The sequence below is a fragment of the Pelecanus crispus genome, chromosome 1, assembly GCF_030463565.1.
Source record: "Pelecanus crispus isolate bPelCri1 chromosome 1, bPelCri1.pri, whole genome shotgun sequence".
NCBI classification, from domain to species: Eukaryota; Metazoa; Chordata; class Aves; order Pelecaniformes; family Pelecanidae; genus Pelecanus; species Pelecanus crispus.
The window spans coordinates 211,898,945-212,043,123 of record NC_134643.1 but is presented as its reverse complement, the minus strand read 5'-3'; the positions used below and the strand labels follow the sequence as shown (position 1 = coordinate 212,043,123).

The following is a 144,179-nucleotide window of genomic DNA, read 5'->3' as shown; positions in this document are numbered from 1 at the left end:
ACTTGTGACATCTAGAGAAATACCTACTAAAGTTGCTGGTTTTATTTGGTTTGGGTTTTTCTTCTTTCCTTTAATACAGAAAAGTGCCCAGGCTGTATGTTTAATAAATCTGATTTCAAACTTAATAATTCATGAACTTTTCCTTAATCAGACAGCTACATAAATTTGCTTCCTTAACATGCTCCACCTATAAGTTGAGGTTGATACAATTTCTCCAGGAAAAAAGCTGTTCAAAAAGAGACCAAAAATTGTATTTGGGTTTTCTCTGTTGTGTGGCAATGACCTTTTAAACAAGTCAGAAACAGCAGCTGAAATAAACACTATATATTCATTCCATGTATCCCCTGGAAAGGCATTTTTGCTGTTCAGACCTAAGAGGTACATGATATCACAAAAGTAGCATTTCTAGAACAAATCCCAACAACCTTAGTATTCATCTTCTTGCCACGATTATGCCCACCCATGGTAAAGGGCAATGAGGAGTGATGAGATGATATTCCTGAATCAAAGAGAGCATTTAATACACCTTACCCTCACTCTTATGAGAAAAGACAGAATCCACCAGACACAGAGGGATACATACAAATCCTTCAACTTCTTTCCCATCAAAACAGAACAGGTCTAATTTAGCCACAGAAGCTAATTCTGGTTGTCCCACATTGAAATATTATCCAAGGTGACATATCTCCTAGAAGGATTTTGTCTTCGGAAAGGTAGCTTTTTTCCCAAAGAATGTAAAAGAAATAGCGTGACTGCCAGGAAGATACCCAGGACCAACAAGTTGGTATCCCAATGAGGATTGACATGAGAAACATCCAACACATGGCGAATAATGGAAGGATTGTATGCGAAATTTCCTCATGACCCCTCCTCAGTCTGAGGTTGGATAGCAGCTAGAGCTCTCATATCTTCTGTAGGATGTTTTTTTTTTTACATTAACAGTAGCATATACATCTATATACATGTTATTTCCAACCCCACAGGAATAAAATATTTTCACTCCACATGACAGGGAAATTGTATCCTAAGAGTTCCCAAGAGAAGTTTTCTGACATGAGCCATCACATAGTGGGGACATGTGTGGGGAGGAAGGATTTCCTAAAAGTAATGCAGCCTGCGCAAAATGGGCATAAAGTCCAAGGAGCAGAGCATCTGAAAATCTGTACATAACAGCTGGCACAAGTGACGCTGCCTAAATTGCCAGATCCTCTTCAATTCCTTCTGACTTTGCCAAAAGTAAGCAAAGGATAAGAAAACAGTGACTTTCTGGAAGGAGGTGACAACAGCAGGGCAGGGCCAGGAGGCAGCACAGTGGATGGTTACTTACAGAATAGGAAAGGGGGTGAAAGTTAAGAGAGGACGAGGAAAAAAATAAATGAAATTGAAAACAATGACCATTACTAAAGGACACAGAATTTAGAATATATAATTAAAAACACAACTTTGAATTCTTACCTTTGTCAGTAGTAACTGTGAGATATCCTGACAAAACCCCTGGGTAGATCCCTTTCTTATTTGGCACAGGTACCTTGTTATCCTCTGTCCATGACTTAATGAGTTTCTATGTGCATGTGTGCATACTGTCGTAGCAGTGTTAAAACTTGATGTGATACCAACTAGAAGACTATATATAACCTGGAATTTGGTTTTGTTGGGTTTTTTTACTCAAGACTAACTTAAAATATGCATGCAAAGTTGTACAAGAAACTTCAGGTTTGTCAATCACCTCTTGAGTGCTTGATCCTACAGCTTTGATATTCCTTTAACAGCAAGTTTCATGACTAAATAGGACAGTTAGAGAGGATCATCCTGTTGTCCTCAGGGCGTTTGGCCAGAACCTGAGCAATACCTCCACCTATCTGTCGAGGTGCTCTGGCACAGACACAACACACTAGTAACAGTTCCAGAAACAAGGAGGAATCCAGACACTATCAAGGAAGCTGCTAAAGAAGTGCTGATCCTAGAGTCTCAGTGCATTTACATTTCCTAGCATTAAAGATCAAGCATAGTAAAACCTAGTCATCTCCTGGTTATAGCCCTGTCAGCAAAACACCATATCCATTCCTTGCAGAATTACGCTTTCTTTGGCTGCACGTGTCCAACAGTATTTTCTAGTTTCTTTGAAGTCAGCCAAGGTATGAATGAGTGTAGAAACACAGACAGATAGTTGCATCAGCTTTCCTCTTCTGTAAATTATACAACTGTAACATGAGAATAGATATTTACACCTGTATTCATGACATTTCACTCCCTGATATTTCTCAGGTATTTTCCTGAGCAGTAAAGCATGACAGTATGACCCCCTCACATTTTCCAGACAACTCCAATATTGTACTTTTCCCATTCATTCCCTCCTCTATAGCTTCCCCTGGCATCAGCCACAAACATTTCAGCTGGCTGGTTTGTTTCTAAGAAAATTAAATTAACCCCTGAACTCAAAGATCACTATCATGATTCTCTGGAGGAATTGCTACTCAAGCCCCTTAAACAAATAACTTATTAACAGTTATGATGTGTTACAGCCAGAACTTATTACTGGTAATAGTTATGGAAAATTTACACATAAGCTTACAAGCTGAATATTTACCAAAGGGTTTGTCCTTTGGAAGCAGAGAGTCAGCTGAAGTTGAATTGCTTGTAACTCATAAAAATAAGTCGAGAAAAAATGTAGAACAGTTAGTGCTAACACCTAGCTAACAGGCACCACCACACAAACCCCACACCAAAAGTGACATACAAATCTTGTGAGAGACCCTGCCAAGCCAACCAACTAAGGCGGAGGCCAGGGTCAGGCCTCCACACCAATAATATAACCAGGTCTCATCACAATAAAAGATGAAAGTCCTAAAAGACTTCTGAGACACTGCTCTACATTACAGCTGAAAGAAGATAAGCATTAAAGCAGCATAAACCTATTACAGAACATCTGTGCAACTAGGTAACAGAAACAGTGAACAATGAAAACTATTTTGTGTTTTTCTCCTCCAAAAAATATGAGGGGGGGGGGAAACACTTCCTCGTGTCATCAGAATGATTATAAACATTTCATCAAGAAATCAGTGCATGGCGCTTGCAGAAAGACAAAAAGACAGTTCTCATATAGATCACATTCTGCTGCCAAATTGGGAATCCTCAAAGATGGGTCATAGGTGAATAAACACCAGATTTGCTGCAAAGATTTTTCCTCAACAAGTATATCAGTGTGCCATATTTAGCTCTTCTTCAGTGATCTCATGCCTTAAATTACCTTTTTATTTTCTGTAGCAATACTTGTATAGTCCATTCTGCCTGTAAATGATCTGGATTTGTAAAAAGCTAACCAGGCTAGTGCTGTTAACAACTTAATAGGGCTTCTGGCCTCAATTCAGGGTGCACAGAAGGGCGAAGCAAGTGAAAAGTATTGGTAGAGACAAGTGTCTTATGCTAGTTCCCTTCAAGTCAAATTGAATGGAGGGCAGAGAGAAATAGTGTAGAACATGATGGAATAATGGCTCTAAATATAGCTTCAAGGAGAGGCTAGGCTATACTGCGGAAGATTACAAAACGTATTCGAAGGAAGAAAACAGCTCAGAGAGAACTCCACAGAGATGGAGCAATGCACACAACAGGCTCTGCAGCCCACTGCTGAGTTAGTCATGACAGGATGGGGTAAGTCAGTGGTGTCCATCCTGAAAAATATAGCTGTTACCCTGCAGAAAAGCAATGAGGATTATGGAAGATGAGCTGGGAGGATACTACACACAACATGACAAATATGTGAACAGCTCACACAACTTCTAGTGAGGAAAATGTTATACTGATATTGATATCACTGTTTCCTTTTCATGATTACTTCATCAACAAACTATCTTCTATTCCATGTTCGCCAAATGGTGAAAGAGAGAGGGTATTGCATTTTTTTATCTGCTTGCTGTACAAGAAAATAGTCTGTCCCAGAAACTGCAGGAAGATAAAGACAATGTATGAAGTAAATTGGCAATATGAGTACTAGGGAAATCTCCAGCAGTCCTTCTTGTGGTCACCCATACTGCCTGGAAGAAGGCTCCATGGCAGCTGGTTGTGGCTCCCACACTGTTTCTGCATCCCCATCTTCCTCATCACCCAAAGGAGAAGGCAAATGCAGAAGGTTGTCTCCACTCCACCACTGAAGTCATGGAGTGGAGACAGCCTTTCCCCTCTTTGCCTAGGCAGCAACTACTTCAATCCAAACATGAGGCTGCATTAGAGACTGCATGAAATGCTGCATTGCTTCTGCTATCAACTGTGAATTTACAGCTGAGCTCAGCAGCTGAAAGAAAAACAAAGGGCTGATTTGGCAACTTTAGGCACCTGGTGAGCTCGGGTAGCAGCTGAGCAAGGATTTATGACAACAGTTTGGGATTTAGGCATTGGTACTTCATCTTAATCCTCCTTTAGTATCTAAGCCTCTTAGGACTTTTCTGGTAGCCTAAGAAAGAGACCTGTAGATGAGCAAATTCTTTCAGGAAAGTGGATGGAGCTAGATCAGTTTGATAAATGAGAAAGGCTCAGCTGGAGGGTGTTATAAATGTTATAAGTTTGCCCCTCCATCTCTACTGTGTTGCTGGGAATGTGAATTCAAGCTGCTTTGTAAAGAGCAGCCTTGGAAGAATTCAAAATTTGTGAAGCATTCCTGCAACAATGCAGCTAACAGGAGGCTTCTCATGCGAAACACTGCGAATTAACAATGTAGTTATTAACAGTGCCTCGAAAGCAGACAGTGTGGGCAGGGATGGCTGATATAACAGAACCTGAAGAAAATAAAATCTGGCCTTTTTGGGTTTTTTATGTGTTGCTATTACAAGTGATCCCTAAAATAATTAGAATTTAAACATATGGGGAGGATGAAGGAGAAACCTCTTTCATTTTTGTTTATTTATATATTGGGCAAGAGTCAGACCTTGCTCCAATCAAGGTGGAATTAGTCACAAAAAAAAAATGCTATAATTTTAGTGGAGCTACTCCATGTATAAATAACTACACATCAGTGAGGTAAGGCATTCGCAATCCAGCCCAGGACTTCAATCAATCTCCCCAGGAACTGGTGCGCATTTCCAACACAGCAAAAAAAAAGCAGGGAAATGTTATCTTTAAAGCCAGGAAGAAGTTCTGAAAAACCTCAAGCAGCAGGTGCCAGCATTCAACACCATGCAAAATCGTTATATAAATGTGTATGAGCTGCTGCTGTCCCTTTAACTTTGCACCAGATACCTTGCCCATCTCAGATGCTGGAACAGGAGCATAGCCAGCAGCAGATCCTCCTTCAGGCAGCCAGAGCAGCAGTGGCTCGCTCCAGCCTTGTAAGGGAAGAGAGGAGTTCCTCGGGCAAGCTGGACGGCAGTGTCATAAGACCTCTCACAAAACCTGATTTATACGCAGCAAGCTTTGAGCCTGACAACGTGAGGAACAGCAGGCCTCAGCTGAAGTCAGTGGTGCTATGTGAAGGAAGAGGTTTGCCTGGACTCAGGAAGGTCCTCAGGCATCAACTCTGCAAAAAAGCAGAACATTCAATTCAAGACGTTCCTTTCCCAGGGTTAGCAGGGACTGCAGAGCCACTGGAAGGCAGGCTAAATGCCAAATCAGGTGGACAAATTAGAGAAATGATCTGGGGAAAACCCCAAATAGAATATAATTGGATTAAAACATGAGCAGAAATCTACATTTATCTGCAGATTCATGCTGGGAAGCAACAGACTAGGTAGGAATTCTGCCAAAAAAAAAGGGATCCAGGCATTATGGTAGATCAAGAATGAAAGGGAATGAGTCACCTGTGACATGCTCTTAAGAAAAGACCAGTACAAGCTGAAGGTGAGCTTGTAAAAGAAAGTCATACAACAACTTTATTTTGTGTTGGCAGGGCCTCAGCTGGAGAGCCACATTTAGTATGGGATATAACAAATCTCCAGAGAAAAAAATCTTAAATGAGAAGAGTCTAAAACCCATGATTTTTGAGGAAAAGTGTTAGTGTTTAGTCTGAAAGAAATGGCTGAAATGACAATAGTCCTCAAATGCATAGGAAGCTGCAGCAGAGAGGAAGAGAATAATCTGTTCTTACTCTCTGTGCCGGGATGGTATAGAGTGAAAATATAGTAAGAAAACTTCAGATCACAAAAACAGAGGAAGACAACTCTATCCTTAGGGACAGTAAAGAATGTATACAGGTTATGGTTGCTGTGGAGTCACAAGCATCTGAGGTTTTAAAACCAGACTGAGACAAGCTACCCATAAAGCTGATCTCATCCCAAGATGAGGGGTGGACCTCTGAGTCTATGGGTTTTTAAAAGACCAGGCTGACTCCTGGCTGGTTTTGTTGACCCATCAACGGAGATAATATTTTAAAATACTTGCAAGTCCTTTTCTGCCAGAATGCACTCTTTTAAGGCAAAGCTGATCAACAACACAGTACATAAAAAATGGGTGGGAGCCTGACCCCGTGGGAGCAGGTTTTTAAGTAGATTTCAAAGGTTTTGCCAGTCATATTCCCACGGAACTCTGCAGGAACTTGTGGGTGCCCTTACAGATTTCACAAAAATGGTAATTCATCCACAGAAGCAAGAACTGGTGAAGATCCTAGAGGAGTTCTGGAACACTGGAAAACAACATTTCACTTTAAACACTCACTTTCACATATCCTCCTGTAAAGCCCAAAGGAAATATATAAACAGAAAACAAATTACAGACAGAGAAAACAAACCTCCCTCTTTCCGGCTTATGACTTTTTTGACCAGGTCTTGACAGGGGTTGCTGGCCCAGCTGCCAGCAATTCCCCCACCCTAGCCCCAGCAAATGGCTTGGAGGATCAAAATTACAAGAATGGAAAAAACATCAAAGAAGCTTTTTCGGCCAGATGGTTGACTTGTAACAGTGTTGCACTTCATTATTTATTCCTATGTTGTGGTGGTTGCTTGTGTTACTCCAGCCTATAGATTTCCACTTGTGAAAGACATAAGAAAGCACAAACGAAAGCCATCACTGGAGAATTTATAAGAGACAAGATGGGAGTGAAAAACAAGCTATTGTTTTGAAACAAGCTATTGAAACAGGTGCAGAAACATTAAGTCTCTGCAGTTTTCCATGTGAAACCCTGCTAGTGCTTTCCAGGGAGTTGGCAAGCTGCAGCACGCAGGGGGACCTCAGTGGCAACTTCACGTTGAGCTGATTGCAGCATCAAGGTATTTGCAGCTGATTTGACACATCGGTCCCTACACCTGCAGGGGCACAAAGTTTAGCTTTACCCTCTCTAGTTTGGAGACTGTGATTAACACAGCTGTGGTAGCTGGCATGGCCTGTAATGCGTATCCGCAGATGTGCTCAGGGCACTACTCCGTGCTGGTGTCTGCGGCAACCCATCTGCCTTGAAATGTGAGTTTATTTTAGCTGGATGAGTGCAAAACCCTGAACCTGAGCTGCACCAACAAGAGTCTGCAATCTAGACATGGTCTAACATGAGGTGGGAGGTCTGTACCAGAGCTGGAATCAAATTTAGCTTTCTCTCCTCTGTGTCTTGCCATGTAATCACAAGAACATCTCTGCCTTTTTTATTTTTGCCTTTGCTGTCCTATAAAATTATGTGTACTTGAAAGGTATGCTGAATATAACATGTGTTTGCCAGGCAATTCGAAAGACCCTCAAACAGCTTAAGGACTGAAATGGTTGTTCCTACTCAATCTATTTTCATTGCAAATATTAGCAGATCAGCCATTTCTGCTTTTTTTCTGTTTTGAAAATGAAGTTTTGAAACCGTTTCCATAAAACCCACCACAGGTAGTCTAATCCATAAATATATTTATTCATATGTGCTGGGAAGAGTTAACTCCCTGCATCTTTTTCCTTAAACACTGATAACTTTGAGGGTCACTTACAGAATTTCTTTGGGCATGGTGAAGTGATGCTATTGGTGTCACTGGGAGCTGATTGCAGAAAACTTTTAAAGACATTTTAAGAAATGACAGGATTTGTGCTTCAGATCAGAAGACACCTGCTCCCACTTGATTTTTTTCAGTTGCAATATGTCTGGCAATTCTTTTAGAATGGGCTCAAAGTGTAATCTATTTAGTATCCAAAATACAGAAGCTGTGGCTCTTTTTGAAAAGTTAATGACAGTTTTCCCAACAGCTTCAACCATTTCATATCCTGTGAGTCTCGCTTGGTTTTAATAACATCTCCAAACAGGGGAAAAAAAGACACTTATTTTGACTGGTGATTTATTTTGCTCTTGGAATTTGGCCCTTCATTTGTGACTTATAGTGACGGATTAGGGGAAAAAAGAAGTTAGAATTCTGTTTTTTGAGTTTTAACTTGAATTAATAGTACATGACCGTGGATGAAGTCTGTGCAGCAATGGCAGCCCAGGCTTAGGACTGTCAGAATCCTGTAAGCCAAATGTCTTGGTGACATTTCAGGTCTAGAAGACAGATATATTTTGCTAAACCCTTTACTCACAGAAGACTGAATTCATAGTTCATTTATTTCATACTAAAAATGGAAAACGTCTTCTTTTCCTGGGTCTGGATTAACCATGAAGTTAAAATTCTGCTGGTTTGGCATTTACAACCATTGAGGTAAGTCCAGTGATTTTTAATCAGAGTATTGTGCCCTAATATTTTGAGTGCTGTAGACATTTGACTACATTCAAAATGTCTGTTTGTATGTGCATGTGTGCAAGCATGTACATTTCTACAGAATTGTACCTATTTTATATATTGCCTTTATATATATAAAAAATATATTTTACATTTTGTCTTTATATATTTTATATATTGTCTTTATATATTGCCTTTATAGATACTGTCTTTATATAACTATAGGAGCACATATACATAAATAAATCACATTGTATAGATACATAAGTACAGAGACTATATATTGGATTTATTACATATTCACACTATATTGTATATTTATTGCATATGCAATTTGCTAAGTATACAAACAATGTAAGAATATGAGAAGGATAAGAAGAAGGTTTGGGAAAAAGTGGATTTTTCCCAATAAAGAATTTGACCTACTGTAGTTATAAGTTTGTTTATAAGAAAGTAAAAATTCGGACCTGTCCTATACAGAAGCAACAGGAAATCATGCTGGTCAAGAGGAGGAAAAAATTTTCTTCTAATGAAAACAAGAGATAAGAAACCTTTACTCTCCTGTTTCAGCCTACTTTATCCATTTTCAGGGTGAAAATACACTGAGTGCTTCTAGAGCACTGGCAGGTTGTGACTCTAATCCCTCACTTGTCATTTTGATTCTTTCTGAGGTCAAATTCCAGGAACCCTATGTAAAAGTGCAGTAAATCACCATGTAGTGAGTAATAATAAGTGAATGAAAGTAATACTATTTCTCACAAAGATATACTGTTTCTTTTCCCTCATATCCAATAAATAGGTCCAGAGCAAGAAAGTTTGGAGTGTACCTCTAGGCTGGGAAATGTAGAGTGCTTGGCAGCAGCCCATGGAGGGGCAACAGGAGTTCTGGGGCAGACAGTGCTGGGTGGATTCCCACTGGCATAGGCTTCTCTGCTGGGGATCTTGTTTGGAGGTAAGGACACACAGACCCCTTCCCAATGCATTCCTAATTCATAAAGTGCTCTTTTTGATGCTAGAAATCAGCCATATAAGCACCAATGATAGTAGAAGCTGATGGCAGCACTATACTTAGGGCTAAACTCCAAGTAGAGCTTACTACTTTGTTTAAAAGTAGATAGATACCTTTTCTGCCCCAGCAATGAAAGCCGCCTAACACCCCTTATTTTGCTCATCACAAAGCACTAGCACCAAATACACACAAGCCAGCACTATCTTTGGATTTAAGGGAGGCTATAGCCTTGCTATAGCTGGAGGGGGTGGTTTAGTGTTTTATTCACTGGTGTTATGCAGAATGTACAGCAGTGACACAGTCATGCCTTGATCTACCTGATGTAGATCAAAGAAGTTTTTTTGCCAAAACTCAATCAGGCAAACTGGTTTGGTCATTTTTTCAGTGGGAGGACATGTCCTTTATCACCTATTTGTTCCACACAACCCCCTTCCCTTAGGACTTGGAAAGCAGCTGTGCAGATCTTCCAGACAATATTATTGCCTACCTGTCCTCCACAAAAACCCGGTATAAACAAGAACATTTCCCAACAATAAATAGGGAAATATATTTACTCCATTCTTCTGAATCCCTCTTAGTTTCCACATAATTTCACAAACCTTCTTGTCTGCAGCTAGATACAAAACTTCTGGGGAATGATAACTCATGAAGTTTGCCAAAAGACCACCTGCTTTGTTGAAAAATTATGACTAAAACTCTGAAAAGTCCCTGTTCTGAGCCGCAGCATACAAATTGCAGCACTGGCTTTAGTGAAAGCTACTTATGAAAAAAAAAAAGTGTTAAAATGTAATACAGTAATAAATCGTTGTGTTTTTTCCAGTTTCAGCTTAGCTCCTAGCAGGCATAGAAAACTTGTGGTCAATTTACTCACATCACTCCTCAGCCTGTCAAGGCTCAAGTGCAAGGGAAGGAAGTGAATAGGCACAAGGCCATGTCACCTAATCGCTTTTCTGCAGAATAAACCCCAGCAACTGAAGTAATTCAATCCTCATGACCCTGCCAGGACTGGAGTCGTGCCAGCCCCAAAAGAAGAAACTAGACGTCAGACCAATAAACGTAAGTCACAAGGATAGTGAACATTAAAATGAGATTTTGTACTTATGAATGAGGCAATGGGCAGCCAATTAGCAGATGTGGAATTGGGGGGATGAGAAATATAAAAATACAGCCTGAAGGCACTGCAGTTTTCAGTGTTCACTACTGCAGCACGACCAAAGGAAATATATCCAGCCCAAAATCATGCAGCCTGTTCAAGGTGTGCCACCGCTGCGTCTTGCTGTGATGCTTCAAGATGGTAGGACAGGTGGCTGGAATGTTTTATGTTTTATGTGTAAAAACAAGACAGCCTTTAGACTGTTCTGAAATGAGAGACATCTGGGAGCCAATAAACAGGTCTAACATGGGAGAGCCAAAAAAAAAATGGAGCTGAGGGTTATATTCTCATATGTCTCTGCAGGTTCAATCACTGTAAAACCAGAGCAGCTGAGAATTGGGGTGAGGAGGAGCTGCCACCGCGTATGTGCAGAGCTGGATGGAGACCTGGCCCGGTGCTCGTGCTGTCTCCCATCTGGGCAGCACAGATTTGCTGCCTGCATGGGGCAGAGGCCAGGGCTGGGTCCTTTCCCTGAACTGGGTTTGAACTCCAGGGCTGCTAGGTCAAATTCTCTGGTCTGTTTTCCAAGCTTATATGTGCCCAAAGAGGACATATACTCAGGGGCACCTACCTCTGGCTCCATCCTTCTTGAGTGAGGAAAATAAAGCACAAGCCCTGTGCAAAGGTACAACACTGGCTGGCTTTTGGAATTGGGAAATATTTGCATGAATGAAGAAATAATGAATGAAAATAGAGACCATAGAGTCCTCCCTTTTTACAAAATCTGAATAAATCTAGTACAACATCAGAAACAACAGAAAGAAGAAATCAAAACATTTCTCATATTTACCTATAACCTATTAAAGCTGATCCATGGCAATTAAAATACAAAAAAAAAAATCGAACTCATTTGACCACCTGCTGGAAATCCAGAATAGGTTCTCTGCTTCCCTCTCTCTTGGCTTCTCCCACCCCAAACAAGCTCTGTCAGCTGTTCCAAAACAGCTATTCCAAAATCCACATCAAACATGGATGAACGAGGATTTATTGGGGAAAAATGGTGCAAGATAGGAAACAAAAGAAAAAGAATTTGGAGTCATGCTTCTAGAAACAGGATAACATGAAAATAGCTGAAGTAGATTGAGCACAGCCCATTTCATGCTTGGAGTGTTAGCCTTAGGAGTGACAGCAGGTGTATTTTAAGACTTAAAATTTTCCAGGTTCAGGGATTTAAAACATTTATACTGAGTTATACTTGAGGTGTGACTTCTTTTATAGAGGTTCATTTTGATGCTACTATAGAGAATTGATACAATAGCTTTCTGAAGAATTGTTAGACAATTTTCTAGGCAACTTTTTAACTCTGCTGCATCAGGTTATAATAATAATTTTTTCTACCTCATAAAAATGTTACATTCTGCAGTCTCCAGCCTTCCCAAGCAGGGATGAGCCCGTGTTTGTTTGCCTGTCTTGGTTTGTCTGCTTGGGGCTTTTGCTTGGCTGCTTGTTCCTTGGTTATTTTCCTTGGCTGGGAAAAGAAAATAAACAAATACTGGAAAACTGCTGTGTTTAGATGAGAAGGAAGCAATTAATCATAGGTCTAGAAGCCATGTATAAAAATTAATAAATTTCCCAAACTCACCAAGGAAAAAGCAAAATGTTGAAAACTCAGAAGATTTCTTGCATCCCTTCAATTACTGGAACACAAACCAGAGGCTTTACAAATGTGTCTGGTCCAGGATCCCAAATCATTGCTTTGGATAAATACAGATAACACTTTCAATCACTGAGGCTTGTAAATGCATATAGAGGTATCCATAATATAATCAGAGAGTTACAGAACTATAGAATAATTCTGTTTTGAAGGAAGCTCAATAGATCATCTGGACCAGTCTCCTGGTCAAAGTAGATCCAATTCTGATAAAGTGGCCCAAGGCTTTATCCAGTTTTTTTTTTTCAAAATCTCCAAAGATTAAGACTACAGAAACTCTGGGAACAGCCTGTGCCAGTGTTTGAGCATACCCAGTGGAAAAATACATTTCCTAATATCTGACCCAGGTTTACCTTCTTGCAGCTTGTGTCCGTTGCCCCTTATTCTCCTCATGTGATCGAGGTGCAGAATAGTAAGTCTGAAAGGTTTTCTGCAGCGTTTGCTGTGGCCTTTGAGTCATTTGACTGAAGTCTTAGCCTCACTTGACAGTCTGCTTTATAGGAAACATTGTATGGGAATGCTCAAGGCACTATAAAAATCAAATAAGAAAATTTGGTGTATGTATGTTTGTATATGTATACCGTATACATATATGTAGTAGATAGATATGTATATATATGTGTATAAGATGTGTAAATTTATATGTACATACACGTATATGTATAAACCGAAGTGTGTTTGTGTGTGTCAGTATGAGTGTGTTTTCCCAGCCCAGCTCAGCAAGATAGAATCATAGAATCATAGAATCATTTAGGTTGGAAAAGACCTTTAAGATCATCCAGTCCAACCATTAACCTACACTACCAAGTCTACTCTAAGCCAATCAAGGGTAGACTAGACTAAACCATGTCCCCAAGTGCCACATCTACCCGTTTTTTGAACACAAAATGAGATGAGACGGCAGGGCCTGGAAGGGCTGTGCAGTCAGTCCATCGCTTGCTCTGTAAGCAAGCACAGGGAATTACTGCCCCAGCGTGGTGAATTGTGCTCTTGCATGCGCCTTCAAAAGTGCAGGACTTGAATTCACTGAACTTTTTCTCACTTTCGTCCTTAAAGCTTTGCCGCATCGATATGGAGTTTTGGGTTACTTTGCACTTGCCATTTGCCTGAACCTCAGATAATAGGTTTGCTTTTTAATTAGGCAGCTCCAACAGTGGCATACTTTGCTTTTTGTTTAAGAAGTCATACATGAAATAAATATACTGCAAATGAATATAAACAGTTCAACACCGATTGCTTAGAACATTTGTTGGAAGTGATGTCTGCGCTTGTGATTTCCTATGGTTTGGTCAGTCAGGCACCTTGTACCTGAGAGACCTCATGAAGGCACTAGCTCTAGTCACACTGCATTTTCCCATTTTTTTTTTTTCTCCTGGGTAGAAAAGTGGTGCCATAGGCCCACATCACCCAAAGCATGTGCACCGATACGCTGCCCTTAGATGGCTGTAATTCTTGCACATGCATAACTGATAAGGTCTTATTGTACCTGATTTATAGGATTTTAGGCCAATTTATTGTCCTGAGTGAGACATACGGAGTCAAATGATGGCTTTGTGGGTCATTGTGGGCATTACAACAGTGACCTCAGGCCAGGCAAACATCATATTCCTATGCCAGGTCCATATGCACTTTAGCTAGAAATACTCTTGAACCTACTTTGAAGGTACATGTGGGCTCAGCCTCCATGCCGGCTTTTCCTTAACACCTTCACCCAAATAATCTGAATGAGAGGCAGGTTTTAGTTTGAAATAAGGCTTGTGCTCATGCTTAGCAGACAGGCTACATGCATACTCCCAGGAAAATAGAGCTCATGAGTGTAGGAATAGAGAGCTAGCCACCAGACCATCAGGGGCTGATGCGTTGTATTTACACTGATGCCCAGCCAGGTCATCCATCGCATTCACTGCTGCTACAGCCTGAAAGCACAGCTAAAATATGAACCAGGCTATAAGGTTTGATTTTTATAGGTGTGCAGCCTGCTGAAGGGGATTTATCTATATCACAGTTGCTTACAGCCACTTGCAGTGCTAAGGATAACTTCTCCCAGTAGAAACTGGGCTTTTAAGGGCCCATTTGTAATGCTCAAATCCTTTTACACTGTAAACAAGAAAAAATAAGAATGAGGACAGTGGTTCTGTTTTCCAGAATTAAGTTTGCTCAGACAAAGGGTTTTTTTTGTTGTTATTGTTTTATTTTTCCCCTTTTTTATAGCAAGATTTCTGGAAAGCTGATCCACTTAATGCAATTAGTCATGACCTTGATCAATGTACTGCACAAAGATAAGTAGGTTATATTATAATCATTACTGATTCAATACATCTATTTCCTAACTGTGCTTGTTAATTCAAACCTCTGGACACGGTATAATGAGTTTATGCTGGTGGGGCCAAGGCACTGCTGTGGGAAATTATTGTTTTCAAGCTCATTGTTACTTAGGAAAAGAGTAGATGAAGGAACATGGAAATACAGTTGGGAAATAAAATTGTTAAAATATTTGCTTTATTGGAAAGAGAATGATACCTCATATATTTACACACCCAGTTAAGACTTTACAGGGATGGACTTAGCAGAAGATAGGGTTTAGTGGGGCTTATGTAGACAGTGTTAGCGCAACAAGAGGGAATGTAATTCTTGTAAACTGGAGAAAATGTGACATGCTTCTAGGCTACGTCAAGTCCTCTTGTTGGCCCAGACAGTAATTATGTTTATTTTGGACAGCACTACAAAAAAAGTGTTGTTGCAACTCAGCTAAGTTGATAATGAGTTGTCAATGGTTTCCTTGCCTGTTGTCCACATGTGGACACCCACTACCATATGCTTTTTTTGGCCAAGAAGGAATTATGCGTATAACTCTCCTGAGATGTCTGGTGGATCATACACCTCTGAAGTTGCTAGAAGCTGTCTTTCACTCAGACAGTCACTACTACTTCAGTTATATTGGAACTATCCTTAGCTTTCGCTTTGCAATTTTTAGGACTAGAAATTTACAGTTGTTACTGAACTGTGTCATTGGAGATTCCAGGAGGGTCCTTGCTGGACTCTGGGAGCCTACCCACAGCCCTGCAGGGACTTCATCGTAACTCAGCCCCCACTGTAATAGTTGCCTCTAGTTCCCTCTTAGCCACCAAGTGACCTGAACTGAGAAACACCTGAGATTGTATTTGAAGACTAGTTTCTCCAGGTTGTTGCTATTAGACTGAATTTACTTTGGACACACCACTACAGGTTTGTATTGCACAGAACAGCATGCATATAGATAATTTTCAGTCCCATTATAAAGTTAATTTAAATTGTCTGGGTGCACAGGAAGGCAAATTCACTCTTTGCATATTGCCATTGAAGTCACTGGGATGGATTCATTTGTCTTAGGGCATGCAAAGTCTGAAGTAGCAGCTCTGCTACAATGTGCCCTGTGAATCCAAACATAATTTACCTGCCAGAAAGTCCAGGCTGTCTTTGCTATAGCCTGTTAAAGAAGATGGATATCTACCACCATCTGCTGCCTTCTGGCACACATCCTGTGGTCTGTGGGTACACAGAGGGCTTTACCTACCATTGCATGAACTGATGTTATTTATTGTGCATGGAAGAAGCTTAGTATGACAAACTGTTGGCTAGCAGCTGCTGACTATGCTATGACAACACTGTAAAATGTATAGACATTGAAAATGATAACCTGAAATACATTTATTTCAATCAGAGTTTAATTCCTGCCTAAGCCAAGTATGTAAACCAATAAACCTAAAAATAAATGGGTAAGCTTAATAATTTACTTTTCAAAAGAAGTGTTAGAATAAATTTAGCAGAAACACTTTACTGGAGAGGCATGTATATGTCAACTTTGCAGCAACCAAAACTGCTTTGAAAATTTTCAAGTCTTCTTTTTGATAAAGTAAAGGAAGAGCTGGGATTATTTTTTCCAGAGCTACTGCAGTACACTAACTGCAGTCCTGTGGCTCAGGAACTGTTCCCTGTATAAAATAAACCAAAAGAAATATATGTATTTGAAGTAATTTCAAGCAAGACTGACAACAAGAGCATTTGTTAAAAATAATACTAATTCTTTTAAATTATGGATAACTGCCTTCTCTCCTATCGAGCTCCTGGGGAAACTCATGAGGACCACGATATGCCATCACCCTTGTGAGACACTGTTGGGGCAGGGAAGTGGGGATAGCTCACTGGGATCATCAACACACATCCTATCCCCAACACAATCTCCTTGTAATTAAGTTTTGGCTGGTGACTAGCAAATTTACCTGCATGAAATAAAAACATCTTGGTGCTTGCTTAATGCAACAATTGAATAATTTGAGGTTGAGTGATGACCAACTAGATCAACCGCAACTGATGGATTTTATAGGGTAAAGCCAAGTGTAATGGGGATTAATTTGTAAGAGACACAAATAATATAGGTGTCTGAGTCTTACTAAAGTACATTGTTTGAAGCTGTGAAACCATCAGGACAGAAGAGCATTCAGTATATTTTCATGTGCAACTACTTCTTAGGTCACTACTTCCATGCAGACTTCATTGGTGACCCAATAAGCAATTCCCATTTTCTCAAAATATTGAGCCACAAATAGATTGGGCCAAGGCTGTGTCTCCACTCCAAGCCAAGAATTATCTCTGAGGCAGCATTCAGGCATTAGAAGTCTGTTGAGTGAAGGCCCTGAAGCAGAAGGTGGTGGTGGTCTGTGCTTGCTTTCACACAGACATTCACAACTAGGGTTTTGTGAGAGTGGATGGGACTTACCTGAGCAGTGGAGAGAAAGAGGTATTTTGAAAGCATGTTTTGCTGGCATATTTTAGACATGTAAAATTGTCTAAATTTTTCTATGTCTTTTCAGAGACTAGAAGAGGAGCCTAGATGGCTCACTGAATTATCTATGTTATGATATCTAAACCAGAAGAGACAAAATCTCCAGACACATGGAACATTCATGGGTGGTTATAGGCAAACTTCAGAGAGTAAAGGAACCACAGGCTCTGTGGAAATCATTTTCTCTTTATTTTCTCCCACTCTGATACCAAGAAATCTTCCTTGGTCCAGCCAGGGCTTGGCTTTAACACTCTTAATGGTACTACAGTCCATGGTATCCTGTAGGGTCAGAGAGAAGTCTCTGTCAAAGGGATGTGGCTGTATCAGCCAGTTTATTTTCCCCAAATAAAATGCAAAGCAAAGTGTAAGGTCCGCTCTAGAGGGAAGAAACTCACAGTATTCTTAAATGATGCTGACAAATTTGAGCATGAGGCCATTTCTAGGAGAAACATTTTCTTCTGAAAAACAGAACCACCATCTCAGGAGAAAGCACACGTGCTCTAGCACAGCCACCCAAAGTAGTCTTGCATCTTTTACTACCAACATACTTTGATAGCAACCTAATATTTTACCTTATTTTCTGCTCACCAGAAAGACTTGTTCATGAAGTGTTTTTTTAAACAATTTACTGTGTCAGTGATTTTTCTCTGTTCAAAAGTGGGTATGTTATGAGCCAGCTGCAGGGCCCCAGTTTACCATGAGGAGATGGGGACTGAGTAATCGGGCTACAGACAGGACAGGCTCAGTGAGTGTCTTAACTGGAATTTTTAGAACTGCAGTTCTCAAGAACAATCCTATAGCAATGCCTTTTGCTGTGAAGACATTAAACTCATGAAATCCTGTGGTTTTTCTCTATTGAAGTGGATTATACCATTGGAGTTCTGGTATAGTTAATCAAAATCTTTTCTGGAAGCAAGGAAATACTCCCTTTGAGAAAGAATTGAAGTTTTCTCTTTTATATATTCCTCAAACTACTTATTTGAGCTTGTTTACATCAGTTAGTATTATTCTTCCCTGGCATAAATGAAGAAGCAGAGGAACAGAGAGTTGAACTGGCTTGACAAAGGTCGTGGGAAAATAAATTTATTTCTAGAAATCCATTCACTAGCTGAGAGTGAGTAGGTTTTGCCTACAATTAAAATGTTTTTGGACTGGTTGTCATTTTATTTATGCCCTTTTTGACAGACTGCAAACCTACCAGAATATACTCCTTGTTGTTTATAAAGCACAATGAGATATCAAACTGATATAAAAGTGTTCATAGATAAAAGTACATAAAAATATTGCTACTAATAGTGATAATGATTTATCTGCTGAACTATACTTTGCATGCTATATGATCTGATCTTTTTCGATTACTTTGATTGAAGGTCTATCAATTAAAGGATCAAAGAGGAAATGTCAAGGAGCTGAATCACAGAATATTGCAAAGGTTAAAACAAAACCAGATGCTACTAAAATACGGTTGCTTGGACAGAGAAAGCACTGAAAGATTGTACCTTGTGATCCCTACTGCACTGTCACATTAAGGATGGTGACAAGAACAGAAAGAGGAAGAGGGTTTTGCAACAATGGAAACAGGAGAATAAATGAAATATTTTCAGCTACTCAAGGTCATATACACCAGGGAAGAGCAGTGCATCATGTGGGATTATCTGGCCTTCTACATGCATGGAGTTTAAGGTACACTCCTCAGACTCACCTAATTTGTCTTTTGATATGAGCTCCTGAAGTACAAGTATTTTTCCAAACACAAACTTTTCAGTTTATGAGCTCTATTTTCCACAGGCCAAATTAAAATTTAAGCAGCAACATAAACACTTAGAAATATTATTCACAGCAGGCATTTTCTAGCAAATTAAAAAAAGTGTTAAATATTCACATGAAAAATGAGCAGTTTTCAACATAGGGACGATTTCTACTGTTCTGCAAATGAGTACAGTTGCACATTATGTAGACTATAATGTATTAATTATAATGTTCAGCTACAAATTTCAAGCTTGAGGGAAATCTCAAGCAAGATTGCAAATGCAAGATTTCATTGGACTAAACTGCATTTTGGGACACTGCAGTCATGAGAACATGTTCTTAGTAAATTACATGATACAGCTGCTATAGCTGAAGTACTGCCAAGATCAAACTGTATACTGCAAACTTTAAAGAAATTATATTGAAAATATATGCTCACCACAATGTACTAAAACATGGGATATGAACTTCTCTTTATCATAAAGCTCCTGGTTTATCAACAAGGATTTAGTTTCCATGTGTACAGTAAGTTACAGTTTTTCTCACGTCTGGGGTAGATGCAGTTAATGGGTACTTTCATTTATGCCTACCCACAGTTACACTAATGGAGAAAGAAAAAATGTAACATTGCCGCAGAGTAAAGAAGAACCATACTCATCCATTATCCCTGGGGGATGGGCTGGATTCTTTTGGAGGCAGGTTAGATCCTGGCCCTCCCAATGACTGGCCTCATCAGTTCAAGCACTTCCAAGCAGATGAACATTTGTGATGGTTCATGGCTCTGCACTGTACTGCAGTGCTCATTTCTGCCAAGCTGGGACTTCTCACACTTCATTATAAACACTGTTAACAGGTACAGTGGCTTCTTTATAGTAATTGGAGAGATATGGTCACTTCTACCATATGACTCGCCTGGGATACTTGTTTACCTTAAGATGAAACAGAATCATGCTTTTGACCATTTCTATCCACTGAATATAAAGAAAGTCTAGATGAGCACAGATGCAGAAGTCTTCATGGCTGGCATCTCAAACCAGATGAACCTGTAGATCCCAATTCTAAAACCAGTAGGATTCATTGGCTTGACCTGGCAGTCCTCTAACACAGGGTGAAATACTGCAGATTTTAACCCAGAATATTGGAATCTATATGTGAAACCCTGTGGCTCTTACTCAGGACCTGTTACTGTAATTCTTGAGTACCTTAAGCTTGCATTGCAGTATTAGTCTCTAATACCTGCAGTCCTCCATGACGTATAAGGCTTTTTCCCAACAGTTAGGCATGATTTGGTTTCATCCAGAACAGTGGGAGAAACCCTTGGGCAAAGCTGTGTTGATTTGGGGATTTTCTTACTGCATTTTCTTCTGTTCAGAATTTCTTAAGCTCTCCTATATCTTTTAATGAAATATGTTTGCCTGAACAGAAAGGATAATGTCTAAGAGATGACAATTTCTACTCACCATGTCTCATAATTCAAGCTCAAGAAATATTCAGGGGAGAAAAGAAAATATAAAGGCAATAATTCTTCATAGTAGGTTTGGTTTAGATGTGGAAGCTGCTGCTGCAGAAACTGAATTGCTGAGCTCAAAAAACTAACAAGATTTAAAGAAACAATTAAGTAGGTAGCAAGACTATTGTTATCCTAATAATTCACAAAAAAATCGGGAACCCTTCCTCATCAAAATTATGTCAATCTTGTCTTATTAGAAACCAGGGGGAGAACTATGTAGGATGCAAATTATCTGTTACCTACTTCAGATGTTCCGAAACATCTACGGTCAGTCACAGTTAGTCACAGCAGACAAAACACCTGACCTTGAGTCGAATCAAGTATGAAAAGACCTTTGTTCCTTCTGTGAAACTTATTTTTGTACTTGTGTTGCTAGGAAAATAAAGTATTTTATCATTTGTCGTACTGCTGTCTTCCAAGCAAGAGCAGCCAAAGGTTCCCAGTGAAGGACCAACGTGTTCATACAATGCATCACAAAGGTATTTTGAGTCTGGTACATTTAATTTTTTTATCAGAATAATATATTTGGTATTGTGCTCATTTTAAATACTACATTGCTTGTCACACTACATTTGGCAATAGACCTCTTCAAATATATTTAACAAATTGTTCCATGAGTAATAACTACATATAAAATATCTTCATTGAATTAAAAAATCTGTATGTATTCTCTTCATGAAATACAATATATACATTACGATCTTATAGTTTTAAGGTAAGTCAAAATTTGGGCTTAAACAAATTCACAGTGTCCATTTTACCTCTGTAACCACCATCTTCACTTTAAAAGTGCCTGGATCTTAAACTGTGTTTATGTATTTCCTTACATTGGGTTTATGGAGATCGAAGGTTTTACCATCACCTAGCACTAGACTGCAGATCCAAACTGTACATTACAATGACCAAAAATAAAGACCTTTGATTACTGAAAGCAAACTTTGACTGTCCTTGTTACCTCAAGTTCTGACCAACAGACTTTCCAAAGAGCTTGCCAAAGGTGGAAGATCTCCTTTGAGCAGTATGGCCTGTAACGCGGTCATTCAACGGAGCTGTAGTAACTGCTGACTGCTTCAGAAAACCAGGCCCAAAATACTCAAGCGGGAACTCAAAATCAGTGGCCAGTCCTGGCCAAGGGAGATGGGCAGGAACCATCCAGGAGCCGAAAGGCAGTGAATTTAGCGACACGCTGCCCTCCAGCCCAAGACCACCCCAGCTGCCTTCGTTTTGCACACAAGAGCTGACACAGAAACAGGAGCGTTTCTGCCAAAGACCAGCCAGTCGGGTCATCTCAGAGTCTGCGGTACCCTGTTGATTACCACAGGAAATACTGCAGGTTATGAGGTAATGCTTTTTCATGATCAAAAGCGAGTTATGAAACTGGCTATTCTGTAGCTCATAGTTTTTCAGGCCAGCACACTGTGGGTTTTAATACAAACTGTTCTACCTCCTTTGAAAAATCTCACTTTCATTCTCCCTCAGAGAAAGAAGCCTTAAAAGTTTCTAAACCCTGAGTTCATTACGCCTGAGGCCCACAGGACACGGATTGTCCCACATGCTCCATTTGTGGCTAAACTAATGGGCCAAACAGAAGGCCGAGCAGTTCCCCCAAACCACGACAAACACCCTCGGGGCAGGCCGACCTGCACAGCTGCTTTCATTGCTCTCCAGGCAGGACATAGCCCCTCGCCTCCACCTGTCTCCATGTGATTTCAAAACCCATTCTAATACACTCTTTTTTTCCCTGAAAATACACAGTGATTTCACCAACAATTTTTTAAAAAAGAACTATCAGTAAATTCAGCTAGAAACTAATCTAAACCCATTAAAAAATAACCTCCAGCCTAAAAGGGAGAGGTGGAAACATTCTGATACATTCCACAATAAATAAGTTTCACAAAGCTAATTTAAAAGCAATTGCTGACAAGCCATTTTCAGCCTTGTTCCTAAACACACAAGGCTTTTACACGTGCATTATACATCTTGATGTTCCTGTTACAATTTTTCACAGTCCTTTCAGTAATTTCAACCAAGCTTAAAGAGGAGCAGAGATCCCCAATGTAATATATGCTTCTAACAGTCCCAGAATTGGTGATTGTCAGGAGAACCCCAAATTACTGTATTAACTGAGGGGAAAATTAGAATCATAGAATCATAGAATGCTTTGGGTTGGAAGGGACCTTTAGAGGTCACCTAGCCCAACCCCCCTGCAGTGAGCAGGGACAGCTTTAACCAGATCAGGTTGCTCAGAGCCCCGTCCAACCTCACCTTGAATGTTGCCAGGGATGGGGCCTCCACCACCTCTCTGGGCAACCTGTTCCAGTGCTTCACCACCCTCATTGTAAAAAACTTCTTCCTTATATTCAGTCTAAATTAGATGGAATTTAGCCTGTATCTATCTGGAGAGACAGAAAACAGCTGAGTCTCCTGCATGGGTGTATTAGCTGGCCAGTCACACAACTATCAGCCAGACACGGCGTTGGCTACCTCTTGTCCAGTTTAACAGAAGGAGAGAGAGAAGTATTGCAGTGGGCAGGGTGGAAGTGTTGGAGGCTTCTGCTGATGACATGGAGTGAAGATTCTTCACTGAAGGAGTCCTAGGGAATACAGCACAAGAGCTGAGCTTTCTCCAGTGGAAAAAAGGACAAGAGGTGCAAATCCATAGAAGATGAGATTTCATGAATTTTTGGAACAACAAGTTTTTGTTTGCTAAGGATAGATCTGAACAAAATTCAACGATTTAAACAAGTTTAACACTGGGGAAACATGGTCCCCAATGCATGATGTTCCCAGAATTCAGAGAAAGGGTCTGCACCTAATATTTTAGTATCTCCCATCTTAAATAAACATGTTACCAGCTCTACATTCAAACCCCTACCCCGCAGTTTGCATGTTTTAGTTCAAGACATAAAAGCTGGAGAACTTGGGAATTCTGGAACAGATTAGAACTTCAAGGATTAATTATTTTGGATTTAAGAAGTTTTCTTCAGGCCTCAGCAACAGCTTTTCAATAAACTTGGTTAAAAATATTTCTTTCTTAAAGCACTAACTCCCATTGGAACCTAGGTGTCTTTCAGGATAGTCCAGTGGTGACAGGGATATGTAGGGAAAAGTGTAACACAGTGCTCTGAGTATTCTGATATCTACCTCTTCAAGGAAACAGTCAAATAAATTACTTCAATATCCTGCACGTTTTTTAAGAAAGGCAGTTAGCTTTTTTTTTGCTAGTTGGGAATGCTTGAAAAATTAAATAGCTTTTGATATAAATATGTAAAAGCCTAGAATTTTCCTCTTTTGCTTCACTAAAATATATGTAAGAATGTCTACAAAAGAAAATTTGCAAAAATAATCAATTAATATAGGAAAAGTTTAGATTTATGCTTTTAATCTTTCATGACTGGGTGCATCAAGATTCCACTGGAATTCTAAAAGAGATAAATTGAATATTAAAATGATCTCAAATTAACTCTTTTTCAGCAGGTAAAGAATAAATAAGTATCTTTACTCAAGTGGTATCTCCTCCCTACCATAGACCCAGAGGATTTGCCACTGTGGCTTTTCAATAAAGAATTGGAATGATTTAATTTCTAAATCTGTTGTAGAAATGTGAGCTAGGCTTGAGAAAAACAGAAATATGGCTTTAAGTGAATTGTTAATGTTCTGTTGCATTTCTTAAACATTTAGGTTATCTCTTGCTTTCTTCTTCCTTAGAGTCAATTGACAGTTTTTCCCCAAGTTTCCTTATAAGTTCTGCCAGATCTTCAGAATTTTGAGATTTTTCCTCAAGGAGTTCATACCGGAGACTTGAGATGTCCTGTTTAATTTCCTTCAGTTCACCTGCAACAGACGTTAGAAGATCACACTATTAAGAAACAAAGGAAAAAAAGAGCATATCCAAATATCTCACAGTTATCATGGGTTTTCTCTGGATTTCTTTGTTGAAACAGAAAAAGCAGATGTTCTGCTGCCCTTTGGTGAATGGTGGCTTAGGGATAGGAATATGAAGATGCAGTTCAGGAAGCAAACAAATCTGAAGGCAAAAGTGTGAGAGATCACATCAGTTGACAGAACTCAAATGATCCATTAGATGGAAGCTGCTGTTCTGCTGCAAGAGAGATCATAGAATCATGGAATCATTTAGGTTGGAAAAGATCTTTAAGATCATCGAGTCCAACCATAAACCCAACACTGCCATGTCCACCACTAAACCATGTCCCTGAGCACCACATCTGCATGTCTTTAAATACCTCCGGGGATGGGGACTCAACCACTTCCCTGGGCAGCCTGTTCCAATGTTTGATAACCCTTTCGGTGAAGTAATTCTTCTTAATATCCAATCTAAACCTCTCTGGCACAACTTGAGGCCATTTCCTCTCATCCTATCACTTGTTACTTGGCAGAAGAGACTGACACCAACCTCGCTACAACCTCCTTTCAGGTAGTTGTAGAGAGCGATAAGGTGTCCCCTCAGCCTCCTCTTCTCCAGGCTAAACAGTCTTCAGTTCCCTCAGCCGCTCCTCATAAGACTTGTTCCCTAGATCCTTCACCAGCTTTGTTGCCCTTCTCTGGACACGCTCCAGCACCTCAATGTCTTTCTTGTACTGAGGGGCCCAAAACTGGACACAGTATTCCAGGTGCGGCCTCACCAGCGCCAAGTACAGGGGAACGATCACTTCCCTGCTCCTGCTGGCCACACTATTCCTGACACAAGCCAGGATGCTGTTGGCCTTCTTGGCCACCTGGGCACACTGCTGGCTCAAATATTCAGCTGGCTGTCGACCAACACTCCCAGGTCCTTTTCTGCAGATCATACAGATTGGGAGTGCCTGAGTCCTCCTGGCCAGCAACAAGGCCTCTCACTGTCCAAGAGAACGGTCCTCTACTTTTCCTGCTGCACAAAGTGTCTTTCCAGGATCAGAGGGGTGCAAACATGAGAACATTTCTGTGAAGTGCATTCACTAGCTGTCTCCAGCTAATAAATCACACCAAAAAAAGGCTGAAGCATGGGTAACCTCATATATGAGTCCCCAATAAGAACAGATATCCACACAAGGGAGAATTCATACAGGAGTGCCCTAAACCAGCTGCTGCATGAAATGCAGCCTCACCATGGGAAATGCATGGGTATTACTAGAAGTAGAAACACTTTTCAAAAGAAGTTGTCAGATCAGTGATAGTTTCTGATGGGAGAGCAGAGACAGAAAACCACATCTCTTCCTTAACTTCAATTTCATGTTGATTTTACATCTTGCACTTGTAAACATGTCAAGTGGATTAAGTATTTTGGAAACATTTTTTTCAAGTGGCATATGTAACCACTTTAATTAGTTTGTTTTGATTCTCTGATTAGAGATAAACATACAATTCATCAACACACTCACCTTCATTGACTTCATCACTTTCCTTATCTATCTGAGCTTTCAACACATATCTTTTAAGGAGACGCTTCATTATTTTCTGCAGAGAAGAAAGAAAGGAAAAAAAAAGTTTTCTTAGTTGTACTTTCTAGTATTGCTATAACGTTTCAAAATATGAGCTCTGTTACATTTTGTTGCATTCAGACATGTCAGTGTAGGACTTGCCAGGTTAAAGGAATTTATTGTAAAAATCTCTGCTTTCATCTACAGTAGATATTTAAACTTTATGATTCTGCATGCATATGTACATGAAGGTTGAAAACTAAACACATCTTACAAGCATTATCATTCACAAAGCTTAAACTACTGCTGGAGTCTATGAGAATGATTAATACAGTTGCGGCTTTGATCTCCACATAGGCAAAACCATCTAGCCTTTATTGCTACCAGAAGATGATAATGACCCTTATTAGCAGTGCTAATTGCTAAAACCTTTTGCCATCAGTTTATTTTAATCTATTTTTACGTTATATTTGATAAGGTATCTTTTCCCAATGTGAGGTTTAGAGAAAATGGGATCCACAATTCTAAGTCATTTAAGCATCTCAGCTGGGACTCATCTAACCGAATACAGATATTTTCTAATGTAAATATACGTACCTGTGGCAGTCACCTTTAATTCCCTCTATGGATAGAAAAACCAAACCTGAGAGCACAGTTCATCTCAGACAACTAAAACTGATTAAATAAATCACACCATTAGAATGACTACCCTCTCTGCTAATAATAAGGGGAACCTAGGCCAGCAAATTTAGATGTCAGTTTTACCTTTCCAGGAAAAATGAATTCTGCCACTGATTCTCCCATTAGTTCAAATTACTTGAATAAGAACAAGGTATCCAACTACCTTTGAGGATCTATCTTTCTATCTTTTGGTTTAATATTTTCATATGTTGTAATCCATGACAACACAATACTTTTTGGGTTGCACTACGAGATATAAAATATACATAGGTTTACGTGTCTGCTTTTGTCTCCATAGTAATAGACCCGACCAGAGGTGGCTGTGAGGTGAATCATCCCAGATTAGTGGTTCCAGACCATCACTACAGTCATGCTTGCAAGGACAGCAGCTGTACTGTTTATTCTAATAATCCAAGAATGCTTCAAATATAAAGCCACACATCCTCATGTTTATGGGATAAATTTGTAATCTTAGTATCTATCACTGCATCATAATGAAATTGGATGTGAAAGAGTCAGGGAATTTTTGAGGTAGACTTGTGCAGACACTGCATAATCTAAGACTGGAGCAGAGCTAGCCTGTCCAAGGGGAAAAACTTTTTTCTGCCTTATGTTTAAAAAAGGTATACTTGTTTTCTATACCCTTTTGCATTCAGATGGTCTTGTTCTACTGCCCAGAAAGCTCTTGCTTCTTCCTTTCCACCTGCTTTGTAGTATTACAGGAAGGAAAGGAGCAGCCCCTGGACCAGAATAGCTGAGCTTTATGTGGACCATGCTGGGTCTCTTTACACTTAACTGCACAAAGGCTCATTGCAGTTGTTTAGGAGGCAAAGAATAAACAGACTGTATTGATAACATAAAGGCTGAAAGATATTTGCAGTGCTTGAGGTATTGGTATATAGAGGTGTGGCACAATAAGCTCAGCTGCTTCAGCAGATGGAACAGAAAGATTTTGGGTTTTTTTGGTTTTCTTAATTCATACTGTGCAGTTGAGGACTCAGCCTGACTCTAAAATTAAAAACATTTTTCAAGCGCTTTAAAATACTGCACTATAAGGGTAGCATTTAAGAAACAAAGAGGAGAGGAAAAACACCCTCAGATTGTACTGCAAATACCTAAATCATTGCATTTATTTCTGATACATACAAGATCTGTAGATTTATTCTTGAATCATGTTGTTTAACATAAATTCAAAACTGTCCTTATGCTGTCAGTCTGCCAGTTCTACTACTTCTTGATTTTGTTTAAAAATAAACTGTCGTTTACCTGGTATTGCCTTGGAGGATTGTTTAAACTGTTTAAGTGGATTTCATCTGAGCTTCTTATACTTGATTGCTTCCTTTGACCGAGCTGAAATAGAAACATTATTTATACTACAAAATAAATAGAAGGACAATATGGTTAAATTACCTCATGCATATATCATATGACAGAATATTAACTGTTAAACTCAATTTGGGGAACATTAAATTAGTGTGGTAAAGTCCTCGTACCTGTGCAGGATTTCATCACAAGAGTTGAAACAAACCCTTTCAGACTGTGATGTGGGAAAGTGAGAACTGGGAGGTTTTCTCCCTTAACTCCGTCTCTCACCTGCTCCTAACATGCCCAAGGGACCACAGCAGAGCAGCCACCTCCACGTGGGCTTTCTCCTGCTCCTCAGGTGCACAGGAGGGGGATCCACGTCAGGAGGAAGGCAGCACTGGTGCTGCACAGCTTGGTAGGCAACGGATGAGGGACAGTCAGGGCAGGGTGTGGGAGAAGCCAAGGAAGAAGGAAAGGTGGCAGCATGACCTCTTTCCTTTCTTTCACAGCACTTGCCCATAACTAATGTGACCTCCACTACCACAAAATACATGAGGAGTTTGCTTCTCCCCTCACTTGCACTAATGGTTGAATGTAATCGGTTATGCAGTTCACGCCAGGGACCACAAAATTATCAGCTGACATTTCTAAGTGCACCTAACTACACATGCTGAAAGTAAAGAACGTCACTCCCCGATGAAACACTGAGGATGCAATTTGCAGGCTTCGTTACTCATTTACGTCTTTGAGAAAGACTAAAGCATCACAAAATGGTGAACTGAGACTCAAGCTGAATGACTAGGCTGCAGTAAGAGTGAAAAGCAACTGTCAAAATGAAATGAACGATATTACTTTAGACTGATAATGGGGCCAGTTCAATGATTAGTAGTGCAAGAAATAAAAAAAAATGTGAAATATAAATCATGATGGATCCGGAATAAGTGAGACTGTCACGAAAAAGCCAGTTCTCCAGATTATACATGGTCCAATAAAATTTTTACTGTTTTAAAACACAGGGCTATCATTGCAGCATCTCAGATCCTGTGGGATCGTGTTGTACTTCCAGTGAGGTTTTCTGTGTTGGTTATCTCTGTGTCTTAATGCATTGAGCACCTACAGGTAAGCAAACTGTGGCACTCTGAAGCCTGGTAAGTAGTATGTGGGATACGCTAGGATATAGGAGAGCAGGGGAGGATTAGATGCTTATGCAGCTGTACAGGCATGTCACACATCAAGGCAGCCCACAACACAATGCCTGATGTTAATGAAGGCTAAAGACTTCATGTAGCCATTTCTCCTGCAACTGAGATCATTATAACCTCCTGAGGTATAATGGGAACTTCCCATGGTTGAATTTTGACAATAAATGGAAGTAGGAGTATGGAATATGTGATAAATATTCACCATATGTCGATTAGAAAATGATAAAAACATCTCACCAGAGAGCTTTACCAGGGCTTTGTTCTAACATACATGTACTAACACAAAGGCTAAAATAAAAACTTGGGAATTGTATAGGTATAAAAAGGCTGGATGAGGCATCAGATCCAGTTGTTTACCCAGCAATGAGGACATCAATTAAAGATCTCAATTCTCCCAGCTGCTGCAGAGCTTGCTCCTTAAAAATCTAGATTTCTACAATTCCAAATAACTTTATATTCACTTTAACAGTGAAGTGAATAAGTCTTCATGAATCTGCAAAAAGGAACTAATTTAAATATTTTCAGATTTTATTTAGGATTTCATAGAATCATAGAATGGTTTGTGTTGGAAGGGACCTTTAAAGATCATGTTGTCCAACCCTCCTGCCACGGGCAGGGACATCTTTCACTAGATCGGGTTTGTACTTTGATATTTTTTCCTGAAGAAAAGATTACACTTATTGGTAAAATATATTAATATAATGTTTACACTGAATTTGGAATTTCTTTTTGTTCTTTAGAAAGATTTACAATATCTATATACACATACTTTTAAAAACATTTGATATCTATTCAGACTATGTTTATTAAGAAAAAATAATGATAGAAGATATATAGTAATATTTAAATAGATATATAAATCATTAATATTTACCTCTAACATATTAACCTGAATTTGGATGGAAATTGAATTAAAGATGTATAAAAAGGGCAAGTTATTGTTGCTTTTTCTTCCTGGGATAAAGATACCTTAAATTCTTTTAATATATATTAGAAAACATAAGTTTATCTAAACGTTTTAACTTAAACTATGTATCTGATTTATAATAAAAAATAGTGGGTAGTGAATTTACACAACTGTATAATCACTATGTCTTTCAGGATTTTAGAACTAATAATACTCTCTTGGGCTTCACCTTTACTACTAGATTAAAGGAGAAAAACAATCTTCCTGCTGGTTCAGCTCCTGGTTTCCTAATGCACAATTTTTGGAAATAATGTAGTAGCATAAGAGGAAGAGTATGCTTCCTCTGCAGTGGCAGAGGAAAGTTGCCCTGGCCAAAGCTGGTCTAGGGTGTGAGCTTGGGCTCCAGCTGTGTGGCGCTGTCTCAGCCCTTATGGATCTCTAACTTTTTCTGCAGCTGTGATACCATTTGTGACCCTGTTACTTATCAGTTTATATATAATCTACAAAAGCATTTGATTTTATTATATATTTTTTAATATCTATTATGTATTTTAAATGTAATCTGTCATGCTGCTTACCAATTTCAAATTTTTGTTACATTGGTTCACTTCAAAAGTTAATCCAATGCTTAACTAAAATTTGATTTTCACTTGAAATGGCAAAATCAGTAATATGTGGTGAAATGAATTAAGACACTGCAAACTTGTAAAACCAGAAACACTGCAACATCTTTATCATAACTTTGACCCTTCAGCACTCTGCATTTTTTGAACAGAATAATGTACTTTTAATTAGCTACAGACTGCACCTTGAAAATTTGTGAGTAAATAAGAAGTGTGTAACTTCATTAAATCTGCTCATGTGTAACAGTAACAGGACAGAACACCTATTGTATGTTGCTGAATGACCACTTGGTGGCAGAGATTGCCAAGTTTTCATTATAACTTCATTTTTACACAAAATTTTTAAACTCTCCGTAAGCATCATGCTTATGGCCTTTTCCTCTCCCCAAAATTACTACTAGGGTAAACTGAGCCTGTCACATTAATGACTGAACTAGAATTTATATTTTTAAGTTAATATCTATTGCACATTGGCACATGAGGAACTGGAGGGGAAAAAATGATATTTAAGTAAAACAATGATATAAACCTTAACAAAAATAACTCTCCTCCAGAAGTGTTGTGTGAAAGAAGAAATGCAGCATATATGGACCATTGCTCTTAGAAAACACCTTCTTCTTTAAACTTGCTTCTCATTTCATCGTTCTCTATATTACTTAAAATTCAATGCAATCAGAATAGTAATGTAATTACTGTAGCTGTTTTGTGTAGCACTTTGTTAACATCTTAAATCCCAGTTTTCAGAAGGAGCTGACAGCTTGGAAGACCAGTGAATTGTATGTGCTTGGACCAGAAGGGAGGCTTTCCAGAAAATGACTCAGTTTGCACTCCCAGAACCAGATATCACTTCTGAAAATTTGAGAAACACTGTTTTATACTAGGAAAGTAAAAGTTAACATATTCTTTATTGCTTGAGTGACAGTTTAAAGCTATTTCAGTAATTAGTTGTTCCTTATTTCTATTCTGAAGGGCTGTGTTTTAAGAAAAAGGCTTAAATAGGTCATCTGCCACTACCAGTTTTTAGCGCAGAAAGATGAACAAGTTCTGTGACTCTTAAACCACAAACTTTCTCATTCACAAGGCAATTTTTTCAATTTAGAATAAAACTCAAAGTAGGTTTCTTTAAAACTCTCCTTTTTCTCCATTTATCTCTCCTCTTTTTTCCTTTGAGTTTCTTGTTCACTTGATGTTTAAAACACTAATTCTAGCCTGAAACAGAAGAAATCTGCAGGTTTTAATCAACAGCCTGAAAGAAAACATCTTCACAGACTTTATTATTATATGCAGATATGTCTCAAGAAATTAGTTTCTGGCGTGGTATACTTTGAACAAAGCTATGTAAATCACTCGCCATTTAGCATTGCCGGCATCTGGCTTTGTTTTCTGCCAACGGTAATCAGGGCAGAGCTGGCTCTAGGGGAAGAATTTCCCCCCTTCCCATCTTAATTCTTGGCTTTACACTCACCCTGGTGCTGCTGCCACTTTTGCGCTGAGAAGATGCAGGCTCTGCCGGAGAAAGACCCACGGGCTGGGTCTGATTCAGTAACCCCAAGCGTGCGTTAACATTTCTGGGTACTGCAATGCAATGTCTTCTATCAGTAAACTTTTAGTGTCCTCCCAAGTAGGACTTGCAACACAGCAACTGGCTCTCTCCCTAGGCACAGTTTGGCAACTGGAATGCTTGCCGTCACCCTACTTTGGAAGAAAAACTGCTTGAATAGGGGCAAAGCCATTCCTGAACTGGCCTCAGTGCCCAGATAAGATCCCTGGCACATTTAATTTACTAGCACAGCCACCAAGTCTTGGATCTGGTCTTGCAAAATCTTATCTTTTCACAGCTCGTTGTGTTTATAGTAGCTCCTTGCACAAGTAGCTCCGTGCTCAGCAGTCACAACAGCACCAACCTGCTCAGCACAGGATGAGTCCAAAGTCAAAAAGCCTGAGAATGCCTTCAAGAAGATGCCATGAACCAGCCTCAACTATAACAAATCATCAACAGGGGGTCAAAATGTGATGCAGAAAACATTTTAGTTACTTCTTCGAAGTGCGAAGGATGGCAGCATCTGATAGATCCAGATAAAGTCAGCTCCACAGTATGGGGCGATCCAAAAGGCAAGTAAAAATGTAATCACCTGGCAGTATCAGTCACCCTGCTGGCAAAGCTGAGGAATGAATACATGTGACTCAGCTGCCTTGTGTTTTTCAACATAAAAGCTTTTTTTTTTTTTTTACATTGACTTGCAGTTTTATATCTTCCTTGGCTGGGGAGTAAGCACATTTCGTTTAACATTAGTTATACTACGATCTGCAGTGAGTGGAAAGCATTAATATATGAAGACTAAAAATTAATTCAGGGTTAGGAAAAAATCTGATAAACGATGGTTGCATCCTTACAGCCCTCTTTCAGAAGCACTGCTGTAAAAGCAGAAACTGTCACTGTTTTATCTAGAATTGGCAATTATTATACTTTGCACCTTTCTAGCTATCTGAATTGCTAGGTTTGAATATAATTTTGGAAAGGAATGATAAAAATCCAGCTTCTTTCCTTAGGGTGTAAGAATGGGATTTTTAAGAGTACCTGTTTTATGGGAACAGAAATTTCATTTTAAAAAGTAATTAAAAATAATCTTCTAACTTACTATTGTGCTTTTCAAAGTCACAAATTAAGTGAATTAGGAAAAAAAAAAAAACTTTGAGTTTTTTCTCACCGTCACTCAATCTGAAGTTTATATGCGTCTCCTTAAAGTCATGATTTTTCAGTGATGACTATCATTCACGCAAGTTGTAAATCAATTTGCATCAAGCAGCTTGATGAAAAGTTTTGCAAAGGTCAGAGTCATTAAAAACTTGAGCAAATGCAGTTATCACCTCTGTCGGGTCTTAAATACATTAGGATTAGATTTCCCAAATAAAATGAAGTGAGATCTGTGAAATGCTAGAAAAATTACCAGTAGCACACATGAGACATCTGAAGTTAATAACAATCCTGACTTTGGTGACAGTGTTTGTAATATCTGTGTTTGTTTTTATAAACTATTATGAACTTAACCAGAAGCAGAGTCTTGTCAGAGGCACAGTATTTTTCCCTATAGCCTCATTTTTTCCTTCTAGGACTGCAACCAGTTTCTTTTCTCTTTTACTCTTCAACTGATAACTGTGATGGAAAAAGTGTTTGTCGCGTTGGTGACGGAGAGCTGACAGATGCACATAAATTCTTTACTGGCCCCAGTCTAATGACTAATGACTCTTGGCTACAGGCTCAAGAACTCCTAACCTTGAAGAGGCCTCTGCTCAGACTACTGCCTATTTTAACGAAGATCCTGGCACACGGAAATTTCCATAAATGACACATTTCTGCCACCATGACAAACCTGTAATTTCTTTTTTGTGTGAATGTTACCATATGCTCACTTTTCTATTCACTACGTCTGATCAGTTGTCCTGCAAAGCTCTTCTTCCCTAACGTGTTACAATAGTGCTAGTCTTTACTCTTCCGGTACCACCTAACACGATGTGCTATGCCCCATGTTCTCCTAAAGCAATTAATTTGATTTATACCAACACACTGCAAGAAAAACAGACTGTCTATAAACTCGTTAAACAAGCCCTTGAGAGCCCTTGAGATACAGCAAGGAATCAACTCAAGTGCCTTTTAGCGTACTTGTGTAAATAAAACAGATAACAGAATGCTTTACAATAAAAGCAGGCTGCATTCTCAGTGGAAACAGAGACAGGCTACAAAGGGGGAATTTAGAAACTCTGCTCAGGAATGTGAGGGTGGTGGGAGGAAAGCCAAAGCTCATCTTAAGTTGACTTTTGCAAGGGCAGTAACTCAATAGCAGTATAAGGCTGAACAAGGAAAATGTGGGCCTGTTGCTCAGTGGGGCAGGGGATTTAGTGACAGTGGACTCGGGTAAGGCTGAGGGACTTGATGCCTGCCTTGCCTCAGGCTTCACCAACAGCCTCTCAGGCTTCTGTGCTTAGTGAAGGGATCTGAGGAGAAGGAGAACGACTGGCTGTGGAGGAGGGTCAAGCCAGGGGTTACTTGAGAGAACCTGACCCAGGCAAGTCCATTGGATCCAATGGGCTGTATCCACGGGTGCTGAGAGAGCAGATGAACTCCTTGCGAATACGCTATCATCTTTGAAAGATCATGGAGATTGGGAGAGGCCCCCAAAGGCTGGAGAAAGACAAATGTGAAAGCCATCTTCAAAAAAGGTCAAAATGATGATCTGGGCAACCACAGGCCACTCAACCTCCCTTTGGTAACTGGCAAAATAATGGATTGAGTCCTCTTGGAGCACATTTTTGGGCACATGGAAGAGCAGATGGTGACTGGGAAAACTAAGTGAGGATTTATGAAAAGCAAAACCTGTCTGATCATCTGGATGGCCTTCTGAGATAAAATGACTGGATTTGCAGATGAGGGGAGAGCTGGAGATGTCACCTACCTTGAATTTAGCAAGGGTTTTAACACCGTATCCTAGAATATTCTTGTACCCACATTAGGATGTTACTGTCTGGACGGGTGGACAACTAGATGGGCAAAATCCCGGCTGGATGGTTGTGCTCAGACGGTAGCATAGGGGTCTTCTCCTGGGACTTGTTTTTTTAAACATCTTTACCAATGACCAGGTGTCAGGTGTTGGAGTGCACTCCTGTCAAGTTTGCAGACAAAGCCAAATTTGGGGGGGGAGGGGGAAGCAGCTGATAGGCTTGAGGACAGGGATGCCATCCAGGAGGATGGGACTGACAGCAACCCTGTGAATTTCAATAAGGACAAATGGGAAGGAATAACTCTTTCAACAACAAAGGCTGGGTACTGGCTGGCTGGGGAGCAGCTCTGCAGAAGAGGACCTCGGGGATTTGGGGGACAGTGAGAAAAATGTTAAAAAACTGCAGCAAGTTCAGATGTTTGGGGCTGGAGCACTTGCCCTGTGAAGAGACACTGGGGAATCTCGGCTTGTTCAGCCTGAAGCAGAGATGGCTGCAGGCATACCTAACAGGAGCCCCTGGTGCGTACAGGGAGGTCATTGAGGAGAAGGACCTGGGCTCTTCACAGTGCAGGAGGTTGACAGACCATGGACAAATTCAAACAAGAGGTAGAAGCAGCAACTTTTTCCCCACGAGGGACAGTCAGGCAGTGGCACATGCTGCCGAGAGGTTGTGCAGTCTCCATCCTTGGAGGTTTTCAAGACATGACTGGATGAAGCCCTGAGCAACCTGGCCTGACCTCAGAGTTGACCCTGCTGTGAGCATGACGTTGGACCTAAGACTTCCTGAAGTCCCTCCTGGCCTGAATTATTCTCTGATTCTGTGATGAGAAGCAGGAAGAACTGTAAATTTACAATGGTATTTTTTGATTTTACTGATTACAGTTACTGCTTACAGACAAATATTTATATTAAAAAACAAAGCAAGAATTTCAGCCTGTATGTAGTGACTGACTTCAGTATGGACTAAGTATGTTGGGAAATCAATGAGAAAAACAGGTCAACAAGAAAAATGAAGTTAAAATTGGTTTTATCTTTTAAAATTAGCAGTCAGTATACACACTATACAATTACCTTGTTCATCTCTGCATCTTCCTGAAAGCTTTTCTTTTGGCACAGAAATGGTTTAGAAATCCATTTTTTGATTCTGAGTAGGAGATACAGCAAAGATTTTGGGCTTGGCACTAAGTTGAAGGGAACTGGAAGAGTTCTCCCTTCTTCAAAGTAAGAAAACCAAAGTTTAGCCCTTGCAAATTTCCATTCTACATCAGCATCATCCTGTAAAATAAACACGGCTGTTAATATATTGTTAATACCACCTTGACTATTAAAGATGTTCTAGCTAAACTTTATGTGTGTTTTGAACATAATTGGCTGAAGTTAATCTCAAACAGGTCAAAAACTTGTTTATAATCTGTGAAAACCAAATTTCAGTGAATGGAACTGTTCTAATTAATCCATTTAAAATAATGCAATTACAGAAGAACAAAGTGGATTTGATTTAAACATTGGTTACTCCAGAGTGAGTGCTAATAGTCTGCAATACAGGATCACAAAGACAGACCTCTTTGTTTGGTGCTCTTTGTAAACACACTAATAAGAACAAAAGCTCTGTCTTAAAAGCACACAATACAATGCCCAATTTAGACCTTCATGGCAACACTCAAATTCATGTTAGGGCTTGACTGAGTAGTTGCTTGCTTGAAACACTGTCATGCTCAGTAAATAAAATGGAAAAATCCTATGTTAACATAACAAAAATGTAAATCTCTCAATGAGATTACCAGCTCTGATTTCTTATCTTATTGGTCTCTTCCACAGCAATTAGTCTATTATCTTTTTTGTGAAGAAGACATAGTATCAGAATTTTAAATGAAATTTTACTCTATTACTTTAAACATGAAGTTAAAAAAGATTAGGTGATTCTTACTTAATTCCTTCCACTTGCTGGAATATAAGGCTAAATCAAGTATGCTATTGTCACCATGGTTTATGTTTAACATTTATGATAGCCCAAACACTCACTTTATTCCTCCCTGTCAAGTTCAAGAGGGTTTTCTGCAGAAAGGACTGACGTCAAATTCAAGGACATCACTCAATATTGTTGTAGCTGTTTTAAGAAGCTGTTTGTATCCAGTCACCATATTTTTTGATAACAGCCTGGTTTTTTATTGCTCTGAACCTGATGGTTTGTTCTGTGGCCTCCTGAGTCAGAAGAATCTGAACCTCCACAGAGAATGTGTGTTGCTCTTGCTCAAGCTGGACAACACTACAGCCCCAAACCAGAGCCCAGAACCTGGGACCAGAGCGATCTCAAACAACCCGAGTCTGTTGCTTTGTGGCAAAGGCGCCACGTGGGAAAGGCTGGGATGCCTCCTGGAGATCTGCTTCCTCTTTTTCTAAACAACTGATAATGAATCAGCCCATTATTTTCCATGGCATAGAATCATAGAATCATAGAATTGTTTAGGTTGGACAAGACCTTTAAGATCATCCAGTCCAACCATTAACCTAACATTACCAGGTCCACACTAAACCAATCAAGGGTAGACTAGACTAAACCATGTCCCAGAGTGCCACGTTTTTTGAACGCTTCCAGGGATGGGGACTTCATCACCTCTCTGGGCAGCCTCTTCCAATGCTTGACTACCCTTTCCATGAAGAAATTTTTCCGAATATCCAACCTAAACCTCCCCTGGCACAGCTTGAGCCCATTTCCTCTTGTCCTATCGCTAACTACTTGGGAGAAGAGACCAACACCCACCTCACTACAACCTCCTTTCAGGTAGCTGTAGAGAGTAATAAGGTCACCCCTCAGCCTCCTCTTCTCTAGGCTAAACAACCCCAGTTCCCTCAGCCGCTCCTCATAAGGCCTGTGCTCCAGACCCTTCACCAGCTTCGTTGCCCTTCTCTGGACACGCTCCAGCACCTCAATGTCTTTCTTGTACTGAGGGGCCCAAAACTGGACACAGTATTCCAGGTGCGGCCTCACCAGTGCTGAGTACAGGGGGACAATCACCTCCCTGCTCCTGCTGGCCACACTATTCCTGAAACAAGCCAGGATGCTGTTGGCCTTCTTGGCCACCTGGGCACACTGCCAGTGCATACTCAGCCAGCTGTCAACCAGCACCCCCAGGTCCTTTTCAGCCAGGCAGCTTTCCAGCCACTCTTCCCCAAGCCTGTAGCGTTGCATGGTGTTGTTGTGACCGAAGTGCAGGACCTGGCACTTGGCCTTGTTAAACCTCATACAGTTGGCCTTGGCCCATCGGTCCAGTCTTTCCAGGTCCCTCTGCAGGGCCATCCTACCCTCCAACAGATCGACACTCCCACCCAGCTTGGTGTCATCTGCAAACTTACTGAGGGTGCACTCAATCCCCTCATCCAGATCATTGATAAAGATATTAAACAAGGCTGGCCCTAAAACAGAGCCCTGGGGAACATCGCTCGTGACCGGCTGCCAACTGGACTTAACTCCATTCACCACTACTCTCTGGGCTCGGCCACCCAACCAGTTTTTTACCCAGCGAAGACTACGCCCGTCCAAGCCATGAGCTGCCAGCTTCCCAAGGAGAATATTATGGGAGACTGTGTCAAAGGCTTTGCTAAAGTCCAGGTAAATGATGTCCACAGCCTTTCCTTCATCCACCGGCGGGTCACCAGGTCATAAAAGGAGATCAGGTTGGTCAAGCAGGACCTGCCTTTCATGAACCCATGCTGGCTGGGCCTGATCCCCTGGTTGATCTGCACTTGCCTGTTGAGTTCACTCAATATGAACCTCTTCATAATCTTCCCCGGCACTGAGGTCAGGCTGACAGGCCTGTAGTTATGCAAAAGTTCATGCTGATTTTCAGTAGCCCTGCTGATTACTTTCTCAAGTAAAGTTTTCTTGACTGCAGAGGACTAGAGCAACAATTGTTTAAATAAAAGAAGAAAACAGCACGTTATAGACTTGCTTGCAAGGTCAAGGCATGGGAAGGAGAACATCCTTGCAGCAAGAGGGACACTGCTCAAATAATAACTACAAATGAGGCAAATGAAAGATTCACAAAGTCACACAACGTAGCCCATCCTCTTCAGGAATGTAACACAGGTCAACAGCAGTTTCTTAGTCCAGTCTAGTTCTTACTATTGCAAGCACATGCAGCTGGGTAATATCCAGGTATTTTATAATAAAATTGTGCAGTGGAATTAATATTTTCTCCTAACATATTCCAAAAGCCTATGTGTTATTTTTCTTAAATAAGATGTCAACAAGAAAGATTTTCCAGAAGATTTAGACAATTAGCTATAACAGTAAATGTGGTGATATTTCATCATAAATGGAATTTTTACCTCAATTTCCTGGAATGAACTGTTGATCATTGCGATAAGCATGTTCAGTAAGACAATGACCATGGTAACATTATAGACTCCATAAAGGACATAACCAATATTTTCAATAAACTTATGTTTATAATTGATGACAACTGATTTAACTTCTGAGAGTCCAAATATAGCCCAGAACAATGTCTTGAAACTTTCTTCAACACTAAAAGGAGAAATTGAACATATGCATATGTTACTGAAGAAAAGCTGTATATTCTTATTGTATAAACTGCCAGTTACCATTTTTATACAGTGTACAAATTTTGCCATTATCATAATGTAGAAATCTACCCTAGTGATATTATGCAGAACAAGTAGACTATCTAATTTCATAGGTACTGGCTGTTTCATAATATAAGATTCCTAATATTTAGGACTGACAATAAAACCATCTGATTCAGTTTAGGAATTATATATACAGCCTCAAAAGAATATTACAATGATTCACTTGTTAACTACTTTAATCTACATGCTACATGCTTGCCGGGAATGTGAATATAAATAACAAAAATAATTAACTTGTAAATATTTTAATTGCACCATTAGTTCACTTACTATGAATTATTTCACCATTAATATGACTAACATTCTGAAACTGTGAAGATGACAGGATTTCTGAGTGCAAATCAGCATTTTTCAAAAAATGAGTCTCACAGACCATAATCCTCCAGCTGAGTTTTCACTGTTCCACAAATCCAGGGTAAAGGTAATAAGCCATGGTGTGGGGATACTAATTTTTTTTCATGTTAGTTCATTTAAATACATGTATTTCCTCTTAATCAGTTTATATATATATACACACATAAACATAACTCCAACCTCTGACGTATCTTTTCCTGCCTATCTCCACGTGTTTGAAGACATATTTTTTCTTGCTTTCATGAAGAGACCTCAGTTCCCCATATGCAAAAATGCAGTAGCATTGCAAAGCACAATTTGGATTTTATTGCGTTATTGTTACGGAAAAAAGTTAAAAGAAACTTGTAATTTTTAGTCATGAATTTAATTCCCTGCTTATAATATTTTATCAGTGTTCCATCTGTAAGTTGTAGGTTTAGGTACTTTATCTATTGTGTGAACTAGTAATAATAAAAATGTAGTAACAGATTTTTCCCTCATGGCCAAGTTTGCTTCTTGGCTGAGTACACTTCATAACAGCTACAGCCTGAATATCATGACAGCCAGAAATTAAGTGGGCAAGGGCTGCAGCGCATGGTAAAGAATGAGTTTCCATTCAAGTGACAGCTAGAAATGAGAGGCATGACAAATGTATACCAAATAACTCCTGACAGGCAGAGTAAATTCAGAATTTCTCTTCTTATGGTGGGAGAAGAAAAAAAGAACAGCCAAGGAAATAAAGAGTCAAAAAAAAGGGAATATATTTTCTCCTCTCAAGATGGGATAGGTTAGTGCCACTGGAAACTATGGAAAGCCAGAGCATAAAGTAGGGATTAGATTTTTTTTTTTCTGAGTGGTAAGAATATATAGAGTTGTCTGAATTAAACGACAAGTATTTTATAATGTGTATCACACTGTAGTGATTAGCCTGCTTCAGTTACAGATGACAGCAGCAGCTGATGGAGGAACCAGCCTTGCTCCCCGTGCTGCAGGCAGCTGCTACGCTGTGCTCTGCAGTGCTGGTGCTGACCGTCCTTGTAGGTGGGATGCTGTCCTGCAGGCCCAGGGTCTGGCCCAGCATATTTCCCCACATCCCCGAACAACAGATTGCACTGACAGGTCATCTGACCTACGTACAGTGCTATGTAAAGGGTCTGAGGTACTTCTGGGGTTTTTTTTATAAGCCTCCCCAGCCTAAGGCAGCTCAGGAGGCTGTTGGGCTGCTTTGCCACAAGGGCACATTGCTGGCTCATAGTCAACGTGGTGTCCATCAGGACCCCCAGGTCCTTTTCTCCCAAGATGCTTTCCAGCCGGTCAGCCCCAGCCTGTCCTGTTGCCTGAGGTTATTCCTCCCTAGGGGCAAGACATGGCTTTTCCCTGTGTTGAACTTCACAAGGTCTCTGTCAGCCCATTTCCCCAGCCTGTCAAGGTCTTTCTGAGTGGCATGACAACCAGCTGGCCTATCAGTCACTCTTCTTCATCCATACAGGCCTCCTGACACCTTTGCTTGATTTTCTGCCCATTGAGATGGACCAATCTTGAGCACTGAAAAGGCAATTCTTGAAAATCAACCAGCTTCCTTGGACTGCCCTTCTCTGCAGGGCCTGACCCCATGGGATTCTTCCCTAAGCAGCCCAAAGTCTGCTCTCCTGAAGTCTGGGGTTGTGGTCCTGTCACTTGCCTTGTTCTCTCTTCTCAGGAACCTGAACTCCACCATCTCATGGCCAGCCAAGGCTGTCCCCAACCTTCACATACCCAACCAGTTCTTCCTCATTTGTAAAAGTCAGGTGTCACAAAGTTCCCCTCTGCATCAGCTCCTCAATCACCTGTGTCAGGAATTTATTGTCAATGCCCTCCAGAAACTTCCTGGATTGCTTGTGCCCTGCTGTGTTGTCCCTCCAACATATACCAGGGTAGTTAAAAACCCCCATAAAGACCAGGGCCTGCAAGTGTGAGGCTTCTTCCAGTTGTCTGAAAAAGACCTCATCTACTTTGTCTTCCTGATCAGGCATTCTGTAGCAGACACCACCCATGTTGGTCTGCCCTTTAATCCTGACCTATAAGCTCTCGCTGGCTCATCACCTATCCCTAGGCAGAGGTACAGGCATTCCTGCTCTCTCACATAAAAGCCAACTACGTCTCACCTTCCCAGCCTGTCTTTCCTGATTTATCATAGTAGTGTTGGTATCAAGAGGCCACCCTCTGATTTCAAATATATCCTTTAAGCACCAGAACAAGAGAGAAAATTACTACTTAATCCAAGATGAAGAAATTTTTAAGAGATGCAAACCTTACAGAACAATTAGCAAACTTAATACATACAATGCAAGCAACTGACTTTCCATAACAATAGCCCACAATCATTACAGTTTAATCAATTGTACTTACGTTGTGAATGCTTCATTTTGTTTTGCCCCCAGATAGTACGAATAGAGATTAAACATGCCTATCATGAAAGCCACAAACACCATGATGAATATCACCATGAACTTGAAGATGTCTTTCACAGTTCTGCCAAGTGATATCTGCAGTGGTCCAAAGCTTTCATTAGCTGGTAAGATGTAGGCTATTCTGGAGAAACTTAATACTACTGCAATTGCATACAGGCCTTCAGATATGATCTGAGGATCAGATGGATCCCAGTTTACTCTGGCTAGAAACAAAAGATGAGAATTTTGGTCAGTATTTCAAGGTCCACCTCAGGCTGTTCACTGAAGTACTCTCTTTTGGTGAGTAACAATGAACCAGTCATTGTAAACTGGAATTGAATCCAATGGTGCTATGCAAATTCAGAACAGATAAGATGCAGTCTTCATGGGTTTTTTTTCCTTTATTGTACATTGCATCACGAATTTTCAGCAATTTTCACTTGCAGCAAAATTCTAAGACTTTGTTGTCTAAAAGTAAGGATCAAGTTACTTTCTACCCTTTCAAACTTAAAACACACATAGAAAATCTACTTCCTCACTGAGAGCTGTGAATACTTAGGTATTAACCTGGGCTTCTATGTGCCAAGTATGACTGCTCAAATAGTGCCAGTAGTGGTTGTCCACTACATCACAGTGCTCAGCGAATGTCTTGCATGAAGGTGCTGCTAGAAATAAAAGTGAAAGAAAGGAAGATACCTTGTTAAGACTGAAACAAAAGCGGGATATTATTTCATCTACTGTGCTAGGGCTGGAGAAGCATTTCATTTTTTTACTTACGTTTTACTCTCTTCTTTTTACACCTTCATCAGAACTGTGATTTTAATTAGAAGAAACCATGAGTGGGCTTCAGTTTGAGATTAAAATGTCTAGAGAGCTATCCAAAAGGGAGGTATAATCATGCAGACTAGTGAGTGCTTGGGGCTTGATTCAGACACCTGAACAAAGACATCCATTGCCATTTGAGATGTCCAGGGTATCCAAGATTCTTTGTACAGATCTGTGTGAAGTCTTTTTGGAGCAGCACCTTGGCAATTCAAATGGCACTAGTCACTTATGTTTGGCTAATTTAATTGAGCCTGGTAGCACTAAAACCATTTCACAGCCCCACTGACTGTATTAACTAGATCTCCCTTGATTATAAAGGTGAGCTGTTAGATCACTGAAGTAACTTTTTGGGATTTGAATCCCAACCTAGTAGATATTTTACGTAAAATTCAGCTTATAGTGTAAGGTGATAAAAACTGAATAAATTAAATTAGAAACGTGATTTGTTTGAGCTATCCAAATGAGCTGTTTCAATGTGGGGATCTGGAATCATTAACCATCTGCCATCCACAACTCCAAAACTGTGCAAACAATGTTTCTCTACCTTTTCTATTTAGGCCATCAGTGAAATGGTAATGGCCTTTTCCTGATATTCACCGAACACCCATTTCCATCACCTTTTCTATCATCATTTCTATCAATCTCTTCTGTTGAAGCTAATCCACTTGTGTGAATTACTTGAACATCCTCTGGATCATGAGTGAACTTGACACTGCTGTTTGATTGGGAACACATTCAACTGAAGAGGGGAACATTCAGGTTCAAACTTGTACTTAGAGAACTATTTACAGAAAAGTGTCAGAAGGAGAAATCCAAAGCAATACCATTCAGGATACCTCCTAGCTGGAGATTAAGGCATTCTCCCATGAGGTGGGAGGCTTAAATTCAATTCACTACTGTGCTTCAGGCAAAGAGAAGAGGTTAACCCAAGATGTGTTTCCTACATCCCAGGAGAGTGTTGTCATCTGTGTTTATTCTACTGTAAATGCCAAAAAATGAAACAAACAATTTATACTGCAATGAAGACAATCACTGGCATTTGGAAAAAATACTAATTTGAGATGTTAACTCACAAATAACCATTCAATAATGTATCAGAAAATTATATTCTTCAAGGAACTTACTGCCATGCCAGTATTCATGCCTCATGACAATCAATGACTTTGGTTTTAGGCATACCAAGGCTCAGTTAGCACATATTCATTGCCGCCTTAGCTGCCGTGTGTTTCTTGTAGTTATGTGCATATTCTTTCGTTTATTGAGCTCCTCACTGTAAAGCCTACTACACACTATATTCAAATGAGAAAATGTATGGCAAAAGACTCCATGTTTTCACATAAGCAGACATACCTATGTTAGCTTTACCTCAGATTTCATGGATAACTAAAACCAAAGATGGCAGATGTTTCAGTATGGGCTAGTAGCCAGATGCCTTTTAGGTTTCCAGATGAGCTATATTATCACAAAAGTTTGAGGTGGGAAGGGACCTCTCAAGGTCATCTGGTCCAATACCCCTGCTCAAGCAGGGCCACCTAGAGCTGGGTGCCCAAGATCATGTCCAAACGGCATTTGAATATCTCCAAGGATGGAGACTCCACCACCCTACTGGGGAACCTGTGCCAGTGCTCGGTCACCCTCACAGTAAAAAGTTGTTTCCTGATGTTCAGAGGGAACCTCCTGTGTTTCAGTTTGTGCCCATTGCCTCTGGTCCTCTCACTGGGCACCACTGAAAAGAGCCTGGCTCCGTCCTCTTTGCACTCTCCCTTCAGGTATTTATACACATTGAGGAGATCCCTCCTGAGCCTTCTCTTCTCCAGGCTCAACAGTCCCAGCTCTCTCAGCCTTTCCTTATAGAAGAGATGCTCCAGACCCTTCATTATCTTTGTGACCCTTTATAGGCCCTTCTGTCCACTATGTCCGTGTTTCTCTTGTACTGGGGAGCCCAGAACTGGACACAGGACTCCAGGTGTGGCCTCACCAGTGCTGAGTAGAGAGGAAGGATCACCTCCCTCGACCCATTGGCAATGCTTTGCCTAATTGCAGCCCATGACACCGTTGGCCTTCTCTGCCGCAAGGGCCCTTTGCTGGCTCATGTTCAACCTGGTGTACACCAAGTTATGTTTGCTAGCCTATGATAAAACCTCTGGCATTAAATATTCACTATTAATATTATCCATGTTAGTATGACCATAAATAGATGTCCTCCAAGCAGACTTCAGTGTACATGGGGGTAGAAGGGCTCTACAGAGAGATCTGGACAGGCTGGATCGATGGTCTGAGGCCAATTGTTCAACAAGGCTAATTGCCAGGTTCTGCACTTGGGTCACAACAACACCATGCAACGCTACAGGCTTGGGGAAGAGTGGCTGGAAAGCTGCCTGGCTGAAAAGGACCTGGGGGTGCTGGTTGACAGCTGGCTGAGTATGCACTGGCAGTGTGCCCAGGTGGCCAAGAAGGCCAACAGCATCCTGGCTTGTATCAGGAATAGTGTGGCCAGCAGGAGCAGGGAGGTGATTGTCCCCCTGTACTTGGCACTGGTGAGGCCGCACCTGGAATACTGTGTCCAGTTTTGGGCCCCTCACTACAAGAAAGACATTGAGGTGCTGGAGCGTGTCCAGAGAAGGGCAACAAGGCTGGTGAAGGGTGTGGAGCACAGGTCTTATGAGGAGCGGCTGAGGGAACTGGTGTTGTTTAGCCTGAAGAAAAGGAGGCTCAGGGGAGACCTTATCACTCTCTACAGCTACCTGAAAGGAGGTTGTAGCAAGGTCGGTGTTGGTCTCTTTTCCCCAGTAACAAGTGATAGGATGAGAGGAAATGGCCTCAAGTTGTGCCGGGGAGGTTTAGATTGGATATTAGGAAGAATTTCTTCATAGAAAGGGTTGTCAAGCATTGGAACAGGCTGCCCAGGCAAGTGGTTGACTTTAGGACATTAGGGACATGGTTTAGGGACATGGTTTAGTGGTGGACTTGGCAGTGTTAGGTGAACAATCGGACTCGATGACCTTAAAAGTGTTTTCCAACCTAAATGATTCTATGATTCCATACACTAAAAAATAACTCAACTCTGCTTAAGCGCGTAACAAAGTCACAACTCATGACTGATGTCAACAGAAACTGCCTTGCTAGATGATACAGTATTATACAGCATAAATGAGTTACAAGACTTGTGCTTGTCATACCCAGAAACTGTGAACATAAACAGCACCTGTTTGCAAATTCTTCAAGTGGGTTTTACTGACAACTGAATTAATATTTAACTAGCTGCTTTTATAACTTATGTGAAATTTGTAACTTTCCAGCAAAATTTATAAGACTACTATCTAATGGGTTTCAGAATATAGATATTAATTGCTTTCTCTACAGCTTGGATAATGAAGAAATGCAACCTTATCAGAAATAGTATTTCAGGCATAGAATAGAGATAGAAACTGATATAATTCAGTATCTAGAGAAAAACATCTAATAAAGGGAAGAGAGATGTGTTGGTGTTGGGAGTGAACACAAGTAAACAGAGCTTTATTTTTTCTCATTTGGGCAAAATAGCTTCTAGTCATTTCCCATATATGTCAAGCGAGTTTATTAACATTTTTCTCTCTTACTGGTAAAGAGAGTGGATTGAGAAATATTAAAATAATACAACAGTTTCTGAGCAAAGAATATATAAAAGATACATTGGTTATGTTGGCAAAGCAGGTTTAAAAAGTTCCTGCATCTTGCTTAGGTCTGCCCCTGCATTACAGTAGATCACATTTGCAGTTGTGCCAACACAAGTGTTTGCAGGGTAGGATTGCGTAACTAAACAGATTAAATGACCTGGATTAAAATAATCTTGAAAAGGGGTGGGGTGACAGTGGGGTCATTTTGATCTTAGATCATTTCAGTGCCTTATGTCTAGAACAGTCCCTGAAGAGATGTATGAGCATAGCCAAGGGAACTGTGATCAAATAGTAGGGATAAGACAGAGAAGAAGGGCTGGGAACTTCTTAAGCAGTACATTGTGGAACTAAAGTATTGGAGACTTATTAACAGCATATCAATTCATCTTGGCCCAAGAAGTAAGTCTTAATCATGTGCAATCAACTCACCCAAGGTGTAGTATTTTATGTTGGGGTCCAGTGTTGGACTTGTCAGATCTTTCATATTTGTATCAACGATGCTCTGGGCTCTGGATGCATGCCAAAATGCCATAAACCTTGCTATGAATGATGCTGCAAAAATTGCTAACATACCAAAATCAAGCATATTCCATAACTCAAAAAGGTATTCCTTTGGACCTTGAGACCAAATTTCTTTACATTCAGACCATATCATGCCTGTATAAGACAGAACAGAGAAAACAGTGTGTTCTTTTATCTTCACGTTTGTTTTATTTGATATTTTATTATGTATAGGATATGCTCTTGGTTGCAGTCAAACTCAAAACCATTTTGGTTAGTGGGAGTTCGAACACTAACTAAAATTCTTGAACCTGCCAATTCATAGACATTCCAGTACTTCTTTCTCACGTGAGTAATAATAACAATCTTTCATACTGCTTTTTCCCGTACAGCTACAAAAGCTTTCAAAGAGAAGAATAGGATGTGAGTATTACCATCTGTTACAGACACAGAAAGAGACTGAAAGAGGAAAAAAGGCTCTGGCATGATCATATAGTGGGGGAACTAATAGCAGAACTTACATTTTCTTATTTGCAGAGTACCCTCGGGACAGTCTATTTTATGGAAATTGCACATATACGTGACAAATGAGCATGAAAGTAAGAATCAGACCTAATGCTTCTTCAATAGAGCAAAGGTATCTGTTTGATTCCTAATTATTCCCCCTTAATAATAAAATATAGGAGTACAGTAATAGCTTATGGCATCTTTTTTATTGAGCAAATGCACTTTCTTTTCAAGATACCATTTATTTAATCATGAACTACATTTCTAGGATTCTGAAGAGAATTAATAAAAAACTGAATCGGAATAATGTCACTATTTTTTGCATTTATCAAATTATCTGAAGGAACTTCTTATCATTTTCAGATAAGGACAATTATAATGTTAATTACAGTAATTAAATTCAATGCTACATCTGTATGCATTGAATTAATTTTTCATAAACCATCTTATACATGACACTGAAAAAAATAAAAATAGAGTAAATTAGCAAACAAGCACTTCAAATTGGAAAATTATTATTTACTCCTTTATTATCAGATGAAAACACTGATATTCATAGAATATTTGGAAATCTAAGTGCCATATTATTCCCATAATACACAATTATATTAATTTATGTACAGCTATATGATGAAATAAATAAAGATGGTCAACGTCTTTTAAAGCTGTAAGAATCAGTTGGTGTACAAATGTCTCCAATTTCAATCAGAGAGCTCATAAAAGAAAAATATTTTAAATGCATAAGCTCTTGAATGGAAACAGATTTTACTTAGCTTGAATTTAACTCTCCCTTATTACTGACTTAACTAACAACCAGAACCCAGATCTTTAAAATATTTGGACATCTAAACCCCTTTGGAATAAATGTTATTAGACTTGTAATTAAGAATCAGACAGCTAAAATATTTTTGAGGGTTTGTGCTCAAGTTCTCATGCTGACTAGTACTGCATCACCAAATTGAATGGGTCAGCTCAGAGTACCACTCATAGTATCCATTTCATCCCTATGTTGGGATGGAAAAATCTACTGCTGAATGTTCAGGGGTCTATATTCTGTTTCTCTTTTGTCAATAATACACTATATACTACTAATTCTGCAGGCATACTTGCAAAATAAGAGAATATTAGCAGAAAGAGACAACTGGACACAAAAAAACTTGGCCCATGGTGTGGAAATCTTTCCCCTTGGGAGTTGACACAGCCTGACTCAAAAAAACCCAGAAAACTGGTAGACACTTCCCTTTGATATTCATAAAACCGAATTCATTCATATTCAGATGAGGTAGATTTCACCTAAGTCCTTAACCTGAATGTTTGTGATTAACCAGGCACATGTGAATCCTGCTGACATCCAGTAAGAAACATGAGGCCAATGTGGGAATGCAGCCAGCTCAATAAACTCCCTTTGTTGTGTTTTTTACACATAACTTTAATAGCAAAGGGTCCAGCTTCACTGAAATCATAGCAAGACAAATTTAAGCGAAAATTATTCTTTACCTATTACCCAAGAAATAATGAGCATCTCCATCCATGAGAAACAGGATGTTTTCATCCTAAATAGCTGTTTTACATTGTCTGTTGTTTCATTAGGTCGGAGTTTGGTGCCATCAAATCTGTCAGCTGCATTCATGACAAGCAGACCAAGAAAAATGGTGAAAGAGGCTGCATGGGCTACAAACTTCATGAATGGTCCACGCATTATCCTCCCCAGCTGCAACAGAGGTTGTGAAACACAAGGATATTGCATTGCCTTCTTCCAAAATAAAAATGTATAAAACCAACAGTAACACAGAGAAATATATATTTCAATAACACACAAGGAACAAATACTTGGAAAAAGCTGTATACTATGATGCCATACTGACAGTCACCTTTAAAAGTTTCTACTTATTTGCTATCTTCAGAGGGATAATCTATTGGTTTCAGCATATATACATTTTTAACTTAGTGTTTTGAAATAATTCTGTAATTATTTTGGGGCACCTATGTCTCTTATAGATAATCAAGAGAAAAATTTATTATAGCTGTTGAATTTCTTACATGCTAGTCATCTTTATGAGGCAACAAAGAAAATGAGATTTTGACACTTACTAAAAGCATTAAATTATCACCAGGAGTGAATTATGACTAAAGAATTCTGTTTCCTGACTGAAATGATACTCAATTTAGCCCAACTTATTTTCTTTTTTTAAAGAAAGTCATCAGGCCAGTCATCAGGCCTCAAAAGGTTATGTTTATAGTTCTGTAGTGTCTTAATTTCCTTCCTGACTCCTTTAATGGAAATGTCCTCAACTTTGTCATGACTAAGAACATTAAAATGGTTTAGTGCAACACTTAAAAAAACCTAAAAGTTCCATACAAACTCACACAAGGCTGAACTTTTAGCAATTACTTATTTTTGAGAGTGCCTGTATTAATAGTAAAAGTCTTAGCTTGTTCCCTTATTTGGCAGCTGCAGAAAAATATTTTTTATTTTAGATGAAGACAGTATCTGTATCTGACAAAAATTCCTTGGAAAGAATTGAAAGCAAGTGTCACGGATCTCAGCTGAAACATATAACAATCTGTTATCTGGAAAAGGGAGGGGAAAGCAGAAAAATAAGTTATTAGTATTCGTATTTTTGCTACACTTGTTTCAATATCAAAGTCAGAATTTTGCTGTCCTTACAGACAGCTTTTACAGAAACATAGACTAAGAGGATGCAGCCGAGGATGCGATGGTAAGGTCTCAAATACAGATAACATCAAGAAAACTAGACAAATGTAAAAAGAAGATACTGTTAAAGGAACACTGTCAAGGTTAGCAGGCACAAAATTTGATCTTCTTTCTCCTTTATATGATTTTGCAAACCCATGCCATTCATTATGTTTCTCACTCAATAACATTAGTTTATCTTTTATTAAATAAAATATTCTGTCAGCCTCATGAGATTAACTTCAACAACCAATTATTTTGCATGAACTACAAAGAGAACAGGTAATCGTCATGGGGAAAGATTTTATTTCAAGCTAGGAAGGAACAGTCATAAACAACACACAATAAAGCAGAGCCAGAAAATTATAAAGTACCTTGACAGTGTCCTTTTAAATGCATTATTCGTGTGTTCACAAACGAAGACAGATTAGGAGACAGATGCCAGAAAAAGATATAGCCAGAAAATAAGAAAAAATACGGAAGGAGGTAATGTTAATATATCCCTTGATCAAAAAATATAAAATTTAAAACACTGAGCTCCTAGCATCCCTGCTTCCACCCCTTCAAAAGAGACAGAAAAGTATTTTTTACATATATATATACAGTAAAATCTCCCTGGAAGCAGGACTGACTACAGCTGAACTGATTACACAAATGCTGGAAGTCATTATGACATTGTCATGTAACAGTGATCCAACAAAATCTTGAAGTGACACTTTTAAAATTCCAAATCTCTTTATGGAGAAGATGTAAGTCAGAAAATATGAATCAGGGAAAGAAAGAGCAATATGCAAAGACAAAGCCATAATCTTGCAAGTTTGGACTTTTCTATAAGATAAAGTCCCTCCTTAATTCACTTTCACTGTCATTTTTGACATAATAAATTCCCTCCTGTTACACAGACCAAGGACATGATCTTCTAAATGCTCTGATCTCTTCCTGTAATTTAAGTGGTTTTGGTTTGGGGTTTTTTTCTGTTTTCTGATCCTCTGTGCTATGGTCTTTGGTTTGCTATAGAGTTTTGGAGAGTGTTTTATAGGTTGGTTTGGGTTAGGACAAGATACACAATAGTTATACTGAGGATACTTTGACGTGTATTTGTCTGTGTATAGTGTCACCTGAAATCGCTGGGGACTGGAGTCAGTGATTCACATTATTCCACCTTTGTGACTCTGAAGAAACAATCAGTATTGTAACATTATGGCGTATGGAATTGCTAAAGAAATGATAAAATAGGACTCCAGGTAGCACATCTATCACAAAGGCGAAAAGGCCTGATAACAAGAATGAGACAATGCATATACTTTTTTAGGAAGAACAATTTCTTAGTTCCTCATATACAGGACATAATGTTCAATTTCTTTTCCTCTACCACAATGCAAAACAGGAATGTGTATAACCCTCAGAACATGCTTCTAGAAAGCATGTAGGGACTTATCAAGTTACTTCTTTTGAAATGCCAACCCCAGGTCGCTGGCAACAGCAAAAGACAACTCTATTTCAAATTCAGATACCTCAACTTGGCCAGGGGCTGACTGAATTACTTATGAATTCATAAAGCTAAAAATCTAAATTCTATTATTAATTAGAACTGAACAGCACAGACATTAGAGATTCTTGGAGATAATGGAAAAAAGGTTTTACTCTTTGAAAATGTCATGTAATAAAATAGTATTCCAGAAGTTTTGGGTTAATTATGTCAGTAGTTAGACTGAATTACCAATTAGAAATGCAGAGTAAACAGTTCACAAAACTTTGAAGTTCCTCCATGTGGATTGCTGGCTGAAACTCAAATAAGAGGCAATCTTAAGTCCTTTTGGCATCTGATACTAGTGAATTCCTGCCAAATCAACAGGACTTTGTCCATGTATTTCTATGAAATTTCTTCCAGATCAGAAACTCTCAATTCAGAATCTGTAGTCCAAGCTCAAATTAACTTTCTCCTAAAGAGGAAACTGGTCAACTATACAGGTAACTGACTGAGACGTGGACATGTCATAAAGACATTTTTGCCTTTCTCAGAGCCATGGCATGAGAATATAAAGAAATGTGTCAGAATAACTCCACTGCAAGCTGTTATTTTCACCACAAATACTGTGAGTGTTTTCTCTCTCTTCTGTCACTGTGCCCTACACTGCCACACCTGGAAAAAGAATGGGTACTTTATCTCAGTAAGAGCAGAAGAGATTTATAAAATTCCATCAATTCATACACAGAATGGACTCTGTTGATACAGATCATGTTCTGTGTTGGAGCCATCCTATCCTGAAATTAAACAGTGAACATTTTTGTCTTCAAAAAACAGAAGAATCAAATTTTGAAGAATGAGTGAAGCACAAGGTAAGAAATGGCAACTGGTGAAAAAGGTGGATTAGATTTTACATTTGCAGAATATAATGAATCAAAAAGCATTCAACATATAAATCACACGATGAGGTGATTAAATAGCAACAGAGGAACTGAAACCTTAAAGGATGTAATCCCTTGAACGTTGACTTTAAAAGCTACTCTGAAATAGCTTTTCCAGTATGTACAATGGTTCAAAATTACTTTAAGATCTAATAAATCATTGAAAAAGGAAAATGACAAATAGGTAAGTCAATGCTATAGTTGAAAACCAATCACTGAAGTATGTTGAATCTCAAGGTATGTTTTAAGACAAAAGGATTCATAAAAATCCTAGTCACTATACAGAAAAGTGAAAATGATATAACTGATTTTGATTGTCCAGACGGAAAGAAATGAAAAATATGGCAAAACAAAAAAGGCCCACCTTTCTCCTCTCAGAGAACAATTTAAAAAACCCACAAAGACCTCAGTCCTCTCTTTCAACCTTCCTCTTCCCCTGGAATCATTGTATGTGCACAGGATTCGACCTGCTAAAATCATGGATGTTATACTGTAACCTGTTGAGTAATCCTTACAGGATCCCATTTGTTCCCTCTAACATACTCTCAAGGGAAATCTTCCACCAGTGTCCATTTAAAATCCATAGTGATCAACTAAAACAGAGATTCAACACAAAGTTCAGAGAGGTCAGAGATTGGAACCCATCTTCAGTGGAAAGGCTTTCCAAACTATGTATCATCCAAAACAGATACAGTGGGAGCATCCAAATGCAGGCAGTGCATTATAAATGGATGCAGGGGAGGCTGCATGACTACTTTAAAAACCTCATGAAATATAATGAGTATTAGCACTGTCTTGACAAGCCAACACAGTTCACTTTGACTTCTAGAAAACTGATGATGATTGTTTTAATTTCTGGCATTCATGTTTCAGTGACTTTTATCTATTAATTTTAAATCATCAAAAATAAAATTGCCTTTGAGGTAACTGGAATCAACACACAGCTTGAACTTAGTCTAGCTCTGAATCAATGTGGATCCTCTGCCTCTGCCTACTAAGGCAACAACTAAATGAAGAATAGTTTGACTCATTGTTTCTAAAGTACAATTTCTAAAAGGCAACTCTTGCTCAGCCATTGTAACTTAATTTAACATACATTGCACTTAACACAATACATTTACCTGTCTTAATTACAATTGTCAGAACATGCAATCTTGCAGCTATTCCATTCTAACTCAACTTTAAAATAACACATTTCTGAAGTATTAAAGCATGTTAGTAATTTATACTCATGCTTCACCGTTGCCAGACAGGAATTGACATACAGATGATACAGGAGTTAATAAAAAGCCATTACAAGATTTCACAGACCGACCTTACTGCAAGGAGCAATCCAGTAAGCCACTGAAAGGAATGGCAGTCCCACCGCAACAGCAAGAACAACCAGAAACTTCACTGCCATGGTCTGCTGCCGTAAACCTGACAAATTCTCATACCAGATTGAGAGAAGTTGTTGCTGGCAGTTTGGATGTGCTACAAACTGTAACAAAGAAAAGGAGCACAACAAAATAATATTGCTGTCAGAATATCTTTTATTAAAATAACAGCTATATGAAGCGCATTAAGAATGTGGGAATAGCAACAACTCAGCTTATATTCAAAGGAGCATTAACAAGGGTACGAGAAAAAGTTTTTTGATGAGCATAATCTCATGCAGGCATGTTGCTATCAGCAACAATAAATCCTTTCATTTCAAAAACTATTATTTTACTGACACTGTGTTCCATCACAAACTATTAATTTCCATCTAAGGGTAATTAAACATAAACTTTATCTGGGCAAACTCTACTTGTTTCTGACATTTATAATCTTCATGTTACTTCAGAAATTCCAAAACTTTAAGTCTTTCTGTTCTGCAAAGGATGCTGCATAGTCTTTAGTTATGAAAGAAAGAATATGCCATGTTTTCGTATGCTAAGATGGAAAAAACCATTTTTTTCAGCTGGCATAAGAAAACAGCTGCCACTTTTGCAGGAAATCAGCTACAGACTGGTATATAATTTATATCAATATTTATAACTTGGTTCTGGAATCTTTTGGACAGACTCTGCAAAACTGAGAAGTTTGGCCTATAACCCTCTTTTCTGTCATACCTCTGGAGAGTATAAGAAGCATCTTACAAAGGTAGATATTAATAAACAGTGGATTCTTGTGCACCATAAATTTTTAAGTCTAGACCTGGAAATTGAATTAAACATTTAACTGAATCTAGTAATTTTCTTCCTGAATAGTTCTCTATATTTAAAGGACAATTGGCTGAAGGTGCAAGAAATATCTTTATTCAGGCAAGAGAAAGTGTTGAAAGAAAGTTCACATCCAAGCAAGGATTAAGACTCAAATACTATGAAGGACGAGGTCAATGTGATCTCTTCAAAAGTTGTTTCAGCTCTCTTTAGTGACCATAGCTTGCCAAGTGTTTTGCAGGTTTGTGATCATATGCTGGTAGGTGCTCTTCAGTCAAAATGGTTTTCTTTTTTTCTTTCCTTCATGAACACATGAATACTCCTCACATATAAACGTTTCAGGTGCCCCCAGAGATGTGAACTCAATTTTTGTAAAAAATCTGCAGCTCTCCCCTGATAAATTAGATCTGTGTATTCAGCCCATAATGGATTTTTAAGAGTCCTGACTCCCTTTTTTTTTTTTTTTGTTAAAACAAGATACTGTTTATTTTCACAGTGTTGATCTGATCCATTTCATTGTGTAGGAAAAGTTTCATCAAAGGTCTTGCTGCTCTGCCAGGAGATAGCTCTACTTTATGGTAACCTGCCTTTGAAGTATATTCCTGAGCTGTACCTTCTTGATCTTCACTTGTACGAACTTCATCATACAAATAATTTCTCCCTGGTTCACACACATCACCTAGAACTTTACAACCCATATTATCCAAGAGAAGTTTTTTGGGTAATTCAAAGGTCTTGGTGCAGCTACCAATTCAGCTGGTTTCACTGAGCACTTTTAAGATGCAGACCAGAGTATTAAACTGACAGTAGAAATGAAAGTAATCCAAAGAATGGATGATAACTCCTGTATTCGACACTGCCTGGAGCACACTGTTCTTCCGAAGTAAGAACCACAGTACTATTACTCCTAGATTGTGTCTCTGATCGTCTATACAGACAAATACGCATTTTCTGAGACACACAATTTCACTGTTTTCTCAACTTTCTAAGAAAGACACAACAGCTTGACAAAAATGTGTATCAGTATTTGTTATCATGCAGTGCACAGGACTTCTGTGCTATCCTCTGGTTTTCATTAAAACTTATACTTTTCCAGGCTGCAGAATTTCTTCCATCTTTTTTAAAAAAATAGATTAAAAATAAGAACAAGTAAATATCTACAAATTTTGCATATAGCTACACATTTTTAGAGCCATTTGCTCTCATACTCACTGTGAACAGTATCCACCCTGAACATCTGCTCATTCTTTATATTGCAAGCTAGTTGGGGTAAGGATTCTTTTGTTTGTAAAATGCACTGTGCAGAAGGGCCCAAATGTTCATTTAAGTGTCAGAAGCTACCAAAACATAAACATGTAACAATTTAATACCACTAGCGTGACATGTCTGTTTGATCAACATAATTGCTTACTTTTTTAACTTCATACTTAATGGCGAGTTTTAAGCGGCTAAGGCTGGGGCGACCATGTTCTCCATTATTATGGCTCATCTCTACATCACCATTCAAAATAGCTTCCACTTCTTCTGTATTTCTGCACAAATCAAGGAGTCCAACTACAAAATCCTTGCATTGCATAGACAATTTCTTGTAATCATTCTAGAAAAGAAAAGAAGAAAGAACGTAACTTGCTGTTTGACCTAACACGAGATAAATAGTTCTACATCCCAGCTACACATCTGTGAGCATCAATAGTTTGGTTGCATCTTGTTACGTTTTTTTCTGGTAGATTAACAACACTTTTTTATCAGGCATCTACTTGCCCTGAATGTTCAAAGACTAGGATTTGTCTCACCTTGGTTGCCTTGGACATCTACATTACCAATTTTTACAACTGAGTTACTTCTCTAGACTTGCTTTAGAGCCAACTGAAAGTAAAAAACCACTTTCAGAAATATTGTATGACATATTTTAATGACTATTTCAAGTTGAGATGAATAGCACAGGGGAAATTTTTCAATTCACTGACTGTCACAGAAGTCTAGATAACTAGCTCAGATGTAGAAAGTTACACTGTAGAGATCTCAATTGGACAAGATGAATATCCTACAGAGAACATGTCTAAACAACTTCCCAACCTTCTTGAGAATTACATAAATACATTGAATTTTCTCAGGCCTTGAATTATTCTTGTAAATCTTACCTTTCTCATTTTCCAACATCTCTTTTAGCTTGCAAACACAAGATTTGATTGCTGTTTTCCAGCAACAGTGTCAGCAGTTAGTACAGATAGCACGGTGATACCACATCTCTAACTAAGTCAATGCTCTCTAGCTCAAATATCTCATGACAGACTTTGCCATGTGAGCCAAAACGGTGCTCTACAACTGCAGGTTCAGTTGCTTATTGCTTTAACTAACCAAATATGCCTCTCAGTCACTGTTTTCCAAAAGGCATAAGTCAAAACAGAAAAAGATATTTTGATCATTGCAATCCACAGTTCATTAGCCAATACTTACTTGCAGCTGTGTTTGGGTCATAAAAGATGAATATAGCTAGACAGATAGGGAGTTAGATGGATATAGATATAGATGTATAACTAAAGCTAAAAAACATGTACATGTATATCGTGCCTGGCCCAGATCTTACAAGAGATTTACTCATACATGTGTCAACAACTTCTGACATTTTTGTGATCGCTGCTAATTTTAATGTCTTAAAAAGGAGAAATTACTGTAGAATTTTTCCCAAACAAAAGAATGAAAAAAACCCAACCACTCCCACTCCACAACATACAGGACTGCTCATGTAGTCTCTATTTCATGTTCAAAGTAACTTTCTACAAATGCTTTTGTTACAGTGACACATTTCCCCTTCTTGTCTGTTCTTCATAGCATTCTCCCTTCTCCTGCTCTTAGTTTCTGCTTAGTCCCTTCTTTTTAAATACTTCCTTCATACTAACTGCCATCTAATACACATCCTGGAAGAGAAACCATTATTTTGAGTATACAGAGTACCCTGCTTTATTTGCCGAGGGTGTACTTCATGCATGTTTGTGCTTTATTGCCCACAACACACAATACCAGTTTATTACTTCGATATATTTAAGGATTGCATCCAAGTTTTACATTTCACTTTACTTACATGGACGCAAATATTCATAGACAAATAGTTATAGACACTATGGTATGTCTACATAAAACTGCAAGTGATTTATTTTTTTAATAATGTAATGTAAGCAAGACAGCTCAGATCTGTCATAAAAGAGAAAGGAACTTTAATGTCATTTCTCTACAAAGACAACAGAAGCTAAAGACTAAAACTAACTGTTTAGTGACATGCTGTATATTTTATTATTGTATTATTTATTTTCCCTCTCTTCAGAAGAATAACAACAGAGATTAAACAAAATCCTGACTTTTTGGCACTACAGAAAGACATTTTTTGAGAGTAATATATCACTTTCTGTTTGGCTTTCATTTTTGTAGCAGCAGCTAAGATAAGATTCAGTATTCAATCATTTTAATACATAAATGTCCTCTTCAAAATTAAAGGAGAAGTAGCCATTTGAGATTCACAGACAAAGGAAAAACAGAGTCAACCTATGCACCCTTGTATGATTAGGTACCATGAACTGTTCCAAATTGATATCTGACCCTTGAACAACAAATGAAAAAAGGAATATTTTTCAATAAATTTAGGAACAAAATAATTTGGCCTTCATAAATAACGATTACAAAATATTGTAATATATTTGTAATATATTGGTATGTGCATATTTTCTGGTAGGAGATACATATATACATGCACACTGGCACACACTCTTCATCAGTATTTTCCTGCTCTGGTGACTGAGACATGACATGGATTTTCAAAACAGTATGTGAGGAGACCATTATTACTCCACAGTGGAGTCCAATGCTTTTGGATAGTCTCAAAACAAAAATCATATATAGTTTATTCTAATTAAGAATATGATTTTTTCTGAGTGTAGTCCTATTTACCAAAATGAATACTGAATGGGCACTTTCAAAAATAGCCAGATACCCCCATTCACATTCTGCAGAATTATCCCTTCTGAATGTAGGTTCTGTTCACAGTATCACAGTATATTTTAGCACCCAGTAAATTAATCCATAAACTCCGTCAGTTTATTTTCCCGTTTGCAAACATAACAGAACAGCTTCCCCTCCTGTGAAATACTGCCACAGCTGTGATCCGTGGTGGTAGCTGAGCTGAAATTTCCTCTGCAGTCAGGTTACAGCAAATGAGCTTTGGGGAAACCAAGTGGTGCCCAGCACCACTGCCTCCGCCCCAGCCGCGGCACAGCACGGTTGTAACACAGCAGAGTCGGCTGAAGGCAATGCACGTCCCTGCTCCAGTTCAGTTTGCTGTCTTGAGATGCATTCGCTTCAGGAGAATTTATCCTTTCACGGAAGGTTAGGGAGGACAGATGGGATGATAGAGGTGGTGGAGTCCCCATCCCTGGAAGCGCTCAAAAAACGGGTAGATGTGGCACCTGGGGACATGGTTTAGTCTAGTCTACCCTTGATTGGCTTAGAGTAGACTTGGTAGTGTAGGTTAATGGTTGGACTGGATGATCTTAAAGGTCTTTTCCAACCTAAACGATTCTATGATTCTATAATGTCTTAAACTGCCAGGGGAAGATTTGTCAGGGTCTGAACACAGGGAAGGTAGCTCTAGCCAGGCAACTTTGTTCCTAAGAAATCAAGTGTGTTAACTTGCAGAGACTACTGCACGGGCCACCTTTTGCCCCTTGTCTCCTTGGCCCACTTAAATGTGTAGTGACAGCAAAAATGATTAATACACTCTTCTCGCCATCTCAGTGTCACATGCACAGAAACCTTCCCCGCCCCCCCGCCCCCGAGTCTCACATGCCTCCTACCATTAATGTGAGCCAAGGGAACATGGTAATTTGTTTGGCTTAACTTATTTTTGAAAATGGCCAAAGGCACATGGATAATTCCACAAGTTCTCCTTTACTGCAAATTGTACACTTAATGGATTAAAAAAGCAGTCCTGGGAGACTTGAGAAGGTAGTTAGCAATTAAATTACAGTTGGAGGCTCTAAAAAGAATCAGCCATTAATTCTGCAATAAAGCATGTGTGTGCTTTACTTTACGCATGTGACAATGTTGGTTCAGGGCTCCTCAGCAGTTTAGGAAAAACCCAATTTTGCCAAATTTTGCCACACTAAGGACGAGCAGCACTGGCTGCTCCCACCCTGCAAAAGGAAGGTGATGATTTGGGGCGAGCGCTGTGGGGGCTGAGGAACTGGGGAACAAGATGCTGGTGGCAGAGGAATGACAGGAGGGGTGGGGGTGACGGCGGCTGCTGCTGAGAGGGGTCACCTGCCCTTCGTGGTAGGAGCAGCCGCAAACTGTCTTGGTGTCCCAGGTAAAGGAGGAAGCAGGCCATGGTCACTCTGAAAACCTCAGCTGACCATGATTTGCCTTACCTCTGACCATGTAAGCAGGAAAGCAGAGCCAGGAGGGCAGGAGATCATCACCACAGCTGTTTCTCCCAGAAGAAAGGGGCCTTCTCCACACAGCCTCCTGTGACCAGTCACAGGCTCCTGCTGTCCCCCAGACTGTGCCTGGGATGAAAACGCTCTCGGGATGCCGGCTGACACTGAACCCCACAGACGAGATGGAACAGTGCTCCAGACCGCGTCCTGGCCCTGCTTAGTGAACTGCAGAGGCCAAGACCAGAAACACAGGTACTGCTGTACGAGGATTTAGGATTTCACAGTGCCTTGTGAGTGTAAGTGGGACCTCTATGTTGGATTTAGGCACCTTGGTAGGCAGATAAACACATTATTCCCCTTACAAAGGTGTCTCTTACTCCTTTGGCGCCTCGGTTGTTCTTCTCTAAAAGGTGATGTTAACTTTCCTATAAGAGAGCTAACAATACCTGTAATGAAGACTGGGGCCTGATTTCTGTAATGGGGGTTGTATAAATGAAAACAAACAGAAAATCAGACTTGGAGATGACAAATTAATTTTGCTTCTCATCAGAAAAGCAAACTCAGATGACCTTATTAGGGATACTAATTTACAGCAACAGTAACATCTCTATGTTTATTTTAAAAATACATTTTTCCACTCCATCCCATTAAACAGTAAAACAGTGTGTTGCCATTATAGCTGCAGTAGACTTTGTACTAGATGCAAATCTTACCCATTTTGAACAGCACTGGGCCACAGCTGTCCCTCTCAAAACTCCAGGCCACATCTCTGCAGGACAACGTTTGTCAGATATCATCTACATCCTTATGGACATAGTAGAGATATTAGCTCTAGGGTGGGCAGACAATTTTGATGACAGAAAATACAAGCACAATCCTCCAGAACAAAAATATTCTACATAGCATCAAACCTTGTAAAACTGCACACTTAGCCACGTCATAAAAAGCTAAATTAAATGGTGTTCAGAAAATCCTGCAGATCTCAGAATTACTCGGGAAGCCTGAACTAGCTGTTTGCTTGGCACAGAAATATTCCTGCACTGTGCTTGACACATCTGTCCAGTTAGTCTTCCTTCAGAAGTCATCTTGTACTTTTTTCTGGTTTTACTCCTAATAAAGAATGATCCTCCAAAACACTTGTAAAAACAGTACCTGCAACCAAATTTAACAGGCATGTAATGCTAGATACCACCACTACAGAGCTTTGAAGCAGACAGACATTTATTCCAGAGAATACTGGTTTCCACTCATTATGGCATTTCCTATTTTGCATGAATCACAGTTTCATGGTCAGTGTTATCTCTAGCCTTAACTGATCGTGTAAGACAGCAGAGAGCGAACTAATTTACAAGATAGTCATGAAGCAACCAGCATCACAGTTCAGCATCAACCCTTTCCATTGCCTCTGAGGAAGAACTGGGAATTGTCTGTGCCACTGGTTGCTGTAGGCATCCACGAGGAAGCTCCCTTCCAACAATACCCCATCAGCACTACATAACAGGTGACTTTTAAAACAGTCTATTACTAGAAAGTTCAATTTTTATTTAGGCAAGGTTTTAAATACTTTAAATGTCTTAGGCAAACCCTAGGTGAAGCTAAAGATTTGCCATGTCCAGTTAATTTATGCAGTAAAAATATACTTGTTTTGATTACACTAACATGTGTAAAACATTTTTACGAAAACCGCATTTTTATGCAGGGACTACACTATCTGGGTAATTGTAGCAAACTCCTGAAATAAAGTAAGGGCAACAATTTTTCGATAAATTGCTGCAAGCAGGGGTACGAGCTTGCAGGAGCACAAACAAGCCCAGACTCCGTAAAGACGACGGTGTCCATTTCCTGCAGCTTGTACACACAACCTTTGCACTGCCTGCACTGAACCTAAGCCAGGTATTTCTCAGTCAAGCCCCCAGCCAGTCTAGATTTTGTAAATGTTATCACTTATCAATAGTGTAAACATTAAGTCTCATCAATGAGTGTATAAATAAATATAAAATATAAATAAATATAAATTTTACAAGAGGAAATGGGCTTAAGCTGCGCCAGGGGAGGTTTAGGTTGGAAATTAGGAAAAAATTCTACACGGAAAGGGTGGTCAAGAATTGGAACAGGCTGCCCAGAGAGGTGGTGGAGTCCCCATCCCTGGAAGCGTTCAAAAAACGGGTAGATGTGGCACTTCGGGACATGGTTTAGTCTAGTCTACCCTTGGTTGGTTTAGAGTAGACTTGGTAGTGTAGGTTAATGGTTGGACTGGATGATCTTAAAGGTCTTTTCCAACCTAAACGATTCTATGATTCTATTCTATGAAATGTACTCCCTTGTCTTTAATATTTATCCAGAACCACCATATGATTTTAATATCTACAAAAATGTTCCCAAAAGACCTTATGTTGCCAGCTGCCTGCTCCTGGTGAAACCTCAAATTGAGGGAGAGTTAAATTTCCATGTTGCCTTGTGCTCCTGCTCCTCATTGCTCCTATTCACCTTCACTCTACTCTAAAGAGGATGTACGTCCCCAGCAGAGCTTGGCTGATTAGCACCCAGCAATATGGAGCTGCTCTGTCTCGTCTAGCCTCCTGTTTCTGCTGAGGGACAACACTTCACTAAACTAGAGCTCTAATTTTAGAGGAGGCAACCAAGGCAAAAGAGGAACTAAAAATCCAAAAGTCACTCAAGGGTGAGCAAGGTCACGCTGAGGAAGGACCTCCTCATGGCACTTCAGGGCAGGCTGCAGAAGTGTGCTTTCTGAACCAGCCCACCTTTTCTCACCCGTGTGCTCCACTCCCTGCCCCGGTGGCACCAGGGACAAATACTGTGCTCCCAGTTCATCTCGCCAGTTGTGTACTGCAGCATACATTTGAAGGACACTTCTTGCTGACAGTTCCAGATGACGATTTTATTTATCTTTATAATAATCTTAGCTTGTGTCACTCCAACTGTGGTAAACGGAGCTATACAGTCCCTACAAATCAGACATGCTATTTATCTCAACATAGCTGTGAACTTAGGCTGCATTTATGGTGTATGAAAAATGTTTTTCTGTTCTGTTCTAAATTTACTCCCCTTTAAGTTAATCAAGTCCTTTTGTTCACATCTTCAGCAGCTGCTAAAGAGAAAGAAACAAGAGTTTGTTTCAACACTCTTCTCTGAACTGTACATGAAAGCACTGGATGAAATCTCAGTCCACTGAGGTCCTAAGGATTTCTGCCAGGGACTTCATGGGGCAGACTTTCATCCTCTGCTTTAAGCTGAAATGCTCTTCCCAGAATTTGGTCTTACTGATATAAAATAAAAATTCTCCTCTGCTCCTATTCCAGCTGTTTAGCTGCTGGTTTTAAGAAGCCCATGCACGTTCCCCCTCCAAGAAATATTTCAGCTTCTTACAACAGATTGGTGACACAAAGGTACACCTACGAGAATGAGTCAGGAGTGATTAATTCAGAATTGCAGCATCTCAGCTCAGGTTGGCTGAGCAGGGACAGGTTCACAGCCTTGAGAACTGTGCCACTGCTAAGAAGATTAAAATTAAATATTGATCATGGCAACTTCAAACTCTTCCTAACACAATGTTGGAAATTATTCTCTTACTGCTTTGGAGGGGGTTTGATCTCCTGCTAGTGAAGTCTAGACATCTTGCTCTGTCACATCAAGATCATATACTAGCATCTGCTTTCAACAGGGTCCCATAAGGTAAACGCAGTCCAGGTGATTTTAGCTAACCTAAGTCATAATTAACACTGTCTATGTTTGCACAAGGCCTGACTTTGCAATTACTGAGAGCAAAAAGCTTACATTCTTACTGTCTTAACACAAATAAACTGTGGTAAATATTTTTGTAGGTTGTGCACCATTGCATCTACATAATAAAAAAAAACCCAAAGAACATGCAAGCTTCAAGACCTAAGGGGCCTTGAATCCCTGGGTCTCAACTTTTTTTTTTTTTTTTTTTTTTTTCAAAATCATGCATTTTTGTAACATTAAAAATTCTACATAACACTGAAAAAGTCTTTAACTTCACAGAGTTCACATATAACTAGGCACAAATAAGTAAAAAAGAGGAAGAGGTTAGTAGAAACACCAGAGAAAAGCAACACATTAAAAAAGGACAAGAATGACATTATTTAGAGTCCTTTTAATAAATCACTGTAAAACATTGTGATAAGTGAGAAAGCTTTCAGTCCAACTATGAGAAAATAATGAGAATGTATATGGGCTTGGTAGAACCATGCAATTTGGCTTGCATAAGTGATCAAACTGTCCCACTTCAGTCTCCTCTTTCACCTGTCCTAAGCCAGCTTCACCCATGTGTTTGAAGGGACTCCTTTACTATCCTGCCTGATAGGAAGTGGAAAATTAGTTCACTGGCTCCTTCTACATAAGCGGCATGAATTACAATCAGCACAGAGCCATAAGACATTCCCAAAGACTTAAATCTCCCATTGATTAAACAATTATACATTTCCCCACATTATCCTGCTGAATTGTGAAGATGATGCTGATCTCTTACTGTTCAAGGAATGGGAGAAAGACCTTTGATTGAACTTTGCAATTCTGTGTCTGTCAGAATCGGTATCCCTCTACTCACCTTAAACTCTTTTTCAATGTTGGCAAGCACGGCCAACTCATTGCTGAGCTCTAAGGCAGTCATTACAGGGTCTTCACTGGACAAAGACAGATAAGCAGGGCTGGCCAGACCTTTGTAAGCATTGATTCTGGACCTAGAATGGCTGAAAGAGTCATGCTTTTGTTTCTGATTGCATTCGCTGCACTTGCAGAAATAGTCATGTGGCCTATCGATCCGAGCTCCTTTTCGCAGCAGAGTGTGGACAATCTCATACTCATGGCAGTGAGCAGCCAGAATGATTGGTGTAACATCGTGAGAAAACCGTGTGCCATCTTCATCGTATGCATAGAAGTCATCATGCTGGAGCTCCGACTGGCTAGGACTCAATGCAAGCCTCTTGCCTTCGGCAAATGCGGGATGGTTTAGGATGGCTTCCACTATCCGAACGTAACCTTTGCTAATAGCCAAAAGCAAGGCATCCCCAACCCGAGACAGGTTCTCCTTCTTCAGCAGAAGTTCTGTGATCTCCAGGTGCTCATTGGCAACTGCAAGCTGCAAGGCATTCTGCCCCATATAGTCCACACAGTTCACATTGAGTGAGGGACATTCTTCCAGCATTTTGCGAATCACTGGAATATTTCCATATTCTGCTGCATCCAAAAAGCGCTCCTCCTCAAGAGAAAGACTTGTTGAGCGGTCATTAAACATATACGCTGGCCCTCGACTGGCCTGCCTCCTCCCCTTCTCCCGGAGAATGGTCTGCCGTCGTAGCGCTAGTCTATTCTCGTTGCCTCGGCTGTATGGAAATAGAGAAATCATTAGTTCTGTTGTATGCAAGGGCATATCCATTTTAAATAATAATTAATAAAAATATTTTAATCATTTATCTGCTGCATATTTTAATGCAGCAGGGAGACCAGAAACCCTGACTTTGATGCACTTTGTAACCACTGCCATTACACAGCCCTGGCATCAGTAGCCAGCTACCATTTTATTCCAACAAGAAGAAAAAGCCCTAGTCAATCATAATTCAAGACTACACTTTTTTCCCTATTTCATCCTCCACAGCTTTTGCATAATTTTTAGTGAAGCTGGATTGTGCATCATGTTACATAGGCAGAACAACAGTTTTAAAGTCGAGGTTCTTTCTCAGGTTTACATGGAAATCCCTCTCTGTTTTTCCAGCACTCTTCTATCCAAACTTCTCATCATCATTTGGTATCCCACACATTCCCCTGATATTTATGGTCACTTCATGAAAAAAGTGCTGCCTATTTTAATTTAGAAAAGAAGAAAGCATCACAGTATTTTTACATGCCAAGATTTCACTTTCTGATTACAAGAATATGTTCAAAAGAGAACATTCAGCTAAATTTGAGAATTGCTTCAAGAGCAAAACTACATTTTCTCTGCATGAATGTACAGCTTTCTGACACCTTTGCTAGACCTAGCAGATATTTTGAAGGACTTCACTAGAACAACTGGGTACCAAAAAAAAGAACATCAGATCTCAAGTTCACTGTTTAAATATATATTTTAAATAAAAAGATGACCTGGAGAATAGTGATGACATGCAATGACTGCCTCAGTCCAGAGACAGCTGGTATCAACAGCACAATGCAGTGAGGATAGCCCACATCTGCTCAGCTGGTAGGAGGAGTCCCACTGACACCGCATGAGCCCAGGTGCCCTCAAGCGACCCTTCTGAAAGCCACCATCCCCTCAGGATGGCATTCACCCGAAGCTCACTATTTGGTCTGCTTTGGTGCTAAGTCACAGCTCAGAGTGAAGACAAGTCATGTTAGGAAAGGAGTCAGCAGCTGTGGGATGAGGGATGAGGGACTGCAGAGCACAGCAGGGCACGCAGACATGGAAACTAAATTTCCTTCTGCCTCAGAAAAGCAAGCAGGCTGACTTCACTTGCTCGTACTATTCTTACTGCCATCACTACTTCGGCAACCATCTAACTTACACTTTGGATCTGGTTTCTCCTCTTCACCCTGCTGGTGTTTTTCTGACATCTATAATTGAATGCTCAGTTATAAACTGAATCCATACAAGATAAAAGCATATCAACTACATTGTATGACATCTGTTACTCCCCATCTCCACCATCCTTTCCATTATTACAGTTCCAAACCTTGATATCCTCTTTATTCCTCCACTCAGTGACTTGTCACCAAATCCTGCCCCAATTCTTGCTTCATGATAGCTCTGAAATGTTGTCCGTTCTTCTACTTCTACTGCTGAAACCCTCAGACATTCTTCACCTCTTATATTAATTATTACTTAATTAATAATTATTTAATTATCAAAACATAAAGGGAATCATATCAAAGCTCATTTTGCAGAGGAATGCTACAAAATATGCTACATTCCCTTTAACAAGAAGAAAATCTAATTCATGACTATTATTTCAGTCAACTAAGATCCCAATCCTCAATAGAAATTCAATTGCAATACATTTTCTCTCCCAGAATTACTCTGCTAAACTACACCACTACAACTTCATCTTTTTTTGGTTTTGAATGGTAGCTTAATGATTCTTTACATCCATATGCTCAAATACACTTCACCATTTTCAGTATTTCCCACAAAATAATAACCACGAGCAATATTTTATTCATTAAATACTTACTAATGAATATGAATTTAAGTATTGAAATGACAGTAAAAAAATCAGTCCTTTGTGACTCAAAACGTCTCCACGAAAAGTAACATTACAAGATATTATTACTTCTAGATTGTTTATATTTATCTTTAGTGTAAATTTCCTTTTTGCCTCTTGCCATCTCAGTTCCAGAGATACAGTCCTCTGCAACATTGGAAACTCTTCAAATTGCCTAAGTCTCAAATCTAAAAGGACAATTTTTTTGCAAGATAATCACAGGTATGGAAAGTGGAATATATCAAAATTGACAACTATAACACTGTTCAATATGCAGACAGTACTAATACTGTGCTACAATGGCAAATTTACAGTCTTAATTTGGACTATGTCTATCATTTGATGATATGGAATAAATCTCTTCTATTCCTCAAGATCTCTACGAAGGCTGTCTTAGTTATTGTGGGTTCAAAGCATATGAGAGAGCATGGATATATGCTAATGTCTTATAGGTGAACATGCTATATGGCTGGTTGAAATTTTCCCATGCGTATTTCCAGGTGTTTTAAAATAAAAAAATATTTCTATTTGTTGAAAAGACAGCCTTTGGAGAGGTTTCATAGAAAACATGAAAAATGAAATAATGAAAATGTTACTGGCACTGGCGACAATATTGGTGCCAAAAACTAAAAGTCACTAAATAGAAGCCAGTCTTTTTATATACCTGTAAGTGTTTAACTGGAAATGCATGTGCTAAATTGGAACAGAGATGAAATGGTAGAAAGGAGAGATCACAGCAGAGAAAGCAGATGTCAGACTCCCCAGTTTCGAAAGCTATTCCTTAAAAGGACTGTAACATGGTTCTGAAAAGTTTCTTCAAAGATGGAATATGAGAGTGCATTGATAGGGTGAAAATCAGCTGGGAGACAGAAGAGAAGGATGTTAACAACACGATGAGAGGGAAAAAATGAATAAGAAAAGAATGTAAGGGGAAATTTTAAAACCTGCTGAGTTTTAAGATGTATGCACTGAATAATTTTTAAGAGATGACCATAGCAGGACCATAGGGAGACAAGTTCCCTAATTTCCACAACAGAGTTAGTTCTCAAAAAATAAAGGACTTAAAAATCTCAATGATGTTAATCCTACAGTCAAGGGTTTTAAATTGGACTATATGTTTCCTGAGTTTTATAGCTTCCTGGAAAAAAGAGGCTCAGTGTAGTAATAATAAAATTTCGCGAAAAAATGTTTAGATGGTTCTGATCAACTGATCAGAACTGATTTTCATTCACCATTGCGCTTGCATATCCAAACTGTGTAATGCTTGGAAAAAAATACTTTTTTATAGTGAAATGAACTAAAGTAAAAACAAACGTTATGCACCTTGTACATGTATGTTTCTACCCAATTTATTAAATATGGTTTAGTTTTAGAGCTTAACTGATAAAAATTGAAGTTTCTTTAATGTAACATAACAAATTCATAAAAAATGGATAAAAAAGCTTTGACTGTATTGCTTTTCAGACTTTTTACAAATGTGATGTCATGGCAGTTCACTGAATTGTGAATTGCCACTCCTTCTCAGGAGATATTTGGAAAAGCAAGTATACCTGGGTTGGACAGCTGTCAGTAAGATATATAAATGTTTTTTAATTATTCTTTTCTTCTACTGCACTTTTAATGAACAATCATATTGTTTCTTTGATGAATACTGCTTTGTCCTTTTGGCATTCTATAGTTGAGTGTATAAATGCAAGAAGTTAGTAAAATCATTAGTTAGGAGGCAGCCCTAAACAATCAGGAAGAATAAAGCATGGTTTGGTCAAAAACAGCATTTCTAGATGAAATATAGATAAGAAAGGTGGCATTTAAAGTGATTACTATAAAAAGGAATACCTTTGAAATCAGTTTAGAAAAATATAGCAAGCTTACAAGATTTAACATATATACACCGTATCCTGGGCTGCATCAAAAGCAGCATGGCCAGCAGGTCGAGGGAGGTGATTCTGCCCCTCTGCTCTGCTCTGGTGAGACCCCACCTGCAGTGCTGCGTCCAGCTCTGGGGCCCTCAGCACAAGAAGGACATGGACCTGCTGGAGCGGGTCCAGAGGAGGGCCACCAAAATGATCCGAGGGCTGGAGCACCTCTCCTGCGAGGCCAGGCTGAGGGAGTTGGGGTTGTTCAGCCTGGAGAAGAGAAGGCTGCGGGGAGACCTTATTGCAGCCTTCCAGTACTTAGAGGGGGCCTACAGGAAAGATGGGGACAATCTTTTTAGCAAGGCCTGTTGTGACAGGACAAGGAGTAATGGATTTAAACTAAAGAAGAATAGATTTAGGCTAGACATAAGAAAGAAGTTTTCTACAGTGAGGGTGGTGAAGCACTGGCACAGGTTGCCCAGAGAGGTGGTAGAGGCCCCATCCCTGGCAACATTCAAGGTGAGGTTGGACGGGGCTCTGAGCAACCTGATCTGGTTAAAGCTGTCCCTGCTCACTGCAGGGGGGTTGGGCTAGGTGACCTCTAAAGGTCCCTTCCAACCCAAAGCATTCTATGATTCTATACAGGAAAATTAGGATACATATAAAAATAAGAGCATATAGCTTTTTTCTGAGCTACAGTTCCACAGTTCACAAGACTTGTATTTATTAGTAATAAAAAAGTTTGCTTTCAAAATGAAGTTACGCATAGAACTACATATTGCCCTGCTGGCATTTAGATATTTTGTGTTGTTTGAAAAAAGAGGAAAAACTATTTATTACAAAATATCAAATATTTAAACTTATTTTGATATGTAATAGTTACAGGTAGCTATAACTGTGCTTGAATCATTTAGATTGCTTTGATATTATATAGTCAACTATTTGACTTATATTTGACTTGTGTCTCCTGTTCCTACTTCTTTTACAGTAGAAGCTATAATGATGTTTGGATTCCACAAGGCTAAGTAAGTTAGGGTAGCAAAAGGTGAAAACATTCACCTCTATCTGAGAAGTCACTGTGTGATTTAGCTCTTGACTTAAATGAACTGTTACAGTCAGGTTTTTTTGGACTACCAGTTGCTCGGCTTCTCTTTAAGTTGTTTTATGTCAAATGTAAGCACTATCACAATAACAAAATGCAAGTTTTATTATTCATACGAATGGTACTGCTTTTCAGCATTTGTCATGGAGTCAGAGAACTCCAACTGAAATGGAATAGCAGAACATCTTCTACAGCAGTTAATCACACATCACATACGTTCGAGTTTCCAGTCCAATTAATGAAATTAAAGTAAAAATTCTATTATATTCTGATCAGCTCTGAAGCTATTAAGCCCCTTCCGTGGTTCCTTACTCTGCTCAATAAAAGCCATTATAGGTGTTAACACGGTCCTCAGTGTGAGTTTTGCAGCTGACTTAACTGGTGGCAGAAGCAGGCAATGAGTAAAGTAAACAGTGTCTATCATGTACTGATCTTTAATCTATTTCTTACATTTAGCAAAGGAAAAGCTTTGAGAGATTTTAATTAATGCAAGCGGATGTCAGCATATCAGCTGCTATAGTGTCCTTCCCTGTACTTCTGTCTGTGTTTTTACTAACTGTCATGGTGGCTACTGTAATTTCCCTCTCCATGGCCTCTTCAGATGTTAAGATGGGATGACCATCTAACAAAAGTCACTGCAGTATCTCTCACCTTAGAAATCCCCAGAGCATCCACGCTCCCTCTACCTTATTTCGCTCCAATTCATTCTAAAGACTCACACCACCATGTTTTAAGAAATACTTGTTGTTTTGCTCCAACTGGTATCACGGTTCTATCTCCTCCAATCCTTACTCCATCAGTTTCTCTCCCATTCCTTCCATATGTGCTGTGACTGTGTACGTGAAAGTTCCTCCTGCTAATATCTACTATCCAAAAAGCCATGCTGCATCTCCTACATAGCAAGGCAAGTGTTCACAAAGACTAAGTTCAGTTTAACGAGGTTAATCTCTCCAACTCCTACAGTCAGTAAAGGTAAACAGACACCATGAGACCAAGATTCAGAGCAGGAACTCTTTGTAGATTATGTACTGCGTATAGGATGGTTAGCATCATTAACATAACATTAGCTGTGTTATGCTTATGTTAGCCTAAGATAAATAGCCTAAATTCCCCACACCTGCTTAACTCATGATAATAACACATCTCTACTGCTTATCCTTATCCTTCTGACTCTCACTTTTGGCAGAAACATTGAGTCAATATATATGCATGCAAAGATGGAGTTAGGAAAGCTAAAGTTCAGCTGGAGTTAAAAGTAGCAAAGGATGTGAAGACCAGGAAAAAATGTCTTCTGAAAGTACACTAGAAGCAAAATGAAGGCTAAGGAAATTCATATGGATCCACTGGTCAACATACTGGTGGACCCAGTGACCAAGGACACAGGCGAGACTGAGGTACTCAATACTTTCTTTGCCTCAGTTTTCACCAGTAAGGTCTTTCCGCAGGTCTCAGAGGTCCCCAACCAAGTAGCAGAGTGAAGCATTACCTACATTCAGGGAAGACTACAAGGGCTACAATTAAGCCAACCGGATGCACGATCCTGAAAACCTTGCAACCAAGGGTACAGAGGGAACTGGTAGATGTCATTGCAAGGCTGCTCTCTATCACCTTTTAAAGTGGATAGCATCTGGGGGAATTTCTACTCATAGGAAACAGGTTTTCCAACCTTCTTAGGTCCCCACCGGCTTCTCAGTTTTGAATAAACTAATCATCAAATTGCAGTAGCACAATAATCTGAAATGCAGAAGCCATCCTATTGAGCAGCATGCTGGCAAACTCCGTATCTATCTCGAACTGCTTCTTCATGATGTGTGCAGCAATTATTTACTACAAAACATCATTTAAATAATTTATACTGAAGTTCATTAACAGACAATAAATTCAGCCCATAAAAATATCGTAATAATTTTTTAAAACTCCTTAAAAAATAAATATATAATCAGCGTAGATTCAGATCTTATTTAAACTAAGTGACAATAATAATGCCATTGATTTAAAATACATATCTCTATCTGCCCTGCAAAACTAATCCAGTATAAAATTATTTTGCTAGCATTTGATCCTTATAAAGCAAAAGGAAACAAAACCTTCAACAGGACGACGGTCATTATTTTTTCCTGAGATGTTAACTGAACTTCAGTTAACCAGCCAAAAATTCCAGTTCATTACACACTTTCTCTTTCATTTTTTAAATAATAGAAACTGATTATACTTCTATTCCAGCAATACATTCAGTATGATTTATCAAAACAAAGAGTAATCACTGCTAGTGAAGAATACTTAGAATTAGCTTGTTTGTCCAGTAGCATTTCCTCTTTCCTTGCCTCCATTTAGAAGAAAATCATTGCCTAACTGGGAGATTAAGTACATACATTCCCTAGACAGTAACACATCTTCTGGAGTAGAACTTACTACAGAATGAAATAGAAGATTTTTGCGTCGTTTGCCGTACTGGAGCACATGTCTGATGCAGAGCTCTAGAATCTCAGTGTAATCCATTTTCCCCTGCATCAATGTGTTTTATATGTATGAAATAAATTTCCTGTTCTGCCCATTTGCAATTACAGTTAATTAAAGTTAAGGGTCTGTAATTAAAATTGGTTCTTGCAGCACAAGACTATAAATATGTTTAATTGTAACAGAGAAGGCAAATTATTCTACTTTATTATTTCTGCTTAATTAGATACACACAGTAAATATTAATTCAGGAGTTTGTTAAGAATAGCAACATACTTGATTGCCTCCAAGAGCAGGAAAAGGAGTTTGATGACCCAGAAGAGTATGTTCATTCCTGTCATGTTTTGATTTTCTTACATTTATTTCATCATTACTGCGGCATTTTCAGTCCATTTTTTGTCAAACAGATGCCCATGTTAGCACCTTTTGTCACAGATTCTGGCCACATAAGTCTTAAAGCCACTTGAAACCTCAGCTTTCCCAGACTACTGAATAACTGTTGGTTGCAACAGATTATCAATGCACTTTGGGGGAAATGCGGTCTAAATGACCGTACTTACTACTATTTATTACTAAGAGCCAGCATGACAAAGCCTGGAATACTGTCATCATTTTGGATACCATATTACAGGAAGGAATTCTACAAAATAGCAAATTAAATGCAAGAGAGCAGCAGGGATCACACAGTCTCTACTGTATTTTCCACTTCAAGCATAATAAGGTCAGTTCTGTGAATTATATAGGGTGGTATTCCACTCATCTCACTTCTACCATACGAATAGTAGGATCCTAGTATAAATTGGTCATCTTGATCTACTCTGTAGATAAGAGAGAGACAATTCTCCTGTCTAACTTTAATGTTTATTTTAGGATAGCATAAATTTTCATGTGGACCACCTACATTTTTCCATTGTTTAAAAAAGAATCCTAGCTGATTAAGTGAGATTAAGGCCTCCTTTAATGTATGTTATTTAGTAGGAACATAGACCACAGAAGGATGATGGAGTCAGGTCCCTCACAAGTACAGATACCGCCTCAAATAATTCCCATTAAAATACCAGGCTCTGTCTTGAAGGAAATTGCTCTCTTGCTGGAATTTTATTTTCTCTCACTAATCCCACTGAAAGACTAATCCAGAATTTCATTGTTGTAGCAGTTAGAAACATTCATCTAATTTTCAGCCTAAATTTAATAATGGCCAATTTATATCTACTTGTTTTTGTTTAGGAACCAGAATTGTATTTCAAATTAAGTAGCACTTTCCCCTGACAGTGGTTACCTGCAACACACAGACACATAGCAATCACATCCCCTCTCAGCCTTCATTTTGCTGAGCTAAATCAAGCTCATCTCATTTCATTCTATGTCGATGCAGTTAAACCTGCCACAGAACAAAAACCCGCTTGAGTACACCTTCCTGAACTATACACTAATCCCATATGTCAGTGTTTGCAGTAAAATGATTAGCAACTATTTTGTGTTTAAAATCTACATCTTTGGCTATCTCTCTGGTGCATTTACATGCAAGAAATCGTTTAGGCATTACAGAGTCCTCTGTGAGCCAAAGAAAGCCTCTGCCTTTGCTGACTTTCCTTAATCAGGTGTCAGACAGTGAGTCTCTGATTTATGAACTGAAAGAACTGTGCTGAAAGATCCAATTTCGACCCTCAACTCAACTTCCACTACGAAGAGCTGTGGAGCTGGGAAAGTTTGGGAGTGGGAAACAACTGTGAGCATCCACAGCAGTATAATACAAAGTAAAAAGCTTTTTAGGAGTGTCTGCAATAGCTCCTAGAGGCTGAACGAGCTTGCATAGTGACAGGATAGCCTCCTCCTCTTTTTCCTTTACTCATGTAAAGGGTTTATTACACTCTAAACTTACTGTGTAAGAGTAATCTGTTAACTCATTTAAACTTGAGGTTTGGCTTACCTTCAAAAATTTATTACCTCTAGAGGAAGACTATATAACTTCTTAGGGAATTAGTACGTATAAACTCACAAAATCCAATTATGCTTCTGTCTTCATGACCACGCTTTAGTAAGAGACACCACAATGAAGTCTGTTACTTGTGTATATTAGTGCCAAACCAGACATAATGCCTGTAGTTCTCATGAAGAGAAAATGAATGTGTACTCATATATACTGCCAGCAATGCAAATCTACAGGCTGGAAGAATGGCAAGGAAAAATGGGGCTTGAGACTGCTGGCAGCATCCTAAAGAAAAATATTAAAGTCATAGAGATGAATACTCTCAGAGCAAAGTAAATGGAGAAAGTAGAGTTATGTCACCATGCTGGCTTAATCACAAGCTCCCCAATCTCCTGAAGCTCAAGAATTTTGAAAAATGGCCAATTACTAAGCATGAGAATAGCATCTACTGCTTCTTGAAATGCAAGTAACTGGCTGAAACAATGTTGCAACCATTAGTAATCACCTCTGTGGGTGAGCTTCTAAAAAACTTGAAATGCCATGGACCTTTTTTAAAAAAAAAGAAAAAAGCCAATGTAAACTAAATCAATCATTTTCAAATTTAATTCTCATATGCTGTTGGTAAACTGTCAATAATTAGTAATTAGCTAGGAGGTCAGATATGAAGTAATACCAAATAAGACCATCAACACCAAACACCCAAAAATAAATTATCTTGAAACAATCTAATTTCCTTCTGTGACACAATAAGAAGCTGTGTGAACCAGGCAGGACCCATATATATGTTACAGGTCTTTAGTAAGGCTTCTGCTGCTGTCACATATGATATTGCAGCAAGCAAACTAGAGAAAGAGGCTGATGAAATTATGAAAAGGAAGCACAGTTGGTTGGAAAACTGTAGTTATCAATCCAAGGTTATAAAGACAAGTAGCTCAGAAAATCTGACTTAGATCTGGTATGATTTAATACATTCATCACCTGTGATGGATGATGGAAGAGAAACTCTACGTTTTACATTTGCATGGGAACTCAGTCTGGGAGGGACTGAAAATGGGAGGAAAGCAAGGTTAGGATTTCGAATGGGCCTGAAAAGAAGTGATCTGAAATAGATGCTGCGCAATTTGACAACAAGAAGTAAAAAGTTTTTCACCTAAGTAAGAATAAGAAAGCACACATTAAAAGATAGAAATGGCCTAGGTTAGTTTGGAAGTGGGATAGGTATAAAATAATACTGGTGTGTATTGGGTTTGCGTGGCAAGGTTTTGGTAGCGGGGCGGCTACAGGGGTGGCTTCTGTGAGAAGCTGCCAGAAGCTTCCCCTATGGCTGACAGAGCCAATGCCAGCCGGCTCCAAGATGGACCCACCGCTGGCCAAGGCCAAGCCCATCAGCAACAGCAGTAGTACCGCTGTGATAATATATTTAAGAAGGGGGAAAAAAAAACCCAAAGGGACACAAACTGCAGCTGGAGTGAGGAGTGAGAATATGTGAGAGGAACAGCCCTGCAGGTACCAAGGTCAGTGAAGAAGGAGGGGGAGGAGGTGCTCCAGGAGCCCAAGCAGAGATTCCCCTGCAGCCCATGGTGCAGACCATGGTGAGGCAGCTGTGCCCCTGCAGCCCATGGAGGTCCATGGTGGAGCAGATATCCACCTGCAGCCCGGGGAGGAGCTCACGCCGGAGCAGGTGGATGTGCCCGAGGGAGGCTGTGATGCTGTGGGAAGCCCACACTGGAGCAGGCTCCTGGCAGAAGCTGTGGACCCGTGGAGAGAGAGGAGCCCACGCTGGAGCAGGTTTGCTGGCAGGACTTGTGACCCCATGGGGACCCACGCTGGAGCAGTTCATGAAGAACTGCAGCCATGGGAAGGACCCATGTTGGAGAATTTCGTGGAGGACTGTCTCCCGTGGGAGGGACCCCATGCTGGAGCAGGGGAAGAGTGTGAGGAGTCCTCCCCTGAGGAGGAAGGAGCGGCAGAGACAACGTGTGATGAACTGACCACAACCCGCATTCCCCGTTCCCCTGTGCTGCTTGCAGGGAGGAGGTAGAGAAAGTTGGGAGTGAAGTTGAGCCTGGGAAGAAGGGAGGGGTGGGGGAAAGGTGTTTTAAGATTTGGTTTTATTTCTCATTACCCTACTCAGTTTTGATTGGCAATAAATTAAACTGATTTTCCCTAAGTCGAGTCTGTTTTGCCTGTGATGGTAATTGCTGAGTGATCTCCCTGTCCTTATCTCAACCCACGAGCTTTTTTGTATATTTTCTCTCCCCTGTCCAGCTGAGAAGGGGAGTGATAGAGTGGCTTTGGTGGGTACTTGGCATCCAGCCAGGGTCAACCCACCACATGGTGTTTGTCCTGGTTTCGGCTGGGATAGAATTCATTTTCTTCCTAGTAGCAGGCATAGTGCTGTGTTTTGGATTTAGGAGAAGAATGTTGATAACACGCTGATGTTTTTAGTTGTTGCTAAGTACTGCTTATGCCAGTCAAGGACTTTGCAGCTTCCCATGCTCTGCCAGGTGCACAAGAAACTGGGAGGGGGCACAGCCAGAAGAGTTGATCCAAACTGACCAAAGGGCTATTCCATACCATGTGACGTCATGCTCAGTATATAAACTGGGGGGGGTTGGCCAGGGAGCAGCGATCGCTGCTCGGGGACTGTCTGGGTATCGGTCGGCGGGTGGTGAGCAATGGCATTGTGCATCACTTGCTTTGTATATTATTATTGTTATTATCATTATTATATTGTTATTATTATCATTACTATTTTACTTTATTTCAATTATTAAACTGTTCTTATCTCAACCCAGGAGTGTTTCTCACTCTTACTCCTCCGATTCTCTCCCCCATCCCACTGGGGCAGGGGCAGTGAGTGAGCGGCTGCGTGGTGCTGAGTTGCTGGCTGGGGCTAAACCACGACAGTGTTACACAAACTTGTGGTGACACAGGCCCTGCACTTCAAGATCAGACCAACAGCAATTAGTCAAGAGAATGACTACAGAGCTGATCAAAGGTCTGGAAGACATGAAATAAAGTACAAGTAGGTTTTGTTTAATGTAGAGAAGACTAAGGAAGACAAATAGTGTTCAAAGCGATGGTGTAAAAGGAAGGGAATAATTTGTTTCTATTCAGGTCTGGGATTGGTAGGCAACCTGTAGCTCCCAAGTCCCTAAAATTTGATGGTGACAAAATATTTCAGAGGAAAAAGGATCATTTGGATGCTCTATTCTTCTACCCTTCTTAAACATATATATATAAAAAAACATGTATGTAGTGTATAACATAATATATAACATATAATTTGCAGGACCTGTTTTATAAAATTATATATTTTTATATATAAAATACATAGTAATGTGTATAAAATTAGATAATATATACTTAGTCCAATCAGAGATAGGATGTGAGCTTAGACAGACACATGGTCCGAACCTCTAATGCGATGCCATGCTACAGGACAGAGTGGTAGGCTGCAGGAAGGAAGACTAGATTAAAATTCTCAGTGTAAGGATGGTGAAGGTCTGGAAACAAATATCTGAAAAAAACTTAGATATTCCATCACCAGAGATCTTGAAGAACAGTTGCGGTAAACACGTGGTAGGAATAGCTATGGGATATCTGACCTTGCTTGGTGGAGAGGAATTGGCTAAGATGTCCATGTCTGTCTTAGCCTTATTGTCTACAAACTGATGCTGCAAATTATTAACAGGGAATATCTGTCTCATGGGAGAAGACAAACCCCTCAGACCATGTTATTCAGTACTCGTGCTTCTGCTGTTCTCCATCATCAGTCGGCCACTAAAGCCGATGACAGTCCCACATCCTTTACTACTACAAAGCACGTGCACACAGCTCTCACAAGAAACATCTCTCTCAGGAAACCAGCAACAACCTACAGACCATGACAACTCCCTGGCTTGAATCTGATCATCGAAGTTAGAGCCTGTACAAACTGAAGGCACACAAAGTGTTGAGTGTTGATGAAGGCCCGTTTCACAGGCCTGGACACCGAGTCAGGGCGCTGGTTATTACTGTCTCCAGGTCTGAGCTCAGCACAGCGCAGCTGGGGGAGCGTGTGGGACCACCACCCATACAGCGTCAGAGAGACCTTTATCTTTTATAGGTAGCAAGATGGCTTCTTTTGCTGGTGTCTTCTAACTGGAATGATTTTTGATTATTCCTTAATCTATGTAATGATAATGGGAAAGGCCTCTTAATAACGTCTACTTTGGCATAAAGGCTCACAGTTCCTCCATAACTGGTGCTAAAATGTAAGTGGGCTAGAGCTGAAGCACTGTAAATAACAAGCCAAAACCAGCTGTGGACGTTTAGAATAAAAATTCCAAATAATCAATGACAGCGACTGCATTAGAGGTGAGAAAAGCCCATAATGAACATCCCTTAAGCTTTTCATTTTGCAGCACTTGAAAGGCACAAATAAGAGTATTTCTACTTGTGTGGGTTTTTTATCAGAAGATGCACATCTAACACCAAGTATGAAATATGTCATCTTTAAGACTGTTATTTGAAATTATGGTTGAAACTGATGTGTCTTCTGGGACTGCCCTGGAGGCACTTCTGAGACCTGAAAGGTCATAGTTTTTTGTTTACATACTGCTGAGAAGTGTTTTCTCAAGTTGATTTATTATATTGTGCAAATGCTTTTGTATAGAAGCAGATAAAAACAATTTAATTTTATAGACTATTTCCACATCCACAGCTTGGTGGGAAGTTCACATCTGTTGATGTGAACCTGGAAGGGCAGCGGTCCAACAAACATTTTCTTCAGGGAATAGCAAAAGATTTTTCTCTCTCCCCTGGAAAGTAGTTCAGTGGCTATTTAATGGCTGATGGAGGGAAAGCACACAATGTAGGGCAAACAACCGTTTCCCAGGCTCCTCATTTCATTTGTCATTCTCCCTACTTTTTACCCTGCTCTTTCACTCCATCAATAAAACTGGTGGCTTATTATTGATGAAGCAGCTGCCCACCACTGAAATGGGAATGACAAGTAAATAGAAAAATTTAGGGAAATTATTAAGAAAACAGTGTCTGGAGAAAAATGGTTCAAGGTAAAAAGGCAACTGGGAAAACTGTAACTGAGTCCGCTTAAAGGAGATTTATCAGAAACAACAAACAAAAGGTTAGACAATTCTGATTGTTTGAAGCTTCTAAACAGAGAAATGGGATTTAAATTCTTTTCTAAGAATAAAAAAGAAGACAGTGCTTTACTAGCCCAGAACCTGTTATATACCATACTTGCAAGGCAAAGAAAACAGAGCAGATTAAACAGCATAGGACGGTAAGGCAGGACAGATGACACTAAGAAATGGGTTGAGACTGCTTAGTATAGAGGGGCAAAAGATAGCTTTTTATTTTTATCATCCTTTTCTTTGGGGATTAGTGTAATTTTGAGCTTTAGAAGACTACTCTGGAACTAGGTTTTGTAGGTCTGAAGATCCTTTTGTACCTGAGCACATGCATGATTTCATGCTGGCTGCTGAAAACTTTTGACAATAAGCCTTAAATATAAGCTTTGCAGTCTAATTTTAGAGTCAGTATTGAAAACCTGAATTGCCATTTTCCAGTACTTGATCTTGCTCAGAACAGTCTCTAGCTATGTCTGCAAAACCAGTTCCTTTATATCTAATACATACCTGCTAAAACATTTTTCCTCAACTGTAAAAAAATGCTGAATGCATTCACCCTTTAAAACACATTTTAATTTAACTGTAATTGCCTAGTTTCACAGATTATTTGATCAATGTGCTACTCGGAGGGTGTTTAAAGCCAGGAAGCATTGTTTTTTTTTCCGGACTGTTTCTTGCAGAAGGTGGCAAAGAATACCCGCGTGCGTCCACCAGAGGGAACCCCTTACTAAGCCTGGCCCTTGATCACACCAGTATTCCCCTCTACACCCAAATTCTCAATGAAAAATTTATAGCTCCACGGTCCTTACATGTTTTCCAGGAAGTACCTTTTGGTGCCCACTGCATAATTTTGTTACATTCTCTGCCCCTCTGGAGAAAGACCATCCAAAGTTTATTGGTTTCAGCAACAGTAAAACAAAGATCAGAAAGTCTTAATAATTCAAATTAAAGCTAGCATTTTAGCTACAAGACTGGAAAAAAAGGAAAGTTAGAAGCAAATGAAACACAAAGGATGACTTTAGCATAAATTTAACAGCTGGCTACTTTGCTAATTTCTATTTCTTATACAGAATACCTAAAGTACATCACAGGTTTCATTGCCATGTGTTGATAGAGATATCCCCCTTCCAACATATTCCAAGGGATATGCTAAATTCTGTATCTGTTCCTACAGTCTTATGCATAGCCATTTTGAGATGAAGTAAATCATTCTGCAGTTCCAGAGGTATCTATATGCCCTTGGAGTTGGGGCTTAAACAATTTGTATAGGTCTATTTGAGCTTGCATGTTTTGCTGAATGTCCTGTGCCTTGATCACTCCTCAGCTACCAGGCAGCATCTAACTTTGTCACTGCAGCTGATGGTTCTTTTTGAGGTTCCTTCTGTTAGTGCTGAAAACTATTTCCCATTTTGGAAATTCAGTCTTCTGGTCAAGTGCTTGCTGTCCAGTTCAAGCCACGTCTTTTACAAAGCTATTAATACTGTACAGTATATATGCTATGCAAGCAGTCTGCTGTGCTCGCAATCTCTAATGAGTTACCGGCTTTGATTACTCACCTCATTATGAGATGACTATCAGTAGTTGCTGTTACCACAAAGACTACTGTAGATAACAATTGCTAGGTGACTGGCTGCCTCAAGCAAGCTTCTCCTTTCCATTAATTATCATTGGGGTTTCTGTGTTAATACAATACTGCAGTTAACAATCTAAAAATTCAAGGTCTGACTTTATCCAAGATGGCAATTTAGGATCCATTTGTTTACCTAGGTATGAGCCCACTGAAAAGGTCTATCTAGTTCATATTAGATCCACCACTGAAATTTCCATAACTCTCCTACTGTCACTTCTTTCTATCACTATTCTTTTATTATTACTGTCATAAGAGTATTCTCGATGAATAGTAGACTAAATCACTAAAGCTAACAGGTCATGTTTTTTAAAATGAAGCCAAAACATTGTCCAGTTAGAACAACCACAATCAATATAATGGCTGTAACACAAACACAGCTGGCTGTCTATGACAAACATGCCTCTATAAACGGAACATTATTACATTTGCAACGAAGTAGCAGACATCAATAAGATATCCCTTGTTAATTTCTCAGAGTTCCTCAGGAACAAAGTGACAAGAAGTTCAAATAAAAGTAAAACCCACTTCTCATATAGATCTCGGGAATGTTATGCTACCGTGTAGTATGTGCTCTAGTGCTGTGTCCCACTGGTTATAAATAAAAGCACTTAAAATAGAGCGTGGATACTTGTACCAATGCTAAAACCGGATACAAACAAAGCAAACTTCTATTATATACAAGCAACTTGACCTTGGTATTCCCCTGTTGGAAACTCTAAGATTCTTAAAGAGAAACTGTCTTTCAGACTATAAATTACAGAAAAGGTTCAGGGTTTCATCTCTCCAAATCAAATCTGGTGACACAAAATGTTGATCACATAGAGATGGAGGGACAAATACAATTTTTTTTAACTTCAAAAGGATTAAAATTGGTTTTCATTCAACTGAACAGGTTAATTCCTAGACTGTCATAATTTACATAGTGCAGCAGTTTTGCTAACTGCTTAGTAAATTAGGTCAGGATGTTGTTACATGTGCATTCTTGCAGAAATACTCCCAACCTTCTGCTCTGCTTTGGCTGCTCATTGCTACTCTCACACCATGCCATTTGTTATTCTGACATAAGTACTAGGGCATCTCCAGGTTGACCCCAATCAAGGAGCTTATCTAAATGAACACTAACATTTCTGGAAAAAAAAAAAAAAATTAAAAATGCTTACTCTAAGCCCAGCTCTCCAACCCAGTTTATCATCTAGAGGTATTCAAAACCCGCCTGGACACAATCCTGTGCAACCTGCTCTAGGTAAACCTGCTTTAGCAGGGGGGATGGACTAGATGGTCTCTAGAGGTCCCTTCCAACCCCAACCATTCTGTGATTCTGTGATCATACGGATGCAAACACTTCTGCTGGCCCATGGTAGGAGGTAGTGTGAGGACAGGAATCAGTGGCAGGACTGATGAGAGAGGGAGGTTAAAGTCACCCCAAAGTGTATGGAAATCTATAGACTAATGCTACTTAACAAATATCTACAGTAATACCAGTCTGTGCCACAAGGACTACAGTCTACCAAGTTGCATAGTACGACTTCATTGTTTCCTTGTGCTCTCCCTTTGTCCATTGCACCACCTTGTTTTGCTTCGTATTACATTTATATTGTGAGCTCTATTCATCAGAACAATAGGCTATGATGCGAAAAATAGGGGTTTTTTTCAATCAATATTTTGTATTCACTCATCAAGTGAATAGAAAGATGGTCTACGATGATGATAAAGTGAACAGATAGATCATCTAGAAGACAAGTGAGAAGCAGAACAGACAATGTAATTTCATGTGGATTTTCTCTACCAAGCTCTGTGTTGTGGTGGCCCATGTGACAACCGCATAAGCAGAACCTGGGCATCTTACTCACATTTAAAACAGTAATAGTGGTCCTTCAGTTGATCTGCATTAAACCCTGAAAGCAACTACATCTCTAGTTTTAGTGAATACCTAACAGAGAACAGGTTGAAACCTATGGGTCCAGAAGGGCCAGGATATTTTCTGAGCATTTAATGCTTTACTATCTGCTCACTGTCTACAGTTGACAAATGCAGATGCTTGTGGTCCCCTTATCTGATTCCCTGCCCCCGGGACTGCTCATGCACAGCTCTCTTGCTCAAATCTCTGAGTCATCGTAAGGCAACTACAGAACTTCTGCTACTGAGAATCCAAGAGAATGGTCGGGAGCCTAGAGCGAGCAAAGCCCCATTTACACACACACATACACACACACACCTTCCCTCTAGAGAGCATATGCCAACGAACTGACAGAACAACATATTTAAAACTATCTGGCAACAGAACATTGCGCTTCTATAGTGCGTATTTTCCTTCTGTCATGTCTTCTTTGATTTTGACCACACATAGACATGTTTTTAAATAGCACTTGGAGGGAGAGCTGATGACTTATACTGCCTGTCCTCCTTTTTTTTTTTTTTCCAAAGAACAAGTACAAGCAGAGCCTGAAACTCTTCCCTACAAAGGAAATTGAAGAAAATAGAGCAGTAAGTAAATTAGCAGATAACTGGTCCAAAACATGCAAAAGGAGGTGATCCTTTATACTGTGCAGCTAGTATGTGGAACCCGCCACACAATGCTACAGGTGCTAAAAGTTAACAATAGCTTCAAGGGGCAACTAGACAAATTCAGTGAACAGAAATCCACTGCTGGTATTAAATACAAAGTTTCTGAAGTCTCTGAGCAGTAAACTGCAGGAAGCTAGGAAGGAACAGCTTCTTGTCTTCACTAGTCTCATAGTCTTTTCTAGACATTGCTTTTGGCCCCTGATGGAGACAGGATACTGTGAGGTCTGTAATTTACCCCCATATATATTTTTCTATATAAAACCATGTACATACCTAATCATATATATGATTGTATACAGGTGCCTGACTCAAAAGGTTTTCTTGAACCACAGGTAGAATTGAGGAGAGGTACCAGCTCATCTTTTGAATCATTCACACTGGGCAGAAAGATTCAGTAAAGGTACTCCCATATCGGTAGCTGTTTGCATAGCCTATAGCAGATTCCAACAGCTTCTGTTATAATCTGTTGTGATCCCCACAGCAGTAAAGAGTGCATCACAGTGGCTTGTTCTCGAGGGTTTTGAGGCTGTTCAGCTTACCCTGAAAGGTGAATAGCTTTCCTGTGGGTGCCTCATAAACAAGAAAAGCACAGGAACCTCTTCAAAGGACTGTTTCTTTTCTCATTCTCTGACCAGGACTTAGAATAGCTTCGGATTTAGGCAAATAATTTTAGTATTTGTAAGTATCACATAGATGTGTGCATGCTGTAACAATGTAGCTTAATAGAAATTAATTTCTGTGTGAGCATTTTGTTACATAAGCTTGAATATAGGTAAAGATTATTAAATTGGACAACAGGAAAGTACTAGAGACAAAATTGCACTTGCATTGCTCCTCCGAGTAAAGCCACAATCTATCACAGAGACATGGAATCCGATTTAGTATAGTGGTAATTTACAGTTAATGGATTCACGTTTATAAAATCACTTCATGCCTAGGAGAAAAATACACTAAAGAGATCAGCGCAAATAAGTGTAAGGATTAGAAACTGGCCTGAGTTACAATTTTTCTTTAGAATTTGAAGAACTCAAGTGTTCAGACTGCTGATCTTGATTTAGGTTCCTTTCTAATAAATATCAATGTCTGAAATTAAACAAGAGCTTTGGAAGACACTACCATCTGAGTACAATGTATCAGAAAGACAGGGAGATCAACCATTAATTGATTAGCTCTGTAGCAGTCCATTCTTCATCAGCAAATTCCAGAGCTGAAATGTCAAAGTTCAATGGCATGAGCTCTTGGTGCTGCAGCAACAGCCTATAAACTCTGCAGCAACACTGATTTACTGTACCATCATCTATCATTCTCTACAACCAACTATTCTTGCCTTTGCAAAACTTTACAAGCTATGGCTCACAACTAGAGAAGAACACTGATGTAAACCTCATGATTCTGACGATGAACTTCTACCTACAAGAGTAATTAACTGTAAAAAATACAGCCGAGGAAAACTTTCCCCTGTGTTCTCCAACCCCAGTTTGAAACTCAAGTCCTTTAAAGTACCTGCCAGTGCAGCTCAGAACCTTTTTCTAAAAGTTACCCTCTTCTGAATAGTACACACAATAACGTACGAAACATACTTTGCATAGCATATCTTGACCTTTAGAGAAAAAAAAACACAAGATGCAACTGCATGGGGTTTCAGTGAGGTACATTTAATCCCATTTAATAGCGCTTTACTACTTGCAAGGCTTAATGCTGTTGGGACCAGGCAACCTTGAAATAAAGGCAGGAAACCTCAGATATCTAATTTGGAATAACTGGGCAGTTCATCCTTCGTGAAGCTACAGTTTCAGGCTGTCCACAATCAGGGAAGCGACACCATCAGTACAGAATCATAGAATAGTTTGGGTTGGAAGGGACCTTTAAAGGTCATCTAGTCCTATTAATATTTAAAAAAATAACAATTTCACTAGTGCAAGACCATATGTTTAGCTGATTAAATGAAAACTCATGTCACAATTTAAGAAAACTCATACAAAACTATTTTTTTCTTTTAAAAATGTGCCACATACCATACTTACACTAAAAAAAGTTACAAACTAATGGAAGACTATCTGCCTCCATCTCTTGTCAATAAGGAAAGCAGTCAACAAGAGCAGTCACTAGCTCATATCCCCAAAGTAAAGAGCAACGGCTGAAGAGGTAGGACTCTTGAGTACAGTTACACATTTATGAGCTCCAGCCAAAATCCCAGCTGTGGAACTGCAGGGGCTGTGACTCCAGCTGACCACAGCTGAGCACTATAGCTGGTTGCAGCATGTAAAAGACTGCCTAAATCTGTGAAATGATGGGTAAAACTAACTTAGCTGCCTTTAGTAACAGCATTTCATGGAGTATTCTGTTTTGCTTGCTAGAATAGACAGATCTGTGGGAGACTGCACAGAAGGACAAGAAAAAGTCCTGGTTGAATACTGTTGCCAAAAAAAAAAAAAAAAAAAAAAAAGGAAAGGAGAAAGAAAACTCAAGCGATGCTGGGGAAAGATATATTTAAGTTATGCCTCAGATATGAAGAGATGTGCTATTACGGTCCTGAAGCATTAGTCTTCTGATAACAGTGGAGTTGCATGTTTAAAGATTAATTTCACTTCAGCTTGTAAAGCTGCCACATTCAGGAAGACATTTTAAAAGCAGAGAAACTTCACGCTCTTGCTAGTATTGCTCCTTTTCAGTTTAGTTTAATTGTACCTTTCTACCTTTTACCACAGTCCTTGTTCATTCTGCTGGGGTTTTTTTCATAAACTGAACTCTGCTTACTGACATATGTGATAATTAACCTCATCTGTGAAATGCTTCTCCCCAAGCACCTTCTTAACTCCATTTATTTTTAAACCAACACTCATTAGAGACAATATTGTCACCTACTTTATCTATATTTAAAACCTGTCAGCAGATATTAATAAATTGCCTGGAAATAATAACATACAATAAAATTAAAATACTAGAACAAAAATTGAAAACCAGTGCACCATTCTTCCCAATCCTTCGGGTTCTCTGTTTTCATGTATAAAATGAAAGCTATTTAGAGCAGCGATGGGCTGTACTTTACATGGTTTGAGCCTAGAAGACAGCTGTTAATAACAATCTACCAAGCCAGAACATGCAGAAAAGGCACCGTACTTTGAAATTCCTCAGGAAACACACACAGGTGAAAAGTTGCACAAACTTTGCATGGAGATACACCAGATTCCGGCAGACAGATAACTACTTACCCAGGTAATCAGGGCTCAAAATCTCCTGCCTTGTAGTTGTAAGAAATAAATGTAGAGGTTTTACCCCTAAAATCCAACAATCCCAACCAGATGATATTTTCAGAAAAAAAAAAAAAGCCCATCTGCCATTTCCATTTCTGATTTTTTGAGATACAGAGGGTATGTTTACTTTCCCAGAGCACATGGTACAATTTTTTCAGGATGCAGGACAGCGTTTTTCTCTCCTCTCTGTGCTATCACCACTCATAAACTGTCTTCCACCTCTGAGACAGGGAGAAGCCCAGCAGTGTAATACAATCCTGCTTCTGACAGGAATAGGTTGCTGGATTACTCCATTCTTAGCTCCTTTCCATTACAAAAAGATCCATCTATGGCTGTTCCTTGGTTCCTGGGAATTAGCCAATATCCTATTTCATCTTTCACTCAACACCATTTTACCACAGCTCATAATCTCCAGCAAGGAATCTTCTCAAGTGGTTTTAGAAAATACAAATATGCTATCTCCAAGGAATATCACTTACCTGATACAACATTTTTATGGTACTTAAAAAGGACTTGAGAAAATTAACAAGGCATGCTCTTCTTGCCAAGCCACTCTCCATGATATTTGAAAATCCATGGCAGTCAGGTGAAGTCCCTGCTGACTGGAAAAAGGGGAATGTTGTGCCCATTTTTAAAAAGGGAAGAAAGGAGGAGCCTGGGAACTACCGACCTGTCAGCCTCACCTCTGTGCCTGGGAAGATCATGGAACAGATCCTCCTAGAAGCTATGCTCAAGCACATGGAGGACAGGGAGGTGATTCGAGACAGCCAGCACGGCTTCACCAAGGGCAAGTCCTGCCTGACCAACCTAGTGGCTTTCTATGATGGAGTAACTGCATCAGCGGACAAGGGAAAAGCAATGGATGTCATCTATTTGGATTTCTGTAAAGCGTTTGACACAGTCTCCCACAGCATCCATCTCTCTAAACTGGGGAGTTACAGATTTGATGGGTGGACTGTTCGGTGGGTAAGGAATTGGCTGGATGGTCGCATCCAGAGGGTAGTGGTCAATGGCTCGATGTCCACATGGAGACCGGTGACAAGTGGAGTCCCTCAGGGGTCCGGACTGGGACCGGTCCTGTTTAACATCTTCATCAATGACAGAGACAGTGGGATCGAGTGCACCCTCAGCAAGTTTGCAGATGACACCAAGCTGAGTGGTGCAGCTGACATGCCAGGAGGATGAGATGTCATCCAAAGGGGCCTGGACAGGCTGGAGAGGTGGGCCTCTGTGAACCTCATGAGGTTCAACAAGGCCAAGTGCAAGGTCCTGCACCTGGGACGGGGCAACCCCCAATATCAATACAGGCTGGGGGATGAAGACATTGAGAGCAGCCCTGCAGAGAAGGACTTGGGGGTACTGGTGGATGAAAAGCTGCACATGAGCTGGCAATGTGCGCTTGCAGCCCAGAAAGCGAGCCATATCCTGAGCTGCATCAAAAGCAGCGTGGCCAGCAGGTCGAGGGAGGTGATTCTGCCCCTCTACTCTGCTCTGGTGAGACCCCACCTGCAGTGCTGCGTCCAGCTGTGGGGCCCTCAGCACAAGAAGGACATGGAACTGTTGGAGTGGGTCCAGAAGCGGGCCACAAAAATGGTCCGAGGGCTGGAGCACCTCTCCTACAAGGCCAGGCTGAGAGAGTTGGGGTTGTTCAGCCTGGAGAAGAGAAGGCTGCAGGGAGACCTTAGTGCGACCTTCCAGTACTTAAAGGGGGCCTACAGGAAGGATGGGGACAATCTTTTTAGCAAGGCCTGTTGTGACAGGACAAGGAATAATGGATTTAAACTAAAGAAGAATAGATTTAGAGTAGACATAAGAAAGAAAGTTTTTATAATAAGGGTGGTGAAGCACTGGAACAGGTTGCCCAGAGAGGTGGTAGAGGCCCCATCCCTGGCAACATTCAAGGTCAGGTTGGACGGGGCTCTGAGCAACCTGATCTGGTTAAAGCTGTCCCTGCTCACTGCAGGGGGTTGGGCTAGGTGACCTCTAAAGGTCCCTTCCAACCCAAAGCATTCTGATTCTATGATTCTATTCTTGTTTTCAAACTATCCTGGCTATTGATAGATAAATCATCTGTTTTCAGGGATTCTCCAAGTCCTCAAACCATAGAAATTTCAGAGTGTTCATATAACAAACAATTTATCAAATTAAAATATTATAGCTATATATAGTGTATATAGTTGCTTTTCCGCAAACCACAGAGCTTGGATTCACTTTCCATTTCCAAGAATGCCAAATTTCTGTTCACACATTTTATAGCAAGCAGCGCTAAACCTATACAAAGAGCAGGTCATCTTGTAGCGCTACTGACCATTTTTAAGTAATAACATAGGTATTATATTGAGCACAGACAATCATTACTTTCTCTGCAGAGTAAAAAGGGAAAAAAAGAACCACGATCATTATTCTTCATTAGATTTACTAACCACCTCAGGCAATTAGTTCTGAAGACTGTTTAATTAAGCTTATAAAAAATACATCCACTCTCTATTCCTTTTAAAGTATTCCATTTTCTTGGTTTTCTTTTTTTTTTTGACTGAGCTTTTACAGATTACTGGTGCTGCAGAGTAATCAGAACATGACAGGTCCCTAGTTGGATCTCCCTGGCGCAAATTCCTGATTTTACCTACCATCATCATGAACATACTTCATGGATGTGCAACTGTAATTGATATAGAGATGAAGTAGATATATGGAGACTGAAAAAAATGAGTCGACATCACCTGTGCAAGTAAAAGGCACTCTAAAATACTTCAGGCTGTGCAAGGTTAAACTGTATTTGAGAAAACTAAACCACTGCTGTCTATCTCCAGCTCTGTTCTGCTTACTAGGAGATTTCTCTCTCTATTACACTACGAATCTGTCTTGCAATACAAACAGTAAATCTACCTAAAATACATGTGAGTCTTGATCTTCCAGAAATAAATAAAAAAAGTGAACTTATGCTTTGGCCAGTTTTGGTGAAAAAAATCCGTAACTTAAAAAAAAAATAACAGACCGGCATGAAGCAAGGTAATTATGTCCACAAAAGCTGTCATCAAACAGGGTTTCAAATATTTAGAAACCTTCTGTTAAAGAGAAGAGCACCACAGGTTTAGGCCACTCCACTCGGAAGACTTTGCTGGAGCAGAAGGCGGTGGAGTGGCCACTCCACCTCTTTGCTGAGTGCTGGGCTTTGACTTTCATTGGTTCATTGGTACATTGGTTTCCGTATGCAGAAAAATCAGTGGATGCAAGATAGTCTGATACGTAAATAGTGAAGTGGAATATCAACTAAGAGAGAATAAGAGAGAATGGCGTTTTACTCTAGGAGTTTGTGCAATGTTTCAATTCCACACTGATAAAACTAGTAAGTAAACGCACTGGACAACTTCAGAAGGTATCTAATCAACCTATTCAACTGCCCAGCTTATTCAACATTAGTTAAGCTGTTCAATAGTCCAGGCTCACCCTGAATTGCTTTTTCTAGCAGTAAGCAGAGAAAGCAAAACTTCCCAAAGTCTAAACTTTATTATGCAAAAAATCAAAATCTCCTCACATATCACCTGCACGCTGCTCTACGAAAACCTTTCTGTAGAGACGTCTGATATCTCCACATACAAGACAAGCAACAGAAAATTCTCTCTACTCAGAAAACCAAAGTGAAAGCATTCCAGTACTTAATACTAAAGGGAAAAAAAGTATCAAATGATCTCATTTGTGGAAACAGAAAAAGTAATCCAGATCACCTAGAGCTTTGCTGAATCTAGCCGAAAGAAGCCAGTGTCTGGTGTAACTGCTGTCCTCTCCTTACCTTGCTACAAGTCTCATTGCAGCTTGAATCTAGAGTGGTCTCTTTGGAAACACAGGCAGAACTACATTTCCTTATCCACATTTCATGTATATTGTATAAAATTTCCATTTCCTTGTTTTTATGTGACCCAAATAAAGAACTCTTGTAAGCAAAGAATCAGCTTTTTCTTTTTTCTAAAAATACTTTACATTTTACCTATAAATAAGTAATAGTGATATGAAGCATCTGGGCCACGTTCACTGTACAAAAACTAGTTCAGCTATCAAAAAAAGTGAATAGATTCATTTAACACTACCTTCAGTTTCAGAACGGATGAATTTCTTACTGAAGCACCTTTTGTGCCCCCTTAAAACTACGCAATGCCTGGCACTAACGGAAGTTAAAAATAAGGTGGATGAACTCAGCTCTTTTTGAGGTCTGCATACTTTTGGATATTGTGTTTTCTATTTCTCAAAACGTAAGACAATAATGGAAAAGACTACTGGGGAAAAAGGACAGGCATTATGAGAGAGTCTGAGAAGAATCATACAGAAGAGAACAGATTTCTATTATCCATTATGAGAAAATTTACACAGTTAAAGAATTAAGAGCAAATTAAAAAGAACTTCAAGACTGAATAAAAGGAAAAGATGAAATAAAGTAGAAACAGTAGAAACAACAGACACAGAGATGACTATTCAATGTTCCTTATAAAAACCTATTTGATATGACCTTTCTCCTGATTAACGTATTTTGCATGGAGAACAGCACAGTGCCCCAGAATTACTCACAAATACAAAATGCAGGGACCTTGTTCTCAGGCCTTCATATACAAGTTGTACTATTTGTTCCTGTCCTCTATTCATCTGTTTCCACATTGGTCTCTAACCATGAGTCCTAAAAACCTTCTGAAAAAATCAGGCCAGAGATTTTAATTGGATTTGTTGTATTTCTTTTTAGTTTATTTCATTCTATAGACAGGTCAGTAATAGCAAAAGTATGCTTATATGCTGGTCAACCTCATCTTTTCCAAGAAAATCCGTGTGTTTTCATTGCTATAGCAGGAAGAAAATAAGTTTAATACATTACATTCCCTTTCTCTGCATCATCAACCGTAACAGTCTACTTATCATGGTCTAACTCTTCAGTGTTCCTTTGCATAACTTTCCATGCATACTGTACCTCTGCTGAAATTGTTGCTTGCTGAAATTGTTGCTTACTGTAATTGCTAGAGCAATCGTGACAGCTTTACAATAGCAAAAATTAACTTGTTGAAAGGACGCTAAACTTATTGCAAATTGATTAGGGAACAAAAACCATCCCAAGACAGAGACCACATACTTCCTTTCACTTCTGCTGCCTCTGAGGTATAATTTTTCAAGTTTTTCACTGATTTCAATTAACAAAAAAAGAGAAGCAAACATTAAAATAAGGCAGGGAAGGGAAAAGTATTTTTAAATGAGTTAAAATCAGAAATAAATATCAAAATAAATAACATGAAATGTCAAACAATATCATTGAAACAACACCCACAATATCAGTCTTCACTGGAGATTTTTTCTTAGAGAAAAAAAACCTTAATGAAGTCTGAGAGAGTCTTCTGAGTAGGACTTGCTAGACTGGCCCATAAAAAATTGGCTGAATGACCTAAAAAGGTTGTGTTATCATTCCACAGCTGTATCAGGAAGCACTGCTGAAAAGAAGGAAAACGTAAGAAATTTGACTTATAAACATACTTCTCATGCTGGCACCTGGATTATTTAAGGCACTTAAAAAATGACAAGATGGCAGTCAGTTGATCCAAAGGGGAAAAATGTTCTTTAAATAGGGGAGAGCATGAGAAAATTCAGGGAAAAGTTAACAGCCAGGACCTCAGGTCAGGAAATAACTCAAGAATACAAACTCAGTTTCCTGAAGCAGATCTTGGATGTTTCTTTGCAAAACTATAATCCATTAGTGTCCGAGATGGCCTGAATTTGGATCATACACACTCCAGGAGAGTGCACTGTTAGGCCCTTTCTGGCTGCATGTCCCCTTTCTCCTTTTGCATCATTAAATCAACATTTTTCCACAGGGGGAAAAAAAAAAAAAAAGAAAAACATTCTGGTCTGCTCTATTCAAACCCTATGTTTCTTGTGTTACTTTAAGAATTCATGTGCCCTACAAAACATTTCACTGGACTTCAATGCCAGTGACAGTACCCTGTCCAAACTCATCACATCTGCATATTCAGAGAGCAGGGAATCCTCGCACTATACCACCAAACAGCTACAGAGATACAAAGGAAAATAAAATCATCTTTTGTATTCTCCATTCCTGGAAGTACAGAGATGAGCAAGGTGGTCTAAATGTGCTTCTCCAGAATAGTGAATGATTTACGGATCTGTTGATAGACATCTTTGAAATGCCACTCCCCAAGTAGCCATGCTGCACAAGCTTGTATGTAGGAACCCTTGTGGATAAACGGACTGCAAGAAAAGGAATGAATATACAGCCCCTGATTGAAGCTTCAGTCCCTCTCTGGTATAATAGAACTACACCGGTTCTACTCAAAGCTATGCTGCTACCATTCTGGTTCTCTGCATGCAGCACAAAAAAAGTCGATGAAACAGCAGGCGGTGAAGCATTTCAGTTAATATTTTCACATGAAATCACAGGCAACATCAATAACATAAAAGGAAACAGTCTGAACATGTTGCTTTCTTAGATTGCCAAAATTCACATTACCTTGTACCCAGAAAAGGCTTCTTACACCTATTATCACTTCCACAAAAATACTGAAAACCCGCAAGCTGACTTCCCACCTAAGCTAGTCTTTCAGGAGGAAAAAAAAAGAAAGTAAGTAAATTTCAATACAGAAACTTGCAGATGTCACTACCTGGAACTTGGAACTGACCTGGCCATCCATAATCCATTGGCTTTACATCCGTTTAGCTGAGGCTATTTCTCTCAAAAAGTAACAATGTAAGCTGATTCCGCTTCCCTCAAAACAGTAGCAACTCAAATCCAACACCCACAGACAACAGAGGAAAAGATACCCATTGACGTTAACACATTTGGGAGAGGACCAAAGGAATTTAGCGGATCAAGCAGCTCATTTTCTAGGGGAACTTCTTTTTTTGTCCTTAAGTTCATTAGTGAGGAAATGAAAGCTTTCAGTGACTGCATGGAGTAAAATCTGAATATTAACTTGGAAGTCTCTACAGGCCCATCAGTGCAAAGTTTAAAAAAGTCTTAAGTGCTTTGCTCAGCGTCAAAAAGACACATTTAAATCCTGATCTTCAACGTCACACGCTAGTTGCCAAATTGCCATTTTTGTGTCTCAAAAGGAAAAATAAGTCTTGCGTTAGCATCTCATACTTGGTGTTAGCAGCCCTGAAATATAACAACCAATTTCTGTCTGTCTTCGCTTCTGGAAACAGTACCATTGTGTCACCAGATCCCTGAGCAACAGTATGCTTTTCTTCAGGCTTTGCAAATGCAAAACTATTAGAGCCTGAATAATAAAATAAATTTGGAGAAAAATGCAACCTCTAAGATTTATGTGGCAGTAGGCATTGCTTTGTCTAGGGTGGTTTTTTGTTGAACACTGTCAGAAGCTAAATAATGCTCCCAAATCGCCTGTTTTACTAGGATTAGAGAAGTGTGTCCTAAATGCTGTCCTTGGTAAAGAACTGTCTGTCGCGGTTTAACCCCGGTCAGCAACTAAGCACCTCACAGCTGCTCGCTCACCCTCTCCCTGCCAATGGGATGGGGAGAGAATCGGGAAAAAAAAAGTAAAACCCGTGGGTTGAAATAAAGGCAGTTTAATAGGATAGCAGAGGAAGAGAAAATAATAATAATGATAAAATATACAAAACAAGTGATGCACAATGCCATTGCTCACCACCTGCCAACCGATACCCAGACAGTTCCCGAGCAGCGATCACTGCCCCCCAGCCAGCTTCCCCCAGTTTCTATACTGAGCATGACGCCATATGGTATGGAATAGCACTTTGGTCAGTTTGGGTCAACTCTTCTGGCTGTGCCCCCCCAGCTTCTTGTGCGCCTGGCAGAGCATGGGAAGCTTAAAAGTCCTTGGCTAGTGTAAGCAGTACTTAGCAACAACTAAACCATCAGTGTGTTATCAGCATTCTTCTCCTACTAAATCCAAAACCCAGCACTGTGCCTGCTACTAGGAAGAAAATTAACTCTATCCAGCTGAAACCAGGACAAGAACTAATAAATGTCCTGTGTTTTGTGAAACACCACTTTTCATCTTCTATCTCCTGAGCTTCTGAAATCGCTTTTGTGATGGGCAGCCACAGCTCTGGTTTTGACTGCATCCACTGAAACCCCTTTTGACACGACACCAGAATAAAAACCCATATCCATCTCACGTGCACTGAATTCAATGATGTGACAAAAGTGATTTGAAAATACTATGCGTAACTAAATAAATTTCACTCATTTTAAGAGAAATGTTTTGCCTTATGATTATTTTCTGATGTAGCTAAAGCCCCCTAATTCTTATTTTGCTGGCTGCTCCACAGACACCCAGGAAGCCTCAGAAGAACTTAGAGGAATCTTGATCTATACCTTTATGATCACCATCTGTCATGATAACATTTTTTCAAAGACAACAAACTGGCAATCAAAACTAGCCATCAACTATCACAGCTGTCATGGTTCTCTAGATATGACCTGTCACCTTGATCCATTTCACAGCAAAGCTACAAGGAAGTGTGTATGGAAATACAGGCCTCTCATGATCGTTAATTATCTTCCCTCTCTCTAGGTTTCACAGAACGTTCTCCCATGATAAATTTTTATCATCTCAATTTCCAAAGGAAGCAGCTCAACATATGGCTCAGCTCATAAAGGGCCACATTCAAACCGCCTGCCCTACGCACGACCACTCCTGCTGGGCCCTGGTGGGATGTCCTGCCTCGCCAAGACCTCCTGCAGCGGCCGCTCACCCGGGCCCTGCGATGCCCCACGGTGAGTCAGAGCACGGGAGACATAATCCTCTTTACGGACCTGAAATTTCCTTTCATTACATACTTCTACTTTCATTATCTTGGAGGTGTCCTTATTATCATCTAACTTCAGAGAGTAAAAACTGGCTGTGTAGGTGCACTCCTGTGTGAGCACCTGCCAACACAACATGGTGCAACCCCCCCCCCCAAGTATCTCTCTGCTTAAACGTCTCTAAATATCTCATTAGTCTGTTCATTAGAGGGCATTATAGGCTCCTTGCTAAAACTACCATATACACACATTTTAGGACATAGGAAGTTTCTGTTCACCAGTGGATTCCATTTCATTCCTTTAACACCTATATTTGAACCTTTTCACTTTTAGATAGGGGGAATGAGCAAGGAAGGGATGCGTATGCATTTGTGTGTTAACAGGGTGTGCAGGAACCAGGATGTGAAAACTGGTGTCTAGGGAATAAGTACTGTAATTGTTCCTAACGCTGAAGTCCAGACACTGGGCAATAACTTGGGAGAAATATCTAAATATGTCATCAAATTCAAGTCACAGATTTAGCGAAGCTTGGTATGATTAAGTCTATAACTTTGTAAGTTTTATTTCTAAATTAATGCTTTATTTTTTAATTAGAACTCGAAGAACAACAAGTTCCTTACCACCTCTTCTTTTGATTTTAATTGTTAAATGTTCTTAATAGAACTTACCAAACTAATCTTTAATCACTTTCTTTTGAATGGTTGCAGAATTTTTGAAGGACTGTTTGGATGCCAGCAACATTGGCTTAAGCTGCGCCAAGGGAGGTTTAGGTTGGAAATTAGGAAAAATTTCTTTACGGAAAGGGTGGTCAAGAATGGGAACAGGCTGCCCAGAGAGGTGGTGGAGTCACCATCCCTGGAAGTGTTCAAAAAACAGGTAGATGTGGCACTTGGGGACATGGTTTAGTCTAGTCTACCCTTGATTGGCTTAGAGTAGACTTGGTAGTGTAGGTTAATGGTTGGACTGGATGATCTTAAAGGTCTTTTCCAACCTAAACAATTCTATGATTCTAACATTGTGTAGAAGGACCAAATTAGCCTATCACACAGAAGATTTCAACACACCTGAACAGAATGCCCCAGGCATTTGCAAATACTCCCTGAAAGGACTCAGGACTATGACGCATTCACATTTCTACTACTAATGAGATCTGGAGGGAGCTGTTTTGTCAAGCATGCTCTCTCCTGTTGTGCACAGTCTACATCACTACACTAGATCTTTCTGACTTAAGCTGCACAAGAAATCCACTAGTAAGACACATACTGTATGTCAGTATGGTGTGGTTTCCTTCAAAAAATTTAAACAGTAGTCATTCAGCACAGTAGAAAATAATCTGATGGCTTTTAATGGAGTATACTCATGTTGACACTAGAACTGACTTGGAAAATGAGATAATGTCTAATCATACCCATTATGTGTGACACAATCAGATGGGATTGATTTGACTAAATATAGATGTACACAATGCAGACATCTGCAACTGGGCTAGGCACCCCAAACCTCCAACACTGTTGATGGACAGAAATAAGCCCTTCCACAGCATGATTCATCGCCCCAAGTAAACGTCTAAATTGAATTGCGCATTAGAAATGCTTATTTATCTCCACTGTTTATAAAATGAGCTAAGCATGCTCTGATTATAAAATAAGATAGTCATACCTAGTTCAGATGTAGATACCTACATACACTTCACTGAAGTTGTCTGAGAAGATTGAGACTTCTTCCATGTTCTGACTCAGGTCTACACTAACTGGTCCAAGAAAGGTATCACCTCTATCCACAAACCTTATCTTGCCAACATCCTTAAATCATTCTGACTACAACAGCATTGCCTCTGGAACCTGAAGCATACTGGTTTTTCACGCTGTGCCCCTCTATCTATAAAGCAGAATACAGAGAATTACGCTTGAAGTCATACCAGAAATTAGATTTAAAGCATGGATCCCAGAGATTTACATAAGCACCAATGTCCTCTTAAAAACAGTTTTTCAATATGCAATCTAAGCTCTCGCAAAAGGTCAAATAATGCTGTGAAAATTCCCCAGGCAGTTGCATTTGTACCATGTCAGCATAAGCTAGATAAAGCCAAATATCTCTTTGAATCTGATCCACATTACTGACTTGTGTGGGGAACTGGTCTGGACCTTTAATGGTCAAAAAGGGTCTGAAAAGTCCTGTGATGAGATGAAGTAATACTATCTGTTTGGAATAGATGAATCACTATTAAAATAAGCAGCCATCTTTCTTTAGTTACCACACTGTATTAGAACATCAATGTTAAAAAAACAAAACAATACAAAAAAACCCAAAAACCCAACAGGGATAAAATTCTTACTCCATCAAAGACAACAGAAGTTTTGTTGCTCACTTTGATGAGGCTGGGATTTCACTGTATGACTTGGCAATGATCAAAATTACAACAAAAGACAAACATATTCTGTTTTGCTGCACTATGTAAAACATAAGTCAATCTGTTTAAATTTAGACAAATTTTGCATATCACATTTTTGGTAGAGGTGTGCACTTGACTTTAACCCTGTAATTAAGATATAAATGTTCACAGATAGGATCCCAGATACAGATGATGAAGCTCATTCATTTCTCTTGCTTTCGGCTTGCCATACTGTTTTGTTCATTGACACTTCTTTATCTCATATGCCAGGTGCAGTGAGTTGTCTGATGACAGGGAAGGTTAATGAGCTGCCTCTGGTATGCTGGGTCCTGAAGAGAATGATAGGCTTCAAGTGCCTGCAATACAAGCAATTTCCCAAGAAGACACATACTCTTCACTTTTAATGCAGGAAACAAGAGTTGAAATAATTGTTTCATGCTTAAAATGGGAAACATTATGTAAGGCTATAGAGAAACAGAATGGCAGGTGCTTTCTGCTGCATGGTCCTGCTCCTGGTCCTGTCCCTGTCCACACTGAAGACCTGTCTGGAGCATGCTATAGTTGCCTTCCAGCCAGCAGACTCATTTTCCTTCTCTGGAAGGCTCAAGATGTGGAAGGGAAATCTGAAGAAAATTATGAGTTCTTGGGTCTTGTTCTGACATGGAGTTAAAGTATCAGTGGGACGCATATCTGGGAACTGGGAGAAGCTCTAAGACTGTATCTGCACTAAAAAATGAAGTGTGCTGGGGCCATTGAAGTGTCTTGGCACTGAACAGCCCATGACCCTTTATTAACCTCTGTTAGTTACCAAAACAGGGTGGCAGCATTCAGACTACCTAATGGAAATTTTCTATGGCCTGGGTTAACTCCTGAGCAGTGTGTGGGAATATTTGGGAGTGCTAGTTGGGTAAGCCCAAAAACATACCAGGGACCATGCTAACAACTTAGCAATACAGACAACTGAGTTCTGGTGCCCAGGAACATTCCCTGGCATTTATTCATTTATTAGTACAGACATAGCCTCAGGACTCTAGTCACTGCGCAGAAACCCTTTGTGTGAGATGCTGTCCAGACACATAAGAAAACACAGTACCTTTGTGATCAACAGGTTTATGAGGGAGACAAAAATGCAAATTTAATTTCAGTTCGCAGTACCTACTGATTCTGTTTGCAGGTGTTTTGTGAAACTCCTGGGTACTCACAAAAAGTTGAAAAAGTCACATTAGGTCCTGAAAGAAAAATGTGGAGACAGCAGATGCCCAAGAATAACCCTAATAAAGCTCCTGTGTTTCCAAAACAAATAATAAACCTTGCATATCCCAGGAAACATGGCTAGCTGAATGACAAGATTTCCACCCCCCCTCCCATATATTTCCAAGGACAAGCGATAACACAAAACAAAGAAGAGGAAAGAATGCTGTGCAGTTATTGATGGATTCGAGAGGAGAGGGAGACAAAAAAAGCCTGAGGTCTCACAGCCATTACAAATGTATAATGTTTCTAAAACCAGAAAAAGTCCTTCCTACAAGAAGCAGCAGCAGCTTTTTTCCCAGTCTTCCTTAATTCCTTTTTAATCAATTCAGATTTACACCTATTAGAAAAAATTTAGCCATCTGTTTTTTCTGGACATGCTGTTTGCAATGTAAAAATGTAAATATTATCTTACAATTAAAAGATAGTTCTAACCTAATAAAAGAAGGGAGGGATCTGCACTAATGCATATGTGAAACCTGTAGATTCTGTAAACAGGAGGGAGTTTGAAGAATGGAAAATTAAAATAACTGAAAGAAATTGAAACTTCAACCAACAATGATATTTCTAAGACTACAATTGTTAAATGATATGTTAAGATATTTTCTAGAAACTGAAACAAAGCAAGGAAAAGTCACCCAAAAAGGACAGCACAGCAATTTCGTCCTAAAGTAATGGCCATGGCAGGATCCTTTGGGTCTTCTGAATCCTCCTATGTAGGTAATTTGCAATTTTTCACCTGTTCATGAAGGTAAGAACTGAGCTGAGTAGAAAAACAGAGCAGTAAGAAGAAACAAAGGCTTTGAAAATGTTCTTAAATGTGAAATCAAAACAAAACTGCAAGGAAAGGAATGTTTTGGTGGGGACAGAAGACTGTAGTCAATATGTTACTGCTAAGTGACAGTTCAGTGCCTTAATTGTAGTTAAAGTACTGGTAGAAGAAGAATAGATCATACACCTTTCATCACTGGAGATTCTCCTTTTTCCTCACGTAGTAGAAACAGCCACACTGAAGTTCCTGGGCAGATACATTAATGGACATCAAAAATGACACTCTGGCATCTGTATAATCTTTGCCTGCAGGTGAGCATTCGTTCTGCTGGCTTTCTAAGCTGGCCTGATGTGAACCTCCACCAATTGCAAAGCTGAGTAACCACAGCTAACCCGAAAGTTCAATCTGAGGCATCTGCCTTCCAGCTGAGCTCATAACCCAAACGCTGCACCATACCAACGGCATTTATGAGCTAAGAGCAAGTTCGGGCCAAGCTGGCACCCACGTATGGAGGACTGTGTACACATACCAATGCAGAGGTTCTCTGTGGGAACAGTAAGCCATCTATACTACGCATACAAAATACCTAATTTTGTAGACAGTCAAAAACATTAAGTGCATACATGCTGACAGTACCTGCAGAATTAAAATAAGAATGCCAAGTAATTTCTTATGAATACAGAGCCAGAGGCTACTAATAATTTTGAAGGCAGATTCTTGAAGTTCCATGAAGTAAGACAATTTTAGCTAGGCAAGGATCTTTCACAAATTTTTGATAGCATAGAGTGGATTTGAATTGGTTATACTGAAGTATAAATCCTTGTATCCTGTTACCGCAGAATCTCACTGGTGCTATGTAATCCTCAGGGAATGGTTCTGCGGAGGGTTCAAGAAACCTGCCTTCACTCTTCAGGTGTGAATTTACTGGAGGATGAAAAGATTCTTAACTTTCTCATTGCCTCATTCTCACACTTTATTGCAGTGCTGCTTATTCTTAGGTTAGCACGAAACATTGGACATACTCATTCAAATCCAGCCTCATCTAATAGAAGTTATTTATATGAAAAGATGAATCTTGAACAACTTTCTGAAGTTCTTTATACTTATCTGCTGAAACCAGAGTCCTAAGACAGTCAACCACAAATGCCTATGAAAATTGTAAACTAAAAAAACCTGCTTTTGAAAACTACAGTTTGAAATTAAAGAAAAATTTTTAAATGGAATCAAAGTATTTCATAAAGTATTTGAAAATCTCTTCTAAAGGGTTTGAAAGAGGGTATTAGATGGCTTCTCGTGTTGGAGGTAATAGAGTAGCGATACAATGTGAGGGGCTTTCCAAGACTCACCATTATTCAGCTAGCAAGTTTTTCTGTCCTCCAGGATCAATTAAACTTTAGACTGACGATCCTTGTTTCTATTACGATTTGCAGACTTTAGCTATGACCTGTCTCAACATCCCCTTTCAGAATGTTTTCTTGTTTACCTGTTTTTAACAAGGGGAATGTCCATACCACACACAACAGTAAGAAGATTATCTGTGTTCAACAAGCAAAAATTCCCGTAGGAAACTTTAGCACAGCACAAAGAAACACCTATGAACCTCACGTGCATCTTGACCTGTGGATGATACTTCTTTCAGTCATGATCTGGCTGCTACTTAAACCTGCACAAAGTCTCATTCCATGATGCTTTGCACAGAATCAATTTTCATTCTCTGCAAATCAGTATTTCTACATAGTTAATACAGCCAACCTCCCATTAGCAGCCTATCAGTGCTCTGAGATTACGAAGAGAATGAAAAAACTGTGACAATATGCACAGTGGGAGTGTGGTGCAGACATATAGCTTGCACTACACAAAGCCAGCCTAGAGCTACCTTGCTGGCTCAATAACTGAAGTTACTGAGTCCACAGGACTCCTGCAGTATTCCAGCACTCTGGGACACATGAGAAATGACTGACTTCAGCAATGGAGCAAACATGGGCCAGTACATACATATCCAATAGTATCCAGCTACTATGACTATCCAGCACAGCTGATCGGTGCCAAGATGGTCATTCTGCAGGAACCAGTTTTGATCTGTCCTGGCTTGCAAGCTCCTGTTCAGTATAAGCCACAGTAGAGTAGGATACCTCCATCCAGACTGAGGTGCCCATCACTGCAGAACTACATCAATATACAGATTTAAACCTCAGCACTACAAATACAAAAACTTCCTAAGTAGTTCAAATAAACTTACAGAGAGGGTACCATATAGAGGGGTACTGTTTAAGAAGTACCATATGGAGGAGTTAATGGAAGTAAAACATCCACTGGAAATACTGCAAATGGTAAATAAATAAATAAATAAATAAACCTACTCAGAACACTGTGAATAACTTGTCAATGAAATACTGTCATACAATAAATTCATTAGTGTTCCTCAGGCCAATTTCTCTTTTTTGTTACTGTGACACATTTTGATTATATTAGAAGGATTCAAAAACACATTTACACTTCTGTTGTACAACTATAAATACATTCCCTTTCAGTGTATTGTCAGAGATTATTTTTTTCAATGGTTATATTGTTGCTATAATACGCAGCTAAATTAAACTGACATAGGAGATGTGTTTATTAAAACTAAGTCAAAACTCAGCTTTGAGTAAACTCCAGAGAGTTATGGCTCCCTCCCAACTGCATATGAGAGTTTCCTATAAAACCAAATGGAGATACGAGGGGTGTGGGGAAGGTGGGGGCGAGGAAAGGAAACCATGATCCTGGAAGTTTCCAGGGCATGTTTTAGATGCAGGGCTTTGGAAGTGTGTACAGACCAGTTTAGACAGAGTAAAAGAGTATCAGCTACTTCTTCAGGCTTTCCTTCTAGAATCAGCACAGAGCAAATTTAAATCCAATGGAAAACTTTTGGAGCAAGGAAAACCAGTGTAGCAACAGAGATATTGGGGGATCGGACAGACCACTTACTTGTCTCTTACCAGCAACGAACTCTCTATTTACAACTTTCCCAGGTCAGCACTGGCTGAGTGTTTGGGGGAACACACACACACACTCTTAAATTTCTCTACCATTTGTTCCGTATCTTTCCCCTTTTTAGCTAAAGAAAGCCTGCTTTTGCAGAACAAAGAAATGTGTTCTTTTCATTGGCACGAGCTGGTAGAGCACATTTCACAATTTTAGTCAACTATTTGCATGGCAGGCCTGTGAGACTAACCCTCAGCTACGTCTACACTAGTAAAAATGCCCATGAATGTTTCAGGTCACTAGTGCCAGTTGGTATCTAGCAGCCCACAACTATGACCACTGTGCTGCTCAGTTCCAGTAAACTCTCTCACTGTTGAAAACAGAGTGGCTGCATGAAAACCAGCAACTGGGAACAGTTCCAGTAACACTCTTGATTCCCAAACTGTGAAGGGAATTGTTTGGGACACTGTAGATGGCTTAGGCAAAAAGCACGCCAGGGAACTTTCCAACTTGTTACTCACAAAGAAAGAATTGGTTGAAGATATGAAAGTCAACGACAGCCTTGTCTAAGGGACTGTGAGGTTGTGCAGTTCAAAACCCTGAAAGAAGGCAGCAAGACAAACAGCAGAATTAGAGCCTTGGACTTCAGGAGACCAAATATGAGCTTGTTCAGAGACCTACTTGGCAGCATCCTGTAAGAGGGCAAATAAGTCAAGGAGAACTTGTTGATCTTCAGGACACCCTCCTCAAAAGTATGAAAACAGTCCTTTGTGATATACCAAGAGTCAAATAAGCATGGTAGAAGGCCAGCATGGACAAACAACAAAGTCCTGACTGACCACAGGTGCAGAAAGGAAGCATAGTGGAAGAAGCAGCAAGCTATTTGAGTGCAATACAAAGATACTGCCCCACCACACAGGGATAGAGATGGGTAAAACAAAGTTCAGGTAAAGTAAAAATTAGCAAAGGATGTGAAAAACAACTAGAAAGGCTTTTACAAATACAATGGTGAAAAAGGAAGGCTAAAGACAACGTGGGTCTGTTACACAATGGGGCAGTGAACCTAGTGGCATGAATAAGTCTGAGGTACTCAGTGTTTTCTTTGCCTCGGTCTTTAGCGGCAAGGTTTGTCATCAAGCCCCTCACATCCCTGAGCCAATTACCAGTCTCAGGGAGTGAAGCATTATCTACATTACAAGAAGATTAAGTTGGGCCATAAGTCCAACGGACCACGTTAGACACATCCAAAGTTACTGAGGAAGCTCGCCACTACCATTGCAAGGTTGACCTCTACTATCTTTGAAAGGTTTTGGCAATCAGGAAAGGTTCCTGATTCTTGATGACTAGAAAAAGGCAAACGCCACATCCACTTTCAAAGCACGGCTGCCCCAGAGGCAAGATATGCAGAGATGTAGGTGAATCAGCCCAACCTCAGTTCCTCAGGATAACAAGGTGACTGGGAATAGCCAGCATTGATTTACTAAAGGGCAAATCATACCTGACCAATTTGATTGCCTTCTGTGACAAGATGATGGGCTCGTTGCACTGAGGGAGAGCAATGGCTGCCACTTAACCTTGATTTTAGCAAGGCCTTCAACATGATCCCACAGTGGGATAGACAAATTGGCAGGATGTGGTTTGGAGACATGATAACATGAGCAGAAAATGGGCAGGGCATTTGGGGTCAAAGGGTAGTGATAAGCACTGCAAAGTCCAACTGCAGCTGGTTACCACTGGCATTCCTCCAGGAATGATACTAGTGCCAACAGTATTTAATGTATTCCATGAATGATGAGACAGAGTGCACCTTTAGCAAGATGGTGGGAGTGTTTGATACAGTGGAGGGTAGGGCTGCTCTTCAGAGGGCAGATTAGAGAAATGGGCCAAATGGAACATCATAAACTTCAGCAAAGGCAATTGTAAAGTCTTATGTCTGGGATGGATTAACTCAGTGCAACAAGCTGGAGGACAACTGGATAGAAAGCAGCTTTCCAGCAAGGATCTGAAGGTCCTCAATGTGAAGAGGACTCAGCAACGTGCCCTTGTGGCAAAGGCAAGCAACCACATGCAATGCTGTATCAGCACGAGTGCTATCAGCAGGTCAAGGGAAATGATTCTTCCCCTTTACTGGGCACTGGTGAGACTCTGTTGGGCACATCTGGAGTGCTGTTTCCAGTTCTGGACTCACCAGGACAAAAAAAAAAGACATGGACATACTGGGGCAAGTCCAGTGAGTGCTCAAGGGTGCTGGATGACAAGAAATGAAAGCAGTGATTGAGGAAACTCTGCTTGGTCAGCTTGAAGAAGAGAAAGCTGAGGTGGAGACTTTACTGCTTTCTACAAAGACCTACTGGAAGGACATAAAGATAAATGAGCCAGATTCATCTCAGAAGTGCACAGTGAAAGGACAAGATGCAATAGGCAGAAGTAGCAACATAGGAAATTAAGATTTGATATAAAGAAAGAATTCCTACCTGTGGCACAGACTGGCCAGAGAATTTATGAAATCTCCACTGCTGGAGAATGAAACTGTTCAAACTCAGCTGAACAATGCTGTGATCAACATGATATAGTTGGACCTTCTCTGAGTGGGGGTGTGGTCTAAATGACCTACACAGGTCCCTTTCAGGCCACACTGTTCTATGATTTGGTGACTCTATGAACAATTTAGTAGGATAGACGACTGCATTCCAGTACCCAGGAATGCTTCCAGAAGCTGTTTCATTTACCATTATAAAGGTAGACCCCCTTTCCACCTAGAAAATGAATAAGTATATTTTGGAAGCACAGAAACATAAGAAACAGGAACTGTTTCTGAGAGGCAACTTCTGTTGCAAATGATTGAATAGGGACCCAGTCATCACAGGCAAACATGTGGTAATAAATTATTAGAAGTCAAGAAAAGAGCTCTTGAAAAAAGACTGAAGGAACTTAATTGTTTATTCTCAATCTGGGAAGACTTCCACTATACAAAAAAGTTTTCAGATAGGTAATGCTTCAAAGGAATAACTATTTCTAGGAAAGGAATAACTATTCCCTTGGACAAGGCAAGGAGTTACATCAAGAAAAAATGTAAAAGTTAAACATTTGGAAACCAGAACTTAACACTCTATTGCCTTCCACTAAACCAATTTCTTCAATTACAAAAATCTGTTCCGACTTAGCAAATAATTTCCTATATGACATTATATCAAATGCTTTATTGAGTTCTGGCAAATTATTGTCCTTCCTATTCATATACAATTAGTCTTGTACTAGCCTGCAATGCGTTTTATTCCATTTTGTCTAATTATTCTTTCCTTCAAATTTTTTTCTAAGACTTTGTGTACTGTTCTTAAAACAGGGTTAGTACATCTACTATTCACCAGTCATGAAATATCACCCCTATTTGATAGATCTATTAAAAACTAAAATGGCAAAGGAAGATCACTTACAGAAACTGAAAGCTTCTGTTAGCCTTGGAAAAATGATTGTAGTATTTTTCCTATTCCTTTTATAACATGTTTTGAATCAACTCTAGCAACATGAAATTTCATTCTAAGAGACAGCCTTATATTTCTTCTTCTGAGCTTCTATCTGACTGAAATGTAGCTTATTTTTTATTGATCATATTTCATAAGTTCATTTCAATCACCTATCCATTTTTTTTGTTTACAAAACAGTTGAAGAGCAACAGGAAATTAATTTTATGTATTTCAGATCAAATTGTCTGAGTCGGGAAAATGAGAATCTTGTCAATAAATGGGAAGGGAAATGGTTATAACACAAGAAGGAAGTATAATGGCAAAACAAAAATAGTGGATTACAGCAGGATATATTTCAAGAAACAGTAAATAAGATCTTGGAAAAATCTCTAAAAGGAAAAGCAGTTAATGTGAATTAGGAGATAATTAAAAATAAAGCCAGTATCATGGGGACAAATATACAGTTTTCTATTGTGGAAGATAAAAAATAGATGATCTTGACCAAACCACAGGCCTTTCTGGATACATGAGAAGAAAGTACTGGAAACGGAAGTGACAGCTTGCTATGAAAGAATACAAACACAGAAGAAGATTATAGAAACAGAAAGCATGGGGGAAAAAAAATGAAATTCAAACAGCTTGAAGGTGTCTGAAGAGTAGTCAGAGATTATTCCAAAAACACATTAATAGAAAGCAAGGAACCAAGACAAGTCTTGGTCCACTACTCCACCACAAGGGAGAGCTACAGTGGATGAGTCTGAGAATCCCAAAGGAGTTAACGTACTGGTGACATCAGTCTTCACCGACCTTCAATTTTAAAAAGATAATAAAGGGATAAAGGGATCCTATCACAATTAATGGTATTAACAAAAGAGAAAACTCTAATTTAGTCAACAAAGATTCACAATCAAAATGCAAAGATATGGAAAAAAAAGGCTATGAAGGGTTTATTTTGAAACAGACATTGCTCAATATGTCTCATTTTAACTGACACAGTAGAATAAAAAATGGCAGAGCTGAGCATCTCATAGGTCTTGCTCTACTTGAACATACTTAAGATGGTCAAGCTTGTTTCAAGATGAAAGAGCTTCTAATTTTAATGGGCACCCTATTTGGGTGTTCTACATGACCCTTTGACATTTCAATACCCAAATGAAAATGCATTACAGAGCTTTTCTATTGTGAAGCAGGAATAAAGGTTAATTTAAACACAACTAATGTATACATTTGAGTGTTACACCACCATTGAGATACGCTGTGCTCTGCATTTCTATACAGTTATCTAAATAACATACAAATAGTAAGTACAATGTGGAGAGGGGCACAAGAGCTAGACCACATGCTCACACTGTAACTGACAGAACCAGAAACCCCTGGGGTACAGCTCACCTATTTTGTACTGGTTTAGACATCCCGAAGTGCCACATCTACCCGTTTTTTGAACACTTCCAGGGATGGGGACTCCACCACCTCTCTGGGCAGCCTCTTCCAATGCTTGACTACCCTTTCCGTGAAGAAATTTTTCCGAATATGCAACCTAAACCTCCCCTGGCACAGCTTGAGCCCATTTCCTCTCGTCCTATCGCTAACTACTTGGGAGAAGAGACCAACACCCACCTCACTACAACCTCCTTTCAGGTAGCTGTAGAGAGAAATAAGGTCTCCCCTCAGCCTCCTCTTCTCTAGGCTAAACAACCCCAGTTCCCTCAGATGCTCCTCATAAGGCCTGTGCTCCAGACCCTTCATCAGCTTCGTTGCCCTTCTCTGAACACGCTCCAGCACCTCAATGTCTTTCTTGTACTGAGGGGCCCAAAACTGGACACAGTATTCCAGGTGCGGCCTCACCAGCGCCGAGTACAGGGGGACAATCACCTCCCTGCTCCTGCTGGCCACACTATTCCTGACACAAGCCAGGATGCTGTTGGCCTTCTTGGCCACCTGGGCACACTGCTGGCTCATGTTCAGCCAGCTGTCAACCAGCAGCACCCCCAGGTCCTTTTCGGCCAGGCAGCTTTCCAGCCACTCTTCCCCAAGCCTGTAGTGTTGCATGGGGTTGTTGTGACCCAAGTGCAGGACCCAGCACTTGGCCTTGTTAAACCTCATACAGTTGGCCTCGGCCCATCAGTCCAGCCTGTCCAGGTCCCTCTGCAGGGCCATCCTACCCTCCAGCAGATCGACACTCCCACCCAGCTTGGTGTCATCTGCAAACTTACTGAGGGTGCACTCAATCCCCTCATCCCGATCATTGATAAAGATATTAAACAAGACTGGCCCCAAAACAGAGCCCTGGGGAACACCACTCGTGACCGGCTGCCAACTGGACTTAACTCCATTCACCACTACTCTCTGGGCTCAGCTACCCAACCAGTTTTTTACCCAGCGAAGACTACGCCCGTCCAAGCCATGAGCTGCCAGCTTCCCAAGGAGAATGCTATGGGAGACAGTGTCAAAGGCTTTGCTAAAGTCCAGGTAAATGACATCCACAGCCCTTCCATCATCTACCAGGCGGGTCACCAGGTCATAAAAGGAGATCAGGTTGGTCAAGAAGCACCTGCCTTTCATGAAGCCATGCTGGCTGGGCCTGATCCCCTGGTTGATCTGCACTTGCCTGTTGAGTTCACTCAATATGAACCACTCCATAATCTTTCCCGGCACCGAGGTCAGGCTGACAGGCCTGTAGTTCCCCAGGTCCTCCTTCCGGTCATTCTTGTAGATGGGCATCACATTGGCAAGCCTCCACTCATCAGGGACCTCCCCTGTTAACCAGGACTGCTGATAGATGATGGAAAGTGGCTTGGAAAGCTCCTCTGCCAGCTCCCTCAGTACTCTCGGGTGGATCCCATCTGACCCTATAGACTTGTGAGCATCCAGGTGGCATAGCAGGTCATTAACTGCTTCCTCCTGGATTATGAGGGCTCCATTCTGGTCCCCATCCCTGGGGATGACTGGTCTGGCCATTAAGCACAGAGTCAAAGAAGGCATTAAGTACCTCAGCCTTTTCCTTGTCCTTAGTGACAATGTTCCCCCCTGCATCCAGCAAAGGATGGAGATCCTCCTTGGCTCTCCTTTTATTGCTGATGTACTTATAAAAGCATTTTTTATTATCTTTTACAGCATTGGCCAGATTGACTTCTTGCTGGGCTTTTGCTTTTCTAATTTCCTCCCTGCAGGACCTAACAAGATCCCTGTACTCCTCCTGAGTTGCCCGCCCCTTCTTCCAAAGGCGGTAGACTCTCCTTTTTTTCCCTGAGTCCCTGCAAAAGCTCCCTATTCAGCCAGGCCGGTCGTCTTCCCCATCGGTTGGTCTTACGGCACACGGGGACAGACCGCTCCTGCGCCCTTAAGACTTCCTTCTTGAAGAAGGCCCAGCCTTCCTGGACCCCTTTGCCTTTCAGGACTGCCTCCCAAGGGACTTTCCCAACCAGGGTCCTGAAGGGGCCAAAGTCTGCCCTCCGGAAGTCCATAGCAACAGTTTTGCTGCCCCTCCGCTTGGCATCACCCAGAATCGAGAACTTTATCATATCGTGGTCGCTAAGCCTGAGATGGCCTCTGATCTCAACATTTCCCACAAGCCCTTCTCTGTTAGTAAACAGCAGGTCAAGCGAGGCACCTCCCCTGGTAGGCTCGCTTACCAGCTGCGTCAGAAAGTTATCCTCCACACACTCTAGGAACTTCCGAGGCTGCTGCCTCTCTGCTGTGTTGTATTTCCAGCAGATGTCTAGCAAGTAGAAGTCCCCCATGAGAACAAGGACTAGCGATTGCGAGACTTCTGCCAGCCGCTTATAGAACGCCTCATCTACCTCTACATCCTGGTTGGGTGGTCTATAGCAGACTCCCAGCAGGATGTCTGCCTTGCTGGCCTTTCCCCTCATCCTTACCCATAAGCACTCGACCTTATCATCACCACTGTTGAGCTCTATACAGTCAAAACACTCCCTAACATACAGAGCCACCCCACCGCCTCTCCTTCCTTGCCTATCCCTTCTGAAGGGCTTATAGCCATCCAGTGCAGCACTCCAGTCATGAGAGTCGTCCCACCACGTTTCTGTGATGGCGACTATGTCATAGCCATTCTGCTGCACAAGGGCTTTCAGCTCCTCCTGTTTGTTGCCCATGCTGCGTGCATTGGTGTAGATGCACTTGAGCTGGGCTATCAATTTTGCCCCCAATGATGGTGTAAGCTGTCACAAAACCTTGATCTTTTCCCAGTTATGCTGACATGCATAAATGCCCCATTATCACCGTGATATTTATCTGTCTCAATTGCATTTATGACATTGCCTGTACCACTACCCTAAGGAATTGTTTTTGCAAATTGATAAGATCTCTAAAGATAACCATAAAGATATCTGAACTGTCATTAAAGAAAGTGGAACACAGTAAAGTGTTTTTTTGTAGTTTTGCAACTTACAAATCATCCAGTCATACTTAATTGCTAAAAATGCAAATTGTTAAGGTTCTCAAATCAAAACATAACACCCCCCACAACACACACACGGCAGTTTAATCAGTAAGAATGAAAGTCATCCAGGTAATCAGAAATCCATGTACACTTTCAGCCTAGACAACAAGAACACAACCAGTAAGTATCTTGAGAAATGCAGAAAACGTATCACATATTTTATAACTAGAAAATAAAGTCTTGTATAAGTACAGCAATACTTAGTCAAATCACGTTCACCTGCAATAAACAAACTGAAGAGATGCTAGATGACTAAATTAAGCTGTAACTTACTTCTCTATGACATAAAACACTAATTTCAGAGCTACTTCAGGAGAGCTATAAAACTACAGCACTGGTGTTCCCATCCTCACTGTCTGTCTTCCGTAAGAATAGCTGAAGTCCTGGCAGTAGATACTTCAACAACTTGACTACAGCCAAGATACATTCTATGTTTTTAAACACTTCCTTGGATATATTTAGATTTGTTTTTTAGTGCTTAAGTACTCTCATTTGCTCTTCTAAATTAAATGAGTGGTTGATTTTTTCTTGTAGTCAGCAGTCCTCATTTTCAAATACTTGTTCTTCAACTAGGCATGAAACGTTGTGATTCTCTCCATTGACTCTGCTGTCAGTTAACACCACTACTCAGTGCCGACATGTTTAAAAGGTCTCAGGTAGCAAAAAGAAAGCATCTGTGTTAAATTCTCATTCTAACGTCTTACAGTCAAGAAAGCCTCTTAGCAGATAAAGTCCTACTGCTCATCTATGCCAAATCATCTTTCAATCTCTGTTTATGCAAATTAACTCATGTTTTTATTCCCTTTCAAATTTGCAAAACTGACAAGTGCTTTAGAGCGTTATAACGGGCTTTATAGAATCCACACACAGAAACGAGTTAGTTCAGTATATGTACAATACCCCTTTGCCTACCCATCCTTTTAACATATCATATGAATACTGTTCACTAATGTTAAATACTGGAACTTAAATTTTTATGTCTGGAAATTTCTAACTCATTATTATCAACTCGATTAAATGACTGACTAATATTCAAATAAATACTACAGAAAACTTAATGTATTGCTTCCCAATGTAAGAAATCATAAAAGAAAAATAAATATCAGCATAAGTAAATGATTTAAAAGTACAGAATGCCAGAATCATGTTCAGGAATGTGAGATAAAATACACACTAGAAAAATTAAGTTATTTTAATGGACACTTTGGAAGGGAAAGCCACCCTGCAGAAAGACCTGGATAGGCTGGAAGAGTGGGCTAACAAGAACTTTATGAAGTTCAACAAAGACAAATGTAAGGTCTTGCACCTCAGAAAACATAATCCAGGAGTGCAGCACAGGCTGGGGTCTACCTGGCTGGGGAGCAGCTCTGTGGAAAGGGACCTGGGGGTCCTGCTGGACAACCACCTCAATATGAGTGAACAGTGCGTTGCTGTGGCAAAGAAAGCCAACAGGATGCTGGGCTGCATCAACAAGGGCATCACCAGCAGAGATAAAGAAGTCATTATCCCACTCTACTCACCGCTTGTCAGGCCACACCTGGAACACTGTGTTCAGTTCTGGTCCCCACTATGCAAAAAAGATGTGGACAGGCTGGAGAGGGATCCAGAGAAGGGCCACAAAGATGATCGAAGGACTGGGAAGCCTGCCAAATAAGGAAAGGCTGAGAGACCTGGGTTTGTTCAGCCTTGGGAAAAGAAGGCTTAGGGAAGACCTTATCACCATGTTCCAGTATTTAAAGGGTCGCTACAAAGAAGATGGAGACTCCCTTTTTATAAGGAGTCACATAGAAAAGATGAGGGATAACGGGTATAAGTTACTCCTGTGGAGATTCCAATTGGACACAAGAGGAAAATGTTTCACAATGAAAACAATCAGCCATTGGAATGATCTCCCCAGGGAAGTGGTGGATTCCCCAACACTGGACACTTTTAAGATTCGGCTGGACAGGGTGCTGGGCCATCTTGTCTAGACCGTCCTTTTGCCAAGAAAGATTGGACCAGATGATCCTTCAGGTCCCTTTCAACCTGGTATTCTAAGATTCTATGATTCTAATATATTTAAAATATGTTCTTTCTCTTTAAGCTCTGTACAATGAAAATACCACACATATGAAACTAGAAAAGAATATTTTTGTAGGAGCATAAAAGTAGTAAAATATCAGAAGGGGTTCTTTCCATTTCCTCTTCTATAGCTAAAGTCTAAGTTCATAAAAGAAGCTCTGTGGTTTTCACTTAAGAATACACTTTAGTTCCATTAACACCATTAAGACTTAATCACAAGCTCAAGTGTTTTCTGAACTGGAGGAGTCTTAAATGTGTGTTCAACCTGATGGATGGGCTTAGATAATTTACATTTTCATACTACTTCCACTGCTCCCTACACCTTTTGTGTATGGATGAATTCAAAAGCAAAAGAAGGTTCCACAGAGCTGTAATTTAAGCACATATAATCACATTTGTCAAAACAAACTAATAGTTGTCGAGTGCCTTATAGTCCTCTCACATTTTTAAACTACTAACAATAATCCTTTCATGCTTTCCTAGTCAGGAATTAATCACTATTTTGTCTGAATGGAGCCCCCATACTCACAGACAGCATCAAACAGACAGCAGCTTCTGCAACACTGCCTGCCCCCTTCCCAGGCCTGGGGTTTTGCCTCCCCAGACACAAAAATCTCTCTGGCCGGCATCTGTGATTAAGCAGAACAAAGAAGCTGGGCAAACCAGATGGACAACTGTGGCACCCTCCATTTTAACATTTGCATTATAATGTTTGCTTTTGTCACACTGGATTTTATAGCATTCTGCTGGATTGCATCTTCAGTACTGCAGTCCCATGTTTAGTACGTTTCTCTTAAAATTAAGTTCACAATCTGCATCTCTTACGCGTCAGTTGTCAACCTCTTCAACATATGTTTATTTTCCAGTATTTAAACAGAATTTAACTGCTCTCCTTATTAATGTCATGACCTACCAGCAGTAGGTGAGCTCTACAGAGCACTATCTTTTCCTAGCCATAATAACCTGGGGAGTTACAGATAACATCTTTGTGTTTGGCAACTGCAACAAAGTATGAAAATATTAGCCAGTATATGCTGAAACAGAGGAAGTAAAACTGATTTCAGGCTTGCAAACAAAACCCATCTGTGACAACGCTTGTTAGGACTCTAGCTTTTCCCTTCCCAGCTTTATGCCTTGTCAACATAAAAACCCAAGAGTCTTTTCTTTCCAGACAACAGATTTAAGCTCAAGCAGTCAATATTTGTGTCTTCAGCTCTGTAGGGCCTTGTTTGAAAATGCCATACTCTGACTCATCTGCTTTGCTTATGTTTGCAATCACTTGCCAAATGCTAGAGCATGGCACTTACTGCAATAACAAGGGAGTGCTTGGGCACTGAGAAGACTTTCAGCTTCAGACCCTCTGTAGGCTTGTATTTAAAAGGTGTGATGCTAGGACATGACGACTCCCCCTAAACTCATGCTCAAACTGCCTAAGCCTTTAAACGATGTCAATTGGCATTTAAAGGACATGAATTGGCCTGTCAAAAACTAAGCCAGATAAAACAGTTCTGTATGTACAAGGTGCAAAATAACTCTTGCTCTGCATCCCACAAGGCTGGCTACCTTGGCCACCCTTTTTATATATCTGTGGGACAACGACATGATCCTATCTTCTCCGTTTCCCTCTCTGCACCTTTCAGTAACCCTGCCGAAGGGTATCCTGGCAGCAGTGCCATATATTTCCTTAGCTCAGAAGCTGCAATTCACCTTGGGGGTGCCATGTGATGGGGAGGGAGAGGAAAATCCTGACTGCCTTCATGCAATCCATACCCATGTAAAGTCCAGCCACCATCTACTCACAGAACTTTTCAGCAGATGAGCAGGAACATGACACTATGCTAACAGGATAACGCAAGCCTGTGCCGGTGTTGTGAAGAGCTCTGCTGAACTCTCACTGCCTTGATTATTTGATGACAAAGGGTAATTTCCTTTAATTCCATGTAATGCCATCTATTTTAAAAAGGGGAAAAAAGGGAATGTGTATGAGTGGATGCCTGTATTATATATACGTTTATAAAAGGAGGGAAAACAAACATATATCACACAGTACAGTTTAATGAGCTCACCCCAGTCGTTGAATGTATCTAAATCCAATCGTAATACAGCAGCAATTCAAGAAACTCATGGGGAGATTCAAGCACAGGGTGAAACACTGACACAGAATTCAGATCGAACTCACAGGGTTGCCTTTTCTTCTTTTTCCCTGTTCTAGTGGTGTGAATTACTTACGGCATGAGTCAGACACAATTTTCAGCATTACCTTTAGCACAGTTTATTGTACAGAGTTGTAGGTCCAGGCAATAGGGTACGGTATCAGCAAAAAGGTCAGAGAACCACAAAAATCAATTCCAACAGAAGAGCTGGAGAGGATTACAAAAAGGATGATCAAAGGAATGTAAAATGCCTTAGCAAGACAGCATTTCAGCTAGCTGCCTCCTGTGCTACTTGGTCAGAGAAATGCTGCCAAAGGTAAGAAGTCTAAGATACTTTCACTTTATTTTTGAAAACTTTTATTAATTTTAGATATTCACATTTTTTTATTGCTTGTCCTAAACCAAGACCACAGGGCATCTTTTAAGAAAAACGTCACAAAAATTAAGATCCTCAGTAGAATAACTCTTATCCTCTATAGCACAGAGCTGACAATAAAAACCCATCAAGTTGCAAAGCATGAATTCTAGACAGGAAACAACGTGCAACTAAAATCACCCCAATATTTCCACATGCAACGCAAGTAAAAATAGAAGAGAGTGGAAGAAAAAAAAAATTATTAATTGAATGAGGGGAAATTCACCTGCATGGTTTACCCATAAAACCTATAGTGTACGACACAAACCAACAAGCCTGTAACAGGGATATGGCAGATCAGCATGCCCTCCAGTCAGCACTGAACTAACGCTCCAGCATAGGAATAAATTGTGCTTTAATCATATTTGTCAGATTCTGGATTGTAACCAAAAACTGAGTAATTCTTTTACCCTCAGGAGATCTATTCAGTCTCTATCTATTTCTTGAAAATCTGACTATTAACATCAAATGTAGCTGAAATCAATCTAACCCACTCATCGTTAGCATTGACAATAATTGTGTCTGATTTTTTTTTCAGTGAGAACTGCAGATATGAAATATAACAATCCTAAGCTGTCATCAAATAGCATCAATTTCTAAGTATAGCCCCTAAATTCAGAGTTCTTCATGCCGAAATACTATTCAGATCCTATTCTGTTTTAAAAATACAGTATCTTTCCAGATATCCTCCTTCGTATATCTCTCACTGATCTTGACCTGTCATGGGTGAAGGCTCTGAACTGAAGAAAACTGCCAATAAAATAAGAATAGGAGAAAAATATGGACTTTGCCATCACGGATCCTCCATGCTGCATACAAATGTCTCACGTGACTGAAAGAGAACTAGACTAATATGGGAAGTTATAAGTGGATGCATTTGTGGATAAAAAGAACTGATATGAAATGAAAGCCATGTAAACAACTGATTAGGAAAATGACAACTGACAACCTCAGGACTACTTAGAGTAAGGGAAAAAGCACTAAAGGTCTTTTAAATGACTGAAAAGGAAAAAGTAATAGGAGACCCTGGTGGAATTAGATGAGTGACTACTTGGTGACAGAGAACTCCTTTCTGCAGAAGCAGCAAGTATGTGTTCAGCTCAGTACCTTAGGAAGAATGGACAGTAAGTTGTCCACGCTTCGCAAAAATAGCAGAAGAGGATATCATAGAATCATCATAGAATCATAGAATGCTTTGGGTTGGAAGGGACCTTTAGAGGTCACCTAGCCCAACCCCCCTGCAGTGAGCAGGGACAGCTTTAACCAGATCAGGTTGCTCAGAGCCCCGTCCAATCTCACCTTGAATGTTGCCAGGGATGGGGCCTCTACCACCTCTCTGGGCAACCTGTGCCAGTGTTTCACCACCCTCATTGTAAAACATTTCTTCCTTACATCCAGTCTAAATGTGTTCTTCTTTAGTTTAAATCCATTATTCCTTGTCCTGTCACAACAGGCCTTGCTAAAAAGATTGTCCCCATCCTTCCTGTAGGCCCCCTTTAAGTACTGAAAGGCCGCAATAAGGTCTCCTCGCAGCCTTCTCTTCTCCAGGCTGAACAACCCCATCTCTCTCAGCCTGGCCTCGTAGGAGAGGTGCTCCAGCCCTTGGATCATTTTGGTGGCCCTCCTCTGGACCCGCTCCAACAGTTCCATGTCCTTCCTGTGCTGAGGGCCCCAGAGCTGGACGCAGCACTGCAGGTGAGGTCTCACCAGAGCATATATAACTGTATATATGTATATATATACACACACACAGAGATATAACTGTAGTAACGACAGCAATTAACCTAGAGACCATTGTGTTTCCCATAAAATAGATATGGAATAACATATTAAACAGAATTCCAAAAAGCTGGCAGGTATGATTTTTCCAGCAGTCACGTTTGAGTAAGGATCTTAACATGTTTATCCATTTGTTCATTCATTCTGCTCTGTAACACAATGAAATGTGTCCATCAGCTAATATGAACAGTCTAACCAAGTATTTCTACCACATGAAAATTTCCCAGAAAAGCTTCATTTGTAACTCAACCAATGATGAAATGCTGACACTAACTAGCAACACTATTTTTTATCAAGTTCAGAGAAAACAATAAATCTAACCCAATTTTTCCTTCTTGGATAAAATAAAGATTTGCACAATAATTCTAGTTCCAGTACAGGAGACATTTTTTTCTTCCTCTGCTTGTGGGAAAATAATGAAATTTGCCTATCAATGCTCTTCCTGCATCTATATTAGGAAGAAGTCATTTTCGTTATATAAATATGATGTATTGCTAATTAAAAGGAAGAAGCAAGGCAATATGATAAAATTTACCTTAGAAGTATGTAAAAAACAAAGCGGTATTCAACAAAAAGAATGGCTGAATGGTGTTACCCAGAAGAAAACTAAAACCAGATAAAAAGCATGAAACTGAACTCCAGGAAAACAAGGAGGGAGCAGAGTTATTTCTGCAGATGTTACCCACTATCTGCTGCAAAGGAGGCTGAAGAAGTATGTGCCCTGCACTAAAAAAAAAAAAGAGAGGAAAAAAAAGAAAAAATCAGTGCAATATAATTTCAGGATAAAGAAGAGTCACTGCAGAAGTACTTAGCATTTCAATGTGTGCTTACGTAAAAGGGAAAACAATGTAAAAAAGTAATTACTTTGGTCTACTTCTAATAACTGTAATTACTGTTATTAAAAAGTAATTACTTTATAAGAATAAAGAAACAATGACAATGTTTATTGTTCCCTGCTATGCACAAATAAAGTACTTGCTATCCTGACCTCAGGGACACTCTTAGTGAAAACAGAATTGGTGCAAGTCACAGAGACAAGTCCAGCAGGAAAAGATCATTTGCCTTTCTCAGATCAGAGATGTAATAATGATTCCAATACACATCACAATGGAGAGACCTGATTTGATAGCTCAAAGACATAAAATGAGACCTTTACCAGTTACTGTTACTTCATAATTGCAGAATATTTTCCTGTGACATTTGTAAAATTTGAAGAACTTTCTGCCCCCCACACCATTCAAAAGGGTCAAAAGCTCTGGCATCCACCAAAAACCATGTTGCCTTTGATCCCACAGAATAGAAGCAATCCCTGAGCCAGTATATTTGACAATATCATTAGTTGCTGTAGCTGTCCAGTTAGGTGATAATAATAGAATAACACAGGGACGCTCTTACAACCACTTGACAAAGACTGTTATTAGATCTAAATGGAAATCAAGAGGTTCACTTTCACAGTGGAAAAATAAAGTTTCAAAATACACAGGCAAAACCTCGAGACCTTTATCTTCAAGAAGAAACCTGAGGAACAGACAGAACAGTTCTGACTTGCTGACATCTTTCTGGGAGGTAGCAACTGTGGATTGAGATTTCTGTTCTGCCCTAGTTGAAACAGGTCTTGTAACTTGGTCTTTGACAGACCACAAACGTACCTTACCTCTAAATAATTCACTATGGTGAAAGAAAGAAATGAGAAATCTTCCCAAGGGGTGTTTATTCAAATGCAGACTTTGGAGCACTGACATTGCAGTGCAACAGTAAATACCAAGCAAAAGCAGTTCTTACTCAGTTCTACTTATTAAATTACACTGGTTTTGCAACATAGTCTAGAGAAGAACTATCCTTTAAATAAAACTTTTAGTTACATAGAAACATCATCCTTTACCACTTAACACTAACATCCAGAGAAATACATGAATCAAAGCAGAATAACAATGTAAGGCATTTTTTAGTGTGAAATCATGTGTACACTAGCAGAGTTAAGACCCATACGGCATCGGTTCTTTGTGATGGAAGGAAACTCTTCTGCTGGAGAAATAAACTGAACAAGAAAAAATGAGAATCAAAGCGGTTTTTTCATTTATCCAGTGGTGAATACAGGTTCTGGAAAGCAAAAACTCTCAACAGGAATTTTTCTTGCTTGTCTAACTAACTTCACTTACCAGATTTTAACCAAATACATTAAAATGAAGGGGAGAAAAGGAGGTTGTGTTACGTGGATCCAAACCTTAATCTTGTGGAGAAGAAGAAAGCATTCATATGGTTGCTTTGTAACTGGTCTGAAATGTATGTGGAGCATCAGCTCCACAGAACAATTAACAACATTTTCCTAATGAAGTGAGATAGGATTATAGTTTTGGTCACAATTGCCTTGCCTGGGCTGTTCTTCCAAGAGAACACCATCGGCCGAACGCAAACATGCAGATATGCTCTGAATGCTGCTGCCTGCCAAGGGATTCAGGCCATGTATGCGTTACAGGAAAGAGAGTTCAGCAGAGAGCTGAAACTGTCCTCTATACAGTCAGCTGCAGGGGGAGGAACAAAAGCAGTTAATATTGAATTGAGTCACATATGATTTAGGGTGGCTTCAACAAGCCAAAGTTAAACATTCTTATTTCAGACATAATGAAACACTTCAGATCAAAGAGTAAATGGTGAACATTTCTGAGAACAGTGTCGTGAAGAATTATTTGGCAAAAACAAATTAAGTTGTAACTTCTTTAACCATGAAAACGGATACAAAAACAGTAACGTTTCCCATGAATGCAAATTCCAAATTTACTCAGCTTTCACTTTTACACAGGACTTAGGAAAATGGGAACACACTGTTCATATAGATTCTCTACTGGAAAAATGAAATTGTTCTGTTTTGCCAAGTCTACAAGGTAACACGTCAGAACAAAGAGGGGGCGAGGGGGGGAGAGAAAAAAACATGCACTTGCAGAGTTTTACTTGCAATTTTTGTTTACTTATTGTAATACTTATTGTAATACTTATTATTATTTGTAACTTTGTTAAGTTTTTTTTTTCCCCCATGATCCTCTTGTAAGTGTTATACTATGTACTCTCTGGAGCAGCAGTAAGTATAGAAGAGTGAGGAATGGAGAGTCATGCTCTCATGCAGAAATAATGCCTGGGATGTGAAGCTAGTCTAGTCAACATACTATTTCTCTAGATGCTGCATATGAAGTGTCATGAAAAGTTTCACAGTCCCTCTCCCCCAGTCTGCGACATCCAGTTCCAGAGCATGAGAAAGTACAGCAGCTTCAGCTGGCTTTGCTGTTTTCTGGAACCAACCTTGAATTTTTAGGAAGATGTTGATTAACGATTTGAGACAGGTGGCAAAAAAGTCATTCTTATTTTGTACATCCCTAACTTTCTACATTCCTTTGAAACATTCCTTCCAGTTACATCATTTTTAGCACCTTGCCTTTTTTTGGTAAGGTATTTAGCAGTCATAACTTGGTATTTACCGCCTCCTACATTCTCAGAACTGATACTTTCAGGTATAAATAGCAGCAATAGATGCTTTCTTGTTCTCTTCCACCTTGCATCTCAGTCTTGAGCTCAGGAGTTACTAAGCAGAGCAAGAGTTAAGGTGATCCTACTCTTCAGCCACGCCTATAGATTCCTAGGTTGTGTCGAATGGGATCATGCTAACCTATTCAGAACTTCAATGGGATCTCTAATTTTCAGTTTCCCATAGGATACTAAGTGATGAAATAACAGCTTGCTACATGGATGCTAACAGTTCAGAAGTTTAAAACCCCACACTTCACAAATGAAGGTCTCAAATCGTTCCTAAGGGCAAAGTCTGGTCAGTTATATGGCTCAACTGTATCATCCCGTTATTGCAAATACTGCAGCGGGTATCACTGAACACATTCTACTAATAACCCGTTGCCTACATTCAGGAGCCTACTGACGAAGCCTTCTTCCTCCAGCTCCAGGAGGCTTCACACTTGCAGACCCTCGTCCTCCTGGGGAACTTCAACCACCCTGACATTTGCTGGAAAAGCAACACAGTGAGATGTAGGCAATCCAGGAGATTCCTGGAGTGCATTGAGGATAACTTCCTAAGCCAGGTAATAGACACCCCTACCCGAGGGGACGCAATACTGGACCTGATGGTCACCAATGCAAGTGAGCTCATCGGTGACATCAAGATTAGAGGCAGCCTGGGCTGCAGTGATCACACATTGGTGGAGTTCACACTCCTGAGGGACATGGGAAAAGTGAGGAGTACAGTCAGGACCCTAAATTTTAGAAAAGCAAACTTCCAGCTCTTCAAGGAGTTAGTCAGAAGGAACCCCTGGGAAACGGTCCTCAGGGACACAGGAACAGAACAGAGCTGGCAGATCTTTAAGGACACCTTCCATAGAGCGCGAGAGCTCTCAGTCCCCAAGAGTAATAAATCAGGCAAGAAATCAAGCATGGCTGAGTCGAGACCTGCTGGTCAAACTAAAGAGCAAGAGGGAACTGCACAGGCAGTGGAAGCAGGGACAGGTGTCCTGGGAAGAGTACAGGGAAGCTGCCCGGCTGTGTAGGGAGGGGGTCAGGAAGGCCAAGGCACGGCTGGAGCTGAATTTGGCAAGGGATGCAAAGAATAAGAAGAAGGGCTTCTACAGGTATGTCAGCCAGAAAAGGAAGGTCAAAGAAAGCGTACCCACCATGATGAACAAGAATAGCGACCTAGTATCAACAGACCAAGAAGGCGGCTGCGGTACTCAACAACTTCTTCACCTCAGTCTTCACCGGCAACCTCTCTCCTCATCCCTCTCGAGCTGATGGACCACAAGATGGGGAGCAGGGGGGTAAAGCCCCTCCCACTGTAAGGGAAGATCAGGTTCAAGACCAGCTGAAGAACCTGAATGTACACAAGTCTATGGGACCTGATGAGATGCATCCCAGAGTCCTGAGGGAATTGGCTGATGTAGTTGCCAAGCCACTCTCCATGATATTTGAAAATCCATGGCAGTCAGGTGAAGTCCCTGCTGACTGGAAAAAGGGGAATGTTGTGCCCATTTTTAAAAAGGGAAGAAAGGAGGAGCCTGGGAACTACCGACCTGTCAGCCTCACCTCTGTGCCTGGGAAGATCATGGAACAGATCCTCCTAGAAGCTATGCTCAAGCACATGGAGGACAGGGAGGTGATTCGAGACAGCCAGCACGGCTTCACCAAGGGCAAGTCCTGCCTGACCAACCTAGTGGCTTTCTATGATGGAGTAACTGCATCAGTGGACAAGGGAAAAGCAATGGATGTCATCTACTTGGATTTCTGTAAAGCATTCAACACAGTCTCCCACAGCATCCATCTCTCTAAACTGGGGAGTTACAGATTTGATGGGTGGACTGTTCGATGGATAAGGAATTGGTTGGAAGGTCGCATCCAGAGGGTAGTGGTCAACAGCTCGATGTCCACATGGAGACCGGTGACAAGTGGGGTCCCTCAGGGGTCCGGACTGGGACCGGTCCTGTTTAACTTCCTCATCAATGACAGAGACAGTGGGATCGAGTGCACCCTCAGCAAGTTTGCAGATGACACCAAGCTGAGTGGTGCAGTTGACACGCCAGGAGGATGAGATGCCATCCAAAGGGACCTGGACAAGCTGGAGAGGTGGGCCTCTGTGAACCTCATGAGGTTCAACAAGGCCAAGTGCAAGGTCCTGCACCTGGGACGGGGCAACCCCCAATATCAATACAGGCTGGGGGATGAAGACATTGAGAGCAGCCCTGCAGAGAAGGACTTGGGGGTACTGGTGGATGAAAAGCTGCACATGAGCCAACAATGTGCACCTGCAGCCCAGAAAGCCAGCCATATCCTGGGCTGCATCAAAAGCAGCATGGCCAGCAGGTCGAGGGAGGTGATTCTGCCCCTCTACTCTGCTCTGGTGAGACCTCACCTGCAGTGCTGCGTCCAGCTCTGGGGCCCTCAGCACAAGAAGGACATGGACCTGTTGGAGCGGGTCCAGAAGAGGGCCACCAAAATGATCCGAGGGCTGGAGCACCTCTCCTACAAGGCCAGGCTGAGAGAGTTGGGATTGTTCAGCCTGGAGAAGAGAAGGCTGCGGGGAGACCTTATTGCAGCCTTCCAGTACTTAAAGGGGGCCTAGAGGAAGGATGGGGACAATCTTTTTAGCAAGGCCTGTTGTGACAGGACAAGGAGTAATGGATTTAAACTAAAGAAGAACACATTTAGACTGGATGTAAGGAAGAAATTTTTTACAATGAGGGTGGTGAAACACTGGCACAGGTTGCCCAGAGAGGTGGTGGAGGCCCCATCCCTGGCAACATTCAAGGTGAGATTGGACGGGGCTCTGAGCAACCTGATCTGGTTAAAGCTGTCCCTGCTCACGGCAGGGGGGTTGGGCTAGGTGACCTCTAAAGGTCCCTTCCAACCCAATGCGTTCTATGATTCTATAAGTATAGAAAAGTGTGAACATGCCCAGGGAGCATCACAGAAATATGTGCTTACTTAGTACAAACAGGTGGGATATTATGCTGATAAAGCTGCAACAATCGTGACTGTTTCCTATCGTCACATAGTAGGGCAGTACAACCTCAGCAGATACAGAGGCAGAATCCCAACTCAGCTATCCCCAGGCCCCTTACGAGCCAAGGAGCAGCAGCAGCCTGCTGCTGAATCTACCTGTGAGCTTGCAAAGAAGGATGCACTTGAATTTTCAGGCAGCATTCAGCGCTCCAAATCTTGCTCCATATTTCTTAAAATGAAAACTGGCCATCCGTACTGTGCCACTGCCCAGGGGCTGTCTGGCTGGTAATTCATATTTGGGAAAACATTCCTCCTCTCCCAATATAATGTTGATATATTTAAAAAAAAACTATTCCAGATAAAGTAATAAATATTCAGAAATTACATCTCACTCAGAAGAGACATTTTGCTGCTGCATCTCTCATGCAATTCTGATTCTCCAAAACTTTCCGCATGTCTCTAAATGAGACTTCTATCTTTGGTGTCTTTCAGCCTTGAGGAGAAAATGGCATGCTACCCTATGATTAGTAGCGGGCAGAATCCTTCCTTAAACTCTAGGGTCAATCGCTAGCCACTTGAAAGAAAAACCAATATACATGTAAATAATTTGCAAATGGAGGAAAATAAGTTTGGGTGAACATTCAGGTCATCAAGATATTGAAAATGAAGACTTTCATTCATTCTTGAACAGAAAATGTTCCTGTTTTCTATGTAAACTAGATGCAAATTTTATGCAGTTAATGTTTTACAATTTTAAATAATTGCAGAGCAAAATCTGGTTTACAACTGAGCTACATTCTCTTGTTTACAACCAAGGTACTAGCCTGCATGCTATTTTAAAATAAAGTTACATCACCACTAACAATATTACTTTATCCATGCTGATCAACTGAAAGTTAGGAAAGAGGAACTAAAATTCTGCAAAATCTTTTGTGATGCTTATGGAATCTACCATTACAATTTATTTAAAAAATAATCACATTTAATACTTTTTCAAATTGTAAGTGAAGCTTTTAATGAAAATGAAGGACTACGCTCTAATTGCTTGGCTCAAATTTTAATTTAAGATTTGAAACAAAAATCCTTTTGCTAAAAGATACAGCTGTTAGGGCCTATATATCATGTTCTTCTTCCTGTCTCTGTTCGCTAATGCAGTGCAGATGATTAACATGCAAAATGTCCCTCTTAATTGTCTGAAAATTTTCTCTCAAAAAAAATTGTCAATCTAAATTTTGTATAGTTCAGTAGCCAAAGGTCGGAAAATCCATCCATATATACACATCTGAATTCAGCCTTAGTCAAAGAATTACAGCTGGTTTTCACTGTGTATCACACATTTCTCATTTCTATAGTCTGTTCCTGAAATACATCATCTTTTCTTCCATATTTAAATTAACAATCATTGATATACACTACAATACAAACAGTGAAACACAGGACAAAAAACATACATTCAGGGATATTGAAGACAGGATAATATTCTCCACAGGCATATGAACAAAAATTCTACTGAAGTCAGCGCATGTTGTGGAATATAGATTTGCTCTTCATCGACAATCCTTCCACAACGTTTTAGTCGCCAGCGTGATTCAGCCAGTTCTGAAACAGAGCTGATGAACTCGCCCCCAAAGGGGCCTGTCTCTTCCACACACTACAAAAGGAGCCCAGACGACGAGGTCAGGCTGGATGTTTCATTTCACACAAACCCCTCGGCATCTCCTATATTTGTTGCCATTCCTGCCACCCCAGCGTCAGTCTTCAAAAAGGGGAAAAGCCTGAAGACCACCACAGAGATGAAAGCGGGTACCAGCAGGATTTCCACCTTTCAACCTCAACTCCCACATCTAATTCAAAAGCAAAAGAAGATGGTAAAGTTCCTGACATTTTTACCAAAGGATATAGGATTTGGAAACAAACCATGGATGGGTGTGGAGTTTCCGTCAATCCTACTGTGCTTGATCCACAATATGCAATACCAAGGACCTGACCTAGAAGTTCACGACTCGTGAAACCTGCTTCCAGCATAAGTAAAACTCAGGAACGTGAAGCAATCTGAAGCTGCTGATACATCACTAACAGCAGGAGTGCTTCCAAGTTTCTGTACCTTCCTGTATGCACGCATGCTGTCTTTGGGGTGATACTTGGACATGCACCATCCCTCCCACCCCCTACTCGAGCTTCAGTGAAAAGGAAATCCAGATAGCAGCCCATATCCCATAGCCCATATCTCCCCCCGAGTGAGTCCCCCTATTTCCCCTTCCTTGCTGTGTACTTCCATGTTTTTTATAACCTTCTGGAGATATCAAAATTTGCATGCTGGGACTAAGACAGTCTTGTCACAGCCAGAGGTCAGAAAAGTCACAGAGACACCCAGCAGTGCTGCTACCCCTGTACCAGCACCTTCCTCATTGATTCATGGAGACATGTCACAAATCCTGCATTTAAGGATGGTTAATCCACAAAGGATATTCTTTCCCTTTAAGGCGTTATCAATGCTCTCACTGATAACTAGGTAAATTTCTGCTGTTTTTCAGATTTGATGTAAAAGTCATTAACATAGAAACCTCAGGTCATTAAAGATCCTCAGACAGCTTTTAAGATTAGAGGCATTAGCCTTGCTGTCTCTGTGAATCCCTGACTAGATTCTTTTTTAAGTTTCCCTTCCTGTTACGTATTAAACGCTGCTGCTCATTTTAGGCTGGAAGTGGCTATGCGGTAAGAAATAGTGTATATTTTATGTATCAACTTATTAGGTAAGATCATTATTATTATATCATACAAAGCAGTGCTGAAATTTCACTGTCAGACCAGTTGCTGTTTACCTACCAATGTGCTTACATCAGATGTTGCTAAACAATTAAATAGCTTTCTGACTTAATCCTCTAAAATTGTTTCCTGCAGAAAAGTGGAGAACATTAACTTCTAGTGCTTCATACTGTAGGCAGTGGTTCATTCTGCAGACATTCCGGAGATACTGCTATTGCTGACTTCTTTGTTAGCAGTGGTCTACAAAATGTTTAGTTTTTAACATCCTGAAATGAGAATGCTAATGTAATGCCATACAAAATATCTAGTATCATTGGAAAATTCCATCCCATCCCCACTACCTGAAAATGAAGTTGTATTAACTAACTTTTGTTAGTACTACCACACTTCCATCCAATTTTTGTTAACGGTTGTTGCATTTTTCAGGTCAGATTTCTACACTTACAGAGAGATGAAAACAAAATAGTACCTTGTAAGGGGAGAAGTATGATTCTAAGATTCACTTGAGAAAGCTATGAAAGCAGCAGTCTTCAAACACTGTCTTGAGAAATTAGTTCTTAAAGGGAGAGGAGAAGAAGAGCTACAGAGCCCAAGAGTCATGCTGCCATCCAGCAGCCTGCTCTTTGCATCTAATTTGTCAGATAGTTTAGTGAGAGCAGAACTTAAAAGTCTCTATGGAAATTTTAGAAGTTCTACTGCAAATCCCACCACACCAGAGTGAATTTCACCTCCCTGGTACAGTGGAATATGTTGATCCTACACAGAGCCTAAACCATCTGAGGAACCATCCTAGTCCATGTGCTCCCACTAGGACAGAGGAAAGCAAAAGCCAGGCAGTGGACATGGTGCAGGAAGATCCATGAGCATACGGATTCATCCTTTGTTTCAGAGCTAAAAGTAGCTTGAGAGTTCTCAAAGCATGGGATTTCCCTTTGAGTAAGCACCACTAGTACTATATACATTTATATAAACTTCTAAAAAGACTCCTCTCCCACATGTGCCCAAAATAACACTTCTATAACCTTTAAATTACCATTTCAAACTCTTTCTCTACTTAATATATTTGGGTTTACTGGAGTTAACTATAAATTAATAAATCTAGCAAGAAAAAAAAAAAATGTTCAACTCATGTATAATCCAACAAACTTAGCAAGTGAAGATAATAAACTAGAAATTTCTAGTACATGTGATATTTCATTAATGAATTTTAAAAAGCATTTGAAAATTGAAATTAATTTTAAATTAGCTTAAGGAAATAATGGATAAAAACAAAGATTAGCAGAGTGGAACTAAACTAATATGGAAAAACAATTATTGCATCGCAAAACAGAAGGGAAAATTTATAGTCTTCGATCATGAAAAACAGTTAGTTAGGAACAATTCTCAAAGAAGCTCACTGCGTTTTTTGAAAGGATTACCCAAAAAAAAAAAAAAAATCAATACAACGGTTCTGATCCCACACAAATCACAAAACACGGTTAGAAACTCACAGAACGTGACTGTAAAAGTTGGCACATACTGCAAATGCTTCGGAAAAAAAATCCTACAATCCACTATTTTAACTAATATCTGGATCTTTCATGGCACTAAGCTCCCTGTGTGGTTGGGTTTGCAAGGCAACACACAGCTCTCTCGAGCTCAGCTGTTTCACGTGGGACAGGTGCAGGAGCCCACTGCTACGTGATCAGACATATCAGACACCGTCCCCATCACGAGCCCCCACTCAGGAGCGTGCTTCTGCTACGTCTGACTCGGCTTGCGCATGGGCACTTGGGGAGGGGAGGGCGCTTCCCCACACCACGACGAGCAGAGAAACGGTAATCGTGACGTTTGCGGCACAAGTGTCAATGGCGCAGACCTTCCAAGCTTTGCGATGCCAGTTTCCAAAGCATCCTCCCACAAGCTGCACCCTCAGTTAAAAGTATTCCCTGGATTCACACCGGTGGTACCACTGTTACTTTCTCCCGGCAATGCGCCAGGTGCTGTAGAGGTGTTTAAGTGATGCAATCCGCGATTTAAAACACTGCTGTTGTAAGAACCGCGCTCTCTGCTGCCAAGCACCCAGCAGCTGGAAGGCTGACAGCTGGACTGCGTGCAACGCGTCTGTTTGCAATGCACTTACAAAAAGTGCCAAGTATTGGATTGTTACCACTTGGCAGGCCTAAGACGTGTACACAGAGTAGGACTAACAAAGTTTAGCAGTCTGACCTGGCTAACTGTTCTAAAAAAAGGGGAGAAAAATCACGTTTAGAACAGCTGAAGCTTGCACACCACAGGCAAAAACATTACAGAGGAGAAAGAAAACACAAATCACTCCTCAAAGATGAGGGAATCTTCCCTTTTGAAAGGCTTCTAAGCAATCAGTCATCAGTCCTAAATTCAGTCAATGTGCGCAACAGGAGAAACCCAGACTGAGCCAGGAGAAAAATCAGCACAACCAAACGTCCATTTGAACTAACACCAGTGCTGACAGAAGATGATGGGAGGCAACAGACCCGCACTGTAGTCCACCCTGTCAGTCTGCCGGGCACATACCTATTTGCTAGTTAATCTGATCACGGTGCGTAAAAACGTTTTCAGGAGGAACCAGGACGCCTGTGGCTGCCAAGTCTTTTCAACACCTCCTCAGTCTCAGGCTAGCTGCTGTCCAGCTCCGAGTTGGACGCTGCCTGCTTGCATGTGGTGGGTCCCTACGTGTCGTGGTGAAATCAAGGTCCTCTCTTTTCAAAGTAACAATTCAACTGGCGCCATAGCAGTTTGTGCTTACTAGCAGCAATTAACCAGCACCTGATTAGAAATATATGAGGTCTCCTGTGCAGCTCAGGGATTACAACCTGCCACGTGCACAACTATCCGCGTACCGCAACAGAGCGAAGCCTAAGACTGTTGTAACAGCTATTTGTGTACACGGTCAGGAGGGGCGGCTGCTGCTGGTCATTTACAACTGAGGTCAATTTGTAAGATGAACCTGCTAAATACCTCGGCTATCCAGCAAAACTCCCGCTACCTTCAACAGACCAGGCCTTAAGTCAAAAGAATATGAGGTACCATTTGTAAGAGATGCACTGTTTCATTCAAGACTTGGTAACAAAGCAGCAAAGTTTCATGGAAATTCTCCAGTCTGAATATTCTGTAAAATTGCTAGTGCTGCATCTCACAGACCATGTGATCTGTACTGTTTTCTGGGGTATTTTTAAATCCAATCTGCATCAAATGTGATCTTTTGGTGTTAAGTGTTCAAAAAACGGGTAGATGTGGCACTTGGGGACATGGTTTAGTCTAGTCTACCCTTGACTGGTCTAGTGTGGACTTGGTAGTGTAGGTTAATGGTTGGACTGGATGATCTTAAAGGTCTTTCCCAACCTAAACGATTCTATGATTCTATGATCCTTCTGTCTACCAGCATGGGAAGGCCTCACAGACACTAAATAATTTTTAAAACCCCTCAGTCCTGTAATCTCTTCACTAAGGTAAATACTGACATCAAAACCAGTACTCAATCAATTGCTAAGGGCAAAAAAGAACTCCAGTCACGTTCTTCTGAGCTGGCAGTGGGCAAGGTTGGTTTTGGTTTTAATTAATGATGTATAAGAGAGAACATTAACAGCTGTGTGACTAAGGGCACTACTGAAGGAATGTTTGAGCGAAGAGGCGGGCATCACATCTACTTCTTGGTGATTCGTGATTACTATTATTGTTACTATTTGTCATTTTTATTTCATCACTACTATTCCACATTAAAAGTGGCCCATCCACAACAAAGGTTTCACGCAGTAAATCCTCATCCACAACACCGCCATTTTGTTCAAATTAGTACCTTTTTATAAACAAAAGGAAATTGCAGTCAACTCTTGCAGAAAACAAGCTATCCACACTTCCCACATAGCTTTGAGAACACACCTAAAATGACAATTCTTGATATGCAGTTCCTCTTCTACTCCACTTTTTTGAGGTTCTTGTACCCAATCTCACATTTCGCCCCTAGTGCCAAAGCTTGCTTTTTTTTTAAAATATTGACAAACATTTATTTAGATGTATTAGGTCAGGGGGGACAATAAAGCTGCACTGTCAGCTGTACTAATGGTATGAAAAAGCGTAGTTGTATAGAAATGGATACAGAAAATTAAATGCAGACTTTAATTAGTCATCTTCACATTATATTCCATAACTTCTATTTTCGCTAAAAATAGTATACTTCATTATGTATTTAAGTTGTCACTGCTAAACAAATAATAACCATTCTACTGAAAGATAAAAATGTTAAAACATTCCAGAGGAAACTGCATGTAATTTAATTGCCACTAAGCTTTTTGTCCACATGTAATTATCGAAACTTACATTTAAATACTGCTTATCAACGCCAATCCTTTAAGCCTCCTGTTGAGCAGGCTCTGCGTGTGAGTGTCTACACTCACGAGTATGTGCACAAACATGTACATAAGACTCATTTTAAGCACTTTAAGATTGAAGCCCTTTGCTAAGTCATTGCTTTGCACTGCAACACAGTTTGAGGTATGAAACCAAATTATAAAGAATTTGATTAATATAGTTTAACTGCCAAAATATTCTTTTGCTCATGTTTGCAGAGCTGGGAAGTCTAAACACAGCATGATGAGGCAGACCCACCATGCCAAGTCACCTTTATTTGGGGATACTGATAGTTGGCAGGAATTCTTCAAGTAGCCAGTTATAATAACCTTTAGCTTCTGCGGTGGCAAATGCTGCTGGGAGGGTGTTTGACAAAGAACATACTTGTTATTAACATTTACAGTGAAAAGTATGCCATATATATCCCACACATTTCTTAATCACTACTCCACCTTCCTCATGCAAATTTAACAAATGACTTATATTTACATGGAAAGCTTCCAGTTTTATAAAATTAGGTCCCACAGGGAGGCAACTTTCATTCGTTCAGTAACTACGTAAGAGTGATCCACAAATATAACCTTTTCTTAAGAATGGGTGTAAATAAACCTACAGAAATAATGCAATGGGTCAAGCAAAATCGATTATGAAGTATTAGCATAGGCAACCATTCAGGTAATGTAGCTGAGCAAAGGAAGTTCACTGCTAAATTAGTGGGCATACGCAGTGAATACAAAAGTGCCTAACAACTAAACCCAACAAATCCCGCAGGTCTTCACCAAAAATGAACATATGTGGTTCAGTTCACCTTTGAGAGGTAATTTTCAGGCTGCGTACCAGTTTCTGCATAAGCTCACTGTTTTTTCAAACAGCTTCAAAGTATAAAATGATCTGGTAGAAAACTTAATCTACAGAATACTGAGTCTGCCCCAAGGATGTGCACGCACAGAGCGTGTTGAAGACCACCAAACCAGCACCGATCCGTGGCCAGTAACATGCGCTTTATGGACTGAGCTGCATGGATAAGCTAAAGCAGTAGACACCAGCAACAGACCTCAGCTCTCCAATGTGAAGTAAAGTCGGTCTGCTTTGCCGCTCTTTTAAAAGAAACCTTTATTGAATGTCTTATCCCAAAAAAATACGGTTATAGTTTCTTTTTTCCTCATTTCTGATGAGGCAGGAAACATCAGAACATGTGACTGGTTGTTTTTTTTTACTAAAATTAACCTGTCAGGCTGAAATATCAAAATAAATGTACTCCCTTTTGATTTAAAACAAAATATTTATTTGTTATTCTTCATTCACATTAAAAAAAAAGGTATTTAGGGGAAAAAAAAGCAGAACTCAACATTAAGCGTATCTTTAGCTCCAAGTGAAGCATTCTCTTCTAGATACTTGCAGGAAATGCAGAGGGAACTAAAACCTGGATTCTCTGGGGCTTGGTAATAATGGTGATGTTCTTTTACCCAAGACTTCGGGGATTAAATTCAGTCACCCAGAACATGAGAGATCCAGACATGATTTTTTTTCCTGTGCCCAATAGGAAGTAGATCCATTAGTCCTAATTCATAGGAAAGTGTTCCGTCCACTAAACTATAAAAGGAAATCACACCCCTCCACACTAACTATTCCACCTTTTTGTTGTCAACAAAACTATTGCAATGTATTTTCAGAGGATATAGCATCTCAGTAAAGAGACTAGCAATCTGAAACACAGCTGCCACATCGCACAGTACTCCCTGAAGAGATTATGTCCAATGAAGAGTCTGGAAGATAATTTTACAGGTCATTTCAAGCAAGTTAGTTGAGGCTGAAGATAAAAACGATGTTATGCCAACAGCAGAAACTGTTATCTTGCGGGCAGGAAAGAAATTATTAAACATATTATTTAACAAAGAAAGGGCTTTAAAGCATGTATTGGGTCTGACAGTGCTGAGAAACACTTGATCTGAAAACCACAAAAGCTGAGGAATAATTTGTCTCAATACAGTTATGCACATCAGAACCCTTTTTCCCTTGTTTTCATCTGATAATTTGTGTGCATCATTTACTTTACAACTGACATTTTAATGCATAATTGTCCTTCTTCACGTGTATAAGAAAATACATTTTTCACAATGCAAAATTTTTCAAAGTATAAATAATAAGCAATATAACCAGATGTCTGACTGAATTAGTGTATTCTCACTAGCTTAGTACGCTGACAATCTGTTATTCAGCAGGGAAGTTTATATGTAAGTACTATCACTTTCAAATCCCACTGCACATCAGCACTCGGATTTGTGCGTAGACCTTAAAATGCACTTTCCATCCTGTTTTAAACTACAAAACTGGGCTCTTTGCCAGTGAAATACTTGCACAAGAGGGCGGGAGGGGGGAAGTATCCACATTTCAGGAGGCAACCTTCTGACATGTATGTCACAATGTATTTTTTGATACATTAGGGGCCAGACTTGATGACTAGAAGGAAGAGGACTACTAGAAAGAAAGTGTTTACTTGCATATCATCTCTAAAATACAATTATTAAATCTGTAAAAAGTACCCTTTTGGAAACCATTTAATTACAAATTCTGCAGATAGCCTAACTGTGTTTTTCCTACCAAAGGTTCTGAATTCAAAAGAAAAGCAAGATTTTTCAGCACAAAATCCCACTAGAATTTTATTTTGCACCATACTGTAAATAAAGGTAAAAGTCTTATCCACTTACTGCCAAAAGACTGTGTGACCCTACCTGGCACGGCTGCTGAGCCCAAGGTTGCTGAAGTCTTGTTTGCAACTGTCCGAGGTAGCAGCTACCTCGGACACAGTAAAGCTGATCTTCAGAAAGAGTGGTACTACACTGACACACATTCGATATGATGCACATCGTTAAGCACGAGTACTGAAACCTCAAAGAAAGCCTCAAATATATGAGTAAGTCTGTCAAGTCCCTTGCTACTCACAGAGTCAGTTAACAGTGACAGGTCAGTACTTCAAATATTTTTCTAATTTACGGGTAATTTAATATTTAAGCGCACTATACTGCCTCAGCCTAAACGTGACAGAATAACCCAATCAGAGCTGCTGAGCTCACTGGCACAACATCAAGCCAGCTGAACTGATCACTGACAATTATTCTGATTTCTAATATGACCACGCTATTTTACAATTAATGAATCATCTGAAAAATCATATGGGGAAGAAAAGGGCAAACTCAGTGTCTTTTATTAAACAGACAATTATTTGCTGTTATATCAAGGCTCAGGAGTAATATCACTGAACTAAAGTAGTAGTTTGATGGATTAGGGCTTTAGCTACAAATACAAGAAATAGTTCTCTTAAAATGGTTATTTTAGAATCCAGCCACTACACCAAAGGCAGTCACAAAACAACGCATGAAAAACATGTTCTACAAACAACACGCAATAACATCAGCATTAGCACTAAATCGCCACTTGAGGAAAACTATTCCTTGGTATCAGGCTACTTTTCAAGCGACGGTCACATGCCATATTACACCAGTAAGTGTGTTACCCTCTCAGTAATGTTTAAAAGGAGGTACACTTCAGCTTTTTTTGGACCTCAGCTGTACTCTGCATTACTGTTCTGCATTAATCACCATCACACAAGATGTTCTTGGGGCATTTTTGCACGTGCAAATGATGCCTATCATTTTCCCGTTAGTTTGAAAAAAATACCCTTAGCAATTGGATGTACCAAGAAATACTCGAAGTAAAATATAAGTAGCTTTAGTTAAAACATTTTAATACACAAAGTCTGGAGGGTTGTTTTCTTGTGTTGACATTTAAGCGCAGACGTACCATTCAATCTCAAGGGACATGTAGCTCTATCTCAATGGACAGACGTACAAACCGCATGGTTTAGACTATAATCAAATGGTCCCCAAAGATTCATACAAGGACTTCAAGGAAAAATATGGCACCTGACAACACGACCAGCTCCCTGAGCTGCCACATTTCTGGAGAAGTAGCTAAAGAATAAACACTGACAAACCATGTATGGACAGATTTGATAAGACATGCACACTGACTCCAAGTACATTCACAGCACATGAAATACTGATTTTACATTATTTATCTGTCAGGGTAATGCAGGCCCTTCATCAGCAGCATCCTCGGGACCTCCAGAGACCTTATGACTCAACAGATACAAGGTAAGATTCATATAATACTCCCTACCATAATAACATCCTTCTCCCAAGTAGTTAGCGATCTTCTCCCAAGTAGTCAGCGATAGGACGAGAGGAAATGGGCTTACGCTGCGCCAGGGGAGGTTTAGGTTGGAAATTAGGAAAAATTTCTTTATGGACAGGGTGGTCAAGAATGGGAACAGGCTGCCCAGAGAGGTGGTGGACTCACCATCCCTGGAAATGTTCAAAAAAACGGGTAGATGTGGCACTTGGGGACATGGTTTAGTCTAGTCTACCCTCGATTGGCTTAGAGTAGACTTGGTAGTGTAGGTTAATGGTTGGACTGGATGATCTTAAAGGTCTTTTCCAACCTAAACGATTCTATGATTCCTGATTCTATCAGGAAATACTGGTCATTTGAGGATTTTCAAATAAAGTAGAGAAAAGTATTCTTAGTGCATGTAGATGACAAAGATTATAAACAGTATATCCTGAACATGGGCCATCTGATTATGTTCTTGGCCATATGAAAGCCACTAGTAAAACTAATGACTTCTGGCTGAAAAAACAGATCTGAAAAATGTACCTAAAACATGATGTAGGTGGAATTTAGGCAGGAAAATTCAAAACCTCTGCTTAGTAATCACCACACCCTGGAGGAGCCTATACTCACTGCATTCACCTCTGCCAGCCAAGAAAGTCCTTGCAGCGGTTGCATGTAGGCATTGTCTACAGGTCCCTGTGAAATGGCTCCTTTCCACATCCGGAGGAGCCCCAAAGGACAGCTTTCCCATGCTTAGCATGCATCTAAAAAACAAGCACTGCCCACTAAAGCACCCTTTACTAGTAGTGATTACATACATTTGAGAAGGGGCACATTCCTCAAATTTATACATGCCGGACGTATCAGGTAGCTTCTGTCTATTCTCTCAAAGACTGATGGAAATATCCGTCATCAGGGACGGACTCCAGGGCCCTGGACCTACCTGTAGCACAGAATCAGTCATCTAAGGCCTTGACGTGACATAATTGGAGATAAGTTCCTGCATTTAGTGCTACCCTAGTTCTACAAAGCAACCTGATTAGGACGTAGGCTTTCCTTATCACCACTGTGAGATGACAAGAGGCAATCTCCACAGTTGTGTGCTGGACCAAAAGCCACTAGCACAGGCTTATATTGCCGAAGTGTACACCCCACAGACCCTGCAGATTTTGTTTTGGGAGATGCTTTGAATCACTTATGCAAGATCTTATATTGTCTTGTAGCTGCACAACCATTCTGAATTGAGCACACAGCAAAGGAACTTCAGAATTGCCATATTAGTTCAAAACTGAAGTCCACTAGTCAGAACCAGTCCCTGATGAAACCTCATCATGAGGTTTTTCTTCGGAAAGCATTCATTAGACACATGCATTCATATATTTTTCAGATGAGGTTTAAGTCCAATGTGCAATAATGTATGCTCTTAGAGCTACATGAGCATACTGAATTAGTACTCTAGAAAGACACTTAGTAATAGCAATACAGCAGCAAATTCCGAAAACTCTGGTTGTTCTTAGCTGAGTTTATAAATAATCACTGCAAGTGTTGCCAGTTTCATCACTGTTATTGCTTTCCTATATCCAGGTAGTTGGTAAGTGGCGGGTAAGTCTCTCATAGATAAAACAGCAAAAACTAGGAGAGGTTGATAACTGGAATTTACCAGTTAAGCAATAAAATACAATTTGTACAAAAGAAAGCACACATCTTCTGCTAATTATGTGAGATCTTAGGGCTCATCTTGCATCGCTTAATACCCATTTTCCCCCTCTGTGGGATAGCTTTTCCTCAGAAGCATTAACAGGTGGTAATTATAGAAGTCATGCTGACAGCCCATAACCGGAGGGACACTGTCAACGCTGAATGTCAATTGACCGGGACGTTAAAAATCGCCGTTCCTGGACCCTTCATCATTTGCGTTTCATTTAGTTTTTACTGCGTACGTTCTTACACCCTACTTTCCACAACAACTATCCGGCAAAACGTAGAGAATGAAATTACAGGCGGCTGCATGATTGTGACAAAATGCAGCGACGGAAGGAGTGTGGTTTTATGAAGACTTGACCGCAGGAGTTAAAATTTCCGTAACTCTACCGAACCCGTCAGACGCCGCTAGTTTGAAGCGAACCCGACGTCGCCCGCGCCGCTCCCCAAGCGAGCTGCAGCCCCCTTCGCCTCCCTCCCGCTCTGCGCCGAGCAAGGAGCCCGCTGCCAGCCGGGCACGGGGGTGCTGCCGCTGCCCCCCCGCCTCTCCCAAGCCCCGACACCCCGCCCTGCACCGGGGTAAGCCGAGGGAAGGCGGCCGAGTCCCCGCCGCGGGCTCTGCCCCAGCCGGAGCGCAGCGGCACCGCCCGCCGGCCCCCGTCCCGCCGCCGTCGCTCCCCCTCCGGCAGAGCCCGGCGCCCCGGCCCGCTCCCCGCGGGGAGGGAGGGAGGGGGGGGGGTCCCCGGGCGCGGCCGGCGGGACTCACGCGGGGTAGAAGGCATAGGGCGGCAGGGCGCTCTCCTCGCACGGCTCCGCGTCCAGCAGCAGGTAGTCCTGGCTGTCGTTCCGCCGGGCGCCGGCCGCCGCCGAGCTGCTCTTCCGCGGGGCGTAGGGCTGCGCCTGGCTCATCTTGCCCCGCGGCGGAGGCGCCCGCGCCCGCGCGCGCGCCGCCTCCCCCAGAGCTCCGCGGCAGCGGCGCGGAAGCGGCCGGCGCGCGGCACTGCGGCTCTGCCTCCTCGCAAGCGCCGCGTCCCCCCGCGGAGGCCGGGGCTGCCCCGCCGCGCCCGGCCGGGGGCTGCTGTGGCGGCCGGTGCCGCCGCCCCGGGAGCCGCCGCCCGCCGCGCCGGAGGCCAGGCGCAGCTCGGCGCGGGGGCACCAAAGTTTGCGGCGCGGCAGCTGGCGCGGCCGTGCCCGGCCGGCGGGAAGGGGCGGGAGCGGGGCGGGCGGCGGGCTCCGCTCGCCTCCCCTGAGGGGCTGCAGCGCGCCCTCCGCGCCGCCCCCGCGCCGCGCCTGCCCCGCCCCGGCCGCCGCCGCCGGGCCCGCAGCGCTTCGCCTCGCCTCGCCTCGCCTCGCCTCGCCGGCGCGGAGCGGAGCGGAGCGGAGCCGGCGGTCAAGCGGCCGCCCCGGCGGCTCCCCCGGCGCGGGGCCGGCGTCTCAGCTGCGCTCGCACGGCGCGGCCCCCTGAGGAGAGCCGGGCGTGCCTGCGCCAGCGCAGCCCCAAGAAGAGGGGCTGTGTCCGCCAGACAGCCTCGGCAGGGCCGCGCTCGCCTGCGACCGCTCCGTACGCAGCACGGCCCACGGTGGTCCGGGAAAAACCACGCAAAAGTCTCCCCCGGGAATGGCAGGAGTGCAAGCGTGCGGCGGGCGGCTGACTCCCGCTGTTGGGAAGCAGGAGCGGGGCTCCGTCCTCTGTTTGAGCTTGGAAACGGAGCGGGTGCTGTGCCCGGGTCCTCCTCCAAACGCTGCTCATCTGTTTCACGGCAGAACTTGTTTTCATCGCCTCTAATCATTTCAGATAAGAGCAGAGGCAAAATAGCATCTTCTTAGCAAAAAAAAACCCAATAGTTTTGCAGTAGTAACACTTCAGGAAAACTCAGTCCACTTGCGTTCCTCAGTTCTGCTTCGCTGGCAGCACTTTGTCTGATGATATTCTTATTTTACTTGCGTAGACTGCAATAGCTCAAATATACTGAAATAATTACAGACGTTTCTAGGAAAAAATGTAAGGCACTGAAGAAATAACGTATGACCTACAGGCATCTTTCAGATGAAGCGTAATAGACTTACTATGTCATAAGGGAATATATATAAGGGAATATTTATAACAAAACGTTGTCAGTGTACAGCCCAAGTGAGCGCATCCAAGTAAAAGCTCTCCCTCATCCCCAGCCACGTTCACGTATTTAAAGCCTTGCCAGTGTTTGTGCTGGAATAGCGCGCAGCCCTTTGCTCTGGAGGCATGCACACCTTGCCCTAATTTGGGGACACGCTGAGACGCTAACCGGGCAAACCCCAGCACAACCCTTTACACAGCGCGCAAGCGGGCTGACAGCGCCCGTGCTCTCCACCGGCCTCTGCCAGACCAGGGCTTTACTGACTGCCCGAGCCACCGAGACTCCTTTCACCTACTGAACTGCAAGAGGAGCAGGTATATTAAGAGATCCATGGCTCCCTGAAGTTACGACAGTATTTATGTGGTCTTTAGATGAGGTTCAGAAATACCAGTGGTCAAAGGTAATTCCACAGTTGCTCAAAGTCTCTGAAATTTCTTTTGTCCTCGTAGTTATCGCTCTTAAAATTAGACTCTGATGGGTTTTAGAAATCTTCCTTTCTTTGCAAAACGTTATTTTCTTTTAAAGAATATTTGATTTTAAATAGGAGGATTAGTAGCAACATTACCATGTGTATTTTATAGTTTTCATGCTAATTCTTATTTCATATTACTATGAAAACCGATATTATAAAGTTATGTGCAGTCTTTGTGTTTGAGAAATAGGCTGTTGATAATACCTCACATTTTTATTGTAAGAAAATCATTTTCCAGTAACAGAGTACTCTGTGGTGAGGGGAATTTTAATGTGTTTCACTGATCTTGTCCCTAACCATTTCATTTCACTTGTCCTACTATGTTATAAAGATATAGTGCTTCTCCACTTGGTCTTTTTTGTATATTCCTAAAATATTTGCAGATATGTTTTATTTCTCCATTTTATTTCATGTGCTCTAATTGATACTAGACTGGTGTCTCAAAATCCTCTCTTCTTTGTCTTTTTCTCTGTTCTTTCTTGCTCACCCTCTGGTGTATTTACTACTTTATTAAAACTGGTACCATCCTACTTGTTGTGGTTTAGCCCCTGTCAGCAACCAAGCACCAAACAGCCACTCGCTCGCCCTCCCCCCCGGTCGGATGGGGGAGAGAATCAGAAGAGCAAAAGTAAGAAAAGTTGTGGGTTGAGATAAGAACAGAATAATACCTGAAATAAAATAATAACAATAACAGTAGTAATAATAATAATAAAAATTTAAAAAAAGTAATGAAAAGGAGAACAATGAGAGAGAGAAGAAAAACCCAGGAAAAAACAAGTGATGCAACCACTCACCACCTGCCGATTGATGCCCAGCCAGTTCCCGAGCAGCAGTCGCTGCCCCCCAGCCAACCCCCCCCAGTTTATATACTGAGCATGACGCCATATGGTATGGAATAGCCCTTTGGTCAGTTTGGGTCAGCTGTCCTGGCTTTGCCCCCCCAGCTTCTTGTGCATCTGGCAGAGCATGGGAAGCTGAAAAGTCCTTGACTAGCATAAGCAGTACTTAGCAACAACTAAACCATCAGTGTGTTATCAACATTATTCTCATACTAAATCCAAAATGCAGCACTATGTCAGCTACTAGGAAGAAATTTAACTCTATCCCAGCCAAAACCAGGATGCTACTTTACTGATGGGTTATCAGATCCTTTGATTTCAGAGCCTGCTCAGCCACTTTCTGTTTTCTTCTGCTGCTTCCTTCAGTCCTCTACTTACTGTTTGAAAGCCCCTAGGATTATTTCCCATCTTCCCCATGATACTTGTGCATCTCTCTCAGCTTCCAGGTGACATTTCTCATTTTCTCAGGTGCTTCCCTTCTTAGATCCCAAGCTTTCCTTGGTCTTCATTCTCATTTCAGCCTTGCAGGCTCTGGTATCACCCCAGGCACTCTTACTTTCTCACCTATCCCAAATCTTCTACAGATTCTGAAGCCACACTCATAAGTTGCAGTGATGACTCTCATGGTTTCTTTCAGATCATATTGCAATATTGGCACTAATGAAAAGTGAAATAAAACAATATGATGTTTTTATTTGTGCGTGCTGTAGAACTGATACACCATGAAAATATCAACCAACTTTGACAGAGAAACCTACGTCAGTATTTTCAGTGATTGCTTACTGAAAGTTAACCACAAACAGCTGCTTCTGAGTATTTAATAGCTCAGGAACGTGGTAACATTGTGAACTCTTCCAGTTCTTGGTCATCTCAATACAAGCTTTTTGATGGTTCAGATTAAGAGCATGTGATGGTCATGGTCATTACTTCTGTGATACCGGTTGGTTGTTTTGGCCCTTTGTGTTTCATAGCACTGCTATCAAAGTGAACTATAAAAAGGAGTCTTTTACAGAGACATAACTGAATAGACACTGGACAATACATTTTCTCTAGAACAGAGAAAATACCTATTATCTTGGGAACAGCAAAAAAACCCTTGTATTTATATTGTCTTTTTGTGTTCATTCCCATGATAAATAAAATATCTGTGCTCGTCTGACCGTACATGCTTTTCAAGTATGAGTTAACTCTAGGAAATGACCTCAGTATGGTGCAGTTTTGTTTTACTTCTTCAAGGACTGGTAAATCTTGCTAAGTTAAACAGTTGTGTGATTTTCAGAAACATTGGGCAGATCAAGTGGTAGGAACAAAAAACGTTCATCATTCTTGAAAGAGAAAAAGATGCCAAGCTGAAAGTCTGAATCTTTACAACTTGATTTAAAAAAAAAAAAAGTCTCTTTCAACGTACTGTAGCAACTGTCTAGTCTCCACTGACTGGTTACAGAGTGAAAACATGCAGCGCTATGGGATTGGGCCATACTTCTACTAGAGTTTAGATAAGTGCACACCTTCTGAGGTCAGTGGATGTTCCAAGAGTCACAAGATGATGAAACGCTGTCCAAAGGTGGTGTGTCCTGTTGCACTCATGGTCCTTTGGATGCATTTGTGTCTGAACAGTTCAGGATATAGGACTGAACTTGCATCTGTTTCCTTCTTTGAGTAATGGTCTAGGGATGATGATCCATTCTGTACCTATCTGAAAGCTGGTGAGGTTACAGAGAATTACTTTGGATTGCAAGATGCTGGGATGAAGAAGCAAGGAGTGGTCCTTTCCTTCTGTGAGAGACAAGAAAAGAGATTCCTATCAGAGAGTGTGACTTTAACTGTTCATTACTTTTCCTGCAGGTCTTTCTAACCCCAAAATGAAACATATATTATTCTGGCTTTGCTAATGACTTGGTGTTCCTGTTGCAAAGATAAACAACATATGCTACTTTTTAATGAATTACCCATTATTGATATTTATGCAGTGTTTCATTAGACATTTAAATTGCAAATCAAATTACAATGAAATTATTGTACATGTTCTAGAAAAAGTTATCAGATCTTCACTGCAGTCTTTCCCATCCAGATATATATTTTAAATCAGAGTGGATACAGAACTAGACAAAAGAGCTATTTTTTCTGAGTCTTTATCTGACTTGTACACATACTAACCTTTCATTCTTCTGAAATAAAAAAATCTGTAACCCTGACTGATGATACAAAAATTGCAATATTTCCCTCCGTAGTATTTCCCTTATGTGCACCTTTTTTATCACATAATCTGAAAATACATCTGTCTTCTCAGGTAAAAAGAACTGATATATTTAGTATGAAATGGAAGTGTTAGTTTAGAGCTGGCTTAATTGGTTTTATTACAGACAGCAAGTTACAAACTATTCCATCATCATCCATCACTCAATCAAGTATAGCGACTGAGATATTTTACTCAAAAAGATGAAAACCAGGAATGGAAAGTTCCTATTCCCTATACAGGGGGAAGGATGAGAGACGGAGTGAACTCGCCTGAAGAGTGACAGGCACATTGCTTAATGCACTACTAGAAGTCACTTGGGTACCATGGCAATGAAAGCTGCAAAAGCCATGCAGAATAGCACAGTACCATGATTCAGCCTCACTGAATAACTTATATAAAGGTTATCTCTGTACAGCAAAATATAGGTGCAGTTGTGTTGCTCACTTTCAGACTAATCTAAAGCTGTTTAGGAGCAAAAGGAAGTGGCAATATCAACCTGTACTTGTAGCCTGGAAATTTTCAAGGAGTCATGGAATGATGTTTAGCTGCACATGTCTTGTTATGTGAGCTGGTTAGATTGCACTAACAAAGGTAGTCCAGCACATGCCACAATAACTTCCTGACTC

At 40.4% G+C, this 144,179-nt stretch overlaps 1 protein-coding gene across 2 annotated transcripts; it reads right to left on the bottom strand.

Moving 5' to 3' along the window:
- Nucleotides 1–24,176: 24,176 nt before the first annotated feature.
- On the bottom strand, nucleotides 24,177–138,798 carry TRPC6 (transient receptor potential cation channel subfamily C member 6). 2 transcript variants are annotated; one of them, XM_075711193.1, is made up of 17 exons: nucleotides 138,656–138,798; nucleotides 122,353–122,441; nucleotides 110,025–110,042; nucleotides 103,907–103,941; nucleotides 98,155–98,162; nucleotides 92,019–92,045; nucleotides 65,325–66,099; nucleotides 56,722–56,907; nucleotides 54,443–54,607; nucleotides 49,521–49,734; nucleotides 47,445–47,672; nucleotides 42,494–42,758; nucleotides 39,455–39,650; nucleotides 36,197–36,400; nucleotides 27,859–27,942; nucleotides 25,873–25,948; nucleotides 24,177–24,328 (listed from the first exon to the last, which is right to left on the bottom strand). In XM_075711193.1, exons 1-17 carry the CDS (start codon nucleotides 138,796–138,798, stop codon nucleotides 24,177–24,179), a joined length of 2,865 nt encoding a protein of 954 aa, XP_075567308.1. The 2 variants fall into 2 exon arrangements, with proteins under 2 accessions (XP_075567308.1, XP_075567312.1); XM_075711197.1 differs by lacking the exons at nucleotides 92,019–92,045; nucleotides 98,155–98,162; nucleotides 103,907–103,941; nucleotides 110,025–110,042; nucleotides 122,353–122,441.
- Nucleotides 138,799–144,179: the final 5,381 nt, after the last annotated feature.

What these genes read in the sequence shown, in the direction of transcription:
- TRPC6 (XM_075711193.1), bottom strand. Translation starts at nt 138,798, where the DNA reads ATGAGCCAGGCGCAGCCCTACGCCCCGCGGAAGAGCAGCTCGGCGGCG. An exon ending in GGGGCACAAAAGGTGCTTCA is followed by an intron (nt 66,100 to 92,018) that starts GTAAGAAATTCA and finishes ATTTCCATACAG; the next exon opens with CCGAGGCAACGAGAATAGAC. An exon ending in CATAAAATACTACACCTTGG is followed by an intron (nt 42,759 to 47,444) that starts GTGAGTTGATTG and finishes TTTTGTTTCTAG; the next exon opens with CCAGAGTAAACTGGGATCCA.